This window comes from Crinia signifera, chromosome 3 (genome assembly GCF_055691185.1).
Source record: "Crinia signifera chromosome 3, ASM5569118v1, whole genome shotgun sequence".
Classification (NCBI taxonomy): domain Eukaryota; kingdom Metazoa; phylum Chordata; class Amphibia; order Anura; family Myobatrachidae; genus Crinia; species Crinia signifera.
Window position 1 is genome coordinate 209464298 of NC_139219.1, and position 144179 is coordinate 209608476.

General features: G+C 43.4%; 2 protein-coding genes across 3 annotated transcripts in view; both read right to left on the bottom strand.

The window, feature by feature from the left end:
• Nucleotides 1-1496: 1496 nt before the first annotated feature.
• AGPAT5 (1-acylglycerol-3-phosphate O-acyltransferase 5) lies at nucleotides 1497-69056 on the bottom strand. The gene is made up of 8 exons (XM_083177352.1): nucleotides 68557-69056; nucleotides 53273-53339; nucleotides 50774-50889; nucleotides 50540-50629; nucleotides 27494-27584; nucleotides 24123-24284; nucleotides 7121-7244; nucleotides 1497-4346 (listed from the first exon to the last, which is right to left on the bottom strand). The coding sequence occupies exons 1-8, from the start codon at nucleotides 68773-68775 to the stop codon at nucleotides 4121-4123; spliced, it is 1095 nt and encodes a 364-aa protein (XP_083033478.1). The 5' UTR covers nucleotides 68776-69056; the 3' UTR covers nucleotides 1497-4120.
• A 62552-nt stretch (nucleotides 69057-131608) lies between these two features.
• The window catches only part of MCPH1 (microcephalin 1), a 352972-nt gene continuing 340401 nt past the window's right edge, over nucleotides 131609-144179 (bottom strand). For both annotated transcript variants that reach the window (XM_083177354.1, XM_083177355.1), the window contains exon 14: nucleotides 131609-131868. In XM_083177354.1, coding sequence (XP_083033480.1) covers nucleotides 131813-131868 — 56 coding nt within the window. In that variant the 3' untranslated portion in view covers nucleotides 131609-131812. The remainder of the gene's footprint in view (nucleotides 131869-144179) is intronic.

Consider the following 144179-nt stretch of genomic DNA (forward strand, 5'->3'; position numbering starts at 1 on the left):
ATGGCGAATTGGTCTCATTGAATACTGACCCAAGACTCCCTGTTTTTGTTTATGCTAAAGATAGTTCTTAATAACACTGGCTGTATGTTTATGGTCTTTGTCCTTCTGAAAAATAAATTTTAAGCCAGGCATCTCCCTGATAGTACAGTATATCATGATGGATAAGTACCTACCTGTATTTCACAGCATTGAAGACATTGTTATTCCTGACCAAATCCTCAACTCAATTAATATGCAGATTCAAACTTGCAAGGAACCTCTACCATGCTTAATTGTTGACTACAGACAATAAATGTATTACTCTTCTGCCCTTGGGTGAACAAACTGCCATCTAGATACATTTTGACTCATCAGTCCAGGAGCACCTGCTGACATTTTTCTGCACCAAAGTTCCTGTTTTCAAAAAGAGCTTGAACAGCAAATCTTGAAACTCCAGCCTGTTTTGAAATTATTGCATGAAAGTCATTGCTAGTAAGACAACAATTTTTCGCACATCGAATTCAGACGGTCGGCATGCGAACTGATATTTTTTGTTAACATCCATCCGTATGCCTGTGAGAACCTACCCATGTCGGAGACCATGGAATGATGTGGAAAGCGCTCGCCCTTGCACGAGTGGTCTAGAGCACTCGTACATTTGAGCTAAAAAAAGCAGGGCTATGGGCGGGCAGCTGACATCCGGTTAAGTCAACTTTCTGCCCCCTCACGCACGTCACTACCACATTTCCATATGCATGCCCTGCGTTTTCATGGGAATGCCTATGAAACGCAGGACGTGCACTTATGGTTATGACCCTGATCAGGCACTAAAGCCCTTCTCTCCACCCCCTGCTGGGAAGGCCACGAGCAAGCACTCGGAGACCGGACTTCTTGCGGAGTTCGCTTGCTCCCTCCATACAGACATGCGCAGAAATGGTTCTGCGCATGCATCGGTGCACTTCCCGAATTCGGGTCTGAGCGGAGCGATCAGAATAAGGGCCTATAATCCTACAAAACCCATGACTGTGTATAAAAGTGTTCCAAGAAGATTGCAGTTTTGAAGGCAAATGGTGGTCACACCAAACATTGATTCAGATTTTGCATTTATTTATTCACATAATTGCATTTGAATTAATAAAAAAAAAAAACTTTACTTTTCAGCATTTATTTCCACACCTGCCTAAAACGTTTACAATGCAATGGGTGAGTGTGTAACTTTGTTCTTTTTCAAAAGGACATGATCTATTTTCCGAACTGGATAGTTGCCCCCATCCTGAAGGAATGTTGCCACCGGTTCTGCGACTTAGCTACAGTATTACAGTAAACCGTTAACATTGCTCACTTGTGCTGGAGCCAAGTGAAATGGTTCCCAGACACAGTACTGTAGAGAAGCCATCAATAGCAGATGAAGGAGGGACCTCTTACTGTATTTAGCACTTACTAATTGACGTCCATCAATTAAGAAACAGTCAAACAACTTCAATCTTTACACCCGAAAAAAAGTCACCAAATACAGATTGAATTTCCAATATTTTTATTATTAATTTTCTTTACAAAGGTGAGGCATTAACAGTAAAATAATTGCATCTATTCAATTGGCAGAAGCTCTTCAGTTAAAATCATATGGCACTTTGCAATTAATCAAAATTCAAGTTCAACACATTCATGTAAATAAAGTTCAGAATAATTCCATTTTCTTCAACAGGTCTCATTAAACACATTGCAAAGTGAAAAAAGAAAGTAGCAACACAACATGTTTAGACAGCAAAAGTAAAGAGAATATTTTTACAGTGCATATTTTGTTTCATTTCAAGCAATTAAATCACAGACATGGAGATAATAAAACAAGCAGATGCTAACCCAGACCTCCCAGATGGCCCAGAGTTCTTTATGGACACTTGCCTCTAGTATAGTATATCACTTGTTTAGAAGGAAAAAAAAAAATCAAAAACCTTATCTTCAGGTTTACCCACTTCTGCCACGCTGACATCACAAAAGTGTTCTCATGGCCTGCACAGGGTGCAAACAGACAGTATTCAGGAGTGTACAGCCTACACTGATGGCACAAGGGCATGCTGTATTTCTACTGTCCAGATTGCCACTCGTTGTGAGGTGAAGGCCTAAAAAAAACTATAGAAATCAATTGCACATTTGACTAGCATATATTGGAAAGAACAAAATATATTGTATGTTCTTTAATGTAGTACAAACAGTGCTTAATTGAGTAAGCAGATGATAAAACTGTAAAGCAGCTTGGCAACACAAAGCACGTAACCCACAACATACAGTACTTATAGGAGCCTTTACCTAAACATACAGATTAGAAAAACCAACCAATTATGAACAGTGTATGAGCAGGTAATGATGACATACAAGGATGAAAAGATTGCATTTGGCAATAGAAGTAGTTGTTAAATAGGATAGATGACAGCACAGTCTCCAGGTGCTCTACAGAATTATTTATGTGACATACAGTAAGAGGCAGACAATGAAGACATCAAAGTAGTAGAACCTCAGAGGGGACATTTTGTTGCTCTCTAGATATACTGAAGTACCTATCTATCTTCATCCTACAAAGTACAAACTTTGTCAAGCGCAGCTCTAGCACAGTGAAAGATGGCTCACACCATGTATTAGAGATCCTGTTCACATTCAAATAAAAAAAAAAGAAACTGCATATAACTGCATGACATCTCACATATGCGTCCAGAACATTTTAGATCTGTAATACATCTGTGAATGCAGTGTTTTAAAACCAGTTAAAACCTGGGTTGTGTACTTAAGGTCTATCTAATATTGCCTTTTTGCCCTTTGCTACTCAAATCAACCAATATTAAAATTGGCAACTAAATCCTTTCAAACATCTAATCCATCAACCACAAAACATAGCATAAGAGAAGCTATAGATGCAGAGTTCTATAAATGAGTTATATAAATATATATTAGAATATGAACTTTCACTCTGGTGATCATATAGGGCTCAATGCGATTAAAATGAAATATCCTCCAACCCTTGCAAAAAGAAAATGCTCTAACACAGTTAATTAAATGTTACAATTTCAAAAAGATATATTGAGCACAGAATTTCATGAAAGCAAAATAAAAAAAAAAAAAAAACCATGAAAAAAGGCACATATTTAGGGAGGTGATCAGGTGATATTTTTCTGATGCATTGTGCTCAAGTACGAAATAGCACCAAATCTATAACAGCATTGTTTAAAGAGGTGTTACATATTAATTAAACAATTACTCGTAGTTTACCAAAGCAGCTGAAACAGCATGGTTAACAATATGAAGCACAGGCCATTATCCAAAGATGAAAAGAAAACAAAAAAAAAAAAACAACAACACACAAAGATTTATAGTATTTAAACACGCAACAGGCGCGCGCACACACACACACAAACAAACAAACACACACACAAAAACAGGCTCATATGCAGAAGCTAGCACCTCAAATACATTATGAATTGTTTCCGGACCATGGTTGTAAAAACAAGAAGCATTAAGGGTATAAAAGACAGATAAAATAAACACTATTGGAATTGATCATGAGAAAAGGACAAAGAACAAAGTAATACATAAAATGGCAGATTGGGATGAACAGATATGTGGTTACATCATGCTAAATAATATGGCTATATATGGTAGTTTGGGGGCGGACAGAGCAAAAACAACCCAAAAGGTTACTATTATACCAGTCAGCCAGTTACTACAAAACCAGGCCAGTGCGGTCATATGCATATGGCAATTTCTGCTCAGTTTTGAAGATCTGAAATGTATTTGTAGGAAGGGGGGGGGGGGGGGGGGGGGACGACAAGTGACAATTTCTAGCTAGCTTAAGTTGCATGGCATCTCAAGATAGAACATGAACTGAAACATCTGAAACATGGCGAACTAGCTATTGGCAAGTCGAGAAATGATTTATTTTTATGGTGATCAAGTGAAAGTTGTTACAGGAAAATTATTTTTAAAATAACTTATCGAAATGTACTTGCATCTGACACTAATCTCATTTGCAGCAGTTTAACATTCTATTGTACTCAATGCAGTCATGAATAAGGCAATATTTACAAAGTCTTCAGTCTAGGACAAAATAGTTTTGGTATTATGTGCAACTGATTTGAAAGTAACAGTCCATTTAGGCTTTGATGCTGACCCATATACAACCAATTAGTGTTCCATATATCCAAGTGTTGATGTAAACCTTCCTTCCGGTTTCTGTACATAGCATACCAGCAGTTAAACCAGTTAAAATAAATAAGGATGGCACTGTTCTTTTTAAGCTGAGCTTGGCAACATGACCTTCCCCAGGAAACTTATTGCGCTTTTCAAGGTCCTTGGCTTCATAAAACTCCGTCAACAACCTAGAAATAAGGCACACGTTATCTTCGTTCCTCAAAAATAACATAATTCACAGCTATTTTGCTACTGAATACAATGTTTAAATAAAAGTACTGTGAAAATATGTTTTCCGTCCAGGCCCTCTTTTCTGAAGAAATGCACTGAAAAGTCTTTATTTCAGGACGTGCTCTATTCTTTCACCTTTTTAGAGACCCTTACATTAACTAATAAGCTATTCTATAGCAACCTCAATACTAGTCCTGAAATCACTCTGCTAGCGCTTAACCCACCTTCTGGGTATATTCTTTCTATAGCAACTGCTGCTCTAGCCTGAAAACTGAATGGCTCCAACCGGGAGTGAGGTCCAGGCTGAGGTGCACCTTCAGGCTAAAATGTTTCAATAAAAACTATTGATGATAAAACCACTTTTCACCATACAATGCATGCAAAACATTGTATTAATTAATCAATAGAGCACACATAAACCAGTCAGCTAGAACATAAAACCACCTGCCTAATAAAGATTAAGTCCACCTCATGCTGTTAAAAGAGCACTGACCCAGCATCTTCCCCAAATTAATGACGCAGATGCACCCGGCCATCCACATGATGCAAACAAAAACATGATTCATCAGACCAGGTCACCTTCTCACATTGCTCCATGGTGCAGGTCTGACATGCACATGCTCATTGTAGGCACTTACAGCAGCGGCCGGGGTTCAACATGTGTACTCAGACTGTACTGCGTTTACGCAGCAAGCTGCTTTGCACTGTATTTCCACACATTTATATAATAGCCTGCATTAACCGTCAGCAATTTGTTCGACAGCAGCTATTGTTCGGCATAGGAGCAGACGGTCTACCATTTGCTCCCCCTTAAATGAATAAGCCTTGGGTGCCCGAAATCCATTGCCAATACACCAGTGGTCCTTCAGTGAACCACGATTTGTAGGTAGAAACCACTGAATTACAGGAACACCTACAAGATCTGTCATTTCAGAGTCGTCTATCCATCATAAGTCGGCCTTTGTCAAAGTTGCCTATTTTTCCTGTTTACCACTTATCTTCATGATTATGGATATATATTACTCAGTGTTTTGCAGAGAATATTTATTGACATCAGTACCAGTCACACTGCAGCTTACAACATATTGTGTGTTACCTACCATACTGATACAATATACACCAAGTCAATTTTGGTGCCATAATCCAATTAACCTATGAGAATATTTTTGGTTTACGGAAAGGATGGAAAGAACATACAAAGTGTAATCAAAATAAACTTGATGTCATGACTGCATTCACTTCAAAATAATAACAGCTACTAATGGCTAGGAAAGAAAGTATTTGCCATTAAAAGTTTAATGTATTTAAGAGATTAAATAGATCTGTAATCCCCGTTCACAGATTATAGACAAGCAGTTCATACCTAAATGTTTACATTTAGTTATACATTCCATCACAGATCACCTAGGAGATCTTTGTTCATCAAAAATAAGGATACAAATAAGCCCACATGAAGCAAATGATTCGAAAGCTAGTCTGCTACCTTATGATTGCCTGTTTTTGCATGTGTGAGAAAAGAGATGTAGTTTCACTCGCTGCCAACAGAAGAAGCTCAACCAGAGTGTAATATAGCTGTTGTAAAACACCATGGGGGATTCAATCTGTGCCACTATTTCCATCAGGTAGAAATATCAGCACTCACCTATTCATTTATGCCGTTTTCTACAGCATTGAAGGCTGTCAGTTTTGACTTTTTAAAAAGTCAAAACTGCTGTGGATTGTTGAAGCCGGGCCCGATTTCAAACAATACACAGCTGTTTTACCCAATCCGTGGACTTTCCTACTCTCGATAATCGGAACATTCAATTCCAACATTCAAGTTAGTGTCGAAAGCTGGTGAAAATGGACGGGATTACGACTGTAGGGACATTCAGACAGTCGGAATCCCTGATTGAATACCACCCCATGTGTATGCAGCCAGCTATTGTATAAAATGATTCCAGACCGTGTGTGTGTGTGTGTGCACGTGTTTGAGTATTAAACACTTCAAAGTGTGCTTCAGTTGTGGTGGGAAAAGGTTGTGCATGTGCTGCTTAAAGTGTAGTTGCAATCACTTGTGCAGCCTGGTGTGACAAACCCCATGTTAACCCTATGCATTCATCCATAAACTAAAAAACTGTTGATTATGCAATGCAATACAAAATTGTTCCTGGGTTGTATATAATGAAAACATTTTCATACTGTAGTTTGAAAGAACATTTTTGAATTTGGAAAGTAATTTCTTTACCAAGAGCCTTACAATAGCTTGTAAACTTGCGAGCAGGGCCTTCCTACCTCTGTTTATTATTACCCAGTTTTGTTTTAGCTATGTTCAGTTGTAAAGTGCAAGAAATTTTGCGGCGCTATATAAGAAACTGTTAATCAATAAATTAAATAATAGAACATGGTGTTTCACATGTTTTTTTTATTTGTATTTATTTCTATCAAGAAACATCCCTTTCGAAAGGACAGTATAAGCAAAAAGTTATTGAACCATTGATAAAGAAAAATGTGTTTCTTAAATTCAACATTCCTCTGCTGTGTGTATAGGCTAAGGGTACCCCGACCCCATGTAAGGTCCATCTCTCCTGCTTGTCTGTAAGAGGGAGTAGAACACTAGCAGACTGCCTTACAGTATATATGTGTTTACATTTTAAATAAAGTAATACAGCAGCACATGAATAGCTTGTATTGCTGTATAAGTCACAATACATGCTTTAGAAAAAAATATATATACAATTTTTTCACATACTTATCTTTATATTCAAAGCGTTCATGAAGCCATCGTCTCATAAAAGTCTGCTCCTTTGGTATATCCTTCACGCTGATACGTTCCACAGCCATATGAATCCTTGGACATTCTTTACATAGGAATTCTAAAGAGTCAACAAGAATATACAATTTAATACAGGTTTAAAAACCAAATGGAGAAAGTGTGGCTATAATGTAACTGCTGCTGGATGCATTACAGGAAGTCATCACTTTTTTACATAATAAAACAAAGACATATATATCAGACGGGATGCGGTCATTAGGTCGACATGGGTCTAGGTCGACAGGTCGTTAGTCCGACAGTCAAAAGGTCAACACGTGGTTTTTTTGAGTGGACATGTGCAGACAGGTGGTATTTCATGCCTTACCATGCACTAGGGCATGGTGGGAGAATAAAATAGTGTGCCGAGCGTAGCGAGGCGATGTGGTGTACTTTAAACTGTGTCCATGTCGACTGTGTTGACATTCAGGTAAGAAAACAGTGAAAAACCCCATGTCAACCTTTTCACTGTCGACCTAGACACTGTCGGACTAATGACCTGTCGAACTAACGACCTAGACCCATGTCGCACTAATGACTGTCTGCCATCATGCTGTAGACCAAATGATCCCAACCCATATCAGACAGGACACAAAGGGTAGATTTGCTGTAATAAATGGAATCAAATTGTTCCAAATTAGCACGGATAGGCACTGATAAAGGGAGAATTAGTCAATACAGGTTTAACATGTGGATAGGTCTGATTAAGTAGTAATGAACCCAAATTACCTGTCTACATTATTCTTTGGGGCCTGCAAAAAAGTCTGAACAGAGGAAAACTGGGGAACAGAGCAAGCTAATAGGACAGGGGTGGGCAATAAGTTGCCCTCCAGCTGTTTAGGAACAACACATCGCAGCATGCATTGCCTTAGTTTTGCTATTTGGCCATGCTGAAACTGATGCAAGGCATGCTGGGATGAGTAGTTCGTCAAATACGACTATCTCACACAAGACACTACTACATCTCTTATCCATGCACTCATTATATCCCGCATTGATTATTGCAATAGTCTCCTAACTGGTCTTTCCAAGAACAGACTCTCAGCACTGCAATCCATTTTAATTCTGCTGCAAGGCTGATCTTCCTAGCAAGATGCTCAGTCTGCTGATCCCCTCTGCCAGTCCCTTCATTGGTTACCTGTATATTCAATATAAAACCCTTCTACTAGCATATAAAGCTATTAACCAAACTGCACCAGCTTATATCTCCACTAGCCCCCATTCACTATACAGGAGTTTCATCGGGCTGCTCCCACCCTATGGAATGCCCTTCCACGCACAATAAGACTCTCCACTAGCCTCCAAACTTTCATGTGTTCCCTGAAAACTCACCTCTTCAGGCAAGCCTATCATATTTAAGTACCACACGCATAACCCTCTGAGGCACTTCCCTTCTGGACTTGTAACTTGGTGGGACTGCTATGCTATTACTGGTGCCTGTCCTTGTGTTTCCTTCCTATGTCCCTATAGATTGTAAGCTTGCAGCAGTGCCCTCTTTACCTCTAAGTCTGTCTGTTGTTACCCAGTTTATTTTATTACTGTCTACTATTGTAAAGCGCGACGGAATCTGCTGCGCCATATAAGAAACTGTTAATAAATAACTGGAGGCGGCTTATTACCCATCCCTGCAGTGAAGGGTAATTTGGGACTCAAACTTAGGCTGGGACATACCAACCTTGTGTGCTTCATCCCGCCACTTACTGCACCAATACAAATTGCATACGCACTAACATAGCAAAGGGCAGCTCTCCCAATAAGAGAGATGACTGCCAGTCCGTTAGCTTCAGGGTTTATGACCCAGGAGTGTGTATGTACATGCGCAGAGTGATGTGGCAGCAGCAGGGAATGAGGTATATAATCGGATCTCTCTTACAATACAAATGCTGATAGACGTCCATATGTTTAGGAAAATGTAAAAACCCAGTGTTTTCCGCAGTGGCGGAGGGTGTGGTAGCGAGAGTCAGTAGTGAGGGTAGGAGTCATTTTTTTCTCCTGGTTTCAGCGGACTGGCTAGGAGTCACAGATGGGAGCTGAGAGAATAGCTGCCTTTGATGTTCTTCTCTCATCAGGAACCGCATTACTCCACCTCAGAAAGGCATTTTCAACAACAGTTAATAGCCCGAAAGCTATGCTTTCATTCCTCTATGAATCACTCTTTCCATACTACTGGATTGGGGAAAGCGATCCAAACAGGGAGCAGGGATGCCTCTGTACAAATCATGAACTGCTCTAGCAGTAAAACACATTTTTTCGGTTACAGTGCTTTTCACTATAAAAAAAATAAATATATATATATATATATATATATTACAGATCCAAAACCCAGAAAAATGGTTTTGGCAAAACCAATTCAGATCCAAAACACAAAACCCGAAAAGTGTCCAGTGCACATCCCTACTTCTAATAGCTGCAGCAAAGGCATTTTAGTCAGCAACAGACAGAAAAAAAAGGAAAGGGAGAAGTGTCCACTTTCTGTACATTTACAGCTGTACAGTTACAGCACCTTAACCATAAGATAAAGGGGGGTATTCAATGTCAGGGGCACGGCTGTCGAGCTAGCGCGACAGCCGTGCCCCTGTCCCGTTCTCGGTTAGCTCGCCTGGAGCTCGGCAGTCGGGATTCAATGTCCCGGCCGACAAACGGTGAGAAGGGGGCGTGGCCGCGAGTTGATGACGGAAATAGACGAGCTCCGGCCGGGAGCTCGCCTATTTCCGGCTTTTCTCGGCAGAACGAGCCCGACAGCTTGTGATGTCGGGCTCGTTCTGCGCAAAACCCCTGTTCAATGCTGTCGGGGAAGACAGCATTGAATAGGGCCCCGCAGCCATCTCCCCCGTCGGGAGATGGCTGCGGGAGCTCGAACGACATTGAATACCCCCCTTAGAGAGAAGTACCTATGGTTACAATGTTCGCAGCACTCTGGGCCATATGCACTAAGCTTCAAAGGTGATAAAATAAAGAGTGATAAACAGACTGTGTGTTTGAAAAGTGTCAGGCAGGAGTTGATTGGCCGATTGTTTATCACTCTCCATTTTATCACTTTTGAAGCTTCGTGCATCTGGCCCCATATGCGGAGTTCTGTTAAAGCCTTCCTGTTCAAACAGAATTCCACGCTATGTGTAGCCTGCTGGCTTATCACAGGCTGCCACGGCTCTAACTGAACACAGCACCTTGTAGTTAGTAATATTGACTTACATGTTAATTATCAGTAAGGAGTTTGTGGGTTTTCGCAGGTTTCCTCTGAGTTCGCCAGTTATCTTCTACACTTATATGTTGAGTTTTAGTGTGAATGCGTGTCATGGGTCTATGGACCTCATTTATCAACAATACATATTCTTTTAAGCAGTCGCTATGAAAGGGGTTATGTCCTACTATCAAAACTCAAACAACGGTTTACCATGTTTACCACCGTTTGTCATCTATGGTGGGAAAGGTTCCCGTGGTCAGCAACTGGGAGCCAGCGCTGTCTTTATGCGGCTGCCGTTAAGCCTTCCTGGCATTGTTATCCGCTGCATGAAGAGTCATGCGCATGTCTCAGGAGCCCATTGCTGGCAGTGTAAAGGCACATACACAATAGGCGATTTTGAGCTCAAATGTAGCTCACTTTCTGTGCTTATGGGCGGGCGACGAGCAGTGAAATATGACATAAGCAGGATAGTTGGCGCTTTATCTCGATCCACAGCTTAGTACATAGACCCCATAGATTGTTAAATCCACTGGGGCAGGGCCAGTATGAAAAACAAATGGCAACAGAAAGTGAAAATATCTAATTACTTCACAATTTGATGGACAGGAAGCCGTAGTTTGTGGGTGGACACCTGACAATTTCTGGGAGTGTCAGAAAAAGCACAAGCATGCCCAGACATATTCAGGGAGGGCGTGTGACGCCAGGGATGCGTATGGGATTGTAAATAGCTAATGGCGATCTATTTGCAATTCCCTCACAGATTTCCACAGGCCATTTTCTCTCTCTCTCTTGGCAGCGGCTATTTACTTGCACCTAATCTGCAAATTTGCAGATGCGAAATCAACTCTGAATCAAGCCCTAAATTTGTTGGCATAGCAAAGAGGGACTATAAAATGAATTGCAATTAATCTGAACACTCATCATGACATTCTGGGGTAAATGCAAATTACCATCATAAAAAGTGAGGCAACAGACTTTAATATTTGTGTCATTCTCAACTTTTGGACATGGCTGTATATTCTGCAGATAATCGTAAATGATGTGTAGCATAAAATAATTACTGCCATTATCCTGTGTCTTATACAGCCCAGGATGAATGCTTAAATATGTTGCACAAAAATAAAGGCTAGTATTTCCAACACTCTTGAAATGTATGTAACTATTCTCGGAGTAATGTCATCTGGATGCACCACGTCACTGCACGCAGAAAGAAAAGCAATCAGAGGAACAGGCTGGTACTGAGAAAGTACAGCTGGGTACTTTTACAGGTCTCTGGAGATCTTTGGCAGATCCAGGGATGTAATTTTACATAAGTAGAGTCCCTCAGGGATTGTGCAATCAATGCAGAGTCCAGCGTCACGTTAGTAGCACACAGTACATAAATTACTAGCAACCACAGAAGTGACAAAGTACTGTATTTACATCAAACGTTTCTAACATCATTATGAAAACCATTTATGAGGTTAGAAACAAAATAATAAAAACAACAGATCACAGCAGTTATAGGCTTTTGTAATTTGATTCAATTGTGTTTTGATTATTTAAAAGTATGTAATAGTGTGGTCTAGTTATGCAGCAGTGAACAGTCCTTTATGAGTAATAGCAGGTCTTTACTTTCACTGCTTTGCTCCATTCACAGAAGGGGATACGGTCACTAGGTCGACAAGCCTGAAGGTCAACATGGGGAAGGTCAAGTGTCAAAAGGTTGACATAGGGTTTTCACTTTTTTGATCTGACATGTGCCATTTCATGTCCTACCATCCACTAGGGCTTGGTGGGAGAATAAAATAGTGTCCATGTTCACCATGTCGACATTCTGGAAAAAATATATATGAAAAACCCATGTCGACCGCTTGACTGTCGACCTTCCCCATGTTGACCTAATGTTTGTGTTGAACTAATGACCCCATCAATCTTCAGTCAAGTCGACCCTCAGTAATGTCAACCTAATGCTTGTAGACCTAATGTCTATCTATCCAATGATCCATACCCATACAGAGTAAACCATCAATGCAGCAACATGTAGTCACTACCAGGGTTCGAAATTGAGATCTATCTCCCCCAAAGTGTTCTATAATGGCCTCCCCTGCCGGAGGAATCTTCTGCCCATATCCTAGCCACTGTTTGCAAGATGTAAAACACCAAGAGTGGCTCAGAGCATCCTTACATCTGAAATACCCAACTGACACTGGCCACCGGCCAACTCCGTAAAGGTGCCTGTGACTTCCCGTGCTGCACGTTCAAGTATGGAGGAGTATTAGGTAGCTGTATCTGACTGTTGCTGGTAACTGTCTCCCATCATTGCATGAGCAGTAAGGTCCTTACATGTACATGTACAGTAGATTACAATTTGTGGTTTATTAATTCCCAGATCCATTAACTATAAGCATGCCACAAACAGTTTGCTAACACTTCCCACGGCACTCCCTTGGCTAGCATCCGGAGTATTTTTTCTTGAAAATGTTTACGAAGCGATATGATGCACACAAACATACAGGTGTCGCATATCATTAATTAATCAGCAGAGTCTCATAAGGTGCATACGCACAGAAAGATTTAGCAAACGATCCAATCACGTTAACGATTTCCTCAGAACTCCGGGACAAACAATTTCGTGTTAAATAGTGAACGATTGTACAAAACGACGACACATGAACGATTGATCTTTAAGGGGAGTGGGGGCCAGATAATCAGCTTTACCAAATCGCTCATCATGCATTCACATGAAACAATTGGTACACATGGCTAAAGATTGGTCTATGAACTTTCTGCATGCAGGAAAAACAATAGATTGTTCTATCAACGATCGGCAGGTAAGCGCATCTTAATCGATATCGTTCATACGCATGGAATGATTTAAGCGATCGGTCGTTTAAATTGGTCGGGAACGTCCAGATTTTTTACCAAATCCATCTGTGTATACGCACCTTTAGCAGCACTTGCACATTTTTTTGGAGGGGGGACGACGACGAGAGCTAGTGCCGTTGTATGGGATCAGTCAGCACCCACTGTGAAACCAGACACAAATTTCGGTCTTTCCCAGTTTTGTAATGATAAATTGAAACCTAGTACCAGTGCTTAAAGTGGTCCTGGGGAGGTGGTGGAACTCATTTCTCCCGCATCTCCTCCCCCCCCCCCATGTGTCACAGACAAGGTGGGTGCTAGAGGACAGGGGGTTAGGTGGGCACCGTGTCCACCTGAGGGCGCTTAATAAGAGTGGTTGATCACAGCAGCTGCACTGTCGGGTTAGTCGTACCCGATGGAGAGCAAAAAAGGAATGGAGGTCAAACACAAGGTTCTATAGCAGCGCTGATGAAGATGATGTGAGGTGTTTATAAAATGAAATAAAAATAGATTGGATGATCTATTGCAATGGATTTGAATAAACTATTAAAAATTAGGGCTGTATACAGTGTTAAAATATGCATGAAATAAAAAACATAATATTACACATGACAATAGAAACACTATGCATGTTGGACCTGTTCCAATAATCCTGGGGAAAGACAGTTGTTTGGATTTGAAACCGTTAATAGTGCATTAGTATAATTACCACTCCATGGAAGATGATGTGGGGAAATTGATAATGAGGAGTCCTCCTGCCAGTTGGCTGGATGGGGTATAGATGTACCAATTATTTCCAAAAAGGTTCTCCTGAATGTTATGAAGATGGATGGTTTGCCCCAATGGGCTAGGAGGGTATGTAGCTCCTGTATGCTGGATCCTCTCTAGTGAATGACCTGGGAGTAGAAGAAATCAGTTTCCACGGCCACTGGAGGTTTTCCAATAGTACTTCCCACAGGTTGGTGAGGGATAATGGAGTGGTGGTATGTCCAATGTGGTTGTAATATATCCAAATGCAATCGATGCAGTGTCCAACAGAGGCAGCAGTGGGGGTGTAGGTGGATCACCAACGCATTTTGCTGCTTACCCGAACTGCAGCTTGTTTTTATACAATCAGTTTTTATTGAATAAAGTTACAAATCATCACAATGTAACAATACAATGCAATAGTTGAAGAAATAAAAAAGTTAATTACATTAACAACATTAAATGTTGTAAGCAACATTTAACTATGGAAACATGATGCAGTTACATTTATCAGACAGAATATGAGCATGATATAATTATCCGTTTTACAATACAAATGCACATTGCTTGCGAAGAGAGAACTGCCTGATGAGATTGCAGAAAAGAAGGAAGCAAAGAAAAGAAAGGGGGGGGGGAGGGGGGAGGGGATAGGGTAAGTGGGGAAGGGTGGTGCCCAGGGAGCATTACAACTCCAGGACCTGTCCTGACGCAGCATAGTGGGAGTAATCTGAGGATTCTTTAAAAGTGAGCCAGCATAGCCACGTAGCGCTAAAGGTCTGAGTGGAATCTTTCAAAAAGGACGTCAGATCCTCCATAGACATGTAAAGGTCCAATCTACGGAACCAGTGTGAGAGGGGAGGGGGCGCAGAAGATCTCCAATGGCAGGGAATAACCGCCCTAGCAGCATTTAACAAATGCCTAAGTAGAGATTTCTTAAATCGAGAGATGGGCATATCCATAAGACTAAGCAACCAAAATTCCGGGCTGAAGGGAAGAGAGGAATTAGTAATCTTTTCTGAAATGGTATGAATCTGGCGCCAGTACTTCTGGATAACTGGGCAAGACCACCATATGTGTATGCCCTGAAACTGGTCACACCTCCAGCAGATGTCAGGCCAAGTGTTATTCAATTTGTGCAGTATGGATGGACACCTATACCAGCGGGATAATATTTTATACTGGGTTCCCAGTGTCTGGATTGATGAGAAGGAAGCAAAAATAAATTTAAATATTTGGTTCCATTGGTCCTCCGACAGGTCTCAGCCCATCTCCTTATACCAAGCCACAGTGTAAGCAGGAGTCAGGTTTGGGAGGTTACTCAGACATACTTGATAAAATTTAGAAATCAAGTGTTTTGGAAGCTCCTGGGAGAGAAATAATGACTCAAAAGGGGTTGGTTCCCAGCTTTGATTTTGTTTAGGGAGGGAAGAAACAGTGTCTGGTTTGAAGATAGAACCACAAAAGACCCATCGGAAGGCCAATATCTTTGTGTAAGTCTGCAAAGGAACGGAAGCCAGATTTATCCACCAGTTGACCCAGGTAAGACACATCCACTGAGAAAAGACTATGAAGATTCCGTAAATAAAAATCCTGGGGGAAAATTCAGGATTGTTGACTAGAGGAGTAAGAAGCGTCACACCCGGGTCAAAATGCTGTAGATGTCTGTGCTTGTTCCAGCACAGAAGTGTTGGTGTCAGGGTCGGGTGCCGTTTCGTAGGGATCTTCGGAAGCCAAGGAATGACACAGGGGGATGCACCTACCGAGTGTCCTTCGATAGCTGGCCATTGTTTGGATTGTACAGGTCTGGACATTTCCACTATTCTGGTAATATGAACAGAATGGTAATAGCTAAGGAAATGGGGAAGTTGTAGGCCACCTCTTTCACGGCTTTGAATAAGAACTTTTTGGGAAATCCTAGGTCTACGATTTTCCCAAACTAATTTACCCACTATACTTTGTAATTCCTTAAAAAAGAATGAGGGTGTTGTGATTGGGAGGGTTTGGAGTAAATACAGTATCTTAGGGAGGACATTCATCTTTATCGTGTTGATTCTTCCCAACCAGGACAATTTGAGAACCAACCATTTCACGATGGAAGCTTTGAGGTTGGCAAGCGCAGGCACAAAATTAAGCTGGAAAAAGATTTGCATTATCTCTGGACAAGAAGACCCCTAAATATTTAATATGGGTTGGGTGCCAGTGGAAAGGAAAGGCCCTTTTAAGTCCTTTAACTAAGCTTTCTGGAGCAGATATATTTAGGGCTATAGATTTGGTGTAATTAATTTCGAAGATAGATAGTTGTGCAAATTTCTCAAATTCCAACATCAACGACGGAAGGGATGTGGTAGGGCTAGAGATGGATGCCAAGAGGTCATCTGCATATAGAGCTAGTTTGTGTTCATTTCTACCAACCTGAACACCCTTGATGTTGTCGTTCATTCGTATCGCGCACGCCAAGGCCTCCATACAAATTACGAAGATTAAAAGGCGATGAGGGGCAGCCCTGGCGCGTGCCATTCCGAATTCTAACTGAATTCGAAAGGGCCCCATTGACCTGAATTTGGGCAGAGGGGGTACTATATAAAGCCAAGATACGGTGGAGACACCTCGGAACCAGCCCAATGTGCTCAAGGAGGGCCTCCATGAAGGTCCAAACTATCCTATCAAAAGCCTTCTCTGCGTCCGTGGACAAGAGGACCACGTGGGCTTCCCCAAGCTTTGAGAAATGAATCAAATCGATCACCTTGGTTTTGTTATCTTTCTCTACCAGAAACAAAGCCCACCTGGTCCCCATGAACCAACTCAGGGAGAAGGGGTCCAAGTCGCAAGGCAAGAAGCTTGGCAAAAAGCTTCAGGTCCGTATTTAAAAGCGAGATGGGCCTATAACTTGAACACTGGGCTGGGTCCTTCCCCTCTTTGGGGATGATGGAGATGTGAGCCTCCAGGCTTTGTGGGGAGAAGATCATCTCCCTGGATATGGCATTACATGCCTTTAGGAAGAGGGGCATAAGCGTAGAGCAAAAGGACTTATAATAACTGATCGGGAACCCATCCGGGCCAGGGCTTTTCCCAGAAGGTGTATTAGAAAGAGCCTGTTCTAATTCCTCTTTAGTGAAAGGTTGCTCTAGCAGGGTCAGGTCTTCATCAGAGAGTTTTGGGAATCATACTGATGTAAGATAATCATTAATCTCCTGTTTATGTAATACCCCTTTCCCACTACAGCTCTTAAATGGCAATTTGCTATTTTTTTCGCCTTTTTAAATGGGTAGAGCTGCAGTGGGAATGCTCCAAGTTGCTGTACCCATTTAAAAATACCATTTTTTTTAATGGGTAAAAAGCTGAGTTTTACCCATTTAAGAGCCATTTTTTTTGCCAGTGGGAAAGGGTCTTAAATGGTATTTAGTAATAATAATAATAAAGGTTAAGAACATGATTGGCTTCCTGCTCGTGATGACTGTACAGTCACCACATCCAGGAAGAAATCACAGTAGACAGAGAAGAGCTAAAGCGTTTTTGTGCTGTACTGCTGTTTACATTCTGCTACCATGCCCAGTTGAACAGAGGAGGAGATCAGGGAACTCCTTCAAATTCGTGGGGAAGAAGAAATCATGTTTCAGATGACCGGTACGGTAAAGGATGCTGCAAAATACCGTAATATCAGCAATATGATGGCAGCATCAGGATTTATAAGAACCACTACGCAAATTATAAATAAGCTGAAGGCATTGAAATGCTTATTCCACAATGTACTAGACCAGAACCAGAACCAAAGCAGCTCTGCACGTAGGCAGTGGTTGTACTTCGACCAATGCATGGTGGTTTTCGGACATTCTGCACTTGCTAATCCAGTAGCATCATCATCTAGCCTGGCAGCAGCCGAAAGTCGTCATGAAGCTGCACAGTCATGTGCAGAACAAACATTAACCCCACCTGTGGAACCAGCCCAGTCCACAACATCCACACCCCTGTTTAATGAGGACATGCTGCGACTGCAGACCCCTGAAGTGATCCCTGAAACTCAGAATGAGGACGTGGAAGAAAATCAGGCATGAAATCAACAGAGACATGTGCTCTGTCTGCCATTATTGCAACACTGATCAGACCACTCCCCACCCCTCCATTTGTTCTCTCAAAACGTCATCATTGTGGGCCTGTGGGGGCAGAAAAGTCCTTTCTTTATGACATCCCATGTTTACTATGGGTTTAAATGGGTTGCTTAAATGGGTATATGTGAATGTGACAAAAAAGGCATTTAAAAGGCAAATTACTGTTTAAGAGCTGCAGTGGGAAAGGGTCTTTATAGCTCTTACCCATTTAAAGACCTGTTTACAAATACCTGGTCTTTACCCGTTTAGGCAGTGGGAAAGCAGCATAATGCTGCTTTCCCACTGCAGACCCGTTTTAAGTTACAGGTAATCTTAAACAGTATTTAGCATTCCCACTGCAGCCGATTACAGTTTTAAATGCCATTTAAGTACCATTCCCATTGCAGGTAAAACGTTTTAGCTCTTCAAAACGTTTTTACAGCACAAATGAGTGCCTGTGACTTTAATGGGCTTTTCAGGGTTAAAAAGGTGCACACCCACAGTTGTTTTCACATAATAAAAGGAGGGGGAGGGGCCAGTGGTGCGTACAAATCCCGCAGCCGTCAACATTTGTGCTATGTGTCGGCTCAATTTAACCCATGGTGGACAGTAATATATACATTGCTGGCCAGTGCCAGCTATGTATATATTACTGCCTAATAACTAAATCATTGGTGCCCAGTGGTGCCTGTAATAAATAGATTGCTGGCATGTGCCAGCAATCTATATATTACTGGCTTAGGATTCTCATTGGTGCCCAGTGGTTCCAGAAATATATAGATTGCTGGCATGTGCCAGCAATCTATATATTACTGGCTTACAAAATAAAACATTGATGGCCAGTGCTGCTCCGTGTGGAGCAGGACGGAGGGAGGCGGGGCATGTGGCTGGACCCGCCCAGCGTCGCTAACAGCATCCAGCCGCAGCAGCAGCCAGCCGGACACAGCGGGGCAGCGTGGACAAGTGAGTATAACAGGAGGGGGGGGCGGGGGGGGGTGGCAGCGGGGCGTACCGCCTGGCTTAAAGTGGTTAATCTTTCAGCCCGGCAGCTTACACACACGGAGAGGATGGCTGAAAAAATCAGCCATCATCTCTACCGTTTAAGATGCATTCCCATTGCCTCTTAAACGGTAGATTACCGTGTAAAACCCTGCTCTGAAAACGGGTTGAAATACCGTTTAACTTTAAACGGTATTTCAACTCTGGCGCTTTCCCACTGCAGCCTTAAACGGTATTTTGCCCTCAAAAATCGGCAAAATACCGTTTTAAGGCTGCAGTGGGAAAGGGGCATAAGTGTTTGTCTGACGGAGAAGAGTGTAATATGCTTCAAAAGCTTTTGCGAACTGTGTGAAGGTATGTACCCATTTACCATCAGCGTCTATTACATTCTGAACATATGTTTGAGCTCTTTGGGCACTCCATGCTCTTGCTAGCATTGAGCTGGGTTTATTACCCCAGAGGTAGTATTTGTGCCTACATTTGCATAGTTCAAGTTTAGTCCTGTCTCTCAGCAATTGGTTGAGCGCCGACCTCACCTCCGTTCCAAACTGCAGCTTTATCAAGGATCCTTTGATTGTCATGTGTAATATTATGTTTTTTATTTCATGCATATTTTAACCACTGTATAAAGCCCTTATTTTTAATAGTTTATTAAAATTCATTGTAATAAATCATCCAATCCCTTTTTTTATTTCATTTTATAAACACCTCACATCATCTTCATCAGCACTGCTATAGAACCTTCTGTTTGACCTCCATCCCTTTTTTGGTGTTCAGCACCCCCCTGCGAACTTTAAATTCAAGACCTATCCCACACACCCATGAAAATAACGTGGGCCACATAATACCACCCCAAATTCAAATGTTGTTGAACAGTGCAAAACAATGGAACACCCAAAAAGAAAAAATGTAACAGTGCGCGCCAAAGGGCATGGCTTTTGTGGGACATGGGGATAATGCACACCATAATGCCCATTACACAATAAACCGCTTTAATTAAACTTAAAAAACTTTTTGGTTGGGGGGAGCCCCTAAATTGCTATATGTTACCCCCCCCCCCTGTGTTATGCGCTGCGAAACCCTTGTGGTGCCACATAAATAAATGATAATAATAATTATGCCTAATAACAAAATAAACCACCAATAGGGCATTCTGCACTCAGTTACCATTACCTGGTGCTCCATATAGCCTACCTATCCAATACCCTACAGAGCGAGACCATGGTGTGAGGTCTGGGTATAATCAGACGGACAAGGAAAGCATGTGGCAATGTGACCTATGTTGTCACACTTCCACACTGCTGTCAGTCATGCTTGGGCAGTCTCTGGGCAACCTGGAAATGCTCTCGGCGACAGTGGAGCATGTTGTCTGGTCTAAAGCAATGGCCAAGCCACCTCTGTATGGCTCTCTGATCCTCCCCTTATACAACCCCACATCAGGCCACATGTCCCCATCCCTTAAATCACATCGCACGTCCTAGTCAACCACGCTGCACATCCCCTACATTACACCGCTTACATAACGCTGCAGGTCCCAGTCTCCCACATCACGCTGCACATCCCTATAACCAACACCGCACGTCTATGTACTCTACATCCCAACGCATGTCCAGTCCACCACATCAGGCCACATGTACCCATTCCCATACATTACACTACCTACATCACGTTTCACGTTCCCATACACTACATCATGTTTCACGTCCCTGCCCCTACACAACGCTGCACGTCTACATCAATCCATGTACATCATGCCACATGTCTCCAACTCCATACATCACGCAGCATGTCCCTAACCCTTACAGCACACCACACATCACTATTCCCTAATTCACACCGCATGACCCAACATCATGCTGCAAGGTTCCATTCCCAACATCATGCCGCAAAATTACATAAATTGCAGAATAAGGCCACCGCACACAACATTGGCACATGTGAAAAGTGATGGAATTACAAAAATCATTGAGGTCATGGCCAGCACAAGGCCCCTTCACCTTGATCCTCTTCAGGTAGGAGGCCAGCCCATAGCTCGTTTCCCTGAAGCAACTGCTGATGACCATCCACCAGTGCTAGTTACACTTTTCATGATCAGGAAGCTCTCCGAGGCACACTGGGCACAGAACTACAGTGAGTTAGTCTCCAGTGGCCATCCCCTTCATTGTAAACTAATGTGTGTGGCACGGCTTCCTGGCTGTGCGGGATTTCGCTGCCCGGCAGGAGCCGGAGCGTGTGAAATAGCCCATACAGAGACTCACCCGGAACCTTATGAGACAAACCGGCCTCCAAGGATCTGCTGAGAGCCAGGCAGTTACTTATGCAGTCCCTCCTCTGGGCCTCTCCGCTATGCTGCAGGCGCACTGCTCTCTTGCGCCCCCGCCTGCTGTGGCCTGCAGTGATTGGGGCACTGTGGACGAAGCTGTGATCCGGCTGTGTATTACCAGGCCACACAGTCCCGGTGACAGCGCTCCACCGCAAGGTCCGCCTGCCGCATACCAGCCATCAGCTGCTGCCAACAAAAAAAGGTCAATGGTGCAGGGGGTTGCTTGCCGCTCCTCTAGTTCACTGTGTGTGCCTTTGTCATATTTGACGCCCCTGCCTGCAACACTGGTTAAACGAGAAAAGCTGGACAGAGCGGTGGAAAACCCGGCTGTCTCAGAGCACGGCATCCATACGGCCGCAGCCAGTGCAGCTATTTCAAATGATGCACTGGATTGCGGCCAGGCAGCGGTGGCTCCTGATTTGCTGCCGGCCCGCAAGCTCCAAATGGCTTGCGAGACGGCTTGTCATTTGAAATAGCCGCACTGCCCGCGGACAGATAGATGACGTGCACTGAGAGAGCAGAGTTCTCCACCGCTCTGCCCAGCTGTCTCGTTTAGCAATACAGGAAAAAGGGGGCAGGGTGAGCGGACAGAGGCAGAACCACAAAAAAAAAAAAAACACAAGTCTTCTTGCCCAAAGTTTACTGCACAATACAAATTCTTCCAACCCCCTCCCCCAGATATGATTTTTGTGGGGTTAAAAGACGATAAACAACGTTGGAATGCTAATAGCCAAAAATGTTAGTTCAACACAGGGGCCAATAGAAGTGGAAAAGGGTTAAACATAAGTGCTCTACATAAATGTGTAGTTTACCTCCTATCTACTGTATTACAAAAAAACAAACAAAACACTGCACTATATTGAAAGTTTAAACCATTGCTCAGCAGTGTTGGTTTAATGCTCTAGTCTACTATAATAAAAAGAAGAGAATGTTCTCAGGCAGAGCAGATGGCTGACCAGTAGTCGTGTCAGCAAATCTTCCGACTGTGCTGACATTGTTATTTTGCAGTGTGTACCTGGGAATTTTAATGTTCTCCAAGATCAAGACACACTTTAAATGCTATAAATTCAACAGGTAATACAAATGTAAAATATATTTATGCGAAGAACAGGTCATTACTTTGTGTACCAAAGATAATATACAAGATGTGATTCTTCTATACCTATAAAAGGCACATTATAAAAGGATATTTTTACCTAACGTTTTCTGACTAAAAAACACATCTGCTGGCAGAAAAATAATCTTTTCTTAGATACAATATTTTTCAAGTCATAAAATCCTTCTCAACACATCCATAAAGTTAAGTCTCATTCCAAACAAACGGAAAAAAATTGGCAAAGAAACATTCTAGACTTTTTTTTTTTTTGCACAGAAGAGAAACCTGAACATGGTCAATAGAGACAATATTTTTGTGCGGCAGTTTAATAGAGATAATAACTCCAAAATAAATTAATGTCACACAGTGAACCGCTCAATTCTTGAACATATTTGGCAATCAAACAAAGAGTGATGTATCTTATTTAGAAGACACTTTTAAACTGTTTTAGTAAAAAGGATTTACAACTGATTACACAAACCAGAGATTTTCTGTAAGAGGCTTAAGCTCATGTTAGAAATCGTAAAATAGGGATTAAAACACACAATCATAAATCAGAACTGCAAAGATTAGGGTCTATAGTACATGCCAAACATGGCTCTTCGATGTACAGTAGGTACTTTAGATTTTTTGAGGTGAAAAGTAGGAGATGCAGTTAACATCCCGGCGGACGGAATGCTGGCAGTCAGAATACAGATGCCGGTATGAGGACATCATACCAGCTCAGACACAATACCAGAGCTGGTATGACAACGATGAGGATGCTGATGCCAGATTCCTGACTCCTGGCATCCCAAAGACAAGTATGTGTGGTGAGGTTAGGCTGTGGCGAGGGGTTAACTTTAGGCTGCCTGGGTATGAAGATTAGGGTTACGCTGTGGGGGGAGGTAACTATACTTACCGGACCCCTGTCAGGTTTCCCTCTATCAGGGTGCCAGCATAAGTATTCTGACTGCTAGCATCACGTCCCCCAGTCACCTGTATGTATTCCTAAAGTAGTATGGATGTGTAATTAAATGTGGGTCTGCATGCAAGCATTTTCTTCTTATGTAAGAATAGATGATCACATTCCTGACACTGCCATTGTAACGGACCATTATGAAGATTGGTTCTAAGCATTAGTAAATATAGCGCAGGGGTGTCCATTATCCATTTGACAACAGGCAGTTATGGTTTCCATTTTTCATTTGCAAAAGGCTGTGTGGCTGTCATGCTTCTAGCGAATAGACTTGGGTTTGCAAGTGAGTAGGCGGTTGATTTGGTGAAGGGGCTGAGACTCAATTTACAAGATATGGTAAATGGGCATGTTTGCAAATACCAAAGTTACTTTGGTAGATCAACAACTGCTAACAAATTGTACCCTGATGTGTGGTTGTGGTACATACAGCAATTTAGAGTGTAATCTAAAATGGGAAGTAATGATGAGCGTATGTAAAGTGATGTGTAGCATTGTAGTGCTATGGCCCAATAATAATGGGAATGAATTCCCAAGGAACAAAATAGGGGATATATTTTGGCCTGAGGGTATAATATTCTATGTTGTGAATCAATAGGTTGTCAAGTACCACCACTAATCATATGGAGATGACGGGGTATTCAGATCACAGCTTTGGTAAAACCACTGGTACAGTACACAGACAAAAGAATATGGTAATAATAAATACCAGTCATGGAAGGTGCTTCTTTCCTTTGTCCACTCTGGGTAGTGGTCCCTTCATAGGCAACTGTAATGTCATACACCGCATCCAGATAGTCCTGCATTGTCTCAATTGCCACATGAGTTGCCTTCACACGTGGAGTCAGCACATGTTTCAGAACTGGCAGTCCTATGAGGACAGATTGCATTTTACAACTGGCTATATATCGATCGATCATTTATAAAGTTTAACTCCTTGTATCAACAACTACACATGTACAGCAAAGAACAATTTATTAAGTAATTATCAATTCACTTTGCCTTTTGGAGTTGCTGTACATGGGGTTACAGCCACTCATCTGATGCGCTTGCAAAATGTTAATATGTGAACTTTTCATTTAAAGATGGTGTCCAAGCATACTACATATAGAAGGGTAAGCTTGCTGGCAAATATTCACCTTTAGTGACTATAGCACATGCATCTGACAGTATACAGTCGTGGGAATGGTGTTTAAGAACTCCAAGTGCTTATTCCACCTAGATATGAAATCAGTAAAATTAAACAGATGCAGACATGTTTTTGTTCGAGATGATGACTGAGTTACTAAGCTATTGCTGTCACTTGAAGGTTGTTTGAGGATAAGCTTGTAACTTTCATGGTGAATGCTAAGCCATAAGATGAATACATTGACTTGCAAACTAATTCTCTGAAATACCCTCTACGATTTTGCTCATTTCTGTGAGTGCGGCTTCTGAAACAATTTTTAATCACTTATATTTGGGTACATAAGAGCACAGATCTGCTTTGACTCTATGATATCCTGTTAGAAATAGTTCAGTACATTCCAAAATATAAAAAAAGACTTCAATACAGACGAAGTATACCAGAAACCAACAACAATGGCTGTAAGAATGTGTGTGTTCTTTAGCCAAATACACTGCTGGAACAACAAAAACTTACTTGAAATAAGATAGTCTTTGGCCGTGGAAATATAAACTTTCTTGACAAGTTTATGGTAAATGTTCAAAGAAAATGATGTTGCTCTTGTACATGGTTTACCCCAAATAGATACATTTAATGTACACCATCATATTTAGCTAGTAACATATACAGTACATGCATTACTGCATAAACATTTACTTTCATTTTTCTGGAGTTACAGTATGGAGGCAGTCTCCTACTTAACTAGGAATGAGAATAGAAATTGGTTGGTAAATTGAATTTGGAGTTCAAATAAATATTTGTTTACCTTCACTTGGAGTAATCTAAACCTTTAGTTTGTTGGACTTTCTAGAATAAAAGAATATGCATATGAGTGATGTGGGACCTGATATTACCTACATCTCCATTTACAGCTGAGTGGTTTTAAGAGTGTATGTTCACATGTAGCGTAGGTGTTCCAAAGGAGTACCAGATGTAAGTAGAATCAATTGAGTAATATTAAGAGATTCAGCTAATTTCTGATGGATCTCTTGTACCATGTCCTATAGATTGTAAGCTTGCGAGCAGGGCCCGCCTACCTTTTGACTGTTTGTAAATACCCTGTTTGTTGTATAACTGTCTCCTTTTGTAAAGCGCAACGGAATATAGTGCGCTATATAAGAAACTGTTAATAAATAAATGTCTCGGGCTTGTGCAAATGCAAGTGCTGATAGTAATGACGGCTTCTACAAGCTGACAAATAGCTGTGGTATGGCTAACGTTGTGTGATTGGGCCCCTTTTCTAAGAAATCTGACTAGATCACTTCAAAATGAAACATGGATCGCTCCATGTGTATGGCCCATAGCAATGGACATTCCTGTGTGTCGCCATTGCCCACAGATCACTAGGCAAAACACTGCCAAACAGATTGCTCACCACACATTGCTGGTGCATCGCTTGTGTGCAGCCAAGTGTGCTTAGCGATTTGTGGGGGGGTGGGGGACGGACGACATATGAATCCGTTTGTTTTGCCATCAGGTGTCACGGTGAACATTTTGATTGAAATTGCCGTGAGAGTGGAAGAGAGGGGAGAGTGACGAACAAAACCCAAAAATCCACCCCTTGTAAAATAAGCGTCTCCGCTTTTATCCTTCACAAGTTGTTACAGACATGTGCATATTACATCTCTGTAGTCTAAACAGAGTTCAGCATCAAGTTTTTTTTCTGCACATGGCTGACTGTTCATCTCAAACAACTTGTACAGCTGATGAGGATCTGTCACTTGTAGTGACCAGAGGCTCTAAACACAAACTAATATTTATAAGGATTCTAACAAAGTGGCTACCTATGTTTCTGTAGTAGCATCACATGAGCATCTGGCAAAAGACTTTAATTGCCAAAACATTAAATATATAGATCTATAGTATAGAATACTATTCTGCATCATGAATTGATTTTGAGTTACATAGATTTCCCCTTTAAACTACCTGAAAACTTCACTATGGGCGTAGTTCAGCATGGATTGCTAATCCCTACGCATAGCAGTCGCAGTTTGATTTAAATGGTGGAAAGATGATGTTTTTTTTTGAAAATGCAGGCGATCCAAGGTGTCAGCAATGGCCAGTCTGGTTCTTTAGCAGATTTGAGGAAGCTTTAGACTGGGGAAGATGAAAATTAAAAAAAAACTGTCCACTGTTTCAGTTTATGCAAACTAATCTGCGAATACATCGCTAAGTGTGATGCACTATCAATTTTCCAAGGGGAGTTTATTCTTTTTTGGGGCGACTATTTGATTGGAGGCAACAGCTTCTTCTCTAACCAGCAATCCATGCTGAATTATGCCCTATGGGGGATGTTTTCACTGAAAAACAAGAAACTTTGGAGGACCTTGCACCCAATTTTGGATTATTGCAGGTAAACTCTGTCCCTATATCCACTGTAAAAAAAAATGCATGTGTTTTTCAGTACTGAAAACACAGCAGCAATACAAAAAAGTGATATGTAACAGTCCAGTAGTATGTACAGAACCAAGGGATCTCCTCTCCATCCTCCTCATGGGAGGGAACTTCCTATTGCATAACTATTCCTCATATTGGTGCCGCCAGGTGTCAAATGAAGTCCTGGTAATTTTTCCTAAAATTAACATATTTAGGAAGAATCAGACTTGCTCTGGAGGTGCAAAAAAATAGAAATAATTAATCTTCTCTCCTTTAATAGCAATTGAATCTCACAAAGTCTATTGAATTAGCCTTTATGGATTAATGAATCATGTTATTACCAAATTCTGTATGTATTTCAAAATTGTTAGAACTAAAGACACTTGGCATTTGACTGATTTTATGGGAACAATCTTTATATTTGTAACTCTACGAAAAAGCACAATAACTAGAGAAAAAAAGCCTACAGAATACAATTTAAATTTTTAAAGATCTCAGACTTTTTTTTTTGTACTGGTGGTCATTTTCTTGCATTTTACCTTCTTTCATGGCAAACGCTTGACTGTCAGCAATAACCTTCGGTATATCAGGATTATAACGTGTTCCTTCTGGGAAAATTACAAGGTACATCTGTAAATAGAAACAAAACAAGGACAAGGATTTTATTACAAACCATCCAAATAAATGCAGATTTACAAATGTCATGCAATACTGCATGTACAGCCTACACTGACAGCTGATCCCACTCCCAGAGTTTGGTAAAACTGCAGACACAGATTCTACTGTCAGCATTGAAGTAACCCACTCCCAACGGTAGAAAATAATGTGCAAAGTGTGATCTGAGCAGGATGCTCTAAGATTAGAATCACCTCAATTCAGTCACTAAATATTTGCTCAGCAATGTGCCTCTACAGCTATTTTTGCAGTTTGAGAAACGGGGAGCCAAGAATTCAGATTACACCTATTCTTCCAAGCTCAATGTTCTAGTGTCCAAATTTAACTGCAGGTTTAAGTGGTGTAAAAAGGCTTTACATACAGCAACATACATCTACTGTAATGCCGGACCGGTCTTGGATAAGTTTTCTCCCTGGGGCCCGTCACATGCAACCTCCTCTCAATCAGATGTTGCTTCAGGAAAATACCCAAATAGTGAACACATTCCCTCCCATGTGAAAGCAAGGGAGGGAGAAAGCAATCATCCCCACTGCATTACGACAGAAATACTAATATAATCAAGAGTGAAAGGTCTGATTAAGATATGAATCTCAGAACCTCCTGATTATTTTTCTGTTTAATTTATTAATATTTAATAATAATTTTTTAAGAAAATCTCATACATGTAAAAAAGAAAATGCAAAGATGCAAATAGAGAACAAGAAATTGAAGGGTATTTTGAATTGACACTAGACACCAGGTTCTCAAAGTCCGTGCTCAGGACCCCACACAGTGCATGTTTTGCAGGTCTCAACACAGAATCAAGAAAAATAATTAGCTCCACCTGTGGATATTTTAAAATGTGTCAGTCAGTAATGAGTGCACCTGTGCACCTGCTGGTTGACCTGGAAAACGTGAATTGTGTGGGGTCTGAGTTTGAGAACCAAAGCACTAGTCCAACAATATTGATAAGGAAATCTTTAAAATGTTTATTTTACAGTATAGAACAGGCATGTCAAACTCGCGGCCCCAGCCGCCTACTTTTGTGGCCCACAGTGGTTGTACCTGTGAAAAATTCAGCTGGGAACGGTCTTCAAGGGCTGGTGGGGCTTGACGTTTCTTCTGAAGCCCGGTCCCAGCAGCCCTTTGCGGAGGTGCGCGGGTGCACAGGTGACGTCACCACGCACCCGCACACTGGTGTGCAGCGCTTACACAACGCCAGGCACCAAAGGAGTTGGTTGAGACGGGCAGTTGGCCATAGGGAGGAAAGGATTTTTTGCGGAGGAGGGGCCAACGGCGCTGGTGTCTTGCGGCTGAAGGGCCGACGGCGCTGGTGTCCTGCGGCTGAAGGGCCGACTGTGCTGGTGTCTTGCAGCTGAAGGCGGAGGGGCCGACGGTGCTGGTGTCTTGCGGCTGAAGGCGGAGGGGCCGACGGCGCTGCAAAAATAGTAACACTTACTACAGGTGGGGTGAGGTGGTCGGTTGGGGTGGGGGGGGGGGGGGGGGGTTGTGAAGAAGAGGAACAGGGTCTGTTGATCCCACCTGACCCTGTGGGCAAGCTATGCCCACATGTTTTCTAAGAATACATTTTTTTAAAAATGTAACACTCGGTGACCCTCATTGGTGGGCATAGCTTGCTTTTGTGGCCCTCCAGCTGTTGTGTAACTACATGTCCCAGCATGCCCTGCCACAGTGTTAGCAATCCCTTATATAAAATCTGTGGCAGGGCATGCTGGAACGTGTAGTTCCACAACAGCTGGAGGGCCATGATTTTGACACAGCTTGTAATTTAAGGTGTGTTAGGTGTCACCTGACATTCCCTGTGTCAGAATGTGGATTTTTACTCATTCCCTGTGTCAGAATGTGGATTTTTAACTCATTCCCTGTGCCACAATGTGGATTTTTACTCATTCAGTGTCAAATGTGGATTTCAGCTTATTCCCTGTGTCACATTGTGAATTTCGGCTCATTCTCTGTGTCAGAATGTGAATTTAAAGGCTAAATAGACATGGATATATAATATAATATAGTTTTTCTAATAACCCTTTGAAAATTGTATATAGGACTCTTTTTTTCTTGCGGCCCACACAAGGCCGCAATGTAGAGATAGTGACTGTAATGTGGAGATAGTGACTGTAAACCCAGACACGGTCTATGAGCCATCCGGATACCTACAAACTTGTGGTCTGATAAAAGGGACTGTTTCAGAAGAGTTTGCAGCATGACAGTCATTTGCCAAACAAACATACATACATATACAAGTGTTCTACCAGTAGAAATTAAAGTATTGTTGAAGGGGGGGGGGGGCATCATTGCATTATTAACTAAAGCTTCTGGAACATTTAATGTAAAGATTTCAATTGGGGAATTTGAGCAAGCAGGAATTCAACTACCTTTAAACCAAAACTATTTTCCTCCACTGACACACTTGCTCTTCAGTAGAACTTTAAAAGATGCTCTCTAAACCAGTGGTCAGCAGATCTTAAATAGCGGAAAAAAAATAATCAGCTGGTGACTTTTGGTTTTGAGGACTGGCAGCAATTGTGTGATAGAGTGGGCAGTGGCCAAGAAAAGTTCTGTTACAGAGATTGAGTGTAAAACCACTCTTTAGATGGGAGCTACAGATCGAGCCATGGCTCATCCATTGCGCCAGCGCACCTGGACGAGGGTTTTGGCGCACAACTTTTGCAGCACGCTCAGATGTACTGAGGTGCATTGAGGCACGCAATACAATATCCATCTCCACCGCTGGGTGGATAATGCTCCACTAATGTAGCGCTGTATTGATATACAGTACAGATGGAGCCAGGCCATTCGCTGAGAATGGGAAGTGCTTTATTCCTTACACAAGTGGAAGCAATACCATTGTTAGCTGCATAGTTGTGGGCTCCCATGAAGCCCTGGCTGATATCCAGTAGCCATTTTGTTGACCCCCCTTCTGTGCTCGAGTCTGGCCTGCTTGTACTATATGACATTTCTGCTGCAGCAAAAATCTGTGTTCAACCAGTGTAAGAGACGCACGGATAGCAGTGACCTCACACATGTGGAACTTATACCATTGGTAGGTTCATAGTTTATCTTTCGCGCCGCATAGACCTGATTTGGAGCGCCAATTGCTGGGAATGGGTCACTTCACATGCACGAGAGCCACATTCTCAGCAATCAGACTGTATAATCTCTCACTTGTTGTTATTATTATTATTATTATTATTAACAGTTTCTTATATAGCGCATACATATTCCACAGCACTTTATAAATGGCGTAATGAGAAGCACGTCTTTGCATTTAAACTTTCAGAATTTTTTTTTCTAACATGCTCAATAGTACAGTATTGTACAAAAAAGAACTGTAGTTCTTGCGGATTCTTTCGCTATACAGTAGCAGCTGTGCATGAGACATCTAACGCATTCGCAGTGGTGACTTTAAAAAGCGTCATCTGGTGGATGATCACTGGTATTGCACTTATTCGGTAACTCCAAAGACCATGCAGGTTACTGCGCTGCAGCGTGACTAGGCGCACTGTGGGGAGTTCGCAAGCCAAATGCCATAGGAAGGCTAGATGAGTGTGGCTCCATTTGTACTCTATCCAGTACTCAAACAACTGAATCTCCAATATGGAGTATATATTAGGCTAAAGATTGATAAATCCAACAACTAGAATTTGTGATAAGAAGTTTAAGAGCACTTCAGTCACTGTAGAGCATATACAGCAAGGAAACTGCCAAAAGTAAACTTTACCAATGATGCTTTATAACGATACTTGTTAGCATGGTTTACAAATCAATATTTCATTATTTTTTTCCTATTTGCCAATCGTAGCATGATACTGAATGCAAAAATCTGATTAAATAGGAAAACTTGCTGTCATTTTCTCAATACAATGTTTTTAATCTTGTAATTCTATGTAAAATAAATATTGCTTGTAAGAAATGCTTTATGGTCGTGAAATTTTACAGTTTTATTTGAGTCAATAGACTAGAAAACATTAACCAAGTTTCTATTTATTCAGATATAAGAACACCGTGTTTTACGGTGTTTGCGGCTGTTAGAATCAGAACTGAGTTATATTTTGGGGGCAATTCATTTTTTTCTGCTCCCCCAATCTCTGATCTAAAGTGACAGGAGATTGGGAGGTGATACTTACATATATCTATTTCTATCACTCATGTCATACCACATAGGATCAGAATTAGTGACATAAAGCAACTAAGCTACAGTAATGGGCGCAATGCAAAAAGTACTTTGTGGACATTTCAGCTTGTCAATTTGGCTGTTGCATGCTGAAATCTGCCTCATGATAAAATTACTCTGAGGCGCCATCTGAGGGAAGACATTGTGAAAAACAATTACAATTTCCCTGTTATGTAGGGTACACACCATGACGACCCGCTCATGATGCACATCGTGAGCGGGTCGTCAGTGTCTCGTCCGCCCCGCTCACGGTGACGCGGGGGGGCACGACCCGCTCACGATGTGCACCGTGAGCGGGTCCGATCCAATGGTGACCCGCACCCGGCTGTATGGTTGTTCTTCAGATCCTACCTGCAGCAGGTAGGATCTGAATAACGACCGACCGACCCGCGCATCGGATCGGGATCGGACCAGAACAGGGAAAAAAAAAGGCCAATCTACCTACAATCTACATCCAATTGGTCGGAATTGGATCTAGATTGAGAGGATCGGGCCCTAGTCGTCCTGGTGTGTACCAGGCATTAGTTTGGCTGGGGTGAGTCCAAACACTTCCAAATTAGAACCTTTGTATGGACTTTCAAAATAAATAAAAATAAAACAAATGTTTGACTATGAATGTGTTTCTCCAATATTAGTCAGCCACCTGTTTGTATAATGTCTTGTGATAAGAACCTTCAACATTATTTATATAAACATTATTTATATATCACATACTTTATTACATTTTGTGCACTAAATGGAAAGCAGCAGCAACATAGAACAAAACTAGATATTTCATAATTGGGTAACAATGCTTTCAAGAAATCACACAAATTGTATGGTTCGGTCATAACTCAGTGCTTTGTATAGGTTGTCCTGCTTAGATCACATAGCTTCCTAAAGAGTCTTGTTAGGGATCACAAACTGGAGGGCTAAGAATTATGCAACACACACACACACTTGTTTATGAAAAAATTGACAGTCATGTCCTTCCCTTTGATATGAAAGCGATCACAGAAAATAATGTTCACACATAACTTAAATTTAACACAAGGCGAAGGTCAAGCCAAGGCAATAGTTTATGCTATTTAAGGAATCAAAAGAATAATAAATTATACTTTAAGTATAGGAACAAACTATCAATTTAACACTCGAACACCAAAATGGCCTTCATGGATGCATAAATCATTATGGGAAATATTTTGATCAACGCTACAAAGGTTAAACTTTCATATGCCAAAAGATATACATGCCAAATTTAAAGCCCTTTGTTGCTAAACTACTCCCAATAAGAAAGATTTCCACTATTTTAAAGACGCAACAAATCCGATTTACTGAAATATTAGGGGAAATGAAACAACTGGGATTTATCAAATGTTGTCAAGTGGTAAATAAAGTAAACAAAGACAAAACTCGCTATGACATGAAGAATAAAAGTAAATTAATGCAAATAATTTAGCTACGAGGAAGTCGTGGGAAAAACAAAATCCACCAGACCGCCATTTTTTTAAGCTTTAAAAGTTGCACTTTTAAAACATAATCACAAAAAAGAACATTAAACAATTTATATGTTCCATCTCATTCTAATAAATACTATTAGAATGAGAGGTAAAAATTCTCAAAAATATAAATTAAGTAAAAAAAAAGTTCAGATCACAAAATTCTTATATACAGATAGATGGAGCCGGGCTCCCTCTTGCTGGTGAATCGCCAGAACGTCACTGCTGGCGATCCGCCAGCAGCCCAGCTCTCATCTGACTGAGACGCATGTGCGTCTCAGTGTCCGTGCGCCGGGACCCTGTCCGTCTCCGCTTCAGGGAGACGGACAGGGTTAGGGGGGGTGCGGGGAGGCGGACCCCGTGTGACCGCCGACAAGCCGACGGGGACCCGGGGGAAGCCGTCGGAAGAGGACGTGCGCGCGCGTCCCCTCTCGCACAGATGGCAGGGGATGGCGTCGCCATCGCCATCCCATGCAAAGAAGAGCCCGGCTCCATCTGTAAAATACTAGAATTCTCTAGATATTCACAAGGAGACAATTACTCACACAAAGTATAATATATATATTAGTGGTGGGCAGATTAACGAGTTATCGCGTTAACGCTAAAATGAAATAACGCTGATAATATATTTAACGCATTTACGCGTGCATCCCATGACCCGGCAGCTCTCAGACCAGGAAGCTGGAAACCGTGCATTTTTTTGCACTAGGAGAGAGCAGCCGAGGTCCATGCGCATACGCATTGGCACTTGGAGGACGCAGCTGCCGAAGTCCCCGCGAATGTACTGCAGCAGTAGAAGACGTCAGGATACTGCTGCTGACGTCCCCGTGCATGTGCTGGTGCACTTGGAAGATGTCAGGACACCGCTGCAGAGGTCCCCGTGCATGTAACAACGCTAAAGGCCAGCAGCGGGGCCAGTGCTGCCAGATAGGAGTAGGGAGGAGATCATCGGATGCATAAGGAAGACGTTGAGTATCCAAAAGGGTTACATGACATCATCATACCACCGTGAGTTTGCCTCTAGAGAAGGCTGTAATTACAACTAGAACATGACTAGTATAAAAGGGGGTCATTATGAAGGCCAGCAAGGACACGGTGTAGTCTGTACATGAGGGGAATATGCCATTGTAGGCCCATACCAGAGGGGTACATGAGAGGAGCTTAGAGGGGTCCCTTTATTTATTAACAGTTTCTTATATAGCACAGCATATTTTGTTGTGCTTTACAGTGAAGACAGTGATAGAACAAACTAGGTATTTAAAGACAGTCAAACGTTAGGAGGGCCCTGCTCGCAATACTAATCAGTGGCACAGCAAAACTGGGGTGTAAAGTCTACTTTATTTTTCTATATGATACAGTAACAGTGGTCATATGTCCTCCCATATGCACCATCACAAGAAGAATACATGACTTGTATGAAAAGGAGCGTTACAACATGCACCACATGTTGCTCTCACTGGAGACGACTGGACATTACTGGTTAACCATAATTACCTTGGAGTTACAGTGCATTATATAGATGAAAAGTGGGAGCTGCATTCACATGCTCTGATTTTAATGAAAACAGAAGAGGGACATTTTGCTGAAACGTGCCGAAAATTTTATTCATGTTGCACAGGAGTGGGACATTTAAGATAAAGTTGGCACACTTAGCACAAGAAATAGGATTGCTGCTGCAAGACATCTGCCTTTGGAACAAGTCCCCTGCACTGCACACAGTTCTCCATTGTTCTATCACAGTATCTTTACAGAACAGTGCATTTGACAATGTCCTGGCCAAATACAGACAGGTTGTGGAACTCATTAAACACAGTCCATCAAATGCTGCAGAATTAGAACAAATTGAAAATGGACAAAATAAGGAGTCGCTTAAACAAGACATTCCAACCAGATGTAATTCAACTCTGGACATGGCAAAAAGTTTCTGCAGAAATGAACAGCCACTGAGGGATGTCCTCACCACACACAACACCAAGATTGCCATGCCAACTAAAGCAGAAATGGAAAGACTGTATATACTCGAGTATAAGTCGACCCAAATATAAGCCGAGGCACCTAATTTTACAACAAAAAACTGGGAAAACTTATTGACACAAGTGGGACCCTCACTCGAGTATAAGCCGAGAGGGGCTTTTTCCAGCATAAAAAATGTTCTGAAAAAGTAGGCTTATACTCGAGTATGAAAAAAAAAAAAAGAGAGAGGCTGCTCTACTAGAGAGCAGTAAAGGGCGCCTGTTGTATGAGGTGTTTCTCCAAGCGGCTGCTGGGGTACAGGGGTAGTCACTCCCTGTGGTTTTTTACAAAAGATTTGCAAAACAGAGAGTCGAGAGAGCAGCGCTGGATTTACAGTGAACAGAATGACCAGTTTAAAGTGAAAAATTACTTTATATAGCAGATTAAAATAAACATTTACATACAATTACACATAATAACATGACACAATAAAATTATGTAATAAAAGGAAGGTCTCACTCTTTGATTGGATCGGAATCTGTAGGGGCCAATGCCCAATTGGATATCAGTCCGAATGGAAAGTGCACTTAACCATTGGTATTTCTGCTGTATTGGGGAAACGGGAATCAAAGGGTTGTACTGGGAGCAGTCCACCAGTCCTCTCTATTAATACGGATAGATTGTTAGTGCCGCTGGAGGAATCGATGGAGAAATGTCCGTATTATATCCCTCAGGAGTCCCTCTGTCAGTTTGGGGAAGATTTTTATGGCTCAATACCCAATTTGGGCACCTCCTGTTTGTAGTGGAAAGTCACTATTGAGATTTTATGCACTGGAGGAGGATGGGCATAGGTTCTCCAATCTGGACTTGATTTGAAGGGGGGGCAGGACCCTCTAACAGGTGGCTGAGATGGTATTTTGCTCACCTGGAGGTGAACACTGCAGGTAACCCCGGTCACTGGTAAACAGAGATGGCCAATGCCTTGGTGTGGGGACACTGTTCTCATACAGGTGGCGGGAGATGGCGTGGCTCACCTGGAGTTCAGTGTGCTGTGGACGGTCCTGGAGGGGGATTCAAGGTAGAAGTTCCCAATTTTAGGCAGAGATGGACTGGATGTTGGTAGGGGTCCAATCTGGCAAGAGTGAGAGGCTGCACCTGACGCGTTTCACCACTAGCATCAAGTCCAGATTGGAGAACCTATGCCCATCCTCCTCCAGTGCATAAAATCTCAATAGTGACTTTCCACTTCAAACAGGAGGTGCCCAAATTGGGTATTGAGCCATAAAAATCTTCCCCAAACTGACAGAGGGACTCCTGAGAGATATAATACGGACATTTCTCCATCGATTCCTCCAGCGGCACTAACAATCTATCCGTATTAATAGAGAGGACTGGTGGACTGCTCCCAGTACAACCCTTTGATTCCCGTTTCCCCAATACAGCAGAAATACCAATGGTTAAGTGCACTTTCCATTCGGACTGATATCCAATTGGGCATTGGCCCCTACAGATTCCGATCCAATCAAAGAGTGAGACCTTCCTTTTATTACATAATTTTATTGTGTCATGTTATTATGTGTAATTGTATGTAAATGTTTATTTTAATCTGCTATATAAAGTAATTTTTCACTTTAAACTGGTCATTCTGTTCACTGTAAATCCAGCGCTGCTCTCTCGACTCTCTATACTCGAGTATATATGGTATATTTCATTTTCTCACAGTCCTGTCTGTAAAAATATAGCATGGATGGGATGTAGTTACGATGCAGGCTTGCGGTCAAGATCCTACAGGGAGGGTTAAGGGTAGGGGATTTAGTATACTTGCTGTGGACTGTTTGGGTTCTGGGAGGCCGCTGTCGGTATCCACAAGAATGGTCAGTGCCGGTCTCTCATACCCAACAAAATGGGTTTGAATTTTTGTTTTGCTGTAGCAGGTATGTGACTGAACTTCTGGGAGAAGAAAATAGGATTTCAATACCTACCGGTAAATCCTTTTCATGGAGTTCATATGGGATACTGAGGTCTCAATACATTGGCACATACATTTCTTCAACCAGGGTGTGCTGGCTCCTCCCCTCTTTTCCCCCTCAGTAGCTAGTTAAGAAACTGTGCCCGAAGGAAGGATACTGTATGTGAGGTAGGATTTAACATGAACAAATAATGTGGTGAGATTCGCACCAGCACACCACAACAAACACAACAACACACAACTAAATTTAGTTAACCCCATTCTTGTGTCATAAGAACATTATAACCTTTGAAAACCACAAAAGTGATTTGTAAGGAGCAAAAAGTCACCAAAACTCAGACGCTTCAACTCAGGTCAACGGACCTGTTAGGTACAACAGAGTACTGAAGCCACTGTCTCGCAACCTGCAAGAACAGCTGGAACAAGATCACAGTAATTGCAATCAGAGAACCGCACTGTGGCGAAAGCTCAGTATCCCATATGAACTCTGTGAAAAGTATTTACCAGTAGGTATTAAAATTCTATTTTCACTATCATTCATATGGGATACGGAGGTCTCAATACATTGGGGAGGTCCCAACGCTTCCAGAAAGGGTGAGAAAGTGCAGAGCCTGTTGCAACACCGCCTGCCCAAACTGGGTATCATCCTTGGCCACAGAGTCAAACTTATAAAATTTGACAAAGGTATTTTGACCTGACCAAGTGGCAGCTCTACAAAGCTGCAATGCCGAAACACCCCAGGATGTGCCCACTGCTCTAGTGGAGTGAGCCCTCACAGAAACCGGTACCGGCAATTGTGCTGCCCCATAAGCCTGTTGTATGGTGGAGCGGATCTACCTAGCAATTGATTGCTTGGAAGCCGGGCAGACTTTCTTTTGTGCATCATAAGCACAAAAAGACACTCTGTCTTACAAACACATGCAGTCCTCTTGACGTAAACCTGCAGAGCTCTGACCACATCTAGACATCTGGAATATCCTGATGTCCTGAGTTGGAAGGTACCACAATCGGTTGGTTCACATGGAATGCTGACACCACTTTCGGCAGGAACTGTTGTCTTGTCCGAAGCTCTGCCATATCCTGATGAAAAATTAGATAGGGGCTCTTGCAGGAAAGGGCGCTCAGTTCAGACACTCTTCTGGCTGAAGCCAGGGCTAACATTGTCACAGTCCTTCAGGTGAGGTGCTTCAATTCTGTAGCATCCAATGGTTCAAACCACTATGATTGCAGGTAGGCAAGAACCACATCCAGGTTCAAAGGTGCCGTTGGAGGCACAAACAGAGGCTGTATACATAGGACACCTTGTAAAAATGTCTGGACTTCCGGAAATGCAGCCAACTTCTTCTGGAAGAAGATGGAAAGGGCCAACACCTGAACTTTTAAAGGACCCCAGACGAAGGCCAAAGCCCAGGCTCACCTGCAAAAAATGCACTAAACGTTCCAGTCTGAAGTCCGCTGGTGGAAAACTCATCTTTTCACACCAGGCCACGTATCTACGCCAAATCTTGTGGTAGTGTGACGCAGTCACCGATCTCCTGGCCTGGGTCATAGTAGCAATGACAGAGGAATGAAACCACTTTTGATCTAAGATCTGCTGCTCAACTTCCAGGCCGTTAAACGAAGCCGCCCTAAGTCCTGGTAGATCAAGGGGCCTTGAACCAGAAAATCCCTTCTGACAGGCAGATCTTCCACTAGCATGTTTAGCAGACTTGCGTACCACGCCCTCTGAGGCCAATCTGGAGCTATTAAAATTGCCTTCACCCTTTGGCTGCAGATCCTTTGTAACCCTCTTCCCAACAGCAGGAGAGGGGGGGGGGGGCAGGTACGTTAGCTCGTATGACCACATCGTAGTCAGAGCAACCACCGCCTCTGCCTGGGGATCTCTCGTCCTCGAGCAGTATCGGTCGACCTTCTTGTTGACTCTGGAGGCCATCAGGTCTATCTGTGGTGCTCCCCACAGATCTACAATGCTCGCAAACACCTGAGGATGTAGTCCCCATTCCACGGGGTGAAGGTCGTGGCGGCTCAGAAAGTCCACTTCCCAGTTGTCTACCCCGGGGATGAAGATAGCTGAAATCGCCGCTGCATGAAACTCCGTCCAGGCAAGGATCTTGGTGGCTTCTCTCATGCAGGCCCTGCTTTGTCCCTCCATGCCGATTTATATATGCAACTGTCGTTGCGTTGTCCGACTGGACATGGATCGTCTGATGTTTCAAGAGGGAATGAGCCTGCAATAGAGTGTAATAGACCGCTCTCAGCTCCAAGTTATTGATATGGAGCTGCGCTTCCAAAGGAGCCTACTTTCCTTGAAAATAAACGCCTTGTGTCCCCCCACCCTAGGAAGCTGGCATCTGTTGTCAACAGTATCTAGTCCTGGATTCCAAATCTCCATCCCGTAAGGAGGTTTGGAGAGTGGAGCCACCACTGCAGAGACTATCTTGCCTTTGCTGACAGGCGGATTAACCGGACGTGTGATCCGGAACACTTGCTCAAAAGGTCCCTCTTGAGTGGAATCTCCCAAACTGGAGCACCTCGAACAAGGCCACTATTTTTCTCCTCAACCTGATACACAGGTAAACTGACACCTTCTCTGGGGTCCGCACTTCCAACAGTAACTGCTTGAGTGCAGCAATCTTTTCCGCTGGGAGAAACACCCTCCTCTTCATCATATCCAACATCATCCCCAAGAATTGGAGACGCTGGGTCGGTACTAGAGAGGACTTGGGTATGTTCAGTACACATCCGGTAGTCTCTATCGCCTCCTGCAGGCTTGTCTCTGACTCCGCTTTCAGGAGCAGGTCGTCCAGGTATGGAATTATGTTTATCCCGAGTCCTCAGAAGGAACATAATTTCCGCCATCACCTTCGTGAAGACGCGTGGAGTGGCCAAATGGTAGTGTCTGAAACTGGAACTGTTCGTCCAGCATGGCGAACCTTAAACACGCCTGGTATGGTCCCCACACCGGTACTTGAAGGTAGGCATCCTTCACATCGATAAACGCCAGGAATTCTCCCTCCTCCAACCCTGCAATGACCGCCCTTAGGGATTCCATGCGGAATTTGAAGACCCGAAGATAAGGGTTCAAAGACTTTAAATTGAGGATTGGTCTGACCGAGCCTTTCAGCTTCGGTACCACGAATAGGTTGGGGAAGTATCCCTGGCTCCGATACAGTGCCGCTACAGGTAAAATTACTTGAGCATGTACCAATTTTTGTAGTGCTTGCCTGAGGATCCTGCGATCCTCCGCAGCTGCTGGGAGTCCCGACCTGAAGAACTTTGGAGGGGGCAGTCTTTCAAACTCCAGCTTGTAACAGTGTGAAATAATATCCCTGACCCACGGGTCGAGGGATGAAGCATCCCACACGTGGCTGAAATATTTCAGCCGAGCCCCCACCGCGAGTATGTCTTGAGGTGGGAGGAGCACGTCATGCGGAGTGCTTGGGTGCTGCTGTGCTTGCACTACAGTCCCAGTTGGAAGAGGCTGCTGCTCTCCTGGGCTTACCACGAGCACCTCTGTTGGTGTTTGAGCCACCCTTGGCCTTAGGTCGGAACTTAGAGGTCCGAAAGGACTGCTGGGTATTCCCTGAAATAATCTGTCCTCTGAGAAGGGCAGATTCTCCACACTGCGCTTGGAGTCCGCATCAGTGACCCACTGCCGTAACCATAAGGATCTCCGGGCCGATACTGCCATGGCTGAGTTATGCGCATTAATGTCACCTAATTCTTTTTGCACCTCACACAACATCTTTGCTGTGTCTTGTATGTGACGCAGCTTTTTAGCTACCGTGGCCACATCCATGTCACCCAACAAAACTTCTTGAATCTGGTTGGCCCATGTAAATACGGCCTTAGCCATCCAGAAACTAGCGAGCACTGGGCAATTGGACGCGCCACTGGCCGTGTATATAGCCTTAACTGTGCAGTTTAGTTTTCCGTTGACTGTATCTTTTAAGGTCGAAGTTCCCGGGACAGGGAACACTACCTTTTTAGATAGGCGGGACACCGAAGCGTACACTACTGGAGGTTCCTCCCACGTCTTTCTACCCGCAGGTTCAAAAGGGAAGGCAGACTTAAAACGCTTAGATACTTGGAAGTGTTTTTCAGGATTTTTCCAGGCTGCTTTGAATACCTCCTCCAAGTCAGACTGCTCTGGGAACACTACGTCCGGTCTCCTATGAGAGACAAAGAAGGGATCCCCCTCTGTAGGAGCGGCCAGAGGTAAATCTAATACCTCACTAATGGCTAGGATTAGGTTCTTTGTGCCCTGAATAGGAGGCTGTGACCCCTGAGAGTCCTCTTCAATCTCCTCCTCCTCACCATTATCCTCACCCTCCTCTATCTCAGAGTCAGGTCAAATGGCAGTCAGTGCCCGTTTTCGGGACAACCCTGGCATAGGTGACAGAATATCCACCCTAGTAGTAAGCACAGACAAATCCTGCTGCACCTGCTTGGTCTGCAATGTATTTGCTGCAAGCTGTGATGAGACTTTCATGCTGCTGGCCCATGAAGGCTTTTGGGTTTCACCCTGTGAGATACCACTAAGTTGTGGAGACACACTGCTGAGCTGGTGACATACTGTACATTGCTCATAAGTGACTTGTGATGTAGAATTTGGAGCAAACTTGTTGCTGCAAATCACACAATTTCTTTTTCTCACCATTTTGGAGAAAAATCACCCCCTTGACACACTTCAAACACACTTAGTGCACAACCAAGATAGTGTCAGACAGATAGTAGCTATGTGTTTGCTCTATCAATATATCTACAAATGGAGCCCTGGTTCTTGGCCAGTGATCGCCAGCATGCTTGCGCTGGGGATCGCCGGCGTAGAAGCGCTCCATCTGACTGGGACGTGCGTCCAGTTTCCCGATGGTGCCGCTGCGGGTCCCTGCCCGTCTTCACTTCAGTAGGTGGGGCGGCGAGTCCGCTGGCCCTGGCGGGGAAATCGCAAGCCCCTGCAAGAAAAAGGCCGGCTCCATCTGTATATAGACATATAATGTGTACAATGCTTAATTAGCAGTGGGGGATGAAACTCAGAGGTATATGGGGACACCAGCACCCTGCAGCCTAGTCCCCTAGATATAAGGACTGGTAATAAAAGGCATGTATATACAATATTATATATATATATATATATATATATATATATATATATATATATATATATATATATATATATATATATATACACACACACATATATATACATATACACACACCCAAGTGGCTGTTAAGCACACAGAAGCGCTGTACAGCGCTATACTTGCTGTATCTGCTGTCAGAATCTCTCTCTCCCAAGGCTGCACCGCTGTTTTTCTGCTGCTGTAATGGCGCTCCCAGCATGAGAAGAAGCAGGAAGCAGTGTATAGGCATGCTTAGAGGCTCTGGTCCCGCTCTGAGCTAAGCCTTGCCCATCTAAATGGCACCTGGGCTATACTAATGTTTAGACTAGCGCCTGTGTTAAACAGTATTAACAGTAGAATCGGAACATGCCCTGGCATCCAGTGTCAGCAGGGCTGTCAGTGGTCCCTGTGCAGGGACACCTGCCCCGCCATCTTGCCACATGCCGGGGTAATACTCACCACTCGACAGCTTCAGGCTGAGCCAGGGGCGTGCGGAATGCTGAGGGTGTGCGCACTGCAGTGCAATGCCCGCGGTAACAAGCACCCTCTCAGGTCAGTGGAACTGCAGCAGGGATCGGTTCGGTACCTTAAGAGGCCAGCAACTATCCCTTCCCCCGGCTTCCCTCGAAGAAGGGAAGCTGTGTAGCCGGAACAGCAACTCCAAAATAATAAATTGAAGAAAAACTCTCTGGAGCTCCAGGAGTGTGCATCCTCTCCTGAGGGCACATTTTCTAAAACTGGCTAGTGAGGGGAAGTAGAGGGGAGGAGCCAACACACCCTGGTTGAAGAAATTTATGTGCCTGTCTTCTGTCGGATGACCTCTATTCCCCAATGAATTGAGAACTTAGTATCCCATATGAAAGATAGTGAAAAGTATGTTTCATGCTCTGTGGTTCGGCCTGCTTTTTGCCATCTCTCTCACATCATGGAAAGCTCAGATGATGACCCTGCCTATGTGGTCAAATTTAAGTCTACATTCATAACAGACCCGGAGACATGCCAGGAAATGCCAACCTTGCATATCTGAATATTGCCAGCGCATTGAATCCAAGATTCAAAGACCTCAATTGTATACCCAGACCTGAGAGGGATGAGGTGTGGTCCTCAGTCACCAACTTACTCAAGAAACAGGTTTGCTGCATAGAAACCGGTGGAAGCAACAACATTAGAGCCACCAAATAAAAAGTTAGCCCTCTTGGCTGCTTCATCAGAGTCTGATACTGAAAAAGAGGAAGATTCAGTAGAGAACAGTGTGCGTCGATAAAGAGCGGAGACCACCATCAGTACAGTCCTGTCCGTTAGAGTGGTGGTCCAAACATGCAGGCTCACACAGCAGGCTGGACTCTATTGCACAGAAGTACTTGGCCACACCTGCAACATCCTTACCCTGTGAAAGGTTGTTTTCTCTAGCTGGACATATTGGCCCTTCAGATTCAGATCTGATCGCAGTACAAAATTGTTCGCAAAATTAGCAAAACCATGTGCACTGCAGGTGGGACAGATGTAACATATATAGAGAGTTAGATTTGTGTGAGTTATTTTGTTTATGTGCAGGGTAAATACTGGCTGCATTATTTTTACACTGCAATTTAGATTTCAGTTTCAACACACCCCACCCAAATGTAACTCTCTTTGCACGTTACATCTGCCCCACTTGCAGTGCACATGGTTTTGCCCATTTTGGGAACAAATTTGTACTGCAATCAGATCTGAGTAAAGGCCATTGTGCAGAAGAAGAGAGTTTATCATTCGAAATTGTAAATAACCTGGTGTGTCTAATGGTGTGTACACACTTGTACAATGTGCATATGATTTTGACGGGATGCAGTTACAATCCCGGCGGTCGGGATCCCGGCGTTCAGAATCCCGACCGCCGAAATGCCGACACATTCTCCCTCCGTGGGTGTCCACGACACCCCTGGAGGGAGAATAAATTAGTGCCGAGCGTAGCGAGGCACCGGGCCCGCTGCGTGGCGAGCGCAGCGAGCCCGCAAGGGGGGGCGATCCACGTCCCCCCCTTGTCGGCATTTCGGCTGTCGGGATTCCGGCGTCGGGATTCTGAACGCCAGGATCCCGACCGCCGGGATTCAATACTGAATCCGATTTTGACTATATAGTCAAAATCACATTGGGATCGCATTGCGATGCCGATGCGCGCTCCCATATCGCAGGCAGAAAGTCTTGGCTGCATAGACTATATAGTGCAGATCTGCACTATATAGTCAAAATTGTATGCAGATCGCATGCTGCCATGCGATGCGATCTGATCGCATCGTAAGCCAAATCAATAGTGTGTACACACCATTATAATGCTGTGTACACACAGTGAGATTCCCTTGCTATTCGACTTAAGATTTGATTGCGATACAATCTTTGCTAACTCTGTACTATCCACATTCGATTTGCACTATATAGTCATTGCTGCCCTGTCTATCTGGGTTTCGATTTGTGCTGTCACGGGAACGCGCATCGGGATCGCAAGGTAGTCAAAATCGCATAGGTTTTTATATAGTCAAAATCTCATGCTGTATTGTACCGTGTGTGCACAGCATAAATAGGTTACACACCTAAACGATATCTGTCCTATCTCTCTTGTGGGAATAAAATTTGGTAATGTATGAGGGCATATAAAAAGCAACCTTTTCCTCCCAAACACTGGAAAACAGACAATGGGTCATTCATTATAGATTACATCCGTTGTATTGATATAACAAATTTCTCCAAACAATTGTTTTTGTCTGTTTTCCAATGTTTGATTGTTATTTGCTCTCATACATTATAAGATTTTTGTTCCCAACAGACAGATTCGACAGATATCTTTTAGGTATGTACCCTAGTCGGAGGAATGGACAGTAAATCCCATCTGTGTATTTTTTTTTTGGTGTGCTCGACCATTTCACTCTAATGGACACTTGCTACTGTACATAGGAGCAGATGTACTAAGTCTGAAGAAGGGATAAAGCAGTGATAAGTGCAGAGTGATAAGGCACCAGTCAGCTACTGTCAAATCCATAATTATTGACCGGTGCGTTATCACCTTGCACTTATCACTGCTTTATTACTTTATCCATATCTCCCAACATGTTCCCATTCCAGGAGGGATAGAATGCTCTGTTTCTGGACTTCCCATCATCTGTTGGGGCGTGGATCGTTTGGTCTACAACAACTAGGTCGACATGGGTCTAGGTCCACATGGGTCTAGGTGACATGGTGTTTTTCACTCTTTTTCCCCCCGAATGTCAACACCGTCGACAAGGACACAGTTTAAAGGGCACTGCTTCGCTCGTTATGCTTCGAGCACTATGTTATACTCTCACCACGCCCTAGTGCACAGGTCTTCAACCTGTGGCCCTCCAGATGTTGTGTAACTACATGTCCCAGCATGCCCTGACTGTTTTGGCATGCTCTTATAGGAAAAAATGTGGCAATGCATGATGGAACATGTAGTTTCACAACATATGGAGGGCCATAGGTTGAAGACCCATGCCCTAGTGCAAGGCTGGGCAATTTCGGCCCTCCAGATGTTGATGAACTTCACATCCCAGGATGCTTTGCATTAGTTTTGCTATGTGGCCATGCTGAAACTGATGCAAGGCATGCTGGGATGTGTAGTTCATCAACATCTGGAGGGCCGCAATTGCCCAGCCCTAGTGGATGGTAGGGCATGAAATACTGCCTGTCGGCACAAACAGTGAAAGACCCCATGACGATTACCTTTCTTATCCATTATTAACCTGTTTTAAACAGGTTAATAATGGATAAGAAGGTGTTCCACAACAGATTATGGCAATCATTAATTAAGAGGAAAGTCCAGGAATAAAGCATTCTGTTCCTCCTGGAGAGGGGCATGTTGGGAGGTATGCTTTATCCCCTTCTCCAGGCTTAATACATCTGCCCCATAGACTGTTTATACTGCTACGTTATGATCGTGGCTCTGGACTCTGAGGGTAACGTTTCTCTAAAAAGCTAGCAAACATTAATGCCATGCCAGTGGCAAATAGCTTTGGTTTTATATTTAAATTTTACAATTTATTTGACATTAATGCTAAAGAAATATTACATGCTAATGTTGATGTTAAAGCATACCTCCCAACATGACCCTCTCCTGCAGGGACCGAATGCTCTATTCCTGGGCTTTCCTTTTAATTTAGGATTACCATCACCTGTGGTGAAGCACCCGTTTTATTAGCTAACCTGTTCAAAGCAGGTAATGGCAATCATAAATTAAGAGGAAAGTCCAGGAGTACAGTAGTTTGTCCCTCCAGACATGAGTCATGTTGGGAGGAAATACTAGAATTATTGGTACTTGTTTAGTTTTATGGCGGCAGCATGGCCGCGCGCTACTTTCGGGTATGTGTCCCCTTGCGGGGCTCGCTACGCTCGCAGATGTTTCGGGCTCGGTGGCTCGCTACGCTCGCCCATGTTTCGGGCTCGGTGGCTCGCTACTACGCTCACCCATGTTTCAGGCTCGGTGGCTCGCTACGCTCACCCATGTTTCGGGCTTGGTGGCTCGCGCAACTCCACACCAACGTGGAGAGTGGGGGTATGAACTATCCACATTGGCATGGAGTTTATTTTGGAAAGTGTGGCGAGCGTGAGGGGACGCCAACCCGGAAGTAGCGCGCGGCCATGCTGCCGCCGTGAAACTAAACAAGTACCGAATTATTTTATTCTTTTAAATGCTACAGTTTAAGTAAATACTGCTGTGAAAAAGCACATTCTATTAAGTGTTTTCAAACCAAATGTTATTTAAGGTGACTGATGACAGGAGGAGAAGGGGGCAAGAGGGAATGGTCTGCAGAGTTCCAGCTAATACATAAAGGGTCATATCCCCACTATCCACGTCATACCCCCAGTGTCCACATGGGCGTGGAGTTAATTTTTTAATTAAGTAATTTTTATTGAGATTTTTGAAAAACAGGACAAAAATCGAAACAAAACTCCCATAACACGTATCCGGAGTATCAGACACATATTGTACATATCACAGTTGAAACAATCGTAGGCAACTAGGATAGCATGGTAGAAAGCAGGAAGTGGTCGTAAATTGAGCGATCGAAGGCGCCATTCGGAGTCACCCAATCCACCCCCAATGTTAAGAGAATAGCCATAGAGATGTCAGAATTATAGATAATCATAGCAATAACTATTAAATATATATCGCCAAATCTTGTCTGATGAGCCGGAAAAAAAATAAAAATAGAAATAGAGTAAAATAAAATAAAACAAAATAAAACTTCCCAACACAAACCTCCCAAGAACCCCCCACCCTGTATGGCCTAACCCAACCCTAGGCATACTTGGATCCCAATAAACTGCAACCATCCCCAACCTATATTAAACTACATTAACTCAAGAGGGATTTGATTAGTGGCTATCAGCTAAAAATTAACTAATCTACGCCAAGTAGCTAATCTAGCCCTCCTGTCCCACCCACCCTCCCCCCCAACTATTTAAGTATTACCTATCTAACCCTCCCCCCCCCCCCCCCCTTTCCCCATAAAGGATAAGAGAAACGGATGGCTGACAGGGGCAATACAAGATAGGAGCAAATTATTTTAAGACCCAAGGGCATAATATTCAACCACTGCTCCCCCGGTGAAAAAGGAATAAACATAAGATAAAAAATACGTTTTCCACACAACCCCAATACTTTGTCTACAGGATGTGCAAGAATACATTTACATAGCATTAAGATTTACTCAAGGATGGGCTATATAAGCAACATTGCAATATGACACATATAGAGAAACATGAAGTCTCAAATAGGATATTTGGTTATATAACAGCAAGCAGGCAAATAAAAAAATGTAGAAATTCACAGAAATTATAAATGCACATCTGCGTGAGGAATAATAGACGTGGTGAAATGTGGTAGTGATCGACATATCAAATTTAGCACAATCAGTCCGGCCAACTCTCGACGTCCCATCCAAAAATGGATAAGGTACCACCCCTGCCCCGAGGCCCTCCAGAGCCGAGGCACGAGGTGTGTCACCATCAGAGGCATGTCCACCAAGTTCCAAAGTCCCATGACATCCAGCAAGTGAACAGGAGAAAAATTTCGACAGTCCATGGCGACTTTATAGTAATTGAATATGTAATAAGCAGACACTGTATTGTTAGGCATAGGTACAGGAAGGGGCATGTCCAAGATGGAGTCAGCTTTTGCGAGTCGAAGAGTAGATGGTTCACAGGGCATAAATATCTCCGATTTATACTCTGTCACAGGAGTGTGGGAGGATGGAGACGTATCCACTGCAGGATCCTGAAACATATTAAGTAGCCTTTGCGTAGAGGCATGGATAGCTTCCAGGATATGGGATTTGTTATAAGACATAATATATGCGGATATTGCGCAGGAGATGTCAGCTCAATAATCAGACCACACAGCAACTGCAGAAGTGGCGGTGGCTAGCACACCGCAAACAGAGTAGGGCAACAGACCGGTGAGGAGCTGCAGGTCTTGTAAATACGGAGTGGCAAAAGGCAGTTGGAGACAGCGTTAGGGCAGTCACTGAGGGGGTGCTCCACAGGAAGAATCAGAGCTACCAAGATAGCACCCGGCTACTACTGCGCTAACTGCGGGAAGACAGCGCGCACCTATCTGAACAGTCAGGCACCTTCTCATCTAGGAGACCCGCTTACCAGTCCTGCCAGCTGTGTGCAGGAGCGAATATACTGCGGTCACAGCAGCCGCGCGCAGCGGGGATTGTCGCGGAGTGCAGCTTTCAAGATGGCGCCCGGGCATGTAGACCACACCAGATGCCGCACCGGGGTACGGAGGAGCTCGTCGGCAGCAGGAAAACTCCACGAGCACAGGTAGGTAGATCAGGGGTGTCCGGATGGCCTGAGCAGGATATTTATAAGGATTTTGCCCGGAGCTGCCGCACTCTGCTTCCTTCCCCTTGCTAGGTCAAGCCACGCCCCGCGTGGAGTTAATTTTAGAAAGTGTGGCGAGCGTAGCGAGCCCAAACCGCGGCGAGCGCAGCTAGCCCTGCGAGGGGACGCAGATACTCGTCCACTCGCCACGCATCGGGCTCGCCACACTTTCTAAAATTAACTCCACGCCCACGTGGACACTGGGGGTATGATGTGGATAGTGGGGATATGATTGTGTAAGTGCGTTGTGCGATGTGTGTGTGTAGTGTGCATGATACTTACCATCCAGGATGTCCCCGGCACTCCCGGCTCCCCACAGTCCCGGCCGCCATGACAGTTCTTCCCGGCACCAGCAATGTACGCTATTAGCGTAGTGCCGCTGGGGGAGCTGGGAAACCATGTGATGCTCCCCCAGCGGTGACTACACTGAATGGCGGCCATTGCTGCACCGCCACCTGGATGTAACACCCCCGCCCCGGCCGCCACTGAATCCCCGTCGGCCTTCACCCCGGCCGCTGTAAGTCAACCCCCCATGTCCTCTCTGGCCGCCCCCAACCGCCGCCCGGCAATGGCTCCGCTGACAACGTAGCCAAAGCTACGTTGTTAGCGTAGCCGGGCGCCCGGCTAATACATAAGAACCCTTACAGAATTCCATTTGTAAATATTCCACTAATAGTAATCTACCAAAAATGCTTAACAATGGTGGCCTATTGTGTCCTCAGAGAGGGATTTACAGGTATTGCAAAATACCCAGCATACAGCACCTCCATCAATCTCCTCCTTCCGGCTGCAGGGGAATGAAGGAGGCGGCAGGATACTGTGACCTGCTTCCCTGCCCAGGGATGTGACGGATAACCCCCGCACACCACATCACAGGTATCAAGGGGGGCCTATGTAACCGCATTGCGATGCTAGTCTCATATGTTAGTACATGTGCGCTAGCTATGCGGCGAGGGGTGGCGACGTATTTTAATACATCTCTCCCTTGATGCCCAAAACACAGACTTTTCACAGATCAGGAGGTGAGCCCGTCCGATGTGTAGGGAATTCAACTGTTTTTAGGCACATTTAAATAATTGGCGATCGGTGGATCATATGCAATCGATTTCAAATCAATATTTAATCTTTTTTTTATCCCTATCTGACAATCAGATCCTAATTAATGACTAAAAATATCTTCCTTATGTCAAGTAAAACTGATCACTGGAGAAGGGACATAAAAAGGTGAATGTAAATGTCCACATCTCTTTTATTGCTACTATTGCATGAGAATCGTAAGTGGCTAATATGTCACGTCTTATCATTACATTCATTTATTTAAAAACTTCACTTACCCGAGTCCCTGCCTTCATCTGAGACCTCAGTTTGTTTTTCATTTTGTTTTCATTAAATTTGGCACTTCTTTTGACATAAATTCCGCCATGCTGTAAACAAGGATTTAAAAATGTCAGCATAAAGAGGATTTTAAGGAAACCTAAAGATACAGTTCTTATATTTTGTATGTTTCATTCTAAGCTGACTCTACCAACATAAAATGTATGTTTTTCTGTAATCCTCCTACAAATTACCTGTGAAAAATACCAGCCATACAAGGGAAGAAATTTCAGGCCATCCTTTAGTACATATCGCACATGGCCCAAGGCTTTCTGCTGCACAGCCATCATGTTTGCAATAATCCAGTCAACTGCCATCAAGACAAATAAGAAACAGTATATTATTGACAGAATATACCTAAGTAATGGAATTTATTTACTGTAACATTATGATAATAACTGCATTACAACCTAGTGTACAGAAGGGTTACACTCAATGTTCCCTCTAATTTTACGAAGGCTGTGTGCGGCAAAAGATTTTGGCTGTGCAACTTTGGAAGGAAAATTTTATTTTTGTACGTCACTTCTATATATAACTGGAAAACGACGTTCAGCATTTGTGTCAACGTTTCTTCAAAATGATATTAAACATTCAAAACATTTAAACTTTTAAAACACAGCACATGTAGTTAATGGGAGAAACATACATTAATTTAGTCCACAACTTCAAAACGGGGACCACTGCTGCTTTGTGCGCTCTGTTGTAATGTCTGTGCGCACGCTCGGCGAGTTGTGTGCGTGCGCACATGCGCACAGCTTAGAGGGAACACTGTTTACACTGCTTGGATATCGGTACTGATTGAGGGGTGTTGGGAGGTATCAGAGAGGGATGGTGCAGGACAGATGAACGGCAGGTGGAAGAGTGCAGAAGAGATGCACGGCTGGAGGGATGGTGCTCTGACAGTGGTAAAGGCACTATTTCAAGCAAAATCAGTGTTGGGATCCTGTTGTGATCATTGCTTAGATTTGTCTCATGTATCACCTTCTGACAACATGGAATAATCAGACAATTTCAGAGTAACCCTGCCTAGCGGATTGGGGCGGGACAAACCAACGTAAGATCTGCTGTACAGTATATATAAAATAGTTAACCAAGATGCCCTTTCTCCCTAGCTGAAGGTTATTAAAGCTGAAGGCTATTAAATACAAATATTTGGGTTGGGCCCTTGCCATATACAACCTGTTGGTCAATTTAATGCCCTGTCTTCCAAGTGCAATTAGAGAACAGTTGGAATTAGAAACTTTCAGTTGAAACTTATGATTGTTCCTCCTACACAAGCCAAGGAACAATGGCTGAAGAACCCTATATTGAAAAAAGAGCAGGTCCCAGAGGACATGCTGTCCCTCATTGACCTGTGCTCCTTAGCTAATAGGAATCCACATCCTGTCTTACAGCTCAATAGCCGAAGCCGTAGACCTCATGAGTCAACTTCATCCCTGCCAGAGCGTGTGAGTGAGCAGAAGTCAGACCGATCTCCAAGTAACGGCAGCACACACCGGGCAGTGAGGTTTGACGGTGGCTGCCTTCCTGCACACGCAGAGCATTGGTGATCACTGTGCAGACGGCCTGGTCAAAATATTAAGAAAATGGATCTGCGTGAAAGCAGCTCATGTTACACGAGGAGCTTGAAATACGGCATCCGCACTGCTGCTAATGTGGAGAAAGGGGCAATAGGTGATTGGAGTACCATGGAATCAAACAAAACAGTGGGTGTGTGTTGGGGGGTGCCGGACGGCTCCCCGACAGTCGGGATTCCGACAGTCATTCCTCCGACGTCGGAATCCCGACTTCTCCCTCTTGGGGGTCCACGACCCCCATAGAGGGAGAATAAAATAGGTGGCAAGCGCAGCTTGCCACCGTGCCCGCAGTGTGGTGAACGCAGCGAGCCCGCAAGGGGCTTCATTGCGCTCACCACGCTGTGCAGTCGGGATTCCGACGTCTGACTAATGACTGTCGGAATCCCGACTGTCGGGGAAATATACCACACCCGTGTTGGGGGCAGGGGGGGCTCGCTATGGTCTGGGCTGCTACTACTAATTTACAATGTTATCTACCTTTAACCTCTTATTATTAGCCCCAGCACTGTCTGCCTCTAACCTCCACCTTGCCCCCCCCCCCCCCCCCGTGCTATCCCAGCTATTTATTTATAGTTTCTTATATAGCGCAGCATATTCCGTTGTGCTTTACAATTAGAATCTACCCTTACCACCAAGTACTGCTGGACCCAGCTGCTATCTACCACTGCCTACCCCCACTACTGCCTGCCCCTAACTTCATTCTTGCCCAAGCTGCTATATACCCTTTCTGTACCTCAATATACTGCCTGTACCATTCCTTCCCCACCTTCTGTCTGTACTTGCCCCATCCCTACACCCAACAATGCCTTCCCCTAGTCCCGTCTACCCCAACTGCTTCCAGACCTAAGCACAGCCCCATCTGCTGCCTGTGATTGGAACTAGATCTGCTGTAGAAGACTAATTGGATATCCCCTTAAGCATATGTGTAAACTGATTGAATTTGTATTTGCTGTAGGTGGAGCGATGCAGTTTTAAAAAGTACTGAAATTAAATGGTAGGCAAATATAAGCATCAAATTTAACAAAACTATGCATTACCCTCTAATATGGAATGGCCAGGTCAACATCAATTCTCTTTACCAATTGTGCACTGAAATGGCATAACAACCATACTAACCTGTACATTGATGATTGGATAGGTACAAAATATTTTCCTTTTCTGGCAAATCTCCATATATCACTATCTGCAAAAACAAGGCAAACTTGCATCACATTTGGGGAATTATATGACAATATGGACATCGAGCCTAAAATATAAAAGTCATCACAAGTACAAGATATTGGCATAATTAGCTGAATTGCTCTATTTTGCGAATAGGAAAAATGGTACTGCTTTCCTAGCACGGCGCCCACGATCTAGATTGTATGTGTGGGGCTGATATCTCAAGCATCTCATGCATCTTATGTGTTTGTGCGGCATAAGATGCATGAGATGATGCAATCAACGCGATCGACGAGTTTTTTACATTGGAATCAATGTAAAAAGCCCCCAAAACCCCAATTTTAATTGCTAACCCCCCCTTCATGGGTGAAATGGCCCCCCCATTGTTAACGCCACCCCACTATTGACGCCAACCCGAAGCGTGGCGAGCGGCGGCGGTACGCGTCCTCCGACCTTTTTATACCCCCACTATCCACGTCGGTGTGGAGTTGATTTTATATAGTGAGCGCAGCGAGCCACTGAGCCCGAAGCGTGGCGAGCAGACGCGGAATACATGTAAAGTAGTCCGCGTCCCCTCGTGGGGCTCGTGGCTCGCTGCGATCGCCACACTATATAAAATCAACTCCACGCCGACGTGGATAGTGGGGGTATGAAAAGGTCGGAGGACGCGTACCGCCGGCGCTCGCCATGCTTCGGGTTGGCGTTGGATAGTGCTGGTGGCGTTAACAATGGTTATTGGGGGCTCACGATTTTTAGCTCATGGATCTCATGCATCTTATGGATGCATAAGATCCATGAGATTAAAAAATCGGGTCCATCGCGTTGATTGTATGCCTTAAGTACCTTAAACTTAAGGCATACAATCAATGAGACGGGCGCCGTGCTAGGAAAGCAGTACCGGAAAAATAAGTTTGTTCTGCTACTTGGTATTAGGGCTCTTGATCAGTGTTCATCAATTAAAACAATATTGTACTGTAGAAGGCTTTCCTTTATTTGTATATAAAAAGCATTGGAAAGGTGTATGATTAAATAATTGCATTATATCTCAATATCCGGTTTAAACATACTTGACTACCCTCCCGGAATGGCCGAGAGCCCTCCTCCCACATTTCCCTGGATCCCCCACATTCTGCCCCTCCTCAGTCGTGCATGCGACATTTGCCTGCTCATTAGTATGACTTAGGCACTGGTTAGGGCTGTCAAACTCCAGTTTATGCGCACATCCAGCTCGCACCTCAGGAGGCTGTGAGCTGAAATGTGTCATGTCCCAAGCTCAGGACAAGATGGCAGGAACTGACAACAGCCGATTCCTAGTCAGGTACTTTTTCAAGACAGGATAGATGCAGCAGCCAATACAATTACAGAAAAAAAAAAAGATCTTATTAGGTTGTAATATTCTGTGATAACAAGAAAATTGTAATGCGTACTTTATATGTATTCAGTGACTTCTCATTAATAAAATTTATATAAAAGACAAAAAAAAAAAATATTCTGTGATTAGCTCAGGTCAATGAGAAAAAAAAATCTGACGACAGACATTTTGCAGTAACTTTAATTTGTTGGCAAATATCTGACCTATGAAACAGCTGTAAGCACTTTAGACAGGCTTGATGAAGATGGAATGACTGCCAACAGTTGCTTTATACATACCCAGAGGGGTTGGGGGGGGGGCGCACAGAAAGCAGCTCCTAGATAAATTCTGATTGCATTGATCAGATGGAAGCCAGAACAAAAAAGCTGTTTGACAGATGCTTATTTGAACTCAGAAAAAAAAAAAAGTTCCTCCACAAGTACAGCTACAGATAAAATTTCTTGTAGGTGGGACATCCAAATAATTTTTTGTGCAGCAGCGGGGTCCGTGCGGCAGAGGACAGTAAGTCAGCTGGTCCATGCGGCGGATGGCAACTAAGCAGCGCTATTTGCCGGGCGGCGGTGCGGAAAGAGCTGCTGAATTTGAAAACACTGGTCGGACTCCGATTGGCACGAACCCGCTGATTTACTGCCCAGTGCTGCAGGGACCCCGCTGCCACATCAAGTGCCAAATCATAAGGAGCCTCTCAAGGGGCTGCCAGAGAGGCTCTCCTTTGGACAAGTCTGACTAGTGTATGGGGGCCATTAAGTGACTTAAGATCAATGGTTGTTTTAGAGACATATTTTGCTTTCAAGCTAACAATTTTTCATCACAGTAGAACAGTGGTCAGGGAAGAGGGGGTTCCAAATGGGGTAATTCCTGGGGTAATGGACTGTCGCGCTGACAAGACACAGCTGGGCATGCATATGAATCTATATGCATTCCCGGCTGTGTCTCGGCAACGCGACCGTCTATTACCTCTAGGAATTTAATTGCATCTATATGCAAGCCTGGCTGTGTATGTTACAGTACTCTAGTGTACAAGAACCTGACGCAGTGCTTAACTGCGTGATGCCCCGGGCCACGCCTCCAAGTCTGCCCGCTTCTTCAGTAGAGTCGACTAGTTGGTGCGCAATCTCGGCAGTGCGCAGTTTATACTGCCACGCTGAGTTCCTTTGCCTTATTATAGGCTCTGTTCAAGGTATACCCATTATTAGTCTAGGTGAAAAAATTGTCACTATGGGCGGGATGTATTAAAATACATCGCCTCCCGCCCACCGCGATGCCAGCGCATATGTACTAACATATGCAGCTGACATCGTGGTGCGGTGATGGAGGCCCACCACGATACCTGTACTGTGGTGTGCGGGGGGGGGGGGGGGTCTCAGTCATCTCCCTGCCACCTGCTTCCCCCAGGGACAGCTAGCGCCTCCTCCTCCCCCCCTGCAGCTGGAAGGACGTCCAGCTGCTTTACTAGGGGGAGGAAGGGCTGGACCAGGTAAGCCAGAGGGAGGGGGAGAGTGGGGGTCGGCGGGTTTGTGGCGGAGGCATCAAAGAGAAGCCCATAGGCTTCTGCAGGGAATCGTCAGCTTTTGCTGGCAATTCCCTCTGCAGCAGTGACACTGCGGACGGGGGTTAGAGATTATGGAAATGCGGTAAAAACCCAGATATCAGGGTTTTTACCGCATTTCTGGTTTAGAGCATCCCGCCCCATGTATTACTGTGTGGTACAATTGGGGGAGAGGGGGATGGGATGTCAATCGCACTGGATTTTATTTTGATATGGGAAGAAATATAATCCCTATCACAAATAGAGCCTCATTGTCATCACAAAAATTAAATGTACTGGACAGAGGCGTGCTACCACTGGACAAGAAAAGACATAGACCAAAAGGGTTAAAGGGAAAGCATGTCTCTATGTGATGCACAGAAAGAAAGAATAAGAATAAAATGTAACCTTTATTGTTATATCATTTAAGAATGTGAGATATTTAAAACCATACAAACAACCTATAACACATGGATGGACAATCTAAAAAGGATATAATTATCCTGACGTGGCAGGGGAAAACGTTCAAGGTATCTGATTATACAGTAGGTGTATGCTACGATAGGGATGGTGCCACTGTGAACGTGTTAGGTACAGTAAGGTGTTAAATACTTTATTTCTGTATTTTTACTGAGTGGCAGCTGAGTGTAGATAGAGAATTAGACACGGACGGCATCCCAGGCCGCTCTATTCTCTCACTCTGTACTGTAGGCACGGACGGAGGTAGACAATCCTCCTCTGTATGCTGGTGCCCAGTCAGGCAGAAAACTGCCTTGCTGCACGGGTGAGATATCCCGCAGCTTTAGGGGTTACCCAGAACTGAGTCTCCTACGGCGCTGGCTCACAGCCTGTGTGTGCGCCTAGGACTCCGAGATACGTGCACTGTGTTGGTCAGGCAGTAATCTGCCTTGCAGTGCGGGTGAGTTATCCCGTAGCTGATGTGATCACGCTATTGTGAATTACTCCCGGCGCCGGCTCTCAGCCTGTGTAGGTGCCTGAGACCGGGAGGTGCGCGTATGGTTTCCCTATCTGTCTAGATAAATACAACAATAAATACATTTGTGATACATTGTAACGTTGCCCCTGCTCACGTGGAACGCCGATGCGCGTTTCGCACAGAGCTTTCTGTGTACCATACTATACATACAGATAGTGGTAGATGCTCAAATTAGTTCAGTAATACCATTCAGGTGCATGCAAGGGAGGGGTTAATACTGAGTAAGTAACACAAGACATTGGTTCCCCCAGCACACCGAGTTGTATTAGTAACCAATCTTGAACACTACATAATATAATTCAGAGATATTGATTACATATACCTGCGCAGGTTTACCCCATGTGTACCATACTAGCAGGATATATCATTATTTCTAGGGGTACAATGTGTATTACAATGATATGATTTCCTTCCTTTCAAAATCAAGGGGGTAATATCAGTGAATCTAAATTTATTTTGGTGTAAAATGTAAAAAAAAAGTTCCCTGACCCTTGCACTAGAATACATTTTCAAATGGTGCCCACTCAGAAAAAAAATGTAACATAAAAGACCCTCTTCCACCAAAATATAAAATCAAATGGGACAGAGAAGCTGCCCAATCCTAATTCACATCACGCTCAGACAGACCCTACATTATATGTAGTCTTTACACGGTACTGCTTTCCTAGCACGGCGCCCACGATCTAGATTGTATGTGTGGGGCTGATATCTCAAGCATCTCATGCATCTTATGTGTTTGTGCGGCATAAGATGCATGAAATGATGCAAACTACGCGATCTACGAGATTGACGAGATTTTTACATTGCAAGCATCTCATGCATCTTATGTGTTTGTGTGGCATAAGATGCATGAGATGATGCAATCGACGCAACCGACGAGATTTTTACATTGGAATCAATGTAAAAAGGCCCCAAAACCCCAATTTTAATTGCTAACCCCCCCTCATGGGTAAAATGGGCCCCCCATTGTTAACACCACCCCACTATTGACGGCAGCGAAGCGTGCGTGGCGAGCGCAGCGAGCCCGCGAAGGGCGGCGGTACGCATCCTCCGACCTTTTCATACCCCCACTATCCACGTCGGTGTTGAGTTGATCTTATATAGTGTGGCGAGCGCAGCGAGCTACCGATCCCGAAGCGTGGCGAGCGCAGCAAGCCCCGCGAGGGGACGTGGAATACATGTAAAGTAGTCCTCGCTACGCTCGCCACACTATATAAAATCAACTCCCCGCCGACGTGGATAGTGGGGGAATGAAAAGGTCGGAGGACGCATACCGCTGCGCTCGCCACGCTTCGGGTTGGCGTTGAAAGTGCTGGTGGCGTTAACAATGGTTATTGGGGGCTCACGATTTTTTATCTCATGCAAAAAATCCATGAGATTAAAAAAATCGGGTCCATCGCGTTGATTGTATGCCTTAAGTAAATTAAACTTAAGGCATACAATCAATGAGACGGGCGCCGTGCTAGAAAGCAGTACCCTTTACACAATAAACAATGAAAATGTAATGCCATATTAGCACTCATCCTATATGTACTGTACATTGGGCAGCTACAATACTGGTCAAAACGGCTTTATTAACAGCCTGTGTAACTGCGAGTAAGTGATTGCTATTGAGTAACAATTAATATCTGATGCACGCACAATAAGACTCTCCTCTAGCCTCCAAAGTTTCGAGCATTCCCTGAAAACTCACCTCTTCAGGAAAGTCTATCATATTTATCTACCGCCCACATAACCCTTAAGGCCCCCATACACTACGCCAACTTGTCCTAAGGACAAGTTGGCCTAATGTCAGCCCCGACTTCCCCTGAGCTCCCCCGGCAGCTTCTGATATAATTTGGCAATTGATGTGCCATTTTTTACATGTGATAAATCAAATCGATTTATCACATGTAAATCTGGGGGGGGAGCTGTGTGAGAGCAGGGTCTGGGGGGAGCTTGCAGGCGGCGGGGGGGCGCGTCAGGGGTCCGTATGGGGGAGCGGGGACCACAGACCGGAGAGCAGGGACCGGTCCGGTCCATGGGTGATGCAGAGGGGGTAGTCAGCTAGCGGCAGGCAGGAGAGGTGGCGGGGAGCGGGGTCTGGTCCAGCTGCAGGAGGGGTTGTGAGCTAGCGGGTGGACTGGAGACTAGGTAGCGGCAGGTGGGGAGCACAGAGCGCACAGTGCATAACAGAGTCTGGGTAGCGGCGAGCGGGAGAATAGGAAACATCCTATTCAAAAGACACTCCCCCAGACCAGCTCAATGCCGGCTGCACATAAGATTTATCTTATATGCAGACCGTCCGACATCCAGATCTGATCCGATGCGCACGGGACCGCGCATCGGATCAGATTGGATGTCATACCCTACGTGATTTGGGCAATTTCACCCAATTTAACAGCCCGATCCTCCAGAATCGGGTGAAATCGGGCCCAAATCGCATAGTGTATGGGGGCCTTTAGAGGCACTTATGTATTGTATAGCTTCAATTCTGGACTTGTAACTTGGTGGGACTGCTGTGCTATTACTGGTGCTTGTCCTTGTGTTTCCCTCCTATGTCCCTATATATTGTAAGCTTGCAGCAGGGCTCTCCTACCTCAATGTCTGTCCATTTCTCCCCAGTTTGTTTTATCACTGTCTACAATTGTAAAGCGCAACAGAATTTGTTGTGCTATTTAAGAAACTATACAGTATATAAATATGATTTATATGATCTAATTAGCATATTAGAAACAGCCTCTGGGTTGAGATCCCCCTGACACTTAACTCCAGGTCCATTCACTTTATCCCCTCATAGTGGGAACTGGTGGCTGGTTAAAGGCAGGGCCACCATCACTAGGGGACTGCCGAGGCAGTAACGGGCCGAGCCAAGAGGGGGCCCAGCAGCAGATCAGTCTAGCACAGGGCTGGGCAACACCGGCCCTCCAGATGTTAGTGAACTACACATCCTAGGATGCTTTGCATTAGTTTTGCTATGTGGTCATGATGAAACTGATGCAAGGCATGCTGGGATGTGTAGTTCATCAACATCTGGAGGGCCGGTGTTGCCCAGCCCTGGTCTAGCAGCTTGTTATGCATTAATACAGCACTTGCATTTTGAATCCAGAGCTGGCCACAAGCCAATTGCAGGTCAGTACACCACTATCAGTCAGTCCTCCAGTTCCAGATGCCCTTCATTATCCTGTCAAGGTCCAGCTTGTGCTTCAAACTGCACCCCCCATCAGGTTCAGCCTTCCCTGTACTGCCTATTTTGTCATTCACAGGCCCCAGAATCTCTGATGGCAGCCCTGATGGGAGGTATACATCAAAAATTAAATATGCTTCCACTGAGCCATGCTAACCTTGTAGAACTGTGGTATAGATGTAATTACAATTGTATTGTCTGCATAATTTCAAATACATATTTTTTTTATAGTGATACAGAATATACTGGGTGCAACTACTTTCTACTAAGAGACCAAGCTGAATTAACAGAAATTCTACTAACTGGCTGATCACATTTACAAATGAACAGATGGTCCATAGTAATGAATAGTTATCTTTCTGCTCAGATTTGCAAAATACACCCCAACCCGTGCAATATCAGAAACCTATGTAGACAAATGAGTCTTTGAAGTATACCAATTTTGATATAGACTGGGAAATATTGTCTCACGTATTTTATGTACACCCTTTAAGGTGGCTATGAACCTGTATAAATATTTGTAATCATGATAATTTCAGTGAAAGGAACATGGAAAGAACAGCACCAATTTAGCATCCTTTATAAGCATATTATAAGTCATATATCTTGCTGTAACAGTCTTTGGGGTTGATTTGTTTCAGAGCACTATGAATAGTGCTGGATGGGAGCACCCAGAGCTATACTAATAAGTCCGACTTGTGGATTTCTGCTCGCACCCCGAGGGTGGGGGGGGGGGGGGCTGGGGGACGACGACCCAGAATTATAATAGGGACCTGCAATCAGCAACAGCAATGCCATGTCCATTCAGTGCACCTACAACATCCTTCTGTTTTGGAGTGTGTTATCCACATGCATACTGTACGACGTTTATTTATGGAGGAAAGTGTAAGTTAAGGTTGTGTCAATGTGGACGTTATGGTTTGGCTAAGCCCAAGGTCAGGAGATTGCACTGACAACTTAGAAACAGAACTTTCAATTGTGAAATGAATCACTATCAAGTTTATTTTAGTGAATTTATAGCCATTTTAAGATTAATAGTCTTTGAAAAGTATATTTTTTCTTCATCAAAGCTCAAATCACAAAAACTTAGAACCATACAATGAAATTCAGATGTCATGCACGCCCCCTGCTGGCTGTCGATAGCAATGGCGCTAATTCAGCTGTTGCTCCGATAAGATGCCCATTACCCACAGCATACATTTTTTTCTCACAGCTTCTGGAGGTTTGTAAAAAGAAAATTATTTTTGAATTCTGTCGTTTGGTGACCAATTACGGGCTTTTTTTAGACGTCAAGGCAGTAGATGGCTTTGGCTGCTTTGTGGAGCTAAATCTGGAGCTATTAGCAGCGCAAAATGCTAATGATAGTCTGATCGGAGCAACAACTGAATAGTTCCAATAGATGGTCAGCAGGAGGCATGCACAAAATTTGAATCACCCCACTAATACTGCTTTCAGACTGCAAATGCCGGGTCGCAACCGGGATAGGGACACAGGTCCATCCCAGGAGCAACCCGGCATTTGAAGTCTAAAAACTGTACATCCGACCCGGCTTATTGCACAGTGCAATTTTCTCAGGGGTGGATGCAGGACGCTATGGAGTGCCATCCACTCTATCACTCATTTGCTGGTAATGCCAGCAGATGAGTGTCAGCGATGATGCGGGAGCGTGCATTACCGCTCACCACAGGGCTGTACACACTGGGCAACTTTTGAGCTGAAGGGCAAGACTGAGTTGCTTTCAGCTCAAAGTTACCCAGTGTGTATGAGCCTTAAGGGGCATACACAACAAAAGCAGTTTTGTGAATCTATTAAAGGTAGGCGATTTCCCTGTGTCCAGATCTCCCATGGCGTGCACATACACATGCAGTGATTGGTGCTGAGCAATTTTACTTAAGCAAAAAAAAAGGCCGGTGGTGGTTCAGAATGAGAGATCTCAATCACTATCGCTCATTCTGTACACACAGAGATTTGCAGTCACTTGCTAAGCAATTTGACTAGATTTTGCCTGCATGCACTGACTAGTTAGCAGGCGATAGCGTCGTGCGGGACCAAGCATCGTAATCGCTCGGGGCATACACACGGAGAGATCTGTGCTTACTTTATAAGCAATCTCGTCAGATTGCTTAGAAAAGAGCACAAAATCGCTCCGTGCGCATACCCCTTTACACTTTCAGAAGACATAATATGGTCTACCCCACGACATTTATGGGCCAAGGGGCATGGACTTAACACATTACTACCTGAACACACTACACAACAGTGGTTATAAAACTAAGGGGGGGGGGGGGGGGGATTAAGGTACGCTGTTCAGGGTCTGTCGATCTGCAATTCAGAATCGGAATCACAGCTTAGTTGTATGGGTCGTAAAAGCCCCCGCTTCCAATCGATAATTGTGATGATACTAGGTTCCAGATCACTTGAACGCAGTGGTAGGTAAAACCAATAGAGTTTATCTAACAGAGCAGCGCTCTTTAGTATTACAATTCCACACGACAACCCCCCACAGTTAATCTATTACCTCTTAGCCTAGGGTCAGGGACATCTCTCCAACCCTCGCAATAGCCCACCTTTGTCATACCTCTAATCCCTTGTGGGAACATTTTGCACAGGGGAAGAGACCAACAGTTCAGAATGGTGGGGTTATTTGCAATTTTCAGTCTCCTCTACTTCCCCTAAGTGACAGCCCTCAGGTGCTACGCTGCTGGGACTGACTCCTGGCTGTCAACAATGCCTCAGTGTTGGACACTAGGGAGTAAACAATAACGTAACAGTTGCATAGTTGGCTTGTTCGAACACAGCATGGGGGTGAGCCGCAGCATGCTATGGGGGAAAAGGGAATAAAAGTAAATATTCAACAGGTTTGTTGACATGGGACATGAGGCATAATTATATGGTTACAATTAATAAAGTAAATTAGACTTTTCTTCACACTAACAGTGTAAGCCTGGGTTGCACACAGGATTCAGCTCTGTGTGGTAAAGTATCCCCAGGGCAGTCTCCATACTCACTTCCATTTCAAACCCGGTCTGTGGGATAGATTTATTAAGCTCGGTGAAGTGATAAACTGTCTGGTTTTTATCACCGGCCAATCAGCTCTTACCTGTCATTTTTCAAACCAAGCCTGTAGCTTCACAGGTAGGAGCTGATTGGTCGGTGATAAAAACCAGACAGTTTATCACTTCTCCAAGCTTAATAAATCTGCCCCCGAGTCCTTTATCAAGGTGTACAGATATGTGCCAGAATTCCACATTGTATCATCCACAATGTCCAATGAAAAAGGTCCGCAAGATTAATTGCACATGATGTGCGGTAGATGCAAAGATGGAGCCGGGACTCCTGGGTGCGCCTCACATCACTTCCGGGTACATGATCGCACCTCCTTAATGTCACTGGAACTGAAGTGAGATGCACCCAGAAGTCCTGGCTCCATCTTCGCATCAAACGCACATCAGGTGCAATTAATCTTGTGGACCTTTTTGATTGGACATTGTGGAGGATATAATTTGGACTTCTGGCACATATCTGTACATGCGTGGATCATTAGGTCACCAGCATGTCGGGGTCAGTAGGTCGTCAGTAGGGGTTTTTTCAAACAAATTTGTACCGAATGTCAACACAGTCAACATGAACACTGAAACATAGCGCTGCACTCGCCATGCTTCGGGCACGGTACTTTGCTACGCTCGGCACACTATTTTCTTCTCCCACCACGCCCTAGTGGATGGTAGGGCATGAAATACCGCCTTGCTTAACACCTTGCTAAGGGACTCAGACCGGGGTTGGAATGCGTCGGTGTACGGGAGTACGGAGACTGCCCTGAGGATACTTTATCAAATGGAGCTGAATCCTGTGTGCGACCCGGGCTTACGGATGTATTCTTATGCCTGTTTGAACTGTTATTCTTGGAGTTCATTACCATCCGGTAATTACCCCCAGAGCTTTCTGCATACGTCACTTATTGTGTTCATGTGCCTGTATATGTTTTATACTCTCCTTGGGGATTCCATGTAGGGAGAATGTTGATTTTATATTTGTGTGTTTTTGCATCCTATTAAAACGGTTACTCTGCATATCCCTAGTTTTTTTTTTTTACATGCACTGCCTTTGTGAAGCCTGAATACGGCGATAAAGGGTATATGGTGCACAATCATTCTACTGAAAGGTATAATTGGTAATTGTCAGGGGAAGGATCAATTCCTTTTTAATACAAGCGCTGGTGAAAGATCTTCCCAATTCTGTTTTTTGTTACATTTAGTATATGGAAATGTAGATTTTGTAATATAAGGGCAACAACAAAAATTGACTTTATTCACTTTTTCACAGCGCTTGTGAAACATCTCAGAAACTTGTGAGGGCCAAACAACTAAAAGCCATGTGCTGTGCAAATCAGTGTTATTGGCAGTGTTCCTAAATAAGCAGTTTGGCCTTTATTCAGATCTGATTGCAGTACAAATTTGTTTGAAAAATGGGCAAAACCATGTGCACTGCAGGTGGGGCAGATGTAACATGTGCAGAGAGAGTTAGGTTTGGGCGAGTTATTTTGTTTCTGTGCAGGGTAAATACTGGCTGCATTATTTTTACACTACAATTTAGATTTCAGTTTCAACACATCCCACCCAAATTTAACTCTCTGCACATGTTAGATCTGCCCCACCTGCAGTGCACATGGTTTTGCCCATTTTCCAAACAAATTTGTACTGCAATCAGACCTGAATAAGGGCCTTTGTTGGAAAAGCGACCAACATAAATAAAATGATGTTCGTAGTCTATCCAAAATGAGCTGAGCATTATCCAGATTATAATCTGCATGCATTTGAATTGTTTGTGGGTATCATAGCTCCACCTAAAATTAACTAAAGCAATTCGGTACTTGTTTCCTAGCACGGCCACAATCGTGTGGATCGTGTACCTTTAAGTTAAGGTACACGATCCACACGATGGACCAGATTTCCTTTAAAATCAGGTCCATTTTGCCGGCAAAGGGTCAAAATCGGGGGCATCGCGTCGGTCGGGACCATTAACATTGGTCCCGACGCGACCGACGCGATGCCCCCGATTTTGCCATAGGCTTCAATGTTAAAATATTTTTTAACATTGAAATCGGGAGGATCGCGTCGGTCTTGTGCCATTATAATGGCACAAGATGAGATGGACTTGATTAAGTCCATCTCACCTTTAAAAAAATTTGAAAAATGTGAAATGGGCCAATATGACCCATTTCACATTATAGATGTCCCCGTCGTCACCCCACGATAAACGCCAACCCGAAGCGTGGCGAGCGCAGGCGGTGCGCGTCCTCCGACCTTTTCATTCCCCTACTATCCACGTCGGCGTGGAGTTGAGAATAGAATAGTGTGGCGAGCGCAGCGAGCCCGAAGCGTGGCGAGCGCACGCGTATAACTTCACAGGTATACGCGTGCGCTCGCCACACTATTCTATTCTCAACTCCACGCCGACGTGGATAGTAGGGGAATGAAAAGGTCGGAGGACGCGCACCGCTGCGCACGCCACGCTTTGGGTTGGCGTCTATCGTGGGGTGGGGTTTACGTCGTTAAATTTGGGGGTCTAGGGAATATTTTACATTGACTCCAATGTAAAATCGGGTCCCAGGGACCCGATTTACATTTCATTCAATCAAAAAATCGGGTCGGTCGCGTCGATCGCATGCGATGCGATCGACCCGATTTTTCCGACATGACCACCCCGATGTAAATCGGTGTGGCCATGCTAGGAAACAAGTACCAGCAATTCAATTGTTTTGTGTAACCACTCCTGAGGCTATCATTATCGGCAAATTATGCTTATACCTTCCTAAGGAGCAAGCAGAAATCTGTTTAAAATGATTAAGTATACTTTGGCTTGGAGAGTGATAAAGTGAAGAGAAAGTACCAATCAATTATTTAATGCTATGTAACAAACTGTGTTTGAAAAATGTCAGGAGCTTATTGGCTGATATTTTATCACTCTTCAAAGCTTAGTACATACAGTTCATTGGGGCAGATGTATTAATCTGCACCTAACGTTTTTAAAATAACGGGTCCTGCTTCTCCTGCATAACATGGAGAACCAAGCATCCATAGCGGCCTAATGTATTATTTCCCCCCCTGCCGATAAGGAGAGCCGTTATACCCAGCGTTAACAGCTCTACTTTTCGTGGCGTCCCTGCGCATGTGAGAACTCCGGCTGTAATGCACATGCGCAAGATCTTGCTTCTAGCGCAAGATCTCGTGCGCACGCCGGAGCCAGCAGCAGGGCTAGAGTTGTCCCTGCAGCGGGGATAGGACACCGCTAGCCCTTAGCTGGTTTCGTGGCTGTTAATACATCGCTCTGGGAGCTAAATCCTGGGGGGGATTACAGGGAAAAACCCCGCCAAGCGTAGCTCGGTGGCCTGTTCCTAGCACACGTTAGGTGCGCTAGGAATACATCAGGAAGAACGTAATCACCCCCAGTTAACAAGCATTAAGCCAGTCTTTTAAAAATGTTTTCATATTAAGCATTGCTTCCCGCCCCGCTACCTGGCAAATAGCACTACAAGCACCCAGCCAGAAATTGCCTGGATCCCCACAGTCTGGACCCTGCTGCCCGCCTCAACACCAGAAAGTGCAGGGACTATGCCAGTGTGAAAGGGACCAACCCGGGTAAGTCCCTGCATTTTCTGGTGTGAAAGGGGTATAAGTAGGGCTTTGGTACTGGTCTCAAATGCCTGGACAACTGCAGTGTAGCCAGCACTTGGCACAGGAGATGCTGTTTACACAGCTAATCTTGTGCAATAGAGTATGAGAAAGAGACCATAGGGGAATTTAAGGGGACTATGTAAAAACCGGACCCGGACTACACTCCGGACAGGACATCAAAATCTGCAGTCCGGAGCTTGTAGGGTCCGGTCCGGGGGGTGTCCTGTCCGGGGGTGTCCTATCCGGGGGGGGGGAGGGGGTCCCTCTGATAGCTATCACCAGGGAGGCTTTATTCTACCCCTCCTCCTCTACCTGGTGACAAGCACCCCCCCCCCACGGACAGGACACCCCCGGACAGGACACCCCCCGGACCGGAGGCTACAAGCTCCAAAATGCAGAGTTTGATGCCCGGTCCGGCGGTTTTGTCCTGGTCCGGTTTTCACCCATACCCGAATTAAGTGCTTCCTCGTGGCTGGTCATGCAACACAAATACATATCACATTGGGCAAGAGGTACTAAACGTACAAGTGATAAAGTGGTGAGAGATACCAGCCAATCAGCTCCTAGCTGCCATGCTATAGGCCAGGTTTGAAAAATGACAGGTGGTGATTGGTTGGTGGTTTATCACATTATTTTATAATTTTTTAAGCCTTAGTACATCTCATCCAGAGTCACTGTATATGGGAGCTGCAATACCTAGAAACAATTGCATCACCCCTCATAAGACAACTTTTGCCATCTTAAGGATTATTAAATAAAAATTCAGTTTAAATTAAAGAAACATATTCCACAATACCACCATGAGTCAAGGCACACGTGTGTAACTTAGCATAAGTAATCATAAGGTATATAGGGTTTATTGAAATTGTGACTTTATTTGAGAGGGGACTTGGATGTGTTTGTTCTTAAGATAAGTACTTGTATGAAGCTACATGCAAGTACTTATCTTGCATGTCTCACACTTCTTGTTACACTATTGAAAAGGTATATTTTGACAATAAAATAAAAAACAGGGATCAGAACTAGCAGAATACTGATAGCATTCAAGTATTTATCTTATGCCTGGAAGTGGCAATCACTGGCTGCCTGTGTATAAAGTACACAATGGTCACAAAGGTTTACCTACAATGTCACATACACCCAATGTCAGTAAATGCATAAGGTGACTGCAGCATGGCCAGTCACTACCAGTATCCTACAGTCAAGGTCATCCCAGCATCACAGCGCACACTGGCTCACACAACAGCACCATGCATCCCATATGAATGGAGCACTCTGGCTCTCCATCTCCCAGCAGCAGAAAAGTTTTAAAGGGCCGGTGCCCATGTGTAAGGCAGCAGCGGCATTAACGCGGAGTGAGTGAGGGGCATCAGCAGGGCACCAGGGTGGGCTGTTATACAGACATGCCCCGCACTACACCGGCAACACACACACTCCTCCCAAACCCACAGCACTGGTGACAGATATGACACCCGTGTGCCCCCCGGACAGCCCTGTCTGACCTGGACCCCGGTGTAGTGCTGGAAGAAGAAGAGCACCATGCTCTGGTAGATGGTGTACAGCCGGTCGTCTCCCCGCCGGTACAGGCTTTCCGGCAGCACGGTGCTTAGGGCCCTCCAGCACCCCCAGGCCAGAAGATAAGTGGGTGCCGTGCCCAGCATGAGGGCGGCGGGCAGCATGTAACGCAAGGAGTAGGTGTGCAGCACGGCGGACAGCAGCATGGTAGTAACGGTTACAGTGCTGCCTCACACCCCAGGAAGTGCCTGACACACTACTACTACTGCACCTACTGACACCCGGCAACACGTGAGGGGGTGGGGCTGGGCCGGAGACCCCGTGCTGCTGCTGCTGGGTGACAGCTGGAAGAGGAGGAGCGGCTGCATGGCTGGGAGAGTTTCTGCGGCTGTGTCAATAACACAACTATACGCAAGACCGAGGCCGCCTGAGAAGGGCCACGCTGGATGCTAACACTGTGATGCCTGTGCTCACTGCAGGCAAGACAGGGAATCAATGGGATGGCTCCTGGGCGCCACAACGTCACACGCAAGGTGACCCAGGCGCCATCTTTGTAGTTGGAAACTGCCCTTACATATACAGTATAGGATGGATGGGATGCAAGTTCCTGCTGAGGTTGGTTTGGATGCTGATTAGGGATGGGACATCGAAAGAAAACATCGATCAAATGATGTTTTTCAACATTGGTTGCAAAACATCATTTAGACCTAAACATTGGTACTGTAAACCCGATGTTAACCGATGTTTCGATATTTTTTAAATAAACTGGTTACCAAAGCATATAATACACTAATAAGCTTCTGAAATGATAAATAATCCCTCTATTAAGTTTATCTTGTTGGAGGCTTACAGTTATACACACACAATGGATATATGATTCATGTTTTGTGGTAAATCAAATTTGTTACTGAAGGAAAAAAACATGAAGCGTTAACTATCAAACCTTTATTGCAACAACTCACAATCTGCTATTTTTACCTAGATTTTTAACTGTAGCAACAGGCTAATAACTTATGTTGATCATAGAAAATAACAAAAAAAACTGTACACACAGTGCAACATAGAACATACTACATAGAACAATCACATAGTACATTGAAATGCATTGAAAAAGTCAAAAAACAATTGTAAATGAATAAAAACAATTAGAAATCATGCAAGGTGTACTATGTAAGGTGGTTTTCAATACAATTTGACCGCTTACCAGCATTTTTTTAATACAATTTATATGGTTTCTAGCTTTTTCAATACCTTTCCAAATTATTATTATTTTTTTTTTTCTTTCTCAATGCATTTACTATGTAAATTAAAATGTTTCCTTGTGAATTAAAATGTTTTCTTCTGTATGTTTGTATAATCAGACTATTGCGGTTGATATACTGTGACTAATACCGTTTTTTTCTTGTATATTCCTGCATATGGATATTATGACTACCACTATGCCGTGAGGTATGTGTAGAATACTACATTGAACAAATGGGCTCTGCGACATGAATACTATAAGATTGAAGGGGTATCCATGACAACCTTTGGCTTGCGCTCCGGAGGCTATAATCTATAAGCCGGAAAGAGGGTGACACGCAGATGCGTTCCAACTAAAGGAAGTGGAGGCGCACTTCCTGTAACAGCGCTGTAGCACGAATGGCCGGTCGGAAGGTTCCCCGGGACGCATCCGGGTGGAAGTGACGTATTAAGCAGGTGAAGCGCATATGCGTTCCACCTGAACAGGAAGTGATGTCTAGCCCCGGAAATGGAGACCCGCAAGTGCTCTATGGACATATACGAAAATCTGGAGTACCGGAATGAAAAATTTGTTGGGTGTTGTTTGTATATCGGATGCAATATACTATGAGTTATATAAGATCATTTTCCCATTATTTGATGTTTATGGTAATTAAGTGTTGTTAGGATCATGATAGGATTTTATATGTTGGAAATAGGCTTAGCGAGGAATGGAATATTATGTACTGTGCCGGGTTTTATGTTAGGCCTGGAGGTTTTAGGGTATATAAACCCCCCCAGGACCTCATTTTAAATTGTCTACACCCTGAGGAAGGACCTATACGGTTTGAAACGCGTTGGTGTTTAGCTGCATGATTTTATTCAGGACCCCCAAGACTTTTGCCCATTAACATCTTTTGGACTTACAGCCTCGAATTGGGCCCCTATTCCGGATAAGGGCTTTTCTGACGGAGCTGTATCGTTTGGCTATTTTTTGGAGTGTCCTGTTTTATGTAATAAAAGTGATTTTTATATTTTGAACAAGTCACGTATCCCGGTGCCTATTTCCATCAACCAAAGAAACCTTTGGATGTACATAGGGCCTTGTCCCTAGGTGAGTCTATTTCTGATTGTGCCTTTTTTTCAAGTGTTCCAGTGAAAGATACCTTTATGTGAACCTCTCCTAGCCAGTCTAGGTGAGTTGGAGAAGCAACCTATGGTGTCATAGACACAACAATACTGGCTGACGATATTTAGTAGACTGTGTTTTCTTTTTCCGGTGTCTCGAATAACCACCTGTGGAGGTTTAGAAGGGCCGAGAGAAGAGAGGACAGATCGAACAAGGATCTTGTGAATTAGCGCTTTTTGGGGTCCACTCTCTTTGTCTTGTTATATGTTTTTTGGGGTTTGGTAGCCCCTATTTGTGAGATCCCATAGCAGCTTGTTCCGCGTGAGCGCAGGTGGTTCCCTAAAAATTCCATTTCCATAGCTTTGTTACCGTATTTGGGAATAACTTGCTGCACATAAGATTCCTACCATGTTTTTGCATAGAGAACAAAGAAAAAAACAGATGCATGGCGTATTTGATCAGGATATTGTCGATTTTGAGGATGAATTAGATCTGGTAGATGAAGACCTCGACAGTATTATGACCAAATTAGAGAAAGCCCTCACTAAGGAGGGAAAACTTTGGTGGGAAATGGTCAGTTTGGAGAAATACCTCCTGGAGAAGATCATTCCCAGGGGGCTCCGACTGGACAAGATGCCCTCTTTTCAGACTGAATCGAAAGAGTTTAAGAGAGATTGGTTAAAGATCTTAGACACTTGTTCCTTTGCACTTATGAATTTGATCGTAAAACAGAGGAACAATGATCTCAAAAAACTTGGAGACGAGATTCTCGCCCTAACCGAAATGGCTAAACCCTTTAATCAAACTAAAGAATATGAAGAGGCGGAGGATGAAATTACTAGGAGATTAAATAGGGTGGAGACTGACCTTATGGTAAAAAAGAGAAAAAAGTATTTGAGGGACAAGGACGATTATAAGGAAGGTCTACAGCACTGCATAACCAAAAAAGAAAAGAATTATAATAGATTTGATAATAACGACCACTATAGGGATAATCAACATCTTAGCCCACATAAAAAGTATAGAGGCCCTCCCTATAAGAAATACAACAATTATAGAGAAGAAGGTAGGGGTCCCAGGCGTTATTATGGAAAGACTAGATCAGAGGAGAGAAATTTCCCATCTAGACCATTTACTAGAACATTTAACTATAGACAAGACAGGTCAGAGAGAAGGGGGTCACCGGGGAGAAATTTCACTAGGCCCCATAATAATTATAGATGGAGAAGATCCCCGCCCCATGACCAACTACGGGGTCAAAGAAATAGGGAAATCAACTCAGAAAGAAGGGATAGAAGGAATAGGGACACTCCCTATCGTGGACAGAATGAGGAGGAAACACAGAATAATTTTTTAGACAGGGGTACACAAAACCGAAGGAGAGACTAACATCTACAAGATCCCCTAAAAATAATCTAACAGCACCTCCTAAAATTCTGAAAAGATCTAAAAAATCTTTAATCAAAGGAAAAAAGTGGAAACATAGAGGCAAGAGGGGGAAAAACAATTCTAAAAAGAATAAAAATAAAAATAAGAGAAGAAAAAGAACAAGTCAGGATCCCCCCAATACTTTAGAAGAAAAATTGCAGAAAACAGTTATATTCAACCTCAGTTCATATGTACTGAGTATTGACGAACAAAAAGTTCTGGAAAAGGGGTTGAAATTTTCCCCTTCAAGCACCCCTGATCAATTTGAGGTCTTCATTGATCTACAAAAAATGGTGAGGAAACTCACATTGAAAAGATTTTTTGAAGAGAAGGACTCAAATATGGAATCTGATGGAATAGAAGGGACGGTATCGGTCTTTAAAAAGAAATCCACGTTTTATCCTCAACACAAAAGGGGATGTTTCGTGGAGACATTTGACCGTTTGGTCAAAGAGGATTTGGAGAAATTGGAGTTCAAGCCCATCAGGAATCCTAATTTCTCCAAAAAAGAAAGGGAGGCAGTGAAAAGCCTCAAAGACAATAAAGATATCACCATAAAGCCAGCCGATAAGGGGGGCAGCATAGTGATTATGGACACCTCCAAGTATCAGGAGGAGATAATGAGGCAACTAGCGGATTCCCATACGTACAAAAAAATTAGGGGGAATCCCACCGAGAAGATAAAGTCCAAATTAGAGAATTTTTTGGACCTATATCTTAGGAAGAATGTAATAACTAAAGAGATCAAGGAATACATCTCCATTTCCTCACCGTCCGTGCCAGTCATATATGTGCTGCCTAAGATACACAAATGTAAAGAGAATCCACCAGGTCGCCCTATAGTGGCTGGTACGGGTTCCATTCTGTCTAATTTGTCCCACTATTTGGACTCACTTTTGCAACCAATGGTCCAAAAGGTACCGTCCTTTTTGAAGGACACTATTTCAGTTCTCCAAAAATTACAAGCCACCACATGGGAGGAGGGCAGTTTTTTGGTCACAGCAGACGTGACCTCTCTTTATACGATCATCAGGCACGATCTGGGACTTAAAGCAGTTGAATATTTTCTAGAGTTAGACAAGACCCCTAATGATCTTAAAAACTTCATTTTAGAGGGAATTACCCTAATCTTGAGTAACAACTACTTCTGGTACGAGGGTTCGTATTATTTACAATTGACCGGGACTGCGATGGGTACCAGGCTGGCACCAAGCTATGCTAATTTATTTATGGCATGGTGGGAGGCCACCTCCGTTTGGAGTGGCCACCCATTTGGTGCCAGCCTGGTATCGTGGTCCCGGTACATTGACGATATTTTGTTCGTCTGGAGGGGGGATGAATCCTCACTGGAAATTTTCTCGCAATTGCTGAATAATAACGATCTGTCCATTAAACTGACGTTTGATAAAAGTGTAAGCGAGGTACACTTCCTGGATCTCTCAATTTACATAGAGAATAACATAGCGAAAACTAAAAACTATGTTAAAGGGACAGATTGTAATTCTTTTATTCCCTACGAGAGTAACCATCATGACAACTGGAAGAAAAGTGTACCTAAGAGTCAGTTTTTTAGAATAAGGAGGAATTGTACCGATTTAGTAACTTACAACGAACAGGCAAATACTCTCAAATCTCAGTTCCTTGCAAAGGGGTATAATCCAGAAATGGTGGAATCTGCCCTAAGGGAGGGGGCTGAATTGAATAGACTGGAAGCTATCAATAAAACCACCAGAAAGGACAAAGACCAAAAAATGGGAGTGCCTTTTATAACGAAGTTCAATACACAACACAAACAGATTGAACAAATAATAAAACGTCATTGGGGGATATTAAACAGAGATCCCTTACTAACTAAATATATAGGACCAGCACCGAAATTCATATATAGAAAAGCGGATAATATCCGCAATATGGTAGTGAGGAGTGCCATTAATGTACCCAATAATAAAAATAACATCAAATCAAAGGGTTTCTATAGGTGTGGGACCTGTAGTATGTGCAAGATATGCAAGTCTGGTAGTAGTAAAATCATAGGGTATGAGTCTTGTTATACAGGAGAGTCTTTTACCATCAGAGATTTTATAACATGTGATTCGAAGTACTGTATTTATCTGTTGCGCTGCTCCTGTAATAAACAGTATATTGGTAAAACAACTAGAGCTTTAAAAATACGCTTAGCAGAACATGTGAGGAACATTAGGAAGGGGGTGGAAACCCAGAATGTATCACAACATTTTAAAAGCTATCATGGGTGTGATCCTAGCCAGATAACAGCATTCTGTGGCATTAAGATTGTAAATCCCAATTGGAGAAGGGATGACAGGGATGTCAAACTTTCCCAAATGGAAATGCGCCTTATCTACAATCTGAAAACTTTAGTCCCCCGTGGCTTAAACGCCGATTTTGAATTAAAATGTTTCCTTGTGAATTAAAATGTTTTCTTCTGTATGTTTGTATAATCAGACTATTGCGGTTGATATACTGTGACTAATACCGTTTTTTTCTTGTATATTCCTGCATATGGATATTATGACTACCACTATGCCGTGAGGTATGTGTAGAATACTACATTGAACAAATGGGCTCTGCGACATGAATACTATAAGATTGAAGGGGTATCCATGACAACCTTTGGCTTGCGCTCCGGAGGCTATAATCTATAAGCCGGAAAGAGGGTGACACGCAGATGCGTTCCAACTAAAGGAAGTGGAGGCGCACTTCCTGTAACAGCGCTGTAGCACGAATGGCCGGTCGGAAGGTTCCCCGGGACGCATCCGGGTGGAAGTGACGTATTAAGCAGGTGAAGCGCATATGCGTTCCACCTGAACAGGAAGTGATGTCTAGCCCCGGAAATGGAGACCCGCAAGTGCTCTATGGACATATACGAAAATCTGGAGTACCGGAATGAAAAATTTGTTGGGTGTTGTTTGTATATCGGATGCAATATACTATGAGTTATATAAGATCATTTTCCCATTATTTGATGTTTATGGTAATTAAGTGTTGTTAGGATCATGATAGGATTTTATATGTTGGAAATAGGCTTAGCGAGGAATGGAATATTATGTACTGTGCCGGGTTTTATGTTAGGCCTGGAGGTTTTAGGGTATATAAACCCCCCCAGGACCTCATTTTAAATTGTCTACACCCTGAGGAAGGACCTATACGGTTTGAAACGCGTTGGTGTTTAGCTGCATGATTTTATTCAGGACCCCCAAGACTTTTGCCCATTAACATCTTTTGGACTTACAGCCTCGAATTGGGCCCCTATTCCGGATAAGGGCTTTTCTGACGGAGCTGTATCGTTTGGCTATTTTTTGGAGTGTCCTGTTTTATGTAATAAAAGTGATTTTTATATTTTGAACAAGTCACGTATCCCGGTGCCTATTTCCATCAACCAAAGAAACCTTTGGATGTACATAGGGCCTTGTCCCTAGGTGAGTCTATTTCTGATTGTGCCTTTTTTTCAAGTGTTCCAGTGAAAGATACCTTTATGTGAACCTCTCCTAGCCAGTCTAGGTGAGTTGGAGAAGCAACCTATGGTGTCATAGACACAACAATACTGGCTGACGATATTTAGTAGACTGTGTTTTCTTTTTCCGGTGTCTCGAATAACCACCTGTGGAGGTTTAGAAGGGCCGAGAGAAGAGAGGACAGATCGAACAAGGATCTTGTGAATTAGCGCTTTTTGGGGTCCACTCTCTTTGTCTTGTTATAGGCTAATAACTTATGTTGATCATAGAAAATAACAAAAAAAACTGTACACACAGTGCAACATAGAACATACTACATAGAACAATCACATAGTACATTGAAATGCATTGAAAAAGTCAAAAAACAATTGTAAATGAATAAAAACAATTAGAAATCATGCAAGGTGTACTATGTAAGGTGGTTTTCAATACAATTTGACCGCTTACCAGCATTTTTTTAATACAATTTATATGGTTTCTAGCTTTTTCAATACCTTTCCAAATTATTATTATTTTTTTTTTTCTTTCTCAATGCATTTACTATGTTTTGGGCTTTTAGCCACACCCACCCAGTGGGTCTCCTTTTGAAGTGCTGGTCGCAGGAGTTTTTACACCATACTTGCCTGCTCTTCTGGAACAGCCAGGAGGCTCCTGAAAGTCTGGTATCCAGTGGTGCAACTTGCAAGTAGAATTTTTTCTTAGTGGTACTGATAGCCCATCCCAAAAATGGGCGTGGCCACATGGCATGAGGGGGGCGTGGTCACACAAAGCTAGATGTGTGACTAAATAACAATAGTGGCATGGTATCAGGGGACAGGGAATGGGAAACGGAATGGATGGGGTGGGTTGGCTATTGCTTGGGCGAGAGCCGGGCAGCTTGTATTTAAAATTGTGGAGCCTGCTATTCATGTTGTCGGCGCCGCTGATACCTGTCAATGTGACAGGCAAAATCATCACTAGCCAGTAGCTGCATGCAGCACCACTCATAAGGCTGGATGGGCGGGCCGTGGCGGGGAATAGAAAATGTGAATGCATTATAATTAGACTTGAAAATGTTAAAAAAGAATTGACAGTGGGTCAGGGGGTAAGTGGTACTGTGTACCTGCACCACATTTCTTACAGGTACTCCGTACCATGCTGTACCCCCTTACTTGCAGCACTGCTGGTACCACTGCTGGCCCCAGCCTCGACTGCCCACTTACAGAGCACAAAGGGCCAGTCCAAGGGGGCCTGATGACAGGATTCAAGCTGAATTATCCCATTGTAACCATAATGAACATGATGACACAAGCACCAGGTTCACTGTGCTTCCTCCTATCCTGAGCCCCACCCTCAATTGATGGCCCATCACACCCTATCGCACAAGTGTGTGGCCACCATAACATCAGTTACTTGCTTTTTTTCTTTACAAATCAGACCTATATCTCAACATTTCTAAAATATACATTTCCAGACTAAACAGAAAGTATGTCCTAAACCACGGCAGAACTGGAAATGTTGGGCAACCCGGATCTTGAAGTCTAGCTAAAAGAATTTCATGATCCAATGTATAACATGCTGAACTATAAAAAGCAGTACCAGTACAAAAAGTTTTCCAGTATCAGTATTTAATCTATTATCATTCCCTACCCATAAAGTGCTGTCTCCGTGCTATGGTGAATCAGAAAGTCTGATTGTGGATCTGATACAGAGGTGGGCACTTTTAGCACCTTTTGTCAGATTCATGGGTATGATAACATACAAATGCTGGTTTCAGCCCTCCACTTGCTTGTGCAACTAGCTTCCGCCAGAATGTGTAAGCCATGAGATGACAATTGTGCCTGATTCAGACCTGATCGCACAGCTGTTAATATTCGTTGACCAGCGATCAGGTATATGCCACCCTGCCAGAGTGAAATCCTGCCAATGCAAGCCTCCGAATGGCTATATATTTGCAAGCTGCTCACCATCTAATGATTTTTCCAGTGTGTACAGTCTGTATGTTGCCCAGGACTTACAGGGCAGCTGTGATAGAAACAGGCTGTTTGGGGCCAGAGCTGATGTCACATACCTTCTGCTAAAACGCCTAGACACACTTGCATTTTCCCTGCCACTCCCAGAAAACGGCCAGTCTCCACCCCCAAACGCTGGCTTCCCATCAGTCTACTTGCATATGGCCAGCTAATTTGCAGCCATGCATTGAGGTCTGAAACAGGCCCTTTATCTGTGACCCAATATCCAGCAACACCTATGTTGGTTCCAGACAGTCCACCATTCACATTTGCACCAGGCCTGTGGCAGATGAGTGTCTTTAAACATGGCCTCTGTGATAGTAGCTTTATGAATGCAGTCTGCTTGAAACCTCAGAGACACCGCCCACAAATTCACACACTTTGCTTGTCTGATTCTGATAGGAGCTCTCCTGTACGCAATAGTGCATTTGTGTATACACTTTATCACTCTCCAAGGCTTAGACACATACACTTACATACACTTAGTCATCTACTGTACACTCTGATACATTGAGATACATATACTGTACTTCATACTTGCCTACTTTTAAAAACTAGTTTCAGGGAGATTATAGTTGGTAGTAGAATTTTGCATTGTGCCCCATTGAGGGGCGTGTCATGATCCACCCAAAGGTCATGTCTAGCTCCATATATGGAGAGATTGTGAAAACAGATTGTGAACGTGGCACCTAGAAGCGTGGGTGTGTACTACTACATCTGAGGGGAATCTTTTAAAATTACATATCCAAATGTAGATGAGCCCCAAAGCAGTTAGTAAGAGATACTAAACTTGGTAAAGTGCTTGGAAATGGTGCTGATGATTCAATGTAAATGTATCTATCTCTCATTCCTTTTTTTGTCCAAAAATGTAACAGTGTAATGAGGGCTAGGTGAAATGAGGGAGATTGCTAGACTAATGAGGGAGAGAGGGAGATTGCTGCTATTTCAGGGAGTCTCCTGCAGAATGCCGGAGGGTAGGCAACTGTGATATACTTGCATTCATAAATATAAACATACAGTACATACACACACTTATATGGAGCTGATTCACTTTTGTACAAGTTTGTTTACTTTCTCCCAACTTGTCATACCCACAATTATTGCTGGGAATTCTTTTGGTGTGAATGATGTTTTATTTTAGTTACTCATTTCCGAGCAGGATATAAAAAATTAGGCCGACAACACTTCATTGTACAGAACTAGGGTGTTGGAAAGTAATCTACCTATTCACCTGTGATGCTTTGTGTTTGGATGCATTGGGGAGGGGAGCACAGAAACTACTTCATTATTACTTTTGACATGCCATTGCTGGGTAAGTGCATAGGAGAACTGCTAAAGTCACTACACTGTCATCATGTAACCTCACACTGACTTCCCCATCTCATTACACAGTACTAGCAATAGGAGTAGCTGCACACATCAGGCTGTACCTCCCCCTGGGATTATTCTGCTGGGTACGGTGGGACCGTATACGGCGGATCAGGGTTTTTTCATCTGTGCATGCGTAGTTTTCGCAATGCGCAGGTGCGGCGACCTCACACCGCTCATGGACGGGTCTCTCCGTGCGAAAAAAGCAAGAGTACGGTCATTGTGGGTGGCATGGGGTCGTTTTTAGGGGAGCGGCCGGAATAATGAGGAAAACTGGGCGTAAACATGGGCGTACATGGGGGTGTGCACCAAAAATGCACGGTGCTACAACCGCTCGATCGGCGAACGCACCGTGCATTTTGGGCCAAAAACAGGCGGACGCCATAGATAGCTCCAGACCAACCTTGAGATACCCTATGACAGCGGACCGCCTGGGTCTGCTAATTAACGCTGATTACTACACCTGAATGTAATAAGCAATGCTGCAGCCTATTAAGTGAAAACCATGATTTCACTACCTGCAAGCCACACACAGCCCTCAAACACATTGGAAGCATATCTTTCTCCACTTCTCTACATGTAAAGGTTGTTTTAATTTTAGGTAAGATTCATTCTAAGACCTGCTTATATATGTCAAGGTAGTTATTTTATAACCATCTACACCCATTCAGTAAGTGTTTTTGTATACTTTAAAAAGCAGGACACTCAATTCACAGAAGTCGACATGTGTCAACTTTTGCACTGTAACACCAACATAACTTTATTTAAAAGTAAAACCAATGTGGTGACACATAGATAGTGATTAAAATGCCACATTAGAACATAATAAATATACATGTAATGAGGGTTAAAATGTTGTTTTATTAGGGTGTTTATTAAGGTAGACAATTGAGTTAATAGAAAACAATTATTGAAGATTGCGTTCTAGAGGAAGCAAGTGAGGGACAATTTCTCACTTAAACCTGATGGACTCACCATTTTTAAATGGTGTATCCATTTTGCTTCCAGTTGCAGCAATGCTTTGCCCCTATCTCCACCTCGTCTGTTGGGGGGAATACAATCAATCATTTTGTACCTTAGTGTGGGTAATGGATGTTTGAACAATTTGAAGTGCCGTGCTACTGGCTGTTCTGAACCCCTCACTTCAACAGTTAGAATAATTAATTGTCTTAATTATAGTTGAAAGGCAAGATTTGCAGTGCCATATATGTGAAGGGTATTCCACCATGCACGGACGTACGTTCACTCTCACGATCGGTGACACACGCTGAGTTTTCCATTGAAAAAAGGCGAGACCCGTCTGTGCACTGTGGCATACGCTCCGATATACAGAAGATGTCAGTGTGAAAACGGACGAGACCCGTCCTTATACGGTGGCATACGCTCTGTTGTACGTCAGTTAACGGTGTCTAAGAGAAGACCCGTCTGTATACGGTGGCGTACGCTCAAGTGTACGCCACTCCCAATTGTCGGTGTTTGTGACCATCCGTATGCGGCTGTTCTGTGGGCGGACTTACGCTCACCGTCCTCGTACGGGAAACGTACGGTGAAACGGACCGTACGTACGTTGCACCGACCTAACCAGAATGAGGCCCAATGTGTAGGCTGTTTGAATAGATGTATACGGATAGCTAAAAATGACCAAAATCCTTTGTTAGAGGCTCACTATCGAATGATTTTTCCACTGGGCACCATTCATCACAAGCTAGGAGTATCCAGAGTCTTACTCAGTGGCTGCGATGGAAACAGGTATGTTTAGTAACATGGAGAAAAAGAAAAAGGGGCACTCTTGGAAAATTATTTACATATACATATATGCAAATATAAATACCTGTAAACTACCAAAATATGTGGAAGGAAGTTATTTAAGTAAGTGATATTATTTATTTTAAAACTTAACTTTTAATATTCTGGTTTTTTTTTAATATAAGTGGTAATACACACAATAAGTCTTATTGTTAGGATTCAGATTACTCACTCCACTCCCTAAACTATTGACATTAAAGTCTATATAGTAGAGTATCCAGTGTGGGACCCAAACAGAAAAACGTATGGAAACAGGTATATCAGGCCTGGAGCTAGGCATGCCTAGCATTTTTTTCTGGCACACCTGCATTTTTCTTAGCACTCCCACTAAACGACCAGTTTCCACCCCCAGAAGCCTACTTCCTGTTAATCAACTTGCAAATGGCTAGCGAAGGGAAAAAGTAGCAGGATATCTTCACTAGCAGTCTATCGACAATAGCTGGCTGTGCACAGAAGTGATCAAGTTTGAATTGAGCCCAATAACCTTAGATACAGTATTTCCTGTTTATGGGAATGATGGAACAGCAATGGGTGTTGAACAGGAAAAAATGATTGGTTAAAAGTCGAATCCGTAAAATATCTGTCTTATATTTCAGTCCTGTAAAAATCTCAAAATTCCAGCATGGCTATACAATTTAATTTATGTATGGCAGAAAAATTGCAATTTACAATCCAAAGCAAAAAAGGTTGTGTTCCGCACTCAATGCTTTTTCTATTAAAACAAATCCCAACTTTGATGCATTATGTCTCAATACCCTGACTAGTTCATATTTTGCAAAATTATTGCACATCCACGTCCTGTGATGTGTAGAATGACACCTGAACCATTAAAATTGTTGTCGTCATCCTTGGCCTTAAAGCATATTGCTTAGCCAATTAAATATATAATATATAGATTACATTTTAGTATACTAGTTAATAGTACATTTTGCGAACCATATTTTAGGACACTACTTATAACTTTACAATCCTTGACATAAGGCATGAGCACTCCTCATGGTTGTTTAAATATCACATTCCTCAAAAATTACTCATTAGGATCAGGAGTTAAAATAACAAGAAAAAAACAACAGATGTGATAGATGATATTTGTAAAGGAAGTGAAAGGAAAACTATCCCACTAAAGAACAACAGGTACAGATTAGAAACAGATATAAAATCACTAATTAGGCAGTGTAATTAGTCGTTAAATAACAGTAACAGTAGTTCCTTTACTCATTTTTGGTTAAAATAATAAGACAAAGTAAAAGGTTATGTCCAAGAGGGAAATAAAAATAAAATTGAACTATGGGCCTTATTCTGGTTTCAACGAGCGATGTTTTGCATCTGCGCATTTATGTGTATGTGCATGCGCACTCGCAAACCATTCCCTGTGTGAATGCTCAGGAGAGTGTATAGACTAGAATAAGATCCTACTGTAAGTCCACATTATTTGTTAGTACTAAGTATAAAAATGTCCCATTTCTACCGGGTCGTTTTGGGCCAAATCGTTCTGGCATGTAACCTACATTAGAAACTAGTCTATTCCATTTATTTGCTATAGGGATCCCCCCCCCCCCCACTTCGAAATGTTACTTTACCCTTGATTATGTGATTGAGTTCATGTACATACATTAGAACCTTTTCCATCCCCTCATTCCCTTTAGCTTAAGCCAGTATACCCAGTGGCAAACGCAGGATACTTAGAGGGGGGTTTCCAAATGTAATCCAAAATCTACCACTCTGCAGCGCATTGGAGTAAGTATGAAATACAGTATTAATATTTAACAGTACAGATGGTCTATAGTTCAGGATGTTTCAAACATTTAAATAAGTGGTCAGGAAAAGGTTAAACATATAATAAATAAATACAGAAACATAATAGAAACAGTACTGCACTTTCTAAGCTCCCAATTCCTGGTATGCCTCCTGTCTCTTCTTCCTGGTAGCTGCTCTCTGGTCCAATGCAATGTTCGAGGGCCCAGATCCACACATACAGTAAATGTGGTAGAAGAAGCTGGCCCACTGGGCATGTGCTGCAGCTCCACTCTGTCCTTAACACTGTATAATGTGGCGGCAGTTCTAATAATCATATTATTTATCAGTGCTAGTGTTGTCATAATTTAATGCACTTGCCAAGAGGAGGGGGGTTTCCAGGCAACAGTAGGTCAATCTCTGGATACAGATCCTTATAAGCTCAGTTGTATATACATATTTTAAATATCTTTTTCTGTTCCGTTCCTATCTTTATACTCCACTGTTATAATTTAAATACTTATCTTTATTGTATCTATTTTTACTATGAACCCTTTGCATCCCATTTTTTATTTTATATAATATGGAATGTTCTTTATGTCTGCATACAGACATGGAGATACAAATTTTAATAATAAATGGAACATTGTAAAATAGTCATTGTATCTAATGTTAGGCCAGCAACTCCGTGACTCTGATGTCCCTTCCCATTTCTGAATACAATTATGTTTGGATATATATTAACCAGACACTAAGGTGTCTCCCATTGATTACTGTGTGGGTATTGTGGCTGATTATCAGTTGTTGACCTGTGTATCCATATTAGACACAAGACACTATTGCGTTGTTACTGTATATATATGTACCTATGTATATACAGTATATATTCATTTTTATTTATTATTCTTTTCTGTTTTTATTAACCCCTTCCCGACATTGCCTTTTATGCTAATTTTTTTTTTTTTCCTCCTTGCGTTCAAATAAGCGTAACTTTTTTAATTTTCCGGCTATATAGACACATGAGGGCTTTTTTTTTGCGGGACAAGTTGTACTTTGTAATGGTACCATTTACTATACCGTATAATATTCTGGGGAATCAGGAAATAATTCAATGTGGGGTAAAAAAAAAAAAAAACGCCATTCCACAATTTTGCGCTGGTTACGGTTTTTTTGGAGTTCATAGTTCGTTTAAAATGATGGGTTATCTTTATTCTATGGGTCGTTACGATTCTGGTGATACCAAACTTATATAGTTTTCGTTATGTTTTACCACTAAAAAAAAAAATCGCAACTTTTACGGTTTTTCTAATTTGCGTTGCGTCGCCATGTTCTGCGGCTTATAACTTTTTTATTTTTCCACCTACGGACCTGGGTGAGGGCTCATTTTTTGCGGGCTGAAGTGTACTTTTTAATTAATTTAATTATGGGATATGGGCGACTTTCTGATCTCTTTTAGTTATTTTTTTTTGGGTACGCGATGCGACCAAAAAACGTAGTTTTGGCGTTTGGAATTATTTTCCGTTTACGCCTTTAACCGTGCGGGATAACTAATGTTATATTTTAATAGATCGGACTTTTAGGAACGCGGCGATACCAAATATGTTTTTTTTTTTTATTTTTTATTTATTTTTATTTGTGAAATGGGGAAAGGGGGGTGATTTGAACTTTTAATATTTTTTTATTTTTTTTTATTTTTAAACTTTTTTTTTTTTTTACTTTTACTACAAGGCCCCCTAGTGTACTTGACCACTAGGGGGCGCGATCGCCTGTACTAGGTTCAGCCATAGAGCTCTATGGCTGAACGTAGTGATTTTATGCACTTCCTATTACATCCTGCCTGAGGCAGGATGTAATAGGTATGCATACACGGCCAGCACAGGGGTCTACATTAGACCCCTGGCTACCATGGCAACCGATCGGCACCCTCCGATCTCGCTGCGGGGGGCCCCGATCGGCGCCGGAGGGGGGCGCCCCCCCTCCGATCAGCTATTTAAGCACTGCGGTCGCTTTGCCCGCGGTGCTTAAAGGGTTAAACGGCCACGATCGGCGAACTCGCCGCTCGTGGCCGTGAGAGCAGGGACCTGGCTGTAATATACAGCCATTACCTGCTCTCTGTCAAGCCAGCTCACTCCGTGAGCTGGCTTGATTCCCCCGCACCCGACATATGACGTAAATGTACGTCATATGTCGGGAAGGGGTTAATATATATTTTTTTCATTCATTATATGTATATTTTTTTACTTGTTGAAACTATTACCTCACTACCTACCTGGCTTCCTCCCTTCATCAGGAAATTTCAAATGCAGAGAGGAGGTCAGGATTTAGCTAGCCAATTCATTGAATACATGGGCCCTTATTCTGATCGGTGCGGCCGGATCCGAATATGCGGCCAGGACCGTGCGTGCGAAACCCCGCCTTCCATACGGATCGCCAACTCCGTCCGTACGCGGTAAGAAGCTGGCCGAACGGACCGCACGTGTATTTTTCATGGAATACGCCTCCTCCATCTCAGGGAACCTCCCCCATCATTCGATGGTCGCAGACCATCGAATGCAGGACCGAGTGCTCCACCAGCTCCCGCAACCTCAGACCACACGGAGATTTTTCCGTGCAAAAGCAGGGATCTGGGCTGGCAGCTGACATCCGGCGATGTCATATGTCCGCCCCCTACACGTGCGTCACGGCCGCATTACCATACGTACGCCCAGCGTTTGCATGGGAACGCCCATGAAACGCGGGGCGTATGCATATGGTAATGAGCCCAAATAGCCCTTCACGCCCCTCTCCACCCCCTGTTCGGAGTGTTCACATTTCATGCGGGATTTGGCCGTACGCCCCGCTCGCACATGCGCAGAGACGCCTCTGCACATGCGCAGACACAAAACATCGGCGGCACGAACGCACGCGGATATTACCGCACCAACCAGAATAAGGGCCATTGTCACAGAGCTTTGGCATGAGTATTTTACTTTTCTTCCACCTCACTATACTTTATGTCCTGCCCAGACTTCAATTATTTTTACATTATCGGTCTTCACTTATTACCACTAAACAACGCTTGCTTCCCCCGATGTTACACATTTCTCTTGTATATACAGTTATTTATATAATCTATTATTCAGTGTTCAAACTTTAATATTTCATTTTTGTTTTCAAACTAAATTTATCCCATTAATAATTGTGTGTGCTACCAGGCATGTAATAAAGGGAAGTGGAGGTTACCAGTGTCTACTATTTGATGTATACCCTTACACTCTCTGCTTTCACATATTGTTATACCAAAAGTCACACCCCTACATTTTTTGCGTGTGCCTTTTGACTGTGGTGGTGGGGAGTCATCAATTCCTTTTCTAGCACAGGACACCAAAATGGCTAGTTATGGCACTGGTGCTGTGTAATGTGAATAAGAATGTGCTACTGTGTGGCGTAATTTGGAGTGGGGTACTATAGTGTGGCCATGCCCCTTCCTTGTGAGACTACATTTCTTTTATTTGGTGTTCATTGTCCCTTAGTAAAGTATGAGAGGGTGCAAATTTAAAGTATGCAGGTGGGCGCCGGACACCCTAGCACCAGCCCTGACACAGCTGTTGCCACTTGGGGCACTATATTTGGGGGCGGTCCTCTTTTGCGAGCTAGCCGATTTTGGTATGTGCCTATGATTTGTTTTATTTTACTATATTATTTATATTGTATCATTTCTGATGAATTATATTTGTTTATTTTTAATTATTTGATAAAGATTTTTTATACAACCAATGTGTCTTGTGTCCTCATGAAAGCTATGAGAGGTACTAATTAATGATTTAATTAGCCAAACCCACCAGTGCAGTATATTCCACCTGTTTTTCTTGACCTCTTATTATGTGAGTTTTTTCCAGACTCTTTTATACATGCAGCAGGTGAGTTTGGAGATATAATGGCTATCTTTGGCAGTACCAGCAGGATCCCCCGGCCGCCTCACCCGGCTGCGACACACACAGACTTCTGGCCTGCAGGCCCCCGGCCGCTGTGCTCCAGCAGTCTGCAGGAGCCTGTCTGCCCCCACCTGATGCTCCAGGCGAACCCAGCGGCGGCAGCCCCGAACCCAGCGGCGGCAGCCCCGAAGGGAGAAGGTACCTCTACACTATATGGGGCAATTCAAAGACGGTCCAACTCAGGCCCCCGGCCTCACAGACTCTCTCTTGGCCTCACTGACTCCCCACCCCCCACGCTGGCTCTCCCTCCAGCTGTGGTTCCAGCCAGAGTCTCTGGCACAGGGCCCTCCCAAAACCCCCCTATGACAGCCTCTGGATCCATCCAAGCTGACTCCTGTAGTGTGCTGAAGGGGAGATGCCCTGTTGGGCCCCTCCACTGCTGCCCTGTGAGTAGCAATGTAAAGATGGCTGCCTAGGATCTGTGCCGCTAGCCAAATATAAACCCTGTATCACCCCTGTCATGTTTTTATTGTACTGTTTTACTGTCTACCTATCTGGCTGTTGCAACCACAAAGTGGTGCTGTTGAATGGCTGCCTGGGTGCTGTACAGATCAGTAAATATATGTTCCCCATGTCCTTACCCCTCACCAGGATACATCTAGGGCATATCTGTACGTGTCCCATATCTGTACTGTTTTTACTTGTCTACCTATCTGGCTGGTGCAATCACCAAGTGGTGCTGCTGAATGGCTGACTGGGTGCTGTACAGCTCAGTAAATATATGTTCCCCATGTCCTTGCCAGGGCCGTAACTAGGGGGGCTGGGGGGTCACGGGCGCTGGAGAGGAGGGGTGCTAGTGTGCGGCCCTGGGACTCCTGGGAACGGGTCCGGGGACGGGCAGCGGGATCCCGGGGATGGGCAGCGGGGGTCCTGGGACTGGTGGGTTAACTCCTGCTCCTAGCGCTGCCGGGCGGTAAGCAGATTTTGAAAAGACTCGCCGGATGCAAGTCTTTTCAAAGTCATCAGCGCTTCCCGCCGCCAGGCACAGACAGATAGCGCTAGGAGACGGAGTGAGTGAAGGCTGCCGCTACACCAGTCCCTGGACCCCTGGACGCTGCCTACCCCTGCTGGCTGCACACAGGTATGTTGGCAGCGGGGGTCCAGGGACTGCTGTAGCGGCAGCTTTCACTCACTCGTCACTCCGTCTCCTAGCGCTATTTGCCTAGCGGCGGGAAGCGCTGATGATTTTGAAAAGACTTGCCGGACGCTGATTGGCTGAATTCAGCCAATCAGCGTCCGGCAAGTCTTTTGAAAATCTGCTTCCCGCCCACCGCCTGGCAGCACTAGGAGCCGGAGTTAACCTACTCCAGTCCCCGTACCCCCGCTGCCTGTCCCCAAGCCAAGGCAATCATTTGGTGTGTGTCATTTGGCCTCACTGACTCCCCACCCCCACCCCCCACGCGGGGACGACGACGACCAAATGACTGCCGCCATGGGCGCCGAAACACCTAGTTTCGGCCCTGTCCTTGCCCCCTATCAGGCTACATCTAGTGCATATCTGTACGTGTCCTATATACGTGGCCAATAAAGCTGATTCTGATAATTATAATCATACTAAATCTGTCCATTTTTAGATGAATAATATTGTTTAAACAGTGCCAAGGCTCTAGTCTGTTTTGACCCGTGTGGCCCACACAGTCTTCCATTTCAGGGGGAGTTCTCTGAAAGGGGTTGAATGTGGATTGGGGGAGGGGAGATGGAGACAGAATGGGGGGGGTTAGGAGGGGCCGGATGGGGCGCACTGATGGGACGGGAAAGGGAGGCCGGCCGATCATCCTGAGTGGGACGTGGTCAGCACGATCGCATCCTCGTGGCCACGATATGGAATCCTATCCTTAAGTATTCCTCCTCTTATCCCTATAGATTGTAAACTTGCGAGCAGGGCCCTCCATGTCGATCTGTTACTACCCTGTTTGTTTTATCACTGTTTCCTATTGCAAAGCGCAACGGAATTTACTGCGCTATATAAGAAACTGTAAATAAATAAATAACTTACTTAGGGAATTTGAAAAAAAAAAGGCAAACTCTGAATCTTATTTATGTTAATTATTTACAGTTTCTTATATAGCGCAGCATATTCCGTTGTGCATTACAATTGGAAACAACAGTGATTAAATAAACTGTGTAGATACAAACCGACATGGAGGTAGGAGGGCCCTGCTCTCTTGACTCTCTCAAACCACATTCCACACACGCACGCACAGATGCAAACCAGCTCCTTAACCCTTTGAGTGCCAAGGGAATTTGTCAAAATAAGTGTGAAAATTGCCAAATAAACCTTTTTATTAAGCCCTTTGAATGTCAACTTTGCTGTGAGAGATCCTCAAAATAAAAATGCCGGTGTCGCTCAAAAACTTATTTTTTAAGATGCAATACTTAACTAAACTTCAAATAATTGACTTTGCTGTATATGTACAGTATTTATTCTAAAACAACTCTGTGAGTGTTGCTGGCATTTTCAGTGTATATTTTGAGGATCACTCACAGCAACGCTGGCACGCAAAAAGTTAAATAAGGTGCACAATTTATGGTATGTTTTGAAAAAACTTACAAACATTGGCAACATGCCATACTAGGGATGGCCATCGGCACATCCTCCATCGATGGTTGCCATTGATGGCTTCTAGAGCAGGAACCATCGATGGCTATAAACCATTCTAGAAGAGAAAGCACAGAATGTCTGGTATGGTGCACCTTGGAAAAAATTGTACAATAAAATGTAACTTTTAATGAGGGATGTTTAAAAGGTTGCGAACATATAAAAACACACTAACATACATATACACACAACTGGTGATTTAAAAGAGGAAAAAATCCTCATGCAGTGTGCCCCAAGATTATAGTATAAATATCAATAGAAGATTTTATTATGTACGTCTCCTGGTGTGTGTGCACCTAGGAAAAAGCCCACTTGTAAGTTGCTGTTTAACTCAAGAACAGTTGCGGTTTATACGTGACCCTTGAATAAGATCTACCATGAGATCGGGTTCTTACGTGTCGGCTCAATCTATGTCGTAGGGAGGCTGATTGCCTAAACCCTATCAACCGTGAGCATCTGAGGTATGTGCCCGTGCATGGCCTCAGGGGGATTAGATTATTGCTTAGGTCGGGTGACGGCTGTCAAATCCTGACCTCTAAGCAGTGGGGTCCCATGTACCGCGGAAACCCTTATAGCGCAACTGATACATCAATCAAAAAATACATGAATAGGTAGAGTTGCTGTTAAATAGAAATAATTGTAAATAATTGCGGCTTGTACATAACCCTTAAAATAAGATCCACTATGAGATCGGGTTCGAGGTGTACGCTCAATTTGTATTGCAGGGAGGCTCAAGACTGGTATGTCGAGTCGGACCGTGGTGCAGAGTGTGGAGAGTGTCTCCGTTATCTGCCCATGTAGCGGTCACTGTACCGTATCTGAGAGAATCGCCTAATCTCTGCTAGTGGAGAGCGCCTGAGGTATGTGCCCTTGCACGGCCTCAGGAGGATCGAAGTGCTGCTTAAGTCAGGTGATGGCCATCAGACCCTGACCTGTAAGCAGTGGGGTTCCGTGTACAGCGGAGACCCGTCAAGCGCAACTATACAGCAATCAAAATACAGTGGTAAGTGGGGAGGGGGAATGGGGGGATGTAATCCTCCTATATTAGTGTAGGGTTCGTTGCTCAATGGCTGTCAGTTGGCCTTCTAACTTAGGTAAATAGTACTCTCCTTCTTCTTCTTTTAGAAAAGCTCACGTAAGATTTTAAAACGGTTTATTACAATCCAGCTTTGCATACAATGGATGTCAACAGTATTTCAAAAACAATACATACATAGTAACCTCTTGTCAATATGAAAATTAGACAGTACACCAGTTGCTTTTATTGTACCGGAACATGCATTGCTTCACCAGGTATCTCCTCCGGTCCAGACTGCCTCGGCTTAAAGAATATATTACCTTACCGTATACACTGTCAACAAGGCCTTTAAGTTAACACTGTTAATGGTAATAAACACTTCTATACACAGTGAACCTCAGAATTTCTCTTCTATACTATTTTTCATTTATCCTAAACTCATCTATGTTCTATAGGCTTATGGCCACCTTATCATTGCGCAATAATAATTTGAACTTATTCTTTATACTTATCTATACTCTATACAGTAAGCGCTTCTTTTCCCCTTACAGACCTCTACCTAGTGGCCACAGTCCAGGAAAAGTTCCAGTCCACAACACGGATTAGCAGGACAGGAGAAGGTAAGTAGGGTATGATTAGTCTCCACACACGGTGACACCAAGTTATAACCTAAATCGGTAGGTGGGGTGCATTCTCCTAAGTTGAATCCACACGTTATTCTTTCTGACTCTTATTTGCTACAATGAAGCCTGGCTACTAGTAAGATGTATCTTTTCCCGTCCCCCTAGCGTGGCTGCAGATTATCAGCTGACTTCCCTTTTGTTTTCTGCCTGTTGTCCAAGTCTCCTGTATAATACTGGTTTTCCTAGGCAACTAGGGTTACTGCAGGATAAATAGAATACTTGACTGCGATGAAGAGGTATATTCTCTCTTTTGGCCTTCCCCTGGCTCGCAAAGCCGGGTTTCGCCTGTTTACTGTACTGTAGTTTAGATATGAGACTCCGTCTCTGGTTTAAGCTCCCTTCCTTTGGGCGTCCCCTGACTTGAATTCGTCGGGTTTAGCCCGGGTTCCTCTGCTGATTTGCTTTATAGAACTATGCTCAACCGTTATAAACGCTGGTTTAGATTATCTGTCCCTGAAGGAAACTCAACAACTACCTCCTGGCTCCAGCTACTATAATTCTCTAAGAAGTTTCCTCGTATTATCACTGACGGGCTTTATGAATACACTTAATTTGCTGTCCTACCGTAACAGTTCGGTAACTTCTTTTTAGCAGGAGTAATTATAGAAATGTTCAACCCTTTTTGGAGAAATGTTTTACCTCAACTTAAACCGGATGAGGTATTTTATGCAATCCTCTTGGGGGTGTATTTTAAAAGGGATTAGTTCCTATTCTTCAGAGACCTGGTTTTAGTATCTGATACTAATAAAGCAGAGTTTGTACTGAACACCCAGTAGCAGGGGATTTGGTATTACTTTTATAGTAAGCCTCTGTCTCTCTCCCTCTGTGAGCGATTGCTTGGAAGTACAACACAAGCTGCTAGTACTGTAATGGGTAGCTCCCTATATGGTGCTGAACTAGCACTCACTGCTCTCCTTCTCTTGTACTGAGCCTTTTACACTGCCTGTCACTCAGCTCTCACCGTCCTCCCTTTACTTAATTATGGGCAGTGGGGGCGGACTTGGCGTCAATATGGTGGGGCTGGACACACTCACCACACCTCATCTCCTATTGTTGTAGCCGGTCAGCGTCCCCACAGAGCCCGCCTGGTCTCCGCCTCCGTGCCGCCCTCTGGACGATGCGGCCTCCTCCGTCCTGCCCTCGGATGACGCGGCCGCCTGGATAACGCGGCTCTCTCCTTACAGAGCCCGCCTGGTCTCCGCCTCCGTGCCGCCCTCTGTACGATGCGGCCTCCTCCGTCCTGCCCTCGGATGACGCGGCCGCCTGGATGATGCGGCTCTCTCCTTCCCACTCGGCCGTCCTCCGGATGACGCGTCCCGGAACCCCCGTGAGGATGGGAGCGCTGCCTGTCAGCTCTCAGTACCGGTGCAGCCTCCGGTAAGCCACTTCTCACCCCTCAGCACCGCTGTCTCTCCCTTACTTGCTGTGCAACTCTCTCTGCCCGATCCTTCTCCTCAGGGACACTGCGCGCCCCGCCAACGGCTGTCCCCTTTTTAATAGCTCTCTCCTCGCGCTGGCTTCTCTCCCGCTCCCAGCGCGTGCCATAAAACTTTATTTAGCCAGGAGTTGTCACCCTCCATGTCCACCTGGGCTCCCCTCTTGTGCAGGGCACTGGACTTGCCCTCCGGTAATCTCTGTATCTGGGTGGCCCAGTCCAATCCCTTCTGAGGGATATGTGGTGTACAAATAAAATAGCTTTTCATAAAAGTCTATCTTGCCTTCTGTGAAGGCATCTATCTGTCTACAACATGTCCATAGTTCTTTAATACCCCCTATGGGGGACGGTACATTCTTTTTAAACATACTAACAGTAAATATATATTCAGGCTCTACAGTAAGGTGTCATATGCCCACAATATGATTTAACCTTATGCCAACACAATATCATCAGTACAGGATATTACATTCTTCCCGGCTGGAATATTGCATGTCCCCATGCACCAAGTTATACTGACTGATAACTCCAATGGACTTAAAATATAGTCTTCTCACTTCCCAATCGAGTATCTGCATCCCAATAAAGTGCTTTCCGTTTGTTCTTTTCTTCAGGACCTCGACCGCTCCGGGAACACCCAGCCTCAGGGGGTCACACCCTTTTGGTGGACCAGCGCAATGCCCTGCACCGGTCACCGGCTTTCCACGGGAAGTCCACTTATTTCTACGGAAAGTACATAATTGTGTCTATCTATACACGATAACGTAGGGGCAATACTCCTCGAGTGCTTCGTAGTGGTCTTTCCGTTGGACGGGTGGAAGTTTCGCTTTCGTCTCGTTCTAGTGGTGCTCCTTGATCCACTTCTGAACTCGGGGTAAGCTCTCGTCCTGACGAAGGGCGGCTCCTCTGATTCTTTACTTTAATACTTGGACCACAGACAAGCATGAGGATCTCCATGGGGTCGGGCATGATGGCATTTGTAGGAGACTCGTCCCGTTCTGACTCGAGTACTTCTTCGGCTGACTCGGGCGTGGCTGTAGCTAAGCACGGTTTCAACTGTTCTCGGGCGACAGTGATGATGGGACCCGCGGGTCCTCTTTGAATTTGATAACTGTGAAACTCGTCCGTTGGTACGCTGACAACCGTGTAAGGTTGAGTCTCCCATCGAAAGTCCAATTTGCTGGTCCTACGATTTTTTCTCCGCCACACTTGTTCTCCAATGTGTAGCGGGACCTCGCACCTCCCAGCGTCGTAGTTCCTTCGTTGTCGTTGTTGGGCGCTGTCCATCCGCTGTTTTACGACTCCTTCGACCGCTTCCATTTGACGCTGGTGTCGGCCGACCCAGTCACTGATGGGTCTTTCGGTCTCTATGAACTCCGGACATAGTTCTAAATCTTTTGGTAGTTGACCATGGCGGCCAAACATAAGGAAAAAGGGAGTGTATCCGGTGGAGCAATGGCTCGTGTTGTTATACATGTACGCAAGGTTGGACACTAGGCTTGGCCACCGGCTCCGTTGTTCCCTGGACAATGCTCGGAGCATCCCAATGATAGTCTGGTTGGCCCGCTCACATAAGCCATTCGACTGCGGATGGTAAGCGGTAGTGCGTATTTTCTTACAACCGTATAAAGTACACAAGTCGTGGAATAAAGCCGCTTCGAAGGCAGGCCCACGGTCAGTAAGGATCCGGTCTGGAGTTCCGTACGGTTGCAAGAAGTGTTTGAGGAACACTTGAGCTGTTGTTTTTGCCGTAGTGTCTCTAACTGGGACCACTACCAAGAATTTGGTAAAGTGATCTGTTATAGTCAACGCATACTCTACTCCGCTAGTGCTGGCTTCCAATTTAACGTGGTCCAGGGCCACCAATTCTAATGGCCGTCGTGTCTCAATTGGGCATAGCGGATCTCTTTGTCCTGGATCCGGGCGCCTTTTCAACGCACAGGCTGTACAGTCTTGGCACCATTTGTCAATGTCCTCCTTCATGCCAACCCAAAAGAACCGGCTTCGTAAAGTTGCCTCTGTTTTGTAGGTTCCGAAATGCCCCGACTGGTCGTGGTAGGCTTGCAAGATGGAGTGGCTCTGCTGTCGGGGTATCACAATTTGCGTGATCTTTTCATGCGTACCGGGGTCGTATCGGACTCGGACCAGTAAACCCCTTCTCAATTGTAGCCTAGTTCGTTGTCTTAGGAGTCGGAGCAGCTCGGGTGTTATTTGTGACCGCTGGTCTTTGGACAATTTTCGTCCTTCTCTAAGAATTTCGACTAATTCTCGCATGGTCGGGTCTTCGTGCTGCACCTTCTGCCAATCCACAACGGATCCGGCGTCCATTGCCTCGGTGTCAGCCACCGTGACCGGATTGGAATGTCCAACTTTCTTGCACCGTTTTGTCGGCCTAGGTGCGAACGCGGGTATCTCTACTCTCTCTTCCTGGTCTTCCGCTTCCGGGATGGTTACGCTTGGCAGGCGGGATAAGGCATCCGCATTGGTATTCAGTTTCCCACTACGGTAAGTAATGGTGTAACGGAAGTTCGCTAATCGAGCCATCCAGCGTTGCTCCAAAGCTCCCAAGTGTGCGGTGTCCAAATGTGCAAGGGGGTTGTTGTCGGTCACAATGGTAAAGGAAGCGGCGGTCAAATAGCTTCTGAACTTCTCCGTTACAGCCCATATCAACGCCAGCAATTCCAGTTTGAACGCACTGTAGTTTTCTGAATTTCTCTCAGTCTTTTTCAGGCCCCTGCTCGCATAAGCTATGACTCTTTCCTGTCCATTTTGCACTTGTGCCAACACAGCACCTAATCCGGCGTTGCTAGCGTCTGTGTATACGCGGAAAGGCTGTTCATAATCAGGGTAGGCAAGAAGAGGGGCACTAACCAACGCTGTCTTCAACTCTTCAAATGCCAGTTGATGCAAGTCAGACCAATCGACTGGGGCATTTCCTCTCCTTTCCGACCCGGACCAGCCTCGGAGTAAGGCATGTAAGGGTGCCGCTATTTTGGCAAAGTGGTGCACGAATCGTCTATAGTAGCCGGCAAAGCCTAAGAAGCTCCGGACTTCTCTCACGGTTGTCGGAATGGGCCACTCTGTGACTGCCCTGATCTTCTCCGGGTCGGGGTGAATCCCGTGGGCGCTCACAATATGCCCCAAGTACTGCACTTCCGGTTTCAAAAGATGGCACTTGGCGGGATTCAGTTTCAGGCCGCTCTTGATCAACTGCGCGAACACTTCCCCCAAATGCTCCAAGTGTTTTTCGTACGTGCCGGAGAAGATAATAATATCGTCTAGATACAGCAGAATCATTTCAAAGTTTCTGTGGCCCAAGCAGTGCTCCATTAGTCTCTGAAATGTCGCTGGGGCATTACATAATCCAAAGGGCATACGGGTAAACTCAAATAGTCCCATGGGCGTGGTGAAGGCCGTTTTTTCCTGATGTTCTGGCGCTACGGGGATCTGCCAATACCCGCTCGTTAGGTCTAAGGTTGAGAAATATTGGGCGGTCTTTAGGGCGGTTAGTGACTCCTCAATCCTCGGCAATGGATATGCGTCTTTGTGGGTTACATTGTTTAACTTGCGGTAATCCACACAGAATCGTAGGCTCCCGTCTTTCTTTTTGACCAGTACAATGGGGGCCGCCCAGGGGCTGTGGCTTTCGGTGATCACCCCGGATTCCTTCATGTCTGTCAGCATGTCTCGTACTGGCTGATACAGCGCAGGGGCTAACGGACGATGCCTTTCTTTAATAGGTGGGTGGTCTCCTGTGGGTATGTAGTGAACCACATTTTTCGCCGTGCCGAAATCTGAAGAGTGTTGACTAAAGGCTTGTGAGAATTCTTCTACTACCCGTACTACTCCTTCCTTCTGTTCTGTCGACGTACTCGGGTCCCCAATCTGCATAGCATCCCACCATCGGTCCCTTTTTGTTCCCATCGCCGGGGATGTGCTCGCTACTTGTTGTGGGGCCGTGGAAGCCTCTGCGTTGAATATATCTTCAAAGTTGACTTCGGTTAATCGGGCGATCGGGCAATTTTTATGTACTTTGATGGGAAAGCTATGTGGGTTGATTACCCGTACGAACACCTGGCCTTGGTGGACTCTGGTGACGGCTCTCGCTACTGCGAATGGATATTGTCCGCTCGGGTCGTGAGGTTCCACCATAGCTTCGTAGTCTGCTCCGCCTACTCCGAAGCGGGCCTTGCATTGTAGCATCACTTCCGAGTTCGGCTGGAGAAGGAGGGTGGTCCGATCGCTGATCCGAGCTTTTCCAATTTCTCCACGGTCGTTAGCGAAGTTGTCCATTCCCTTTAACCATCTGACCGTCTGGAGCAAGGCCTTTCGTTCTTCGCGATCTGCTCGAGTTAGTTCCTGTTGTAGAGATTCTACCAGTTCTCCTGGGCAGTTTTTAAGCACGTTCATCCCTAATATGATGGGTGGGAGATGTTCGTTATATTCCTTGGTGATCAGACACCCTTGACGGATCAACCGTGCTTTCCCGATCATCAATTCGGCTTCCCAGTATCCGCAATATTCAATGGTTTGTCCATTGCTGGCCAACAGTTGCAGCCAGTTATCTGGTGGCGTCATGATTTCCTCCCTTGGCCAGTACTTGTCAAACTCGGTGAGACAGATGGTAGTGACCTGGGATCCCGTGTCCAATAGTGCCGAAATCTCCACACCGTTGATAGAGATGGTGACGTGTGGGCAGGCTCCTACGTATCGGGAATGCCAGGTTGGCGGGGTCGGACCTACTGGGGGGAATTCTCCCGAGGGTGGGTCCGCGACCTCCATTTAAATCTTCTTCCATGCAGAAGCGCTCGATGTGCCCACTCTTGTGGCAGCGCCTGCAAATCGGGCTCCCTTGGGCGTCGAAGCGGTCCGTGGCCCGTCTCCCTCTTCCGACCGGGGTCGTCCAGGGAGTTCGGCCTCTGCCCGAAGCTCCGGCGTTGTTTCCCTTACTCTTGAGCAGTAACTGCTCTTGTCGGAGATCCTTCAATTCTCTTCCCATTTCTGCCAAGCTTTTGGTAATCATGTCCAGCTTCTCTGCCAGAGGCCCGGACATCTCTCGTCCTGTCTGTACTTGCTGGGTGACAGCTCCTTTCCCTGCACGGGTGGAAGCCTTAGGTGCCGGTTCTTCATCCACCTCATCCTCCTCATCTTCCGTATCGGTGGTCGCCGGGCTTTCCTCGTCGTCACACTGGTTCATCCCTAATATGTGGAAGATTGCCTCTTTGAATTTGGAAAAAGTGCCACCCGGATTCTGTTTCCTCCACATTCTGAGTTGTGCTCGTATTGCTTTTTCCCGAGCTCCTTCCACGAAAAGGTTAATCAGAGTTTCGTTTTCTTGGTCCTTGTCTCCTGGCTCGATCGCCTGAATAGCATGCGAGGCTTCTTGCAATGCCAGGGCAAAGTCCCTCAACGACTCTTGAGGTTTTTGTTTCCTTGCGTATAGATGTCCCTTTAAATCTGCAGGGGTGCGTGCGTTAAATACGCTGGCCAACTTTTTGAAAATGTCTTGTACTGTGACCTTTCTTTCCCCCATCCACGCTTTCACCTCTCTCCTTGCCGGTCCCTTCAGTTGTCCTAGTAGCATTTGTACTTGCTGTTCATTGCTCACATGCCCCAAGTCGAACATGGACTTCATTCTATCTTTAAAATCTCGGAATGTTGTCGTCCCCGCCGTGCGTTTATTTCCCGAGTATACGGGCAACCATGGGGCCCCGAAGTAATAGGGCATGGTGATGGTCGAGTTCTCTGCCATTTCTCCTCTTCTTCTTATTCCAATGTCGTTCGGGGATGGGAGCACTCTTCTTTTTGCTGATTTGGGGGTTTGGGGTTCTGACTCCGCCATTTTACTATCCTGTCCGTAGACGCCAAATTTGTAATCCTCCTATATTAGTGTAGGGTTCGTTGCTCAATGGCTGTCAGTTGGCCTTCTAACTTAGGTAAATAGTACTCTCCTTCTTCTTCTTTTAGAAAAGCTCACGTAAGATTTTAAAACGGTTTATTACAATCCAGCTTTGCATACAATGGATGTCAACAGTATTTCAAAAACAATACATACATAGTAACCTCTTGTCAATATGAAAATTAGACAGTACACCAGTTGCTTTTATTGTACCGGAACATGCATTGCTTCACCAGGTATCTCCTCCGGTCCAGACTGCCTCGGCTTAAAGAATATATTACCTTACCGTATACACTGTCAACAAGGCCTTTAAGTTAACACTGTTAATGGTAATAAACACTTCTATACACAGTGAACCTCAGAATTTCTCTTCTATACTATTTTTCATTTATCCTAAACTCATCTATGTTCTATAGGCTTATGGCCACCTTATCATTGCGCAATAATAATTTGAACTTATTCTTTATACTTATCTATACTCTATACAGTAAGCGCTTCTTTTCCCCTTACAGACCTCTACCTAGTGGCCACAGTCCAGGAAAAGTTCCAGTCCACAACACGGATTAGCAGGACAGGAGAAGGTAAGTAGGGTATGATTAGTCTCCACACACGGTGACACCAAGTTATAACCTAAATCGGTAGGTGGGGTGCATTCTCCTAAGTTGAATCCACACGTTATTCTTTCTGACTCTTATTTGCTACAATGAAGCCTGGCTACTAGTAAGATGTATCTTTTCCCGTCCCCCTAGCGTGGCTGCAGATTATCAGCTGACTTCCCTTTTGTTTTCTGCCTGTTGTCCAAGTCTCCTGTATAATACTGGTTTTCCTAGGCAACTAGGGTTACTGCAGGATAAATAGAATACTTGACTGCGATGAAGAGGTATATTCTCTCTTTTGGCCTTCCCCTGGCTCGCAAAGCCGGGTTTCGCCTGTTTACTGTACTGTAGTTTAGATATGAGACTCCGTCTCTGGTTTAAGCTCCCTTCCTTTGGGCGTCCCCTGACTTGAATTCGTCGGGTTTAGCCCGGGTTCCTCTGCTGATTTGCTTTATAGAACTATGCTCAACCGTTATAAACGCTGGTTTAGATTATCTGTCCCTGAAGGAAACTCAACAACTACCTCCTGGCTCCAGCTACTATAATTCTCTAAGAAGTTTCCTCGTATTATCACTGACGGGCTTTATGAATACACTTAATTTGCTGTCCTACCGTAACAGTTCGGTAACTTCTTTTTAGCAGGAGTAATTATAGAAATGTTCAACCCTTTTTGGAGAAATGTTTTACCTCAACTTAAACCGGATGAGGTATTTTATGCAATCCTCTTGGGGGTGTATTTTAAAAGGGATTAGTTCCTATTCTTCAGAGACCTGGTTTTAGTATCTGATACTAATAAAGCAGAGTTTGTACTGAACACCCAGTAGCAGGGGATTTGGTATTACTTTTATAGTAAGCCTCTGTCTCTCTCCCTCTGTGAGCGATTGCTTGGAAGTACAACACAAGCTGCTAGTACTGTAATGGGTAGCTCCCTATATGGTGCTGAACTAGCACTCACTGCTCTCCTTCTCTTGTACTGAGCCTTTTACACTGCCTGTCACTCAGCTCTCACCGTCCTCCCTTTACTTAATTATGGGCAGTGGGGGCGGACTTGGCGTCAATATGGTGGGGCTGGACACACTCACCACACCTCATCTCCTATTGTTGTAGCCGGTCAGCGTCCCCACAGAGCCCGCCTGGTCTCCGCCTCCGTGCCGCCCTCTGGACGATGCGGCCTCCTCCGTCCTGCCCTCGGATGACGCGGCCGCCTGGATAACGCGGCTCTCTCCTTACAGAGCCCGCCTGGTCTCCGCCTCCGTGCCGCCCTCTGTACGATGCGGCCTCCTCCGTCCTGCCCTCGGATGACGCGGCCGCCTGGATGATGCGGCTCTCTCCTTCCCACTCGGCCGTCCTCCGGATGACGCGTCCCGGAACCCCCGTGAGGATGGGAGCGCTGCCTGTCAGCTCTCAGTACCGGTGCAGCCTCCGGTAAGCCACTTCTCACCCCTCAGCACCGCTGTCTCTCCCTTACTTGCTGTGCAACTCTCTCTGCCCGATCCTTCTCCTCAGGGACACTGCGCGCCCCGCCAACGGCTGTCCCCTTTTTAATAGCTCTCTCCTCGCGCTGGCTTCTCTCCCGCTCCCAGCGCGTGCCATAAAACTTTATTTAGCCAGGAGTTGTCACCCTCCATGTCCACCTGGGCTCCCCTCTTGTGCAGGGCACTGGACTTGCCCTCCGGTAATCTCTGTATCTGGGTGGCCCAGTCCAATCCCTTCTGAGGGATATGTGGTGTACAAATAAAATAGCTTTTCATAAAAGTCTATCTTGCCTTCTGTGAAGGCATCTATCTGTCTACAACATGTCCATAGTTCTTTAATACCCCCTATGGGGGACGGTACATTCTTTTTAAACATACTAACAGTAAATATATATTCAGGCTCTACAGTAAGGTGTCATATGCCCACAATATGATTTAACCTTATGCCAACACAATATCATCAGTACAGGATATTACAGGGACCTCAACCCTGTGTCGCCAGTAACTGGTGTTCAAAATAAACAAGGTTAATTTTAGTGGCGTCTCTGGGGTATGGTGCTCCCCTGTATGTATAGCAGGGGCACCAGGACCTCCAGGGCAATCTCCACTATTCAGAAAAAGGAAGGAACCCTATATGGGGTATCCTTACTGCGTTTGTATTAATAACGGTATAAACCAGTTACTGGCGACACGGGGTTGAGGTCTCTCTGATACTTGTACAGAGGAGACACCCCGTGATCCCTAGGTCCTATGTCCCGAATTCTTGTGACCGTGATTAGCATAAACACGGCATTCCCCATTTAAGCAAGTATAAATCAAGGAGCACATCTTTGTTAAATTGTACCGGACCGTAGATTACTAATCCAGTCCCTCCGGACATACAGTCTGACAGTAGTTTTGCTCATATAAAAATTGCAAAACCACTGTACGGAGCTGGTTTGTCCTACACACTGTGCAATCATTACACACCCTACTACTATAAATCTCACAGCAACAGCTGCCTGCCACCTTTTTTTAAAGTGTGTCAACCCACCCCTGTATGTTATATGGTTTTAACATTTTTCACAGCCTTTTAAGTGATAACAATAAAGGTTAAATTTTATTAGTTGGTTCAATTCTCTAAGGTGCACCCACCCAAAGGACACTCTTCTCTTTCTTCTTTATATGTCTTCAAAACGTGTCCTGGGGTAGCACACCCCTGTCTAGATAAATTGTGCGATTGACCCAAAACCCCTATCTGCCTGTTTCCATCTCCCTATTCACAAAAATCTGTATTTAGCCAAATCTTGAAAAATGACAGGATCCACCAGTGGCGCACAATGTCTTCCTTATTATGATTAATAATTAAAATACAGTATCCTAGAAACACTTAAAAAATAACAGAGTGATATTACATTCCCATCTGTGTTTTAGTAGGTTATATTTAGCATATACTAATTCATGATAATTGAAACTTCCTGTGCCATAAAACTTAAGGAGCAGCAAGAATCTCTTGTTGTAAGTGGTGTCCTGCACATAATACTTTATGTTCCAAACCAGAAACACACTTATTGAATTTACTATTAATGACCATATCACTGGAGTTATTGTCCTATGTTTCTGTATAAAATAACCAATTATACAGTATTATGCCATTGATAACTCATGCCAACAACACCGCTATTTGTCATTTGAACTCCGTAGAGGTGCTCAGGATAACCTGCAATGCTCCTGTACTGCACATCATTGACAATTGAATTGGTCCTTTAGAGTACAAAAAATACATATTTTTGAACCTGTGATAATTAGAGAAAGTCGCTCATTTTGAATTGCAGGACAATTACAATTTATTTATTTATTTACAGTTTTTTATATAGCGCAGCAGATTCTGCTTTACAATTGTAGACAGTGATAAAACAAACTGGGTGTCACGATCACTGGATACAAGCGGCGCTTACCAGTCTGGGTCCAGCGTCGGGGTCTTAGAGCCCTCCATGTTGGTACCGGCTGGAGGAGTCCTGCGGGTGTATCCCAGCGACCGTGCCTGTCATCACCTGCCTAGTATTGTGGGTCTCCATTCCCGGGCGCCATGTTGGCTTGGCCCTGTGTCTCACAGTGCGCCGCCATCTTCCCGTGGCTGCCCAATGGCTTTCTCTCCCTCATCTGTGCTCGTCCAATCAGGAGCTAGCCTGGGGGATTTAATCCCTAACCTTTGACTCAGCAGACGCCAGTGCTTCGCTATCTCTCCCAGGAGGTTACCTGCGACCTGTGCTTCCCAGTGTGCTGCTGAACCAGCTCCTGCTTCCAAGTCTCCCCGTGTATACCGGCACCAGCGTTTCCTCACCTGTGTGCTTCTGAGCTCCCTGCTTCCAAGTTTCCCTGTGAGTACCTGCACCAGAGTCTCCGCACCTGTGTGCTTCCAAAGACTGTGCTCAATCTCCCAGTGTGTACCGGCACCAGAGTCTCCACACCTGTGTGCTTCTGAGCTCCCTGCTTCCAAGTTTCCCTGTGAGTACCTGCACCAGAGTCTCCGCACCTGTGTGCTTCCAAAGACTGTGCTCAATCTCCCAGTGTGTACCGGCACCAGCGTTTCCACACCTGTGTGCTTCCAAGTCTGTGCTCTATCCGTTTCCCATTGAGTACCTTCACCAGAGGCCTCATCCGTGTCTCTCCAGCTCTGCTGCTCCGCTAATCTCCTAGTGTGTACATGCACCTGCGCTGCCGCATCAGTGTGTCCCCAGCTCTGCTGCTCCGCTGATTACCCAGTGTGTACCTGCACCGGCGCTGCCGCATCCGTGTGTCTCCAGCTCTGCTGCTCCGCTGATCTCCCAGTGTGTACCAGCACCGTCGCTGCAGCATCCGTGTGTCTCCAGCTCTGCTGCTCCGCTGATCTCCCAGTGTATACCTGCACCGGCGCTGCCGCATCCGTGTGTCTCCAGCTCTGCTGCTCCACTGATCTCCCAGTGTGTACCTGCACCGGCGCTGCCGCATCTGTGTGTCTCCAGCTCTGCTGCTCTGCTGATCTCCCAGTGTGTACCTGCACCGGCGCTGCCTCATCCGTGTGTCTCCAGCTCTGCTGTTCCGCTGATCTCCCAGTGTGTACCTGCACCGGCGCTGCCGCATCCGTATATCTCCAGCTGCTGTTCCACTGATCTCCCAGTGTGTACCCGCACCGGCACCTGCTGCATCCGGGAGTCTTCAACTGTATTGCTCCATTGGGTCCCAGTGTATCCTGACACTTGTGCTTCCATCTCCGTGCATCCTCTGTTCCATCGCTCCTAGTGATCTCCCAGTGTGTGCATCTGTTCCATGAACTCTTGCTCAAGGATCTCCCAGTGTGTACACCTGTTCCATGAACTCTTGCTCAAGCATCTCTCAGTGTGTACTTCTGCTCCATGAACTCTCGCTCAAGTATCTCCTAGTGTGTACATCCGTTCCATGAACTCTTGCTCAAGCATCTCCCAGTGTGTACCCTTGTTCCATGATTTGATTATTCAAGTTATCTTCCAGTGTGTATCCATGTTCTATGATCTTGTTCCACGCTTCAAGCCTTAATACCTGTGACTGTGATATTTCAATAAATGGTATTATTCTTCTCAGCCTATGCGTAAGACTTATTTCAAGCCTGCTACCTTCCAACCCTCACTGTGCCCTATAGCTCCTGGTCTGCAAACGGACTCACAAAACCCACGAGTCCTGACACTGGGTAACAACAGACAGACTTGGAGGTAAGAGGGCCCTGCTGCAAGCTTACAATATATAGGAATATAGGAGGGAAACACAAGGACAGGCACCAGTAATAGCATAGCAGTCCCACCAAGTTACAAGTCCAGAAGGGAAGCTGTATAATACATAAGTGCCTCAGAGGGTTATGCGTGTAGAACTTAAATATTATAGGCTTGCCTCAAGAGGGGAGTTTTCAAGGAAGGCTTGAAGGTTGGAGGCTAGTAGAGAGTCTTATTCTGTGTGGAAAGGCATTCCATAGGGTGGGAGCAGCCCGATGAAAGTCCTGTAATAGTGAGTGGGAGCTAGTGAACCGTGCAGAAGAGAGACGCAGATCTTGTGCAGAACGGAGTGGTCGATGGGAGATATTTTGTGATGCGTAAAGAGATATATGCTGGTGCAGTATGGTTAATGGATTTTTATGCGAGTAGAAGTAGTTTATATATAATACGGTAAAATAAAGGCAACCAATGGAGGGACTGGCAGAGCGGATCAGCAGACGATGAGCTGACAATTGTCAGTCACAGACAATGATCATCACACATAGCTTACTCATGCATCAAACGATATGTATTTTTCTTTTTTAAAGGTGCTTTAAAAATTTAGCAAAAACTGTATTTTAAAAAGTATTTTTGAAATGTCAGCATTTTGCAGTCTTTGAAATGTCAATTGCCTGCTATAAAATACTGTTAGTAGAGACTCAAGTGTTGACCATTTATTTGGGTGTTGTTATGCAATGTTAGTGTGTTCATTGGCACCATTGTGAGCTTTGGACTGTCACATACACAAAGACAATATACATTTGTCATTTTTGTTAATCAACTGCTCTATGTGATCCTAATAGGGTTTCAAACTGTTCCCAGGGGCTGTACACTAAAGGAAATGAGGAATATTTTTTTGAGAAAGGATGAAGTGGGAACATTTTTTAAATTATTTATAGAAACAGCACTGAGCGCTGGAAATCCCAGACATCATCATCTAATAATAGTTGTCCAACAGGCGCAGAGGACACAGTTACAATTCTTTATGAACAAATTGTCCAGTTAAAACTGGTTATGATTAAAATATTGTTTATTTGCGGTTACCGAAATCACTTGTAGCAATTTGTGGCACTTAAGAGAATCTCAGCAAAACTACATTCTCAGGAAAATGCATCTGACTAGTTAAAGTATGTGTTTATTAACTATTGATGCGAAAAAAGTTTCCAAAGAAAGAAACCTCCAGGTATTTACACTTGCCATCTTCCATGAGTGTTCTGAGCCAGAATTATCATTTATATGACAATTTACCCATCTTTTTTTTTTTTCATTCTAGCAGTGCTCATTTTTTTTTTATGCATCTAAAGTCCATTTAAAATGTTTTTGTTTTCAAATCATCCCAGTTGTAGAATGAAATGTGTCTGGGGAGAAAACTTGTGGTCTAGTAACGATGGCTGTGTATAGCTTATTGTATGCAGCCAATTATTGATTGAAATCTCTCACATAATGGGAAGTGGAAACAGGGTGGAAAGATGGAATGAACGGTAACATACCCTATAAATCGATTAACTGGCATAATTGCATGGTATGTGACCGCAGTCAGCTGGACTATGACTGACACAATCGCATCCCATTCGGATTTGCCACTCTCATCTGTCCCCAAGCTGAGACTTTTTGTCTTTGTGAGGACATTTGTTCTGCACAAAGGATTTCCTCCTGTTGCTTCTGTCCCCGTCATTGATGTAGTGGGATATGACTTCTGCCATCAATGCCTAAATCGCACCCCAGAATTCCATTGCAAAAGTTTGAGAAGGGGAACAAAAGGTCCTCAAACACTGCAGTGACTTCTCAGGTCTGAGAAGTCACCGGCGACCCCCCCCCCCCTCGAGCTGCCCATATGCGGTTCTTTTGCATGCGATATATTGCATGTGATTCCAGCCAAGCCTGCCTTGCTCAGAAGCAAATGGCTTAGAATTCAGCTTTTATATGTCACGGATGTGGAGTAGAAGCAAAGCAGCTCTCAGTGAGTATGTACACACCAAGTGAATAGACACATCTGTTGTCTGGGAGCTGCACAGCCGCAGGAAGCTACAGCCCCCACTCCTCTGATGTACAAACAATGACATCTGAAAGAGGACAGGTGAGAGTCAGGAGCTTGCAGCCAGCTGAGAAGAAGCTCCCTGATCCAGGGGTTACAGTTGGGGAGGGGGGGGGGCTCACTTTACTGCACAGTAATTCCAACAGAAATGACTGTCCCAGTGGCTTCCCTTTCGGATGTCAAGCTGTCACAGAGTACTTCTGCTGTGGGCATTATGTGTAAGGTGTACTACTTTTTAAATTAAATTCCGTACTGAATTAAGAAGAGGATACTTCACCATTAGAACAGTAAAATTCTGGAACTCATTGCTGGTGGGGGTGGTTACAGCAACTACTGTTAAGGAATTTAAATCAAAACTGGATACATTTTTGGCCACTGAGGGAATCCTATAGATATGACTTACTCAAGTCAGTAGTTACAAGTTAGATAGGTTGAACTCGATGGACTAACGTCTTTTTTCAGCCTTAATTACTATGGGTCTTATTCTGGTTCACTCCTGGCAAATTCCTTCTTAGATGGACAAAACCATGTGCACTGCAGGTTGGCAGATGTAAAATGTGCATAGAGAATTAGAAAAAGAAGAAAAAATAGATATTAGCTTTGGTGTTTGATTAGGGAGATGAAATACTGCATCTAGTGGGTTAGAGAATGGAAACCGGCACTTGACCCTGCAGGCCCAAAATGTTGTTAATTCCACTTAATATGGACATATAAATATACCAGAATGCGCACAGGACAGTTCAAAAATGGAAATCTCCCCCATGCGTATACGGTTCAGGCAGTGTGCAAGGGAAATGCCACTTTCCAATGTACTAACAGAAAAGTGAAAAAATTTATATGTATATATATATATAGATAGATACACACCTACACGTATACACATATACACAGACACGCGCTAGAATCAATGTATAAATAAAATTTTAAGAATTTATTAAACACATATGTTTCACTGGCCAGTGATACTGTTTGACAGAATATTCATATATTAATTAGTGATTATTCGATTAGTCGATTAGTTGAAAAAAATAGCAGATGATTAATTAAAATCCGGCCTCCATGGGATATTTGTATCCAAATGTTCTTTTGTAAATACTGTCCCCGATGTATCATCGATTTTTAGGCACACAAATTCGTATTTAAGTGATATTTTCAATTGCCCACTGTCTGGCCAGACAAAAGTTATTATATAAAAAATAACAAGAATGGAGATACCCAGTTACTGCTACTGCTGACAGTCCAGCCCCTGTTAAATGCAGTGCTGGATTGGGATATATCGGTATTTCCTTTTCATGCAGACAGATGACGGATCTCCTTCTAGAGCTCCAGAGAGGATGGTGAAAATGGCATAAATCCGTATATGACGCGTTTCTCCGCCACCTATATGGTATCAGCAGCTTCCTCAGCTTTGGTGTTTGATTAGGGAGACTAAATACTGCATCTAGTGGGTTAGAGAAATCATTATCCGAGAAGGTTTTTATAACTGCGCTTGTGTAATGTTTGATATACAGCAAGTATGTGGGAGTTAGTGAAATTATATTTATTGTTGATTTGTGTAATGGTGAGGGGTTTGCGGGTGTTAATATCTATTATACATCTAATGAAGGATAAGCCCCTTTGAGACCACAGGCGGAAGGGGAACTGTGATTTTCCATCTTGAAAAGAGGGATTCAACCAAAGTAGGAGAAATAATGATTTTAGGGCGTTCAATTTCCAAGTTTTCTGGATTTTAAACCAGACTTGTCTGGTAGAAGTTAACAATGGATTATCCAGTGCTGTGGGAGGTATGTCTTTTTTGTCCATATGAAGGAAAGCTGTCAGATGTAAAATGCTAAATTGTTGTGCTAAATTCTTCACAATCTGGGTTATCACAGATAACCAAACATTACTTCAATGCATCCACCAAATAAAATTACCACAACTATCCCCATCCCCATCACTACACTATTCTAATTCAATCGGTCCCCGGCACTTAAGCACTGCACAAAAGTGAAAGCAAGGAAGAGGCAAACAATTACCAGCCAGTGAGCCTCTTAAGAGTTGTAGATTATCTAAAATCCAGCAATTTATAGGATCCCAAAGAACATTAATTTACTTGGGATAGATCATGTCATACAAACCTTATTGACTTTTTTTGGCTGGGTCACTAAAGGAATAGGTAAAGGAGGGGCTGTAAATATAGCTTATCTAGACTTTAGTAAAGCTTTTGACACTGTCCCATGTGGAAAGCCTGGGATTGGATACTAAGATACTTTACTAAGATAGTTGAATGGATAAGATCTTGGTTTGCAGGATAAAAAACATAGAAAGATGTAGTAAATGAAGGAGGGTAATGTAATGAGTGGAGTGCCCCAGGGATCTGTACTTGGTCCAGTTCTTGGTAGACTATAGGAATGGTCAAGAGCATTGCAATTACAGTTTAATGCCAAAAAATACAAAATCATACACTTAGGTCAAAAAAATTGAAGCCTAAATATAGTATTAATGGCACTGTAAACTGGAAACTATTGAGGAGGAAAGGGATCTATGAGTCACTATTCAGGTGACGTAAAGGCAGGTAAGCAATGTAAAAAAACAATGAGAAAGGCTAGTCAGATGCTTGGGTGCATAGGGAGAGGTATCAGCAGTAGAAAGAAAGAAGTAATAATGCTACTGTATAGGTCATTGGCACGACCTTATCTAGAATACTGTGTCCAGTTTTGGAGGTCATATATCCAGAAGGATATAAATAATTAGAGATGATACAAAAAAGAGTAACTAAAATGGTACATGGCCTACATTTCAAAACTTACCTGGAAACACTAAAAAAATCTCAATGTGCATAGTTTGGAGCAGAAAAGAGAAAGGTGGGACACGATAAAAAATTACAAATATATCAAGGGTTTTAATAAGGTCCAGGAGGGCAACATTCTTAAAATGAAGAGAATTATTAGAAAATGAGGACATGCACTGAAACTGGAAGATCAGGAAAAACTACTTCACCGAAAGGGTAGTGGACAAGTAGAACAGCCTCCCATCAGAGGTGGTAGAGGCTAAGACAGTAGAGTAATTTAAATTTGCATTGGATAGACATAAGGATATCCTTATAAAGAAATAAGGATCAAATAGGGTTTAAGGGTAACAATATGATTAAAAGGGCAGACTAGAAGGGCCTATTGGTTTTTAATGGTATATATATCCGGAAAGTATTTACAGCGCTTCACTTTTTCCACATCTTGTTATGTTACAGCCTTATTCCAAAAGGATTGTCTTGAGCCACAAATCTGAGGATGGTTATAAATCTGCTGCTTTGAAGGTCGCAATAAGCAAAATGGCCTCCATCATACGTAAATGGAAAACCTTTGGAACCAACAGGACTTTTCCTAGAGCTGGCCGGCCATCTAAACTGAGTGATCGGGGAAGAAGGCCCCTAGTAAAGGAGGTGACCAAGAATCCGATGGTTACTCCTCTCTCAGAGTTACAGCATTCCTCTGTAGAGAGAGGAGAAGCTTCCAGAAAGACAACCATCTCTGCAGCAATCCCCCAATTAGGCATGTATGGGAGCATGGCCAGACAGAAGCCACTCTCAGACCATGATAAACAAAATTCTCTGCTCTAATGAGATTGAACTTTTTGGCATGAATCTAGGTGTCATGTTTGGAGGAAAGCAGGCTCCACTCATCACCAGGCCAATACCATACCCACAGTGAAGCATTCACAGGTCTAGGGACTCCCCTCCCAGTCACATCTGTCTTAACGAGGCAATCTCAGAGGTTCGGTCCTTGTCTGAACGCAGCCAATGGTTAAACCTCTCGCAGACCTGGCAATTCAGGGTCTGTTTTAATAATTGGCCAAAGTGCATTTGTTGCATGTCGAATAATTGGACTAGCAACAGAAAATGCACTAGAACAAGGTAAGACAGAGGAAGGATCATGTTTCTTGGGCGTGAATAGTTGAGATTTAGAAAAAGTATAAAAAATGATCACATAATCTGAAAAGTAGCTATCAGAAAGAATTACACAGGATCCTTTCAACAGCAGTGAATGATGAAAACATTTCTTTGTATGTAACTGGGAGGGGGGACTCTAGACCTGTGAATACATTTACTAAAACATATAGTAGTCTGCAAGCAGTTTAAACATCCCCATTCTACCAAATGGTTTGATCAGGCATGTACTAACATGATAAACTTATTTTGTGGTTTACTCTCTAGCCTGCCCGTGTGGGTTACACTATGTCAGGCAGACTATATGCCCCTTTCGGGACAGAATGGCACTCCACTGTTCGGCCACCAACCTATCCATGAGGGGTAGGGAGGTGGACTAGCCGGGGGAACATCATTTTAGAATGATGGGTCACTCCATTTTGGATCTGTTTTTTTTTTTTTTTTAAATTGTTTTTATTGCATCATATGAAGTGCAGTAACAAAATTTATCAGTGAATAACATTATATAATGCATACATTTTCAAACTTTCTTTCCATAAAGTCAACAATGAGTACCTCTATGAAGTTCATAGCATTCAAAATCAATGACACAGAAATAAAAAGAAAAAGGGGGAAAAATTAAAATAAACTACAGAAAATAGGGGGCAGGGAGGCCACGCGTGTCCGGACCCCCCCCCCCCCCACATTATTGTTAAGTAATTGGTGGGTCCTGCAGTCCATTTTGGATCTTAAATACTTTATGATTGATCATGCTAAAGATTCAATGCAGTGTTTTTTTCCTTGTGATAGTTGTATTGCTATTCATCATTATTGTAAGCACCTAGAGCAAGTTGGTTTATTTATACCAGAGAGTGCCGGCAGGATTGGACTGTGTATGTGTATGTATATATAGATATATATATAGATATATATATATCTATATATATATATCTCTCAAAACCAACACAAAATCTCTAATTTGCGCTATTATATTCAAACTCTATATTGGTCGCTGTTGACACTACGTCCCCTACTAGCTGGGACTGTAAATACCTTCAATACACCAAACAATAGTGTCTTCAGCGCCCTTTACTTGTAATGTCCATAAAATATAGTGATACAGTAATAAAATCAGATACACTTCTTGAGTAGTTCTTTTGAAGAAAATGTTCCTTTTATTTTCAAATTGATCACGGTTTTTGAAAATAAAAGGAAAATTTTCTTCAAAAGAACTACTCAAGAAGTGTATCTGATTTTTTTACTGTATCACTATATTTTATGGACATTACAAGTAAAGGGTGCTGAAGACACTATTGTTTTGTATATATATATATATATATATATATATATTATATAGCAGGGTAGGTGCGGCACTCATCTCTTCATAAATAAAGCAGTGACAATACAGTTTCTCAAGTCCGTACTGTATTGTCACTGTTTTATTTATGAAGAGATAAGTACCGCACCTACTCCGCTGTATTTGCTTCCACCGAAGCTGTGAGGGCACTGTCACGGTTACCTAGAAACACAAAAACATAGAATTTGACGGCAGATAAGAACCACTTGGCCCATCCAGTCTGCCCCTTTTTTTAAACATGTTACCTGTTACCATATTTGATTATTTTTTTTGTAAGGATATCAATATGCCTATCCCAAGCATGTTTAAATTGTTCTACTATATTTGCCTTTACCACCTCTGATGGGAGGCTAGTCCACTTATCAATTACTCTTTCTGTGAAGTAATTATTCCTCAAATGTCCCCTGAATCTGCTAGTTTCAATGCATGTCCTCCTGTTCTGTTGCTCCTCTTTCTGTGAAGAATGTCTCCCACCTGTACCTTGTTAAAACCCTTGATATATTTGAAAGTTTATATCATGTCCCCCCTTTCCCTTCTCTGCTCTAAACTATACATATTAAGATCTTTTAGTCTTTCCTGGTACGTTTTGTGATATAGGCCATGCACCATTTTAGTTGCCCTTCTTTGTACAGTCTCTAATGTATTTATATCCTCCTGGAGATATGGCCTCCAGAACTGAACACCGTACTCTAGATGAGGTCGTACCAATGACCTATACAGTGGCATAATTACTTCTTTCTTTCTACTGCTGATACCTCTCCCTATGCAACCAAGCATCTTACTTGCCTTCTTCATTGTTTTTTTACATTGCTAGTATTGGCAGCCACTCCTGGAGAATGCAGTTGAGGATTGTATACCATAGTAACAAGATGTTAAATCACCTATGATAATGTACGGTATAAAGGCGGAACTACCATTGGTGTATAAGGTGCATTGCACTGGGGCCCCTGATGACTAAGAGGCTGCTGCCACCTACTGCTGTGTGTCATATTGGGAACTTGAGTTGGAGTGGAGGAGGGGGTCACATTTTTTTGAATCACAGCACCCTAGAGTATCAGAATGTTCTGATGGCACCCCTAAGCCTAATACAAAATGTAGAAAAAAAATATGAAATTAGGTAGATTGTATTTTATATGTCATCCTTAGGGTTAATTATGTAGTGCGGGACAGGAGTTGACCATATACCAGTGGTTCCCAAACTTTTTTGAATCATGGCCCCCTATAGTATCAGAAACTTTGTTGTAGACTCCTAGGCCAAGAAAATGTTAAGGAGTAATTTAGGAAAATGTATTAAATTTAGTAAATTGGGTTTATATGTCATCCTTTGGGTCAGTTACTTGTCCAGATATTTTATGATTGGAAGCCAACAGCACTGGTTTTGCCTATTACATTGACATAAATAATTTTGAATTGGTCCTTAACCACCAAGCCAGGGCACCCCATGGTGCCATGGCACACTTTTTGGGAACCACTGCCATATACAGTCTAATTTGAATTGGTCCTGGTCCACCAACCCGAGACACCCCCGCAAGTATCCTGAGGCACCACTAGGGAGCCACGGTACACAGTTTGGGAACAACTGACCTTGGCCAACCACTCATAAGTTCCACCATTGGTACAGTACGGCCACAAAATAACAGGCCTATGTGCTCAAATGTCTTTCTTCTGCACCATTAGGTCTCCAATCCCATAGTGTATGTCACCATATTCAGGTACCTTTTAAGTGTTTGTTGTCCCAGTACACCAGTTCTTAGTAATCGGTCTTCACTGAACAATAGCAGATTTGTTCAATTTACTAAGAAAAATAGTTTACCAACACACATTAATTTACAAAGCTATTTAGTTAACTTGAAGCAATATCACCCCATCATTGGAATGTGTAGAGTGCAAACATCATTTCGAATTGCCTGTAATGTGCCACATATGGAACCATTACGAGGTGAGCTTTCAGCCTTCAGCTCTACCTAAGTAAACAAATCTCCTCATTGTTAATGAATCATCATCATGAACGAGCAGCATTTTTTTCAAGAGGACATTAACCTTTCAGTTCGTTATTTCTGAAAGGACATAAAATATAAAAAAGAAAATCAGCATGTTGTTTCAATTATATGTAAGCAACTTCTTACTAATGATTCAGCTGCCCTCCGCATGGTACAAGCCATAAATGAGCCTAATAGATCCTGTATTATTCAGTGGGACAAAGAGCTAGATTTAGGAACCTCTATTAAACGAACATAAAGCAGCAATTGATGTTATTTTCCCCACATTACATTTGGGGATAATAATGACTGTAATTGCATTAATTATCAATGCTTTTTTACATTCCATTAATGTATAATTATAATTTTTCGCTAAGTGGAATGGTTTTATAGGGTCATCTATTATTGTTTATAGATTATTTTATTTTTGCTGTCTATAGATTGTAAGTTTGCCTAAGTTGTAGGCCTTTGAGAAGGGCCCTTTTATCTCTGTGTCTGTTCATAATGAACCATTTTTGTTTTGTTACTATTTTGCTCACAGTTGTTCGTCGCAAGGGGATATGTTGGGCTGTGTAAGAAAATAATAAGAAATATTGTTTGATTTCTGTTAGAAGAGAACAAATATGATGGGGTATGGGTATAATTGGAAGGTGGCAGCACTGATTTGCTATTTGTTATCTGTCTTAAAATACTGTATATATTTTCCCAAATGTACATATGTGAATGAAATAATATATTTGTCCATGCTGGGCCACAAACATCATTTTTTTTTTTTTTGCTAACAAATTACAAAATAGAGCCCTTAACCACTGTACTGTACATTTTAATAGGCAAATGTTCGAATAGGCAAATGCTTCTTTCACTGATTTGTCAAAAAAATAGCATACTACCAGGGCCGGTGCTAGGGTGTTCGGCACCCCCCTGTAAACTATAAATTTGCACCCTCCCATATTTTACATAGAGGTGCATGCTGAAGGCACACAATAAGAAAAGCGTGTATAATGCCCGTAGTAGCAGCACCTCTTATGCTACGTTCTCATTGCAGCCCCTGCAAAATCCCGGGTTTTTCTTGACAGATTTTTGGCAGGGCACAGAGCTTCTCTGCTCAACAGACCCCTTTCATACTGCACCCCAGACCCGGGAATTTCCCATGTCTGCCCCTTTCACACTGCTTTCATTTGTCTGCCTTCCAACAAATGTGTGGAATTTGATTGAGTGTTGGGAAATTTGTACAAATTGCTGTGACTGGCTGTTTATAAACCAGCTTTTATTGGCTGGCTGTCACATATCACATGATTACATCCCCCAATGAGCTTGTTTTTTGGCATCATGTGTGAAAAACATGGGTCTGTGCTGTTCACACTGCCGTACACCCGTGCATTACCCAGGAAAAACCCTGCAAAAAACCTGTGTCTAATTCCCAGGGCAAAACACCCGGGAATTTCTCAAAGACCCTTTCACACTGAGACAGGACACGGGAAATTACTGCTTGCCCTGGCAAATACCCGGTTTTTGCAGCAGTGAGAATGGGGTATTATGCACATAATGTGCCCAGTAGCAGCATTGCTGTAACTAGACATTTTCGTGAACTGTGCCAAAAAAAAGAATTAGTGCCCCACACACAAATAAAAAACAGGGACCGTGCGAACCCTTAAAATTAAGGGTGTGACTTCCTGGGAAAGGGCCATGTCCACATAATAGTACCAATGCACATTACACCTCGTTACTCAACACACGTTACTCACATTACACCACTTATACACATTGCACCAGCTAGGCACACTGCACCAGGTAAAGCCCCTTAGACATACTGCGCCAGGTAGTGCCCCTTAGACACACTGCGCCAGGTAGAGCCCCTTGGACACACTGTGGGAAATTTACATAGATGGGAGTTCTATTTCAAATGGGATGTTGCTATGGACAGCCAATCAAATACGATGTATTATCTTCTAGGTGTCGTAAAATAAATAAGATGTAGATTTTGATTGGTTGCCCATAGCAACATTACCTGTGAAACAGAACTCCCACTGTGCCAGGTTACGCACACCGTAATGCCTATTACACTTTATAATGTGTAATATATATACACTTTATCATGTGTAATGTCCATTACACATGATACCACACTGTAATGCCTATTACACATTATACCACCAATTGTAATGTCCATTACACATGATACCACACACCGTAATGCCTATTACATATTATACCGCACACTGTTATACTGGTTATATATTATGCCACATAAGTGCTGCTTACCTATATGCTCATTGCCAGGGTTTTTTTGCTCATTCCCAGGTGGTTACATGCTCTGTATCATAGGAGGTTACATGCTTGTTGGCATAGGGGATTACTGTATATGCTGATTGCCACCGTGCATTTACATTTTTGTTGCCATGGGGGAATTACATGCTTGTTGGCCAGGGGGGATTACAAACTCATGCCGAGGGTTATTACATGCTCGTTGTCTCAGTGGATTACATGCTTGTGGCCCAGAGGGGTAACATGCTCATTCACTGGAGCTTTAGAGGCACAGCGCCAATACTCCTGGTGCCAGCACTCTGGGTAGCAATGGGCACCCTGACAGACACTAGACATGCAGGGGGACTACTACTAGTGTATCTCCTGTAAGGCTGCGTCAATTTTTGGAGGGTTGCAGAGTCTCTGTATGTGGACAGAGACACTGAGGCATCATCCTCCCCACTCATTTATCCCAGCTTATTAATGTAAACTGCATGCATCAGGGATCCAGGGAGGGATAGCTGAAGGAGGGGAGCAACTCCATGTCACCCCAAGTGGCTCTGCCCACTGTAATAGTTCCACCTATAATTTTCCCTTCCCTCCTCCCAAACACTACATACACACACTCTCTATTACCCTATAATTCTGGCTGGCAGCTCGTCCTGTGCTGACTCAGCCTTGCTTCCTTCAGTGTAGCTCCGCCCCCAGAGTTCCGTGTAACCACGCCCCCTTTCCGGTCCTGTTCGGCTGGATCTTTTAAAGGAGGTGAGGAAAGTTTCATCCTGCCGCTGCTGCTTCCTGTCAAATAGTGTGACAGGCGCAGCAGCCGGCAGCAACAGCAGCCATCAGCGGGGATGCACAGCAGATACTGTGCCTCTCTTGCCTGGTGCCTCCCTGCTGTGCATCCTTTGCTGAGCGGGTAGCGCCAGCTCTGCATACTACACACTGTTTTCATTGGATAAAAAAAATGTTATGATATTTATTAAAGTATTTTTGTAGTAGAATTCACTTTTTCATTTACAGATTTAGCAGGCTGATTTTTTTTTAAAGAAAATAAATTACACTTTCTCACTTAGCAGGATAGTAAATGTGTTTCATCGAGAAAGTGTCTGTATATACCCAATTTGTTGTATAACGGTTTCCAACTGTAAAGCACAATGGAATTTGCTGAGCTATATAAGAAACTGTTACTAAATAAATAAGTCAAAATTTGTATCCCCCAAATTCCACAATCCCATTTTGTTTATCAGCCAGTATCAAAACAGAAAACAATCATGAAAGTCATAGGATTTAAAAGCAACACTAGGCCAGTGTGCACACTATGGAAAGGGGAGGAATTGATTAACGTTGGGTACACACCTATAGAATCAATGGCCTATTCTCCCAACGTTGGGAGAATGGGACATCCATTATATAGGTGTGTATGCTGTGCAGATGCAGGATCATAACAAGTGGTTCACAGATGGGATAGTGAGGTTGCATCTAATGTACTGCACAGTCAACCTTCCAATCCCCATTGTGGAGGCACTACCCCCCTTCCCCGCTGCTGTTTCACCTCACTGTAGGTCACATGGGTCATGGTTGGATACACACAGTGCCCAGCTAAAGAGGGATTTTACCTGATCTCCTGGGGATCGAACATGTATGTACCCAGAAGAAATGTGAAAAAGATATACGTTGCAATTGATTATCGAATGATTACCTATGCGTATGGATTGTAGTGTGCATGCACAAGCCAAAATAGTGACAAAAATAGTGAAAAGATCTAATCACAATCCTCTTACATTTTGACTGACAGTAAGTCGGCCTTTGGGGATGGAAACCTGCTTTTTTTTATTATTGGAGACATCCCAGTCCAAACCAATTAATCCTCATGGTAGTATGCTTGATATTATTTTAACCCCAATTGTTTTTAAGTGCACTTGTACTTGTTCATATTAATATGGAATTCCATATATATTTTCTATTTTATTACATTTGTGTATTGTAAAATATACCGTTCATTCCTATTGCATTCAATTTTATATAACCTAAAAGCCAGCGTTGGTACACTCTTGTTTTCGTCTTGTAGCATTTTATTTGGGACTTACAGCCCCAGTACCAGCCGCAGTTAGTAGCGCACCAATCACATTCTTTCTTTTTTGGGGATGGAAACCTGCCTTTTCTGGTAGTGGCATGCCCAGGTGTTTTAAGGGAGGATGCGTGATGCCAGCACCGGTATCTTTCGCAGATTTGTGGAACAGTCAGACTTACATTTGCACAGACTGAAAAAATAATTTGATGGTTCATGAATTGCATATGGATATGTGACAGGGTACCGGATAGCAACAATTTTGCAGTTTACTGGCAGATTTATACTGGGCAGGTTTTCTTTCTGTCTGAGTGGCTGCTAACTACTCGCAGTCATCTACAACTTTGCAAATGAGCGGTCAGGTCTGAATCAGGCACTACATACAGTAGAGAAAGAAAGGGACAGGCAAAAAAATATAGAAACAGTAGAGCAAGATCCTGGAAAGCAAAAAAGTAAAACAATCCAACTGAGCTACAAAACTCCTAAAACAGAAATACTTTAAAAAATAAAAGTTCAAACATATAGAAATATATAGGTCCCTTAGGGATAAATATACTAAAAACCATGTTTGGTAGAGATTAAACATGCTGAAATAGAAGCAGCCCACCTATTGGCTGTTTCAGTGCAGAAGAAACAGTTGCGGCAGTGTACACACTCCTATATATGTCATGTGATCAGCTGTTGGGCCTTCCTGATATTTAGGCATTTTTAATTCAGACCAGGATTGGAATAAAAGCAGAGGTCATGTGATCCTAAACACACTTCCAATGTCAGATTAACTGGTAGGTCAGATGTAGGTGTGGATGCAAATTGTGCAAGTGTGCACCATTCCATCTAAAGACATTTGTCAAAGGGAACAATGGCATGCAAAGGTATGTCATACATAATATAGCCTATAGGTTGTAATGAGCATTAAAGCAAGTATCTAAATTTTAAAATCTCATTCTAGGTCACACATCACATACTGGGATTGACAATCTATATTAGGCTAATCTGTTGGAGATCTTGCCTTAGTAACGATGCTGGAGCCATCGGAAAAAGCTAAGAAATATATGGACTACCAGGAATTTAGATCAACATCCTATCATGTCTACCTGTCCTTATAGATATGATGAATGTTGACATGGTTACTGTCAACATGCAAAACCCATGTAGGCCAGAGTATTCTTGTCCCAGGGCTCTACAATGTGGCACAGTTTGTATATGGTAGTTCTAATTAGTGGAGGTTAAAAGAGGAGTGGCCTTTGGAAAATTAAGATAAATAGTAATGCAATAGTTATTAATAGATATTTATTAATAATTGTGCAGATCTCACAGACAAAAATTCGGGTAGTTTGTATGTGGAGAAATGAGATTATATTTTAGTTGCCCCATAAGGCTACTGAATATATTCTGCCGGAAAAGTGATTTGGCACCATGGGCATTAAGGTGTGTGTGTGTGGGGGGGGGACGACTCAGGGGGGGTCAGTATCCCTGTGCTCCCTTTATCTAGGGCTGGGGTAGCCAACCCTAGTCCTCGAGAGCTACCAACAGTGCATGTTTTGCAGGTCTCCTCACAGAATCACAAGTGAGCTAATTAGCTCCATCTGTGGATCTTTTAAAATGTGTCAGTGATTAATGAGTGCAGCTGTGCAGCAGCTAGGTTGTCTGGAAAATGTGAACTGTTGGTAGCTCTCGTAGGCTAGGGTTGGCTACCACTGATCTAGGGCCTCCTGTGGTCAGCATGTATTTAAAAAACAAAACATTTTTTTTTTATAGCTAAAGGTTTTGTGCATGGGAGTAGGGTAGTGCTGCAGCTTCACCTATCTGCAAATGTGACAATGGTTAATGGTTCTGGGCTTTGGGAGCTAAGGCACACTGACTGCACAGTGCATTACTGGGAATTGACACATGAGACTTTGCAGAAGAGGTCTTGTGCTGAGCACTGATTGATGGAGCTCATCACATGCTTCGCAGGCCCATGGAAGACAGCAGCAGTAGCGGCCTTGTCATGGGAGGGTTTTTAATCAGAGGCAGTACTGAGCCTGTGAGGTCTCCTACAGAGTAATGTACAGAGGGACAAACACAGGTTTTTCATGTGGTATGTATATATATATATATATATATATATATATATATATATATATATATATGGTGTGGCTGTAGTGAAAGGATCACTCTGTACCTCGTGCTGATGTTTTGACAAAGATCCAGGTTGGGATCGAAACGTTAACATGCCTTACTTTCATTAAACTCCTAAAAAAAATTTCATCTCAATGGTGAGTGCCCTCTGCTTTACTTCTGTTATTTATTAGATTCAGTCCATTGGAGTGAGCACCACAGTGACGGCTAAAGTGGCAATAGGTGCAAACTTTCTGTGGATATATATATATATATATATATATATATATATATATATATATGTATTAATCCCCCACCCTGCAGTTACCCATTGACCAAGTATATACTTCCATTACTCTGTGTTTTTACAGTGTATAATATTCTCCTTTGCAGTTTGCGTCCAGTAATGACAAGTGGGAGGGGGCCCCCCCTCTCTAAAGTGACCCGGACCCCCTGAAGGCTTAATCTGCCCCTGATGATGATTAAGGTGTGAACACTTTAGTTTGGGTGGCTCAGGGTTAATTTTGTCTGATTTTCCCATTGGAATGTTGCAAAGTTTGACAGAACAAAAAGCGAAAAAGCACCGTAAAAATGAAATTTAGTTTGGGAAAAAAAATAATGACAATCTTAAATTAATTTGTGCTGATATTGCATCCTTGTTGTATGCCATTTGTATTCCCTTATGCACTAAGTATGTATTAATAGTTATAGCGGTGTCAAAAATAATGTTAGACATCACAATCTCCCACTTGAAATTCACTTTATTTTAAATAATTTTGAGCTACTTGTACTGGGAGGATGCTGACAGCAGATTATATTTCAAAGGCAAAACATATATCTCTCCCTGCACCTCTGAGTTGTCCAGTTCTTTTATTTGTTTTTATCTGATACAGTACAAGCATAATCCCTGCACCAGACTATTAATCTACTCTGACAGGTTTGAGATAAAACATTAAAGTCTCAGTAAAATTATTTATACTATTCATTCAGCCTTGTTTTTTTTGTTGTTGTTTTTTTAAAATGTGGTTTTCCTTTCTCCATAATTCAGGTAACGTAAATGTCTACAAATAAAAAAAAAATGTGTTGCTCTGCAATTAAACAGAGCATTATTGAAGTTTTTGGTATATGTGCTAAGAAATGCTAGCCCACCAATCAGCATATAGGTGACCTCGTCTCTGGTGGGTCCATGACAATCCCGAGGCATGGAACCCCAAACACCTGAGAAAAGCCTGTCACCTAAGCAAGAGCAAATGCAGAATTTTTCTGAAGGTTTTCTCAAAAAATATTTTTATGATATCTTACTTTGCCCTGCCCCCTCGCTATGGGCCTTATTCTAGTTAACTGGAGCAGTCACTCCAAGGTGGACAGTCCTCACACACTTAACGAGTTTAGGACTTATGTCCTTCATCAGAAGTGTGTGACACACTTCTGACAAAGGACATAAGTCCGAAACGCGTTAAGTGCGTAAACTGCTCTGCGACCCCACCTGCTGTGCTGTGGAACACTTGTGCCAGCGTCTGGACTCCTTTAACCTCTGTGACATCTTGGGGTGAGAGACTGTACGTGGAGGAAGCCTAGCAGTTTGCCTGGTGGATTGGTTTTTGCTGTTTTTACTGGATATCCTTTGTGAGTGTACCTTTGTAATAAATTACTTTGTTACTTGTTTGACATACTGCACCAATTGTGTCGTTTTGTCTCTGCTCTGACACACCCTATGGCAACATTTGGGCGGTGAGGAGAGCTTCTTGATTTTAGATTTGTGATAATTCGGGATGCAGTTACAATCCCGGCGGTCGGGATCCCGGCGTTCAGAATCCCGGCGTTCAAAATCCCGACCGCCGAAATGCCGACACATTCTCCCTCTGTGGGCGTCCACGACACCCCTGGAGGGAGAATAAATTAGTGTGCCGAGCGTAGCGAGGCACCGGGCCCGCTGCGTGGCGAGCGCAGCGAGCCCGCAAGGGGGGGCGATCCACGTCCCCCCCTTGTCGGCATTTCGGCTGTCGGGATTCCGGCGTCGGGATTCTGAATGCCAGGATCCCGACCGCCGGGATTCAATACTGAATCCGATAAATCTATGGATGACCTACTGTTAAGGACTAGCCCAGTGGTTCCATGCCTTAAGGATTGATTATTGTGCTCTTGTTCATCTACACACTTGTGAGTGTACCAAATAAATAAACATCACTCCATTTGTTAAAAACTTATTGCACCAAGATTGTTGTCTTCTCCTCCAAAAAACCCCACTGTGGGAGTTTTGGAGAATATCTCTTTCAGATTTGGGAAAAGTTATTACCTCATCTGGAAACCACAGTGTCCTTTTGGTCATTAAGTTATGTATCATATTCCATCATAATTGGATGTTTTCTCTGTATATGTTTGTATAGATAGCGCTAAAGGGCTTTGTGATTCTTCTTTCCACTGTTCTCTCTATGGGTGATTGACAAACACCTACCACATTGGTTCCTAGCTGCATAATCTATAGATAAGTGCCACTTTCCGGAGATTTTTTTGAAAAGGTAAAAATAAAGCAGCCAGTATTTACCCTGCACAGAAACAAAATAACTCACCCAAATCTAATTCTCTCTGCACATTTACATCGGTCCCCTCTAGTGCACATGGTTTTGTCCATCTAAGAAGGATTTTGTCAGACAGAGTGAACTAGAATAAGGCCCTATGTTCTGTGGATCAATTGGTGGGGATCTATTTCATTGGAATATCTTCATGTTTATTTATTATTTATTAACAGTTTCTTATATAGCACATACATATTCTGCAGTGCTTTACAGAGAATATTTGAACATTCACATAAGTCCCTGCCCCAGTGGAGTTTACAATCTATATTCCCTACCACATGTACAGGCACACACAGACATTCTAGGATTAATTTTGTTGGAAGCCAATTAACCTACCAGTATATTTTTGGAATGTGGGAGGAAACCGGAGTACCTGGAGTAAACCGACGCAAGCACAGGGATTTACTGCCATACAAACTCCTCAAAGTTTGGGTCATGGTGGGGATTGAACCCATGACCTCAGCGTTGTGAGGCAGTAATTACACGGTCCGTGCTGCCATATTCATATTGTTCACCTCATTATCTACCAAATGGCTGCAAGGGGGCGAGGCTTTGTAATATCATGCCTGCTCTCTCCTCTATCGGGGGGTGTTCTGGGTGCTCAGCAGAACTCCCCATGTGCATATATTTGATTGACTGAGGGAGGATTCGGTGAAGGACGTCACCAGGGGAATCCTTCAGTCTCGGGGAGGAACTGCAAGTTTAAACACACTTGCAGCTTCTCATGTTCGTTTGGATTTGGGTTAGAGGTTTGTTTGTTTTTACACCTGTGGATGCCTACATGGAACAAAGAGGACGTGATTTATGCCCAACTAGGTGGTGAGTATAATTTATTTTCACAGTTACCCTATGGATTTCTACTGGAGAAGAAGACAGGCCTACGGGGGCCACTATAGGAAAGTATATATGTGTGGGGTGTATATTAAGCTTTTATTTTTCTAGGTGTCAGTGTGTTTTATTTGGCTCATAGAACTACAAGACCCAGTGGATCCATTAATGCACTGCATGCTGGGACTTGTGGTTCTCCAAGTTCCTGCATGTGTGTGAGGCTTACTGGTACTTAGTTTTCTACTTTTTACACTTATACTGCCATCAGCCCAGTGCCCACAGCCCAGAGGCACCGTGGACAGACCTGGGCTTCAGCCAGGGCTGGGACTACCCTGGAGGGGGGACCCCTTTATTGGGGGTTCCCCACTCCCCCAGGGTCCGGCCTGGGCTGACCAGCTCAGGTGATCCTGTTTTGGACAGTGGACCTTATGTACAAAGTGTCTTCCGGCTGTGGCATGACATCGCTAGCTGTTTGAGTCCGGTGCTGGTTGATGAAATGCTGGGGACCCCTACTCCTTTGTCCCCCATATATTGGGAACTACAGTAGGACCTCCAATAAAGGAGTCCCCCCTCCAGGGTACCCCCTGCCCGGGCTGAAGCCCAGGGCTGTCTCAGGCATCCCTGGGTGGTGGACGCAGAGCTAATTGTGTAAACATAAATGGTTAAAAATAGATTAAGCATACTGTAAGTATTTTTACTTTAATCGTGTCAGTGTTTTTTTGTGGGGTATTGGTTCTGTAGTGAGACTACAAGTTCATGCAGGCCCATTCATGCCCCGCATGCTGAAACTTGTAGTTCCTAAAGTCCCTGCATGCGGGGGAAGCTTTATGGGTCTTACAGTTCTACTACAAACCCCAATATGTATGCATAATCTATTTTTAACCATCTAATTCTATACAATCAGTCCTTCGTCCACGATCCAGGGATGCCAGGAACAGCCCAAGGCTTTAGCCCAGACCAGATGTACCCTGGAGGGGGGACCCCTTTATTAGGAATGGCAGTGGACATGTAACCATCCCCTGGCAAAGAGCATTTAACCCTCTCCTGGCAGCAAGCATGTACTCCCCCCCCCAAGGCAATGGCCATGTAACCCTCCCCTAGTAACAAACATGTAATTCCCATGGCAACGAGCATGTAAACCCTGACAAGGAGCGTGTAACTGCTGGCAATGAGCATGCAACCCTCCATGGCAAGGAGCATGCAACGAGCATGAAACACATGCTCCCCCTTGGTAAGGAGCAGGCAACCCCTGGCAACAAGCATGAAACTCCACATTCCAAGGAGCATGCAACCCCTGATAATGAGCCTAAAACCCCCCTTGGTAAGGAGCATGAAACCCCTGGAATGAGCATGTAGGTAAGTTGCACTTCAGGGGGAAGTATGTGTGTAAGCAGCAAAACATACCCTTGCTCCAGGCACCGTTTCACCTAGCTATTCCTCTGTCTACAAGACTGTCCAACACACCAAGCTTAAAAAGTGGTAGCCATCATGCACATTCCCCTTTTATGTGCAGCAGTGTTGTAAGTTGCAACTGGTACATCCCTGTCTCTGGAATTTGTGAGAGCCCCATGGGAGAGGATGGACAGGGGAATGTGACAACCGGACTCCCTGCTGAACTCAGCTGTTAAGTGCTTAACATGGGGACCTCAAGGTAATAAAGAAGGTCAAGGTGCCACCTGGAAGCAGCTCCATCACCTTTTGACTGTCTGTAAATACCCTATTTGTTGTATCACTGTGTCCTTTTGTAAAGCGCAACAGAATATGCTGCGCTATATAACAAACTGTTAATAAATAAATAATTGTCTCCGACAGTCCATCGTTATCCTCAGCCCCAATTTGAACAGAAAACTCAAATGAAGCACAAGGAAAATCTTAGTGAAACAGCCATAAACAATTCCAGTTTGCACCGACCATACCATTACAAAAGGGAATGTTACACAAAAATTTAAAAATTTATGTATTTTAAAGAAACAAACAAAAAAATTCTAAAACTTAAATCAAGCTACAGTAAATAAACTTAACAGAGAGCTCATCCACAAGTCTGTTGCATTAAATTTCAGAATTAATAATGTACTGTACCAAAGGAGAAGGTGCAAGCATTTCTCTTTCACACAGGCCAGCTGCATTAATAATACATCCTGCCATAAACTACTGTTCCATGACAGAATGTTCTGTGATACAAACATATGCTGCACTGGTCACTGATAACAGAAGCATTTGTATAAATTATTTCCTTTTGCTTAGGAAGCTATCTTGTTGTTTATATGTTGCTGAGCTTCATCAGCATACCGCATGTTATATTAATAATAATAATAATAATAATAATGTTATTTATATAGCACTTTTCTCCTAGAAGGACTCAAAGTACTTTACATTGAGCTCTGGGAGATACTAGTTAGTAGTAGTAGTACATTTATTTATAAGGCACCACAAAGTGTCCGCAGCGCCGTACATAGCAAACAACAAAACAAATTACAAGGTAACGTACAGGATGTGTTGATAAAATACAGCATAAATAGGGGTATAGCTGGTAGAACTAAAATCAGCATCAGTTCTGAAGTAGGTGTGGAAATTGTCGAGGAGACTGAAGATGAAGTAGAGGAAGGGAAGAACCGGGCAGGAGCACTGGTGAGGTAAAGAGGTAGGGTGAGTATGTGAGGAAAGAGGGCCCTACTCATAAGAGTTAACTTACTAAAAGGAGGTGGGTGGACGAACGAAAAACAATAGGATAAGTAGGAACGGATGGAGGGGTAGGGTAGGCAGGTAGGAGGTAAGGGAATCAGAAAGCCTGATGGGTGGCGGGAGGTTGTTCCAGTGCAGGGGGGCAGCGCGAGAGAAGTCTTGGACACGGGAGCGGGAGGAAGTGATTAGGTGAGAGGTCAAGCTTATATTTACAGAATATAACAGTTAAATGGTAAACCTAACCCATTGTGCAGTTGTTTAAAAGTAAATTTATACCATAGGGTTGATGAAAATGTTGATGGTGTATATCGCTGGCAGCATATAAGGATACGCCAAACAGTATTATAGCATACATGGGTGCTAGAAGTTAGCTTCTTAGTCTTTGCACGTTTGGCTGAACAGATGTACACAATGGTAGGAGTTTCTATGCCTCTTGTAGGGGCCAGGAATCTTTATCCAATGTGGAAGATCTGTGCAGGACAAAAAGAGAATGATAAAAACTCAGTATGTCAATATGATCTGTGAAATCAGTATGTAGGGTCACCACCTCAGTTCCACCTCATGTCTCATCAAATACAGTATACAGTATACTGTATAACTACCCAAGATAATGCTAGAGCATTTATACTTTTGATAATGTACATTTCTTAACCATAACAAAGTGGTAATGCTTAGGAATGCAAATCCCACGGCATTTTTTTCAATCCCGGATTCAGGTTTAAAAAATGCTCAAACTGGGATCCCCTGGATCTCCCAGCGCAGAGCCGCACAGTCAGGGCCGTCTTTTCATATGGGCTTAATGGGCACTTGCCCTGGGGCCCCAGGTGTATAAGGGCCCTATGCTGATAGCTGAGGATCCCCTTTTTCCAGGGATACCAGAATTTTGAAAATCGGCCCTGGAGAACTGGAAATATCCAACTTCAAAGCAGCAGTCCACATCCGACCTGTTGATTGCACTTCCCAGTCATATTTCTCAGGTTTTCTCTGACTTAGAGTTTTTTATGACGACACTAGCAATTTGCTTAGTGGGCTATTCTGCGTAAAGAAATAGCATTGCATCGCATGACCAGTTTTAGTGGCAAACAATGCGTGCGATGCGATAATACTAAGTCATTTATTCACTGCTCTTTTTCGGGGGTGCATCACATTGCAGTGACGTGATGCGATTTCCTTCTGCAAGCATACTGTACGTATGAAAATTGGGCGCCCGGCTACTACATAAGTACTGTTGGGACTCTAGGTTTTTATACTATTGAAGGCTAAGAAATCTATTTCCAGATAATGGCGATATCTGCAGTCAAACAAGCTGCACTTCCACCGGAAAATGACGAACATTAAGCCCACTCCATTATCCAACCCTCCCCTGCGTATAAAACACCCCCTACCTCCCTGGAAGTCATTTACAAGGGACCCTTCATTCAGCTCAGTGCCCCCTTCCACACGTTAGTGTTCTCCCTCCCACCACCTGTGCAGTAAAGGAGTAATTAGCAGAAGTTACTGCTCCGGGTCCTAAATTTTGAATGGAAGATAGAGCACCCCCTGCCACCCGTGGGACATCAAAGCTGCTGCTGATAGCACCCCCCACCCCTAGGAGGGGAGAATGGGTAAGGGCCCCAGTGTATTGCTTTGCCCAGGGGCCCACACTGCTGTTAAGATGGCCCTGCGCACAGTGGGCGATATGCGCAGCCAGGCAGCATCTGAAGTCTAATACCAAAATACCAGGATTCAAATCCCATCAATTATGGGGCCAACTCCCGGGATCGCCAAGATCCCAGGATTGATTGGCCACCCTAGTAATGCTATGGATGCTTTTCACACAGAATTACCCCTGTGATATGATATGCAAATAATCAGAGTAGGGTAGCCCAAGCGGCAAAAGATAACTGATGTGTTATTCACATATGACGTATCTATCACTTTGGAAGATTTAAAAGGGCTAACGTACAGCACATTCCACAGTCCTCAAGACACCCTAATGGTCCGGGTTTTAAGGATATACAGGCTGAGGCACAGGTGACTTAATTAGTATGTTAGTCAGTTTTATTATTCCATCTGTGCTGAAACAGGGATATCCCTAAAACCCAGAGTGTTGGGAACCAGCGGTCTAAAGTCTGATGAGTTGGTTAATGTTAATACCATTGCTAAAAAGGGTATAGAACATACAGTAAATATGCGGTCAAGGGTGTAGAGAGCCATTACGGGCCCAGTTAATTTTTTGGGGTGACTGTGCCCCCATATGCAAATGTGTTTAACAATTAATTTTAGCAGATCTGGTGGCGTTACCATGCTCCTTAGCCAGGAGCAAATCTAGAGGGGAAGGGGCATGATATGTCTGATTACCCTCCCCCTAACCTGCCCAGATAGGCAAAATAGACTGGTACTGCTGCTAAGTGGCAGTAGTCTTTCTGCACCACCATAGCCCAGCTGGCTATAGAATGAAACTGCTGCTGCTGGCAGGTATGTGGGGTAGGGTGGTGTAGTGGATTCTGGGCCCTCCACCAGGCCTGGGTAATTAGTGGATAATATCTAGATAACACCTATGTATGTTAGAGCTGCACATATGCCAAAAATGGTAAGGTGTCCTTGATATGTCTGTGTTCTATGTAAACAATAGTGATGAACAATATAACAAAAACAGTTTAACAATCACAATGTTGATGCGACAAATACAATAAAGAAAACTAAATGAGACATAACTGTGGATCAGGTAGTATTGTGCTGTGTAGTGCTATGTGTAGTACAACATGAAGCAGTATTAGCAGCTAATATTTTGATAAAAAAATGTACAATGACACTAGCAATGCTGCATGTGTATTTACAGCCTATTATAGAATCTGAGGTGGTTCACTACTGTGGCACAGTTGTGGGTATTGAGTACTGCATACAGCAGGGCTGGGCAATAAGCATCCCTCCATATGAACTACACATCCAGGCATGCCTTGCCTTAGTTTTGCTATTTGTCCATGCCGAAACTGATGCAAGGCATGCTGGGATGTGTAGTTCATCAACATCTGGAGGGCCGCTTATTGCCCACCCCTGTCGGAGACCGTGGATGCTGTATATTTACGGTAATATTTTCTGCAAGGTAAATTGCAGGGCCGTTTTACATTACAGTATGTGAAAAATCATACTTTTAAATCTTTCACAAATATTGCATACATTTTGTCATCAATAAATTATAATTATTAAAGGTGTGGTCTTCCTGTACATTACATTCTATTACCTATACTGCCTTTTTGTCATGTAGGAAAGAAACATTTACGGCCCTCCGTTTTCCATTTTAATAAAACAGCATTGCTAAGAGACGTGTGATATATTACAGGTGCCTGCAGTGGAGAAGAGTTTAAACAATTATTGCTAATGTTTGAAAGTGATAAATAGGGGCTATGAACTGTAATATATTTATTGTACAGTAGTATCTTTCATTGTCAGATTTACACATTAGCCTCTGCAGACAAGAGCATTATCCTTTTTTCCATAAAGGACCTGGTGAGTTTAATTCTAGAGTGAAGGGGTGTATATATATATATATATTGTACAGGCTATTACTCTGTGGCTGTCTCTTATCATACTCTGATTTATTGCCTAAAGTTGATATAAGACATTAAGAGGTGTTCTATGACCATTTTGTGCAGATAAACTACTAGTAGCAACATTTCAAAAGTGAATTGTCGTTTTTAAGTACTATAAATATTAAAGAAAGGTTTTAATGTAGCCAGTGGTGTAGAGAAGAGGCAGGGGAATTGGTACTATTTACCCTGTTGAGGGGTCCTGCTGCCCCTTACCCTCACACCATCTATCTGTTAGTCCGTGACCCGTCGTTCAGAAAGAAGACTGACTGCTGCAGCAGCCTCTCTCCCCAGCAGAGCAGATACTGTGTGTGCTAACAGGAGAGAATGTCAGCTGCAGCAGCCAGTCCTCTCTCCCTGTGTGACCTGCGAGAGGTGGGGGGGGGGGGGGGGATGTCGAACCCCTGCCACGGGCACACCCCTCACCTGTGCAGAGCATATGCCAACTTTCATTCACATGAGGGGGTAGTGACCACACCCTCCCATATTGTCCACACTTCCTTTCGTTACTGGGGCCCGACAGAGCTGTCGCACCACTAAATGTAGCATATATAATTGTACACAAGCACAAACATAATTAAGTTCCAGGTATTGTGGCAGAGCCAACATTCCCCACATGAACGTAATGTGGAGGATCCAGACCAGGTTTTGGTAGCAGTAGCAGAATTCCAGGTGTAATCAGCAGCACCTGGGATGTCCTGATATAAGGGTTTCCAGGGCAGAGTCACCTTGCTCTCGATGGTGGAATACTGTATCTACCCGAGTGATAGGCCGGGGGTTTTATAGCATAGAGACCATTAGAGCTTTTCAAGTGCCTGCTATGCTTAGTGAGCTTGTATGCTACTGCCTGTAATACCGACTACATATGAATTCAACCTGCTATGCTGTAACCTGCTGTTTAGAATAACCAATAAGTCGTGTTCTGAGACCCTCTGTTTGTGATCCTTGTCACAGTATGTAATGAGTATGCAATCAGCTTCACTATGATGGTTTTTACATCCAAATTGGAGGAAGGGTTTAGGAATTGTTTAATTTGTATACCCTTCTTTTTCAAGGGAGCAAACAAGAAGTGTCCATCAAGCCAATCCAGAAATGCACATGCGCAAACCCCAACCATCTGGGCATTGTAGGTTTTACAATGAAATCAGGTGTCTTCCTTCTTGCTATGAGTTAGTGCTAATTTTGCACCTAAATACAGTGTTGAGCCAACTCTAGCCAGTGACCTGTTCCTCTGCAGATACAAACATAATACTTAGGGTGTCTCACTGTCCATAGTGACCCGCTGTATTAACAAACATAAAATGCCATCATCTCCTACTGCTCATATGAGTCTCTGTAGGAACCGCAGGTGACAACCTCAATCTCTCCTACCATAGATGCTAGAAAGATGAGGTTACAAGAGCGGAGTCCGCATTGCTAGATGCATAAAAGGTAATGTCTGATGATCACACTGATTCCGAGGCAACAAACCCCGGCACAGCAGAAAAATAATGTAGTCCAGGCGTTCTGCAAGTTCTTCCTTCGCCCAGGTTACTAATATTTAAGGTGCACCCATTTTAGAAAAAAAGATTTCTTATGTCCTGGCTAACCAATGATTAAATATTTCAGGAATTCAGGATGATATCGTCATGCGGTCATCTGCAGTCATATGCTGCAATACATTGTACAATTATCTGGGCTATCTGGTCCATCGGACAGATGATTGCTCAATGTAAGCCCAGCAATAATAATATTTCAAATGAGAATCTTTGATACAGGAGTGGTCACTATTTCAGTAGAGCCAGTTACATGGCAATCATGAGCCAGAGTTTTACCTTAAGAATTATAATGATCTTTGTGAACTCCGGCAGTGGTATTTTTGTTTAGAATACTTATTCGTTAATGTTTGGAAAATGCCATATGTATCTATTTTATTACTTTCAGATTTGTTCATGTGACATAATATCTTAATATATAAATTGCTTGAAATTGCTTGAAATTATTTTGGAAGACAGAATCCATGTAGTTTTGCACATGAAAGCAGTACTTGTAGACTTCTATTAAATGGATAGGATCCTTCCCCATGGACATATTAACAGAACAGCAATTCATCATACAAAATATGGAAACAATCTCCCGTCTATGTATGTATTTTATTAGTAAAAAAAATAATTTACATCCAGTTAAAATGTTGTTCCTAATTTACAACAAGTTACACAACGAAAGCTCTGTACGCATATAAAAAAAAATAATTCATTTTATAGCTGTCAATTATTAAAGCAGCAGTTTCTTTTGGTCAAAGCATGTTCCACGTCCAGTTCAACAGCGGCTGTTGTCATATGCAATCTCACTGCTCCACGAGGTAGTCTTCTAGAGGGTGCAGCTTGTAGTGCGTCACAGAATCTAGAAAACACAAAATACAACCCTTTAATTAAAAATATCACTCAAGAAAATGATTGAGAACAATTGTCACTTAAGCGTCTCGGCATGCATATTATACGCATAGCTCAGTCTAAAATAAAACGTGTTTTTTTTTTTTTTTAAATGCCCCTTTTTGTTCAGATCAACTTGGCTTACCTCTAGCATACTTGGTAGATGAGTTAATGGTTCCACTGTAAAACAACTAAAGTTTCTCAGATGTACTAAGCTTGAAAAGTGATAAAATGAAGAGTGATAAATGACCAACCAAATCAGTTCATCTCATTTTTCAAACCCAGCCTGTAACATGGCAGTTAGGAGCTGAATGGCTGGTATTTTATCACTCTCCACTTTATCACTTTTTGGTGCTTAGTACAACTCGCCCTGTGATTATTACACTCCGTCCTCCAAACTAAAAGGACTTTCCTCTGAGAGTCTCCTTTACCATATTTGAGGCAGCATTACAGGTGCCAGTGACCTTTTAGATTGCACCATACCACTATACCGCTACATGGATAGAGCCAGTGAGTATAGTACACTGCCAACACTGTATGTACAAGTAGTGTGCTCCCACTGGACGCCTGCGTTCCTCTATACGTTCCTGAATGGATCTGGTAAATGCATTATATACGGCACTGTGTACTTGTTATATATAGATTGTAAGCTTGCGAGCAGGGCCCTCATACCTTTGACTGTCTGTAAATACCCAGTTTGTTGTATCACTATGTCCTATTGTAAAGAACAACGGAGTATGCTATATAATCAACTGTTAATAAATAATGTTCACTCTACTGTCAATTTAGGGCATCTGCATTTGCTGGGTGTGGCACCATGGCATTCCCCCCTTGCTATCACTCTAGGGTATTGTACAGCACTAACAAAGATGGTGGGTTGCCCCTAAACTATTCCAACACTGAACAGATGCCGTGCCCATGTGCGTATAATCTATTACAGAAGCTACTGCATTGTGTAAATTGTGTGATGTCAACAACAAAATGAAAAAAGTTATAACTACCCACTGCCATAGTAGTCTAATCAATGAATACGGTAATCCAATAAATCTAATGCAATAACCCGTTAATGCCACAAGCTTTCCTTCTTATTTAGGTACTGGAGTCATAGAAGAAAGGGGAGAGGTTGATTAATAACTATGGCACTGGAGTATTAAGTAGTGTCAACTCAGAAGTGGATGTGCAAGGTTCATTTAATAGTTGGCACCAGGATAATATTAGCTATCTTTATTCAAGGTGCAAATTTAGGTACCAGTTACATTTCATCATGTATGATTCTGCATAATATTTTAGAGTGCCCCCATTACTGGTGGGTAACATTTTCTTGTTTTGGTTATCAGTGGCAGAGCTTGATGACACAACTAAAGCAGATGTTGTAAATGCTTTGTTTCTATAAAGGTGGCCATACACACGCAGATTTATCTGCAGATCTGTCTGGTTGGAACAAAAACATGGTTATAGATGAGAGCAAATGACAGTTGACCATTTGCTTGGAAATGCTGGAAAACTGACAAACTGTCACTCATCCATAACCATGTTTTTGTTCCAACCAGCCAGATCTGAAGATAAATATTACTAGTGTATGGGCACCTTTAGGGTTAAGGTGGCCAAAAGGAAAAAAAAAATATTTGCATCAAATTCTATGTTTCTATGATTGTGTTGTCATGTCTGTTCCAACCTCAGCAGCAGCAGTGCATTTAAATATTTTCATTCATTTTGACCCCTGCAGTGCTATGGAAGAGTCGGACACATCCTTATCAGTCTAAACTCTGAGTGCCAACAGTACTGTGAGAGATGTGCAAAATATCCGCTAAAAATACCAGCATCGCTCACAGCGACTGTTCATTTTTGGGGTGCAAAATTTAACTAAACTTCAATTAATTGACTTGGCTGTATTTGTATTTATTTGTACTAAAAGAACATTCGCTGTGAGTCGCTGTGAGAGACCCTGGCATTTACAGCAGATATTTTGAGGATCTCTCAATGTTAGCACTCAAAGAGTTAATACACATTGCAGGACAAGAACAACCCAGAATTTGTTTGTTATTATATCTAATGATCATGATTTCCAAAAATCTAGACAAAGAAAAGTTTCTGTGTTAGGGGATTGCAAAGTCAAAGACAAAAAAAATAATTAAGCAGCGCATATCCTAGCAATGCCAGTTTGTTCTTACATTATTCAAAAATGTCAACTGTTAGATAACATAATAGTACTTAATGCATGCCATGTAATAAAACAGAATTGTCATAAAAGGTAAATATATAGATTTTCCTGGATGCAGTACAAGGCTGCATTACATTAGCTTTATGATCTTTGCAAATAAAGAGCACCCAGGGAACAAACCGTTATATACTCCAACATTCCTCAAGATCATATAATTTGATCAACTGTGCCCCTTTCTTTTATACCTTTTTCTCTCTGATCTTTATACTATAAAAATCTTTTTTAAACTCATTGATGTGTTTGGCTCAAGTTTTATTACATTTAATGTTATGAATTTGTGCACAATACAGGACGATTTTTAAAAAACTGGAATAATGATTTATTTGTAAAGCTCAATATAACTAGGAGAGAGCAAATAATTGCTATAGAACATATACCGATGAAGGAGAAACCAGTTAGTGGTAACTGGCCCAAAAAATCCCATTGAATAATGGGTGTTGCATTTCACTGGCTATCAACACTTTGCGCATGTACTGGACCCATTCTGTGCACAAGGGGAGGTAGAATAGCCGGTGGCCGTCAGGAACCCGTCTGTCGGAGTTTTAACAGTCGGGATCCCGATGTTGGGTAAATGAGTGTCGGGATCCCGCCCGGCACCCATGACAACTGAAGCACTATGGCATCAGACTGTCAACGCCTGGGGGAGGGGATGGCAACCGGCTTCCTTTTCTCCAAATGGAGGCGTACCACCACCATTTAGGGAGATGGCAGTGGCCAGGAAGCTCTGTGGTTTACCAGAAATGCCATGGCCTCTACAACTGGTGGCTTGCACATCCACATGGGTGCCATAAGCTGCCTTATCCTGAGTGTGTGATCTGCTGCTGTGTCTGAAGGTCCATACACACTGGGCGATTTTTCCCAGCGTGTATGGACATCGATAACCGCTGCCATTGCTGGGGGAAAGCCGCTCAGTGCATACACAAAGCGCTATCAGTGGGGGGTGGACGACTTTTCATAGAGCAGCGCTATGCAAAGCCGTCCACAAAGCTGCTCATCTTCTGGTAATACAAGCAGATAAGCGGCTTTCCCAGCGATTATGCGGGAGTGCGCATCACCACTCATCGTCGGGCCGGACACACTCGGCGGCTTTTAGCTGAAAGCCACTCAAACTTGATGTTTTGAGCGGCTTTCAGCTCAAAATCGCCCAGTGTGTGTATTGGCTTTTAGGATGCAGGATGGATCACTACTGCCGCCGGAGGCATCTGCTTGCAACGGTCACCTCCTGCTGCATAACCATACAGAGCTAGCACTGCTGCTTTGAAGAACAATAACGGCACTACCTCATCTTTGCGGCCACAGCTTACGCTATGGAATTTACGTACTGTATGGCGAGCCGTGAGGGTGGGTCCACACCACCAGCCTGGTTCTGAGTGAAGCGGAGCGAGCCACCAAGCTCAAAGAGTGGCGAGTGAAGTGAGCCCGCAAGGGGATAATGTTGCTCCTCCTTACGTAGTGGTTAAGCAGCGGCTAACTTAACTGGCATAGCAGTGGCTGCAAAGATGAGGAAGTGCCACAGCAACTACTTACACATCTGAATCAGGCCCATTGGATAAGACCCCAGGGGGCCCTATGCAAAATAGTTGTTTAGAGCCACCTTCTACAATCTGGTTACAATACCAAAATGTATGCATTACACTGATCTCTATACATAGGCAGGGCCGTATTCACAATCTGGCACTTCTGGTATATGCCAAAAGGTTCAATTGTCTTCTGGCAGAATTGCCTGGCTGAATAGCTCCGCCTCAGCAAACATTCTGCTCACCTGGAAAGTTTAGAGATGGTGGTGTCTGCAAAGCTTCTCTCCTGTCACTTGCAGCATGCCCTGTGTGGCCACATCCATATATGTAACTGATGTGTACTGTATGTCACTGAGCACAACAATCCTTATTTTCTTCCCCGATTAGATGACTCTCCTTATAGAATTGTGGGTCTCTAGATTAAATAGTGTACTGTATATGTAAATATAACTGTAATTATCAGATCTCAGAGTATCATTCCTACTCTTGTCAGATAACGAAGTGCCAAGCTTGTTAATGGCCTCTCTAAGCACATTTAATACCCCTGCTTCTCTCCAGTATTTTTACTTAGCAGATGACCTTAAAATGCCGTTCATTCTTTCAAGTCATCACTCCACTAGCGCTTGCAAAGCTGTGATGGCTTAAGTTCAGTCTAACAATATTCTTTTTGTGCCAGATTCTCATTGTTATAATTTACAACCTTTTATTTTAAGGAAAGTTTGGGAATCATTTTTCATTCGCCTAATTAGATTTATATGTCCATGTGTTCTACATGTATTCACCTCCATACAGAGCACAAGTCACATTACTAGTCCCTCAAAAAAAGAATTAAGAGTTAAGTGTGACCTTGTTAAGGTGGCCATACATCAGAAAGATATTGTACCCAATCATACAATCTCAATGATTGTAAGATGGATTGTATGCAGATTGTGTGCACATCTTGTGTACACAATCATACAATCCATCATAAGATGGATTGTATGACTGATTGTATGATGGATTGTATGCAGATTGTGTGCACATCTTGTGTGCACAATCATGCAGCAGATGGATTGTATGACTGATTGTATGATGAATTGTGAGTAGATTGTGTGTCCAAAAACCACCAAGGACTGCCGGGGATTTCAAGGGAAATTGTACACAATCGTGAGTGCAATCGATCTTAAGATCGATCTTTCTGATGTATGGCCAGCTTTAGTCTATTTGGAAAAGTAAACACACCTACAGCACCATTCCAGCAGTTAAATACAATGTATGCTGGTCTGGTGGTAACTATTGAAAAGAAAGACACAGGGACCAAGGGATGCTGATGTCGTTGTGGGAGGGGCAACAGCATGCAGCCATTTGGTCATTAAGACTTGTTGCAATGGTCAATAAATTGTGGTGTGTTGACTGGTGTTTTTTTCATTACTTTCTATATTTAGTTAGATATATCATTACAATATTTTTTTCTGAATTTTTTTTTTAGCGCCAGGAGTGGTGGTGTTGGTGCACCACAGTATATAAAAGTTGCTGGGATGGGACTAGCTCCAGGACAACAGTACCAGAAAGCCGAAAATGATGTGGATACCGACACAGGACTGCCAACTGCCGGCATCCGGATCATAAGTATACAGAGCGGGTTAGTGTTAGTGTTGGAGCTGGTGGGTGCAAGGGTTAAGGTGAGGCACTAGCAAGGAGGGTTAGGGTTGGGGGGGGGGTGTTAGAGTAGGATGCGGGGAGAAAGGATTAGAGGAGGGCTGGGGGAAGGTAAGTATACGATACGGACTCCTGTTAGCATTCTCTTATTCGGGACGCCAGCATCGGTATTCTGGTCGCCGGCATCCTATCCGCCATCCGTATGAATTCCCCTCAAATTGTTCAGGTCATATACACTGTACATCTATAGACTACCACGAGTGTCACCTATTCTCACAATCTATCTCTCTCTCTCAAACATTCCCTTTTTATTGTTATATCCTCATCTGGTATGTTTGTGTCTAATGGTTCTATGTTCTAAGCCTTGCAGAAAGATAAAGTGGACAGATAAAGTACCAGCCAATCCGCTCCTAACTGCCATATTACAGGCTTTATGGAAAATGACATTAAGGGGCTATTTGGATGGTACAGTACTTTATCTTCATCCACTTTCTCTCACTCACCAAGGCTTAGTATATAGACCACTAACACTGTAGTAATTTTTATTATATATAACAAGTTATTTGTTTGTCATCAAGTTCTCTGTAGTAACTGCCACTTGCTGTTTGTCTGTTGTTATTTCATTGTATATAACTAGTAAACCTGTGCTGCCTCCTTCTATAACTAGTGACCCCGTGTGTTTCCCATATATAACTAGTGACCCCGTGTGTTTCTTATATATAACTAATGACCCTGTGTGTTACCCAACATATAGCTATTGACTCCTTGTGTTTCCCACATATAGCTATTGACCCCGTGTGTTTCCCACATATAACTAGTGACCCTGTGTGTTCCTCGTATACACCTAGTGATCCTGTGTGTTTCCCATATATAACTAGTGACTTTGGTCCAGATGTATCAAGCTTCAAAAAGTGATAACGTGAAGAGTGATAAACAACCAGACAATCAGCTCCTACCTGTCATTTTTCAAACCCAGCCTGTAACATGGCAGGTAGGAGCTGATTGGCTGGTTGTTTATCACTTTTTGAAGCTTGATACATCAGGCCCTTTGTGTGTTCACCACATATTGCTAGTGACCCTGTGTGTTCACCACATATAACTAGTGACCCCGTGTGTTTCCCACATATAACTAGTGACCCGTGTGTTTCCCACATGTAGCTAGTGACCCTGTGTGTTCCCCATATATAATTAGTGCCCCCCGTGTGTTTCCCACATGTAGCTAGTGACCCTGTGTGTTTCCCACATATAACTAGTGACCCTGTGTGTTCCCCCACATATAGTTAGTGACCCTGTGTGTTCCCCATATATAACTAGTGACCCTGTGTGTTTCCCACATATAACTAGTGACCCTGTGTGTTCCCCCACATATAGCTAGTGACCCTGTGTAATACAGGGAGTGAGATGGGTAACGTGGCGCTATCTGAAGGGATCTGCCTGATGGATCTCTCGAGGTGTATCCCAATTTCACCTCAAAGTAAAGACAATTATAAAAAAAGGGGTGTGGAGATCCACTCGTGGGCGCTCCCTATGGTTCGGAAAGTGGGAGAGGGGTGAAATGGAAAAAATAAAGGGGAAGTAAGATACTTCCCTTTGTCTTCCTCTCCTGAGTAGGCTAATTTCTCCTGTAGATGTTTCTAGGGTTAGGATATTCCAGATTCCAAATGTGTCTCGGTGATCATATGGAAAGGGTGAAAAAAATCAGAGAAATCCACAATGAGAAGTATCCCTGGTGTAAAGGGTAGGTTTGTAATAATGTCACTTCGAGCTACGGTGGCGTACCGAACTCACTTGTGACAACAGGGATACAGGTGTGTCAAGGTATCTTTGGATCGATAAATGGGATTGCGTACCCGTACTCACGTGGTAGAATGAGGATCAAAGCGCATCAAGGTTTCTTTAAATGTCCGTTTTTAATGGAAAAAGTTAAAACATCAATACAAATAAAAGAAGGTATAAAGTGGAAGGTGAGGTGCCTTACCAAGTAATAGTTGGGTGAAGTCAAACCGGATAACATACGCCCAAGTTCTCACAGGTTAGCTTAACTCACCTTCACAGCTTTTCTGCCTTCTGGGGGTACACTAGATCTGGGCCAACATGTTTCGAGATAATGCTATCTCTTCTTCAGGATCCAGACTAGTGTAATCCATGTGGCTCTATATAAGTGCTGTGGCACTTCCTGTTCCGGGTTACGTGACACCGGAAGTGAACAAACTGCATTTATCTGAATAGAGCATCAAGGTATCTAAAATGACAGTGCAAGGTCCCCCTTGCTAGTGTTCCGTTTTATATCTCAAAACGAGATGTATTTATGATGCACTGTGTGTCTAAAATACTGTCTGTATGCGGTAATAGGAAGCTAAAACATCGTGGCCGGAAGTTCCGCGACGGAGCGCGTCCTCTGTACACCCGGAAGTTCAGTGATTCCAGGTGACTTCAATGGGAGGCGGAAGTGCCGTGATCGGGTGTTCTGCGGCCAGAAGTCCGTCTCTCTAGGTTTCTCCCTCGTACACCCGGAAGTCCTGTTCTGGTCATTCCTTCACAGCTTCACTGGGTGGAGGAAATGATGTCATCAGGAGTAGAGTCGTGTGTCTAATTTCACATGATGCTGCGCTGTCCTGCGCTGTCCTGAAGTACAAATTTGATAATGAATGATATGAAGAAACAGGGAGAATGATGAAAAAGGTGGAGATATAGATGGATGGTGGTGAAGAAGGGTATATAGAAACTGAGTGAACAGGAATGAAAATCGTGATAGAAAATGGATAAAGTGGATGGGCATAAAATTGAATTAAATCAGCAGGGAAAATAAAAAAAAAAAAAAAAAAAAAAAAATTAATAAAATAAAAAATATATAAAAATAAATAAAGATAAAAATAAAGAAACAAATAAAAATAACAATAAATATAAATAAAAAAAAAAAAAAAAAAAAAAAAATGGCCCAATAGAACTAAATTGAATATTAAAAACAAACATGACATCAAAACTGATAAAGTAAAATAAGAAGAGAAATAAATAAAAAAAATGAAAAATCTATAAAAATAAAAAAATAAATAAAAAAAAAAATAAAAAAAAAAAAAAAAAAAATAAAAAAAAAAAAAAATATGAAATAGAATAAAAAATGGAAATGAACGATAAGGGAATGTGGAATGGAAAAATGACATGCCTAAGAGGGAGGATCTACAGAGGGTGATGGGGGAATAGATGAGAATGAAAAAGTGTGGGTAGAAGTGGGAGGCCCAACAAAGGATGTTAAGATGAAAGCGGAGGGAAAAATGGAAGTGAAGATGCTGTAAGTAATGGTGTGAAGGATGAGAAGGGAGAGATAAAGTGGTGATCAGAGGAACCATTTTAATTCGAAATCTTGGTTTAGGCCTGATGGTATGAGGGTTTTGAATTTGTATATGAGCTTCATTTCAGCTCTGGCTAGATTGACTTCTTGGTTCCTATTTTTCCAGCTGTTATTGATTTTTTGAATCCCGATAAATCTCTTTATATGGTTGACGGAGCAGTTGTGTGTAGTTTTGAAGTGGTTGGAAAGACTATGAGTGGATAAACCTTTTTTGATGTTTCTCAGGTGTTCTGCGATCCTTACTTTTAGGGGTCTGGTTGTCCTACCGATGTAAAATAGTCCACAGGTGCACTCGATTGTGTATATCACATTGGATGTTTCACAGGTGATAAATTCCTCTATTTTCTTTTTATTGTTATTGATGGTAATCTCAGTGTATTTGGATGTTTCTGTTTTTATATTCCTGCATCCAATGCACATTGCACACCGGTGGAATCCTTTAGTTTGTATTCTGGTTCTTTTTTCTTCTGGTAGGCAACTTTTGACTAGGTGGTCCTTTAAGTTTTTGGATTTTCTGTAGACGAATTTAGGTTTGGGAGGGAGGATATTTTTGAGGATGGGGTCTTGCTGTAAGATGTGCCAATTCTTTTTGAAGATGTTTTCTACTGTTTTGTGATTGTAATCATATCTAGAGAAGAAGGCGAATTTGAAGTGTTCATTGTTCTCTTTGTTCTTCAATTTATTCTGTAGGATGATGTTCCTGTCCTTTTTGTTAACTTCTTCTATTACTTCCTCCAGGTTGTTATCTTTGTATCCTTTCGCCTTAAACTCTTCCTTCATGGTTTTCGCTTGTGAGAGAAATGTTTCGGTGTTACTGCAATTACGTTTGAGACGTAAAAATTGGCTTTTGGGAACGCTCTTGAGCCAAGGTGCGTGATGTTGACTGTTAATGGGTATGTAAGTATTGGCATCTGTTGGTTTGTGGTATGTTTTGGTTTGTAAGGTATTATTATCGATGTAAATAGTGAGGTCCAAAAAATTTATGGTATCCTTACTGAGTTGGAATGAAAATATGATGTTTTTGTTATTTTGATTGAGGGATTCTGTGAAGTCCTTCAGTTCTTGTTCCTCTCCTTCCCATATTATTAGCACATCATCGATGTATCTTTGCCATTTTTGTAATTTGGTGCTCCAGATGTTGTTATTGTAAATGGTGGTTTCCTCCCAGTACGCCATAAACAGATTGGCGTAACTGGGAGCAAATTTTGTCCCCATTGCGGTTCCTCTAGTTTGTAAATAATAATTGCCCTCAAAATAGAAAAAATTATTGTAAAGAATGAATGAAATGGAATCAGAAATGAAAGCTTTAGTGGATGGTGAGTGATCGGTTTTTTCCAGGTAATATTTTATTGTTTGGAGGCCATCTTCATGTGCTATACATGTGTATAGGGCGGTCACGTCTCCGGTCCCTAGTATTTTTTGATCATTCCAGGTTTCGTTTTGGAGTTGTCTCAGTAGGTCTCCAGTATCTTTAAGATATGCATGGTTCTGTTTTACTATTGGTTGCAAAAATGAATCAATCAAAGCTGAAAGATTGGAGGTTAACGAGTTAGTACCCGCTATAATGGGTCTTCCTGGCGGGTTTTTCTTGTCCTTATGGACTTTGGGAAGAATGTATATAGTTGGAGTGGTATCTTCCTCGATGTTAATAAAGTCGTATTCTCTTTTGTTGATACCTCCACTATGCAGATGTTTATCAATAAGTTTTTTGAATTCCCCTTTTATTCTTGTGGTGGGGTCCTGATTAAGTTTTTTATAGGTGCTTTGATCGTTGAGATGTTTGTATACTTCTGTTGTGTATTGGTCTTTATTCATTATTGCGATTCCACCACCCTTATCACAAGGTTTGATTATTATTCCTTTCTCTTTTTCCAGAGTTTTTACCGCATCTCTTTCTTTTCTTGTCAAGTTGTGTTTGATTTTCTTCTGTTTATCGTTTATCTCTTCTATTTCTTTGATGATTATTTTGCTGAATGTTTCAATGAAATTCCCTTTGATAAAGGTGGGGTAAAACTTGGATTTCTTCTTCAAGGTGGTATGTGGAGCTTCTTCTTCAATTTGTTGATTAGTCATATTGTCTGGGGGTTCCACGGTGGAAAGAATTTTCTATCACGATTTTCATTCCTGTTCACTCAGTTTCTATATACCCTTCTTCACCACCATCCATCTATATCTCCACCTTTTTCATCATTCTCCCTGTTTCTTCATATCATTCATTATCAAATTTGTACTTCAGGACAGCGCAGGACAGCGCAGCATCATGTGAAATTAGACACACGACTCTACTCCTGATGACATCATTTCCTCCACCCAGTGAAGCTGTGAAGGAATGACCAGAACAGGACTTCCGGGTGTACGAGGGAGAAACCTAGAGAGACGGACTTCTGGCCGCAGAACACCCGATCACGGCACTTCCGCCTCCCATTGAAGTCACCTGGAATCACTGAACTTCCGGGTGTACAGAGGACGCGCTCCGTCGCGGAACTTCCGGCCACGATGTTTTAGCTTCCTATTACCGCATACAGACAGTATTTTAGACACACAGTGCATCATAAATACATCTCGTTTTGAGATATAAAACGGAACACTAGCAAGGGGGACCTTGCACTGTCATTTTAGATACCTTGATGCTCTATTCAGATAAATGCAGTTTGTTCACTTCCGGTGTCACGTAACCCGGAACAGGAAGTGCCACAGCACTTATATAGAGCCACATGGATTACACTAGTCTGGATCCTGAAGAAGAGATAGCGTTATCTCGAAACATGTTGGCCCAGATCTAGTGTACCCCCAGAAGGCAGAAAAGCTGTGAAGGTGAGTTAAGCTAACCTGTGAGAACTTGGGCGTATGTTATCCGGTTTGACTTCACCCAACTATTACTTGGTAAGGCACCTCACCTTCCACTTTATACCTTCTTTTATTTGTATTGATGTTTTAACTTTTTCCATTAAAAACGGACATTTAAAGAAACCTTGATGCGCTTTGATCCTCATTCTACCACGTGAGTACGGGTACGCAATCCCATTTATCGATCCAAAGATACCTTGACACACCTGTATCCCTGTTGTCACAAGTGAGTTCGGTACGCCACCGTAGCTCGAAGTGACATTATTACAAACCTACCCTTTACACCAGGGATACTTCTCATTGTGGATTTCTCTGATTTTTTTCACCCTTTCCATATGATCACCGAGACACATTTGGAATCTGGAATATCCTAACCCTAGAAACATCTACAGGAGAAATTAGCCTACTCAGGAGAGGAAGACAAAGGGAAGTATCTTACTTCCCCTTTATTTTTTCCATTTCACCCCTCTCCCACTTTCCGAACCATAGGGAGCGCCCACGAGTGGATCTCCACACCCCTTTTTTTATAATTGTCTTTACTTTGAGGTGAAATTGGGATACACCTCGAGAGATCCATCAGGCAGATCCCTTCAGATAGCGCCACGTTACCCTTCTCACTCCCTGTATTACTCAAGTTTCTGTCTCCCAGATAGCAGGGTTCGAGCGATATCATGTTCGGACATAGGGAAAAAAGAAAAGAAGATACAGAA

Coding starts and splice junctions, on each gene's coding strand:
- AGPAT5 (XM_083177352.1), bottom strand. CDS start 68,775: ATGCTGCTGTCCGCCGTGCTGCACACCTACTCCTTGCGTTACATGCTG. Junction 27,585..50,539: donor AGATGAAGGCAGGGACTCGG/GTAAGTGAAGTT, acceptor TTCTATTTACAG/ATGTACCTTGTAATTTTCCC. Junction 24,285..27,493: donor AGCGTTTGCCATGAAAGAAG/GTAAAATGCAAG, acceptor CTGTCCTCATAG/GACTGCCAGTTCTGAAACAT.